General features: G+C 40.1%; 2 protein-coding genes and 1 long non-coding RNA gene across 3 annotated transcripts; 1 reads left to right on the forward strand and 2 right to left on the reverse strand.

The window, feature by feature from the left end:
- Positions 1 to 19,720: 19,720 nt before the first annotated feature.
- On the forward strand, positions 19,721 to 28,139 carry LOC127621303 (uncharacterized). The gene is made up of 3 exons (XR_007967841.1): positions 19,721 to 19,862; positions 19,952 to 20,021; positions 28,049 to 28,139. It is a non-coding gene; the product is annotated as an uncharacterized LOC127621303 (long non-coding RNA).
- On the reverse strand, positions 23,264 to 26,138 carry LOC127621301 (tumor necrosis factor-like). The gene is made up of 4 exons (XM_052094843.1): positions 25,804 to 26,138; positions 25,252 to 25,282; positions 25,085 to 25,168; positions 23,264 to 24,756 (listed from the first exon to the last, which is right to left on the reverse strand). Exons 1-4 carry the CDS (start codon positions 25,981 to 25,983, stop codon positions 24,323 to 24,325), a joined length of 729 nt encoding a protein of 242 aa, XP_051950803.1. The 5' UTR covers positions 25,984 to 26,138; the 3' UTR covers positions 23,264 to 24,322.
- Positions 28,140 to 45,119: 16,980 nt separating the features above from the next.
- On the reverse strand, positions 45,120 to 100,111 carry LOC127621045 (multiple epidermal growth factor-like domains protein 9). The gene is made up of 6 exons (XM_052094471.1): positions 99,488 to 100,111; positions 93,133 to 93,331; positions 80,858 to 80,997; positions 68,760 to 68,909; positions 61,219 to 61,488; positions 45,120 to 47,705 (listed from the first exon to the last, which is right to left on the reverse strand). The coding sequence occupies exons 1-6, from the start codon at positions 99,915 to 99,917 to the stop codon at positions 47,215 to 47,217; spliced, it is 1,680 nt and encodes a 559-aa protein (XP_051950431.1). The 5' UTR covers positions 99,918 to 100,111; the 3' UTR covers positions 45,120 to 47,214.
- Positions 100,112 to 114,025: the final 13,914 nt, after the last annotated feature.

Below are 114,025 nucleotides of genomic sequence, written 5' to 3' on the forward strand. Positions count from 1 at the left end.
CTCATTAAAGGCTGAAATACTTGGAAAAAATAAATACTTGCTTTAGTTGCCATTTTGTTGTAATTTGAAGAGAGTGAGAGAGAGAGAGAGAGAGAGAGAGAGAGAGGACCAGAGTGTGAAGGTTTTAAAATATCACATGGCCATATATCGTAACCCTGAGAAAATTCATGTTATTTTACGATATTTAAAAAAAAAAAAAAAAAAAAAACCTACCATGAAAAATATTCGATTTTTATTTATTTTTCAATAAATGAATAAATTGTGTAAAAATGAGTTCAAGTTGCATGGAAAGTATTTTAATACTTATTATTGGTGTTTACTCCACATGACAATGTCATTTTTCATTAAGTCATTACCATTTTTTGTTGGAAAATCTATAATGTTTTTCAGAAATGTAGAAATTTATAAATGTATGTAGTAAACTTCTGCAAACTTTATTAGTATGTTTTAAACTACTTGTTTAAAAATCTCAGTTTTATCACCTGAGACAACTTTGTCAATAATCCACACTACTTATAATGTGCTTAAAAGGATAGCTCACCCATAAATGAAAATTCTGTCATCAATTATTCACACTAATTGTCATCAATTATTTGTTTTTCCAAAGCCATATGACAATTCACTTTCATTGTTTGGAGAAACAATGCACTGAGAGTGAATGATGATTCTGATGAGCAGTACTGGCCATGTTCTCGGACTGTAGATGCAGCATATGAAACCGTAGTGGGAATTCTTAAGGAAATGAAGCCTAGAAAAAGTAGCCAAAATTGACACATTAACATTTTTTATGTGTGATTCTATGACATTATATGTTTGCTTGTACCTTCATGTATTTGTTTTGTGTCCCACCCTTTCTTGCTGAAATTTCTTGTTAAATTTAAATCTTCCTACTTATCATCAAAGGAAACATTATCCTCAAGAAATTTCTGATGATTTGAAAATGCACAGAATGTGGGGATTGCCGAATAAGCTCAGGTAAAACTGCAGCATCCATTTAATAGGACTGATCTAATTGTGGCTCACGCCTACACAAGAATTCCAAGCCTTCTTGAAATCGCATGGTTTATTTTACTATGCAAAATCTAGCACACTCCATCAAATTCCAAACTTCCTCTTTACTTAGAATCTAAACTTAGAGTCACTGATACTCATACACAATGCAATTGTGCGTTAAATCAAGTTTCACTAAGTACACTTTCATCATAGTAGAAAGGTTGTGTTAGAACTTTCAGTGGAGCATACATATATTGTCAAATTGTCTGTTTACAAAGACAAAATTATTTAGACAGGTAAGACATAGTGGATTGCAATAAACAATTTTCCCGTTTTGCAGCCGGACCACTGGGAAAAGTCCCTGTTCTCCCAGTCTGCCCCTGTGTAAGAGTCTGATGTTCAATTTTCTATACACATTCTGCCTTGCTAAAGTGTTGTGTTTTATTTCAGTTTTCATTTTTGTTCTACATTTGTGTTGAGTGGTGCGTTAATGCCCTGACGTGAGTCACAGGGAAGGGTCTTCACAGTTTAACTGTAATGACAGGAAGTATCTTTGGCAAAAGTAACATCACATGAACAACAGAAAACAACTGATCTGTGAACTAATAAATGTTGCTCTGTTCAAAATGAAAATTAAACCCAAATATCATCTTTCCTACTTTTTTTGGATATAGGAAAAGCTAATTGAATGTGTAGAGTTAAATGTGTAATCAATATTTAACACATCTTTCTTTATAAATAAACAAATACAAGTGGACACATTTTATCCAGACATTTTGAGAAACTAGCATTATGGTCATAAACACTTTGATGCCATTAGCGTCAGTACACTGGCACCAATTATTTCTCGTTGAAAATATATTTTTGTATTTAGTACTGCCCTGATGTAGCTATTTGACATACCAAATATTAACATATATTCCACAAGACAAAATAATAATTACATTTACACAAATTATCCATTTATTGATGCTCAAAAATGCAACATGATCGTAAAAACTACCGCAGCGCACACACCAGTGTGCTCAGAGATAGGATGGTGCAGCTAAATAGCCTTGACATTATTATCCTTAGGACTGCTGATGAGGATAAGAGGAGACAATGTGCTATCTATCAATATTAAAAGGCTTTTTATGCTTTTCCCATCCTGGATTTTGCATGGAGTTCTGGTTTGGTGAACTTTGACAGGTAAATTAATTGACGTGATTCTATAGGGATTCAGACCATCGTGTCCACCAATGGCATCAGCTACTGATGTAGAGTCGTGTTCCCTACTCAGGGTGCCAGGGTTACATACACAGCGGAGGCGTTATGTAGCTTCTGACGGCCGGTATTACATAAAACAAAATTGCATATTTTATCGCATATATAAAAAAAATTCTGAAAGGGGTGTGTAAACTTATGACACAAAAATGGAATGCAAACTTATGCATTTAGCTGTGTGTATATACAGTATATACAGTATACACTCACTGAGTACTTTATTAGAAACACCTGTGCACCTACTTATTCATAAAATTATCTAATCAGCCAATTGTTTGGCAGCAGTGCACTGCATAAAATCAGACAGAAACAGGTCAGGAGCTTCAGTTAATGTTCACATCAACCATCAGAATGGCGAAAATTTTCGAACGTGGCATGATTGCTGGTGCCAGACGGGCTGGTTTGAGTATTACTTTAACTGCTGATCTCCTGGCCTTTTCATGCACAACAGACTCTAAGTTTATTCAGAATGGTGCCAAAAACAAAAAATATCCAGTGAGCGGCAGTTCTGATAACAGAAACACCTTGAGATTGGCGAGTCTGGTTCAAGCTGACAGAAAGGCTACGATAACTCAGATAACCACTCTATAATTGTAGTGGGCAGAATAGCATATCAGAATTCACAATATCTCTAAAACTTGGGATATTTGCCCTAGTACCCACTAGAGGTCGCTAGGAGGACTAAGATTTTTAGTTTGAAGTTTTGGGTTTTGGTTGTGTCTCTTTTCTCGGTGTTCCCCGTGATTAATCTCTTGTTAGGTCTTGTGTATTATGCCCTCGTGTTACTTTTGTCTTTGTCAGTTCTTTTCCTGTGTGGATGTAATGGTTTGTTCTATGGTCGTGTTTTGAGATCTTTATGTTTGTTTTAAAAATCCAGCACATAGATCCATCTTCTCTTGCCCCGTTCCTGCAAACATTACAGATGAACTGACCAAGACTATGGATCTAGCGGCTTTTCAACTGTTTGCTCTCAGACAAGGAGAGGGGACCATCGAACAACATACCGAGCAGATCATCCCTGCAATAAGAGACTTTGGGCTTTCCAGATCTTTCTGGTAACATCACCTGTTGTTTCAAAGCATTGACCTAGTCTCTTAATAGCTGATAGAGAAATAGTGATCTTCTCTGCCTTTAGGGTCTTGTAAACTTCAGAATAGCTACAGTTGGCCTGACACAAACCAGCTACATTTGGCCTGACACAGACCAGCTATGTGGTTTCTGACAGCAACCCCTGCATGATATTTAGCTTTTTTTATGGAGCACATTTTCTCTCTCCTTAACTTGGGACTCACAATATTGTACATCTCTGCTGGCTCAATCACTCCTGGTTCCATTTATGAGCTTGTTATCAGGCACTTAATGGGCTGTATCAGGTATGGCAGATCACGGACTAATGACTAATCTTTCTACAACAACAAAAACATCCTAGAAGATATATTTGGAAAATATTGTACACCGAGACATGTTTTAGTTTGAATCTTATATCAAACATTTTAATTATTATCACGATTTTACCTTTGCATGCATGCAAGAAGACTATATACAGTAAGTGAATTTCCCTATTTCCATCTTTTTCCCAAATATTTCACTGCAGCAAAATTTAATTACCAAATGGTGGCACAGAAGTGCACCAGGAGAGCATTTGTTTAATCCTTGCAAATTTCCTGACCAATTATTTTTTTCATTAAAAGCTTAACGTTTTGCCATTTTGCCATTCTTTTGCCCAGGAGTGTATGTGCGTGTGTGTGTTTGTGTTTGTGTGTGTGTGTGTGTGTGTATGTGTGTGTGTGTGTATATAGTGTTTCCCACAGGATTTTGTGAGACAATGGGTGGGTGGACCTCCGACTCTCTAGGGGGGTACAGGGACATCCCTATTACTAAATTTTGCACACTTTAAAGTGAAATACTTCCAGCTGGTGCAATTTGAGAGCAAAATTAAGAGGCTAGTGTTGTGCTCTTAAAGTTAAAAGTAGGCAACTTTGAAATAAATTGAATTGTGAGAAACAGCACCCCCAATTCTTCTCCATTTACATGATGCTCTTCACCCCCAGCCAGGGTTTAATTGATAGCTGTTCACAAACAGAGCCAAGGCCTGCCTCGCAAAAAGCGATTAGCTAAGATGTCATCTGAGGATTGATGTCTCTTAAAAATATTTTGTATGTTCATTCAGAAAAGCAATGTACAAACTTGGGATGTTAGTTTCAGCTATTTATCTTTTACTGTTACCTCAGACTGCTAACGATAGCTAGCTAGTGAAGCCATAAGCAGTGTAACGTTATGCCAATTAACCTAATAATGCTAACTTTAATTTACGTTAATCATCATGATTCTAAGTTTGGCAGTAATAATTTCTGTTTGCGCTTGTACACTGATGATGATAAATAGTGTGTGGAGTTGTGTATAAATTAGGGCTGCCCCCTGATAGTCGACCAAAGGTTAGTCAATTAGAAGAGTCTTTCGGTTGGTCGCAGAACAAAACACATAAAAAGTACAAACACTGGTATTACCACTGGTTGGACACTTGGTGGTACTATGGGGTAATTTTCATTAAGCAGGGTTTCACAGTTCTGCGAATGGAAATGCCTTGTTGATGAGAGAGGTCAACAGAGAATGACAAGACTGGTTTGAATTGACAAAGTCTACGGTAACTCAGATAACTGATCTGTTCAATTTTGGTGAGAAGAATATCATCTCAGCATGCTCATCTGAGATGTGGGTTGGTGCTGTTTGGCAGCACAAGAGGGACCTACACAATATTAGGCAGGTGGTTTAATGTTGTGACTGATTGGTGTATACAGTATGTTGTATATATTCATTTATAGGCCATGCTATATGCAGTATTTATTAGTCTGTTCTTACCGAAATTCTAATCACTGTTCCCAGTGGCTGAAGATGTTAGTGTTGTTGAACGTATGGGAGCTTTCAGGGTGAAATGTCCACAGAGTGGCACCAAAAGCAAGCTGTATTTTTAGTTTTAAAAGATGTAATATAGTTAAAGAGAATGCATCTTTAAATAACTTTATCCCCTAACCGTCAGTGGAATATGTCATTTTTGGGCAAAAATACATGATCTCCGAATCATTCTCACCATTGTTTTTTGTGAATGCGATTACTTCCTGGTTATAATGGCCTTCATCAGTAATTTGTCAGAATGAGGTTAATTTTATGGTCATGAATATTCGGAAGCAACTGCATTTTTGGCTAGAAATTCCTCTTTGACAGTTACATTTTTATAAAATAACCTTTAATATATATATATATATACAGGCGTATGCAAAAGTTTAGGCACCCCTGACAATTTCCATGATTTTCATTTATAAATAATTGGGTGTTTGGATCAGCAATTTCATTTTGATCTATCAAATAACTGAAGGACACAGTAATATTTCGGTAGTGAAATGAAGTTCATTGGATTAACAGAAAATGTGCAATATGCATCAAAACGAAATTAGACAGGTGCATAAATTTGGGCACCCTTGTCATTTTGTTGATTTGAATACCTGTAACTACCTAGCACTGATTCATTGGAACACACAATTGGTTTGGTGAGCTCATTAAGCCTTGAACTTCATAGACAGGAAGAGTGACTCTGAAGAGTGGCAACACGAGTCTCTGTAGACTTCACGAAGGAAGTAGAAAGAACGACAACACAGTTGGTTCGTATTAAATCTACTCAACGTTTATTACAGCAAGCATGTAATTGATATTCTTCATGAGACAATAAACAGCCAATAGTAAAGCGACAACAAGGCTTATGATCAAGGGGGACAAACTGGGTACTCTGGAGTAATACAGGAACAAGGCCATATACAGATACCCCAGTCGTTATGCCATATGGTTGACCCTGTTCACCTCAAGAGGACAAGTATGACCTAATCAACTCACAGAAATAAGTATGCTGCATAAAATGCGGAACATCATAAAGAGATTGACTCAATACGCATGCACTGCAGCCTGCATCTGGGATATGTGTATGGTTACAGTCACACCTTGATGGTTCAAATTTATAAAATGCAAGTACAACTTGCCACTCAAGTAATAACATTTCCATTAGATAAATAGAATCAAAAACCGCTATTGGCATGGTTGCAGATCAGAGGGCCCCTGGTTTTCAACACAATGCCAATACGCAATGAAGAACATGATAAAAAATAAAAAAAATTAAGAAATTACCCGACACAGTTAAGTATCTTCTACAATACGTGAATGTTTTAAAGAAACTTACGACAAAGTCAATTGACTGGACGTGATTATAGATTCATACTGTACAAAACTTTACCTCCAGAAATAACTGAATTGATATTAATTGATAAAGTGCCTTTGTTGGATAAAAAAAATTTGATCAGCTACAAATAGAGGAAAGGAGAATTAGGTCAGGTAAAGACTTTAAAGGAACCACATAGACTAGGCATGGGGAGACAATGACGCTTTTTAAAGACCTCCTCACATTCCTGCAGAGTATGGCAGCATATAGAAAAGATATTGACGTAAAACATTTACAGGCAAACCCATCCGAATCTGATATTCGACATTGGGCCTTGAATGAAGTGAAACCAGATCAGAGTAATTTGTTAAGAGACAAGCAGGGTCGTCCGGCCCTGCCCAAAACTGAATGACACCATCAAGTGTAACTAAACTCTCTCCTTTTGAGCCTGAGTTAAGCCAGCACAAGAGGAGGGACCGACAGAGGAGGAGGAGCTGAACACGCAGTGTCAGTGGCTAGCATAACGCAGGAGCCCTAGGTCCTGAGAAGAAACACCACATGTGGGAACAATTCAACATGTGGATTAAACAACCCAAACAAAAAGGGCATCCTCCACTCTGACACAGCCGAACTACACGCCGGAGGACCAAAGAATCTGGAACAGAGTGGATATGTTTTTCAATCATTCTTTGCCTCCATTGGCGTAGCAAATGTTATGAATCAGATAGAAATGAACAGGTTTGATTTAGTTACATATATGATTGTTACAGAACAAGTGTTAAAGGGAATAAAGAAAGAGCTCCAGAACCGGATGGTATTAGACCAGCTCACTGCAGCGCACAGAGGGGTCTGTGTAATGGTAGGTGAAGCATGTTTTACGTATATCACAGAAAAGGATGGAAAAGGTGGAATCATAGAGCAAGGTATAAAAAATATTTCTGAAATAGTAAAGAGGTCACAAGACTGCGCCAATGGGGATGTTGATTTCTTTTCAGGTTTTTGGACATTCATTTACAAAATGAAACATTACTTATTGGTCATATTCTGCATTTTGCTTGTATTTTTCATCATCGCCTGCTTATGGCCTTGTTTTATGGCTTTAATCAAACAAATGATTTCCAGCTCTCTTAGCTTAGTGGTAAGACCACCTCAAGTTGCTTATTGACCCCTAAGAATGAACGAAGAAGATATGAGGGTTTAAAGCTCCCATGGTAAAGGTTTGAGCATGGTACAATGTTTGATATGATTGTGATCATTATATGATCAAAGGAGGGATTGTGAGAAATATGAAATTGTACATGCCTTCAAGGCCAGTAACACACAGAGCAGAACAGCATGTACAATTTCATTTTTCTCACAATCGGCAACACCTGGGTTGAGGGATCGGTGAATATTCTTGCTTTAGTGATTTTCCATTGAAAATTAAATGAATTTATTTAAAAAGTGAAAAACATTTCTAAATTCAAATTGCATTCCAAATGAAATAAAAATAGAATAAAATAATAATATATATCACCTTTCCATTTTCCATCAGGCTAGAATCTGTCTTAATATCATGGTGGAAAATGACTTACACAAATGAAGATATAAAAACAATTATAAAAGTAAAAATAATAATTATAATGATGATAATAATTACTGAAATGTAAATCATGGTTCGCGGTTGATTATGAGACAGTGGCTGGGCAAATTAGACTATGGCGGTCTGCCAGAGTCTAGTCAATTAATGAGAAATACTGTATATATATATAAATGTGTGTGTGTGTGTGTGTGTGTGTGTGTGTGTGTGTGTGTGTTACTTATATATATATATACACTGGTGGCCAAAAGTTAGGAATAATCTACAGATTTAGCTGTATCTGAAGGAAATTGGTGGCATTCAACTGATCACAAAGTATAGTCAGGACATTACTGATGTAAAAAAACAGCACCATCACTATTTGAAAAAGTAATTTGATCAAATCTAGGCAGGCCCCATTTCCAGCAGCCATCAGTCCAACTCCTTATCCTTGAGTAATCATGCTAAATTACTAATTTTGAACCAGAAAATCACTTGTCATTATATCAAACACAGCTGAAAATTATTTGGTTTGTTAAATGGGGCTTAACATTGTCTTTGTGTTTGTTTTTGAGTTGCCACAGTATGCAATAGACTGGCATGTCTTAAGGTCAATATTAGGTAAAAAATGGCAAAATAGAAACATCTTTCTCTAGAAACTCATCAGTCAATCATTGTTTTGAGGAATGAAGGCCATACAATGCTTGAACCTGCCAAAAAAATGAAGATTTTATACAAAGGACAAAACGGTACAGCTCACGCTCAAATAACTCAAGGTTTTTAATATAAATAATAATACGGCAGTGACCAACATACTCGTAGCTTGTTAGCTCTCTCTCTACTGCCGCCGTCTCTTCTCCTTAAAAGCCCCCATCACTCCTCACTGAAACACTGGACAGGTGTTAAGCGCAGGTGGAAATCATTCACCACTCACTCTCCACAGCACAGCGCTCAGCCACACCTCAATCAAATCAAATCAAATCACTTTATTGTCACACTACCATGTACACAAGTGCAACAGTAGGTGAAATTCTTGTGTGCAGTTCCGAGCAACATAGCAGTCATGACAGTGACGAGACATATACCAATTACAGTAAACAACATACTTACACAACACAATATACATATCAAATGTACACATACTTACACAACACGATAATTATATACAATACAGACAATATAGAATACACAATATACAATACAATAAGTAAGGAGTATATGAAATATATATATATATATATATATATATATATATATATATATATATATATATATATATATATATATGTATATGAAGTAGTATATTGAGGAGAATATGTTGACAGTCCAGTGTGAGATTATAGATTAATAAAGTGCAGTGCTAATTATTGATCCTGATAGATCAAGTGTTCAACAGTCTGATTGCTTGGGGGAAGAAGCTGTCATGTAGTCGGCTGGTGCGGGTCCTGATGCTGCGATACCGCCTGCCTGATGGTAGCAGTGAGAACAGACCATGACTCGGGTGGCTGGAGTATCTGATGATCCTCCAAGCTTTTTTCACACACCTCCATACAAACAAAGCATTTAACGCATAAACATCCTTCCTTTGCTGATATCTTGTACCATGAATAATGAGAAGATTTCTAACAAGGACAGAAAGAGATGTAGAAGACCAGATGTACAACTAAACAAGAGGATAAGTACATCAGAGTCTCTAGTTTGAGAAATAGATGCCTCACATGTCCTCAGCTGACAGCTTCATTGAATTCTACCCGCTCAACACCAGTTTCATGTACAACCATACAGAGAAGACTCAGGGGTGCAGGTCTTATGGGAAGAATTGCAAAGAAAAAGTCACATTTGAACAGAAAAACTAAAAGTAAAGGTTATAGTGGGCAAAGAAATACAGACATTGGTCAACAGATAGTTGGAAAAGAGTGTTACGGATCTTAAACCCATTGAGCTTTTGTGAGATCAGCTAGACTTTAAGGTGCGTGAGAAGTGCCCGACAAGACAGCCACATCTATGGCAAGTACTACAGGAAGTGTGGGGTGAAATGCCACCTGAGTATCTGGACAAACTGACAGCAAGAATGCCAAATATCTGCAAAGCTGTCATTGCTGCACGTGGAGGATTTTTAGATGAGAACTCTTTGAAGTAGTTTAATTTAAACATTTTATTAAAATGTTCAAATTGTAATAGTAATTTTCATGTTAATAATGTCCTGACTATACATTGTGATCAGTTGAATGCCACTTTGGTGAATAAAAGTACCAATTTATTTCCATAAGAGCAAAATCTATACATTATTCCAAACTTTTGGCTGCCTGTGTACAGTATGTGTGTGTGTGTGTGTGTGTGTGTGTGTGTGTGTGTGTGTGTGTGTGTGTGTGTGTGTATATTGCTTAATTGTGACCTTATTTGTGTGTTGTAGACCAAACATTTTCTGTTTAGTTCCAGGTTTAAATTACATTTTGAATCCCAAATTTCCAATGTGATCTCAGACTTTTGGACCCCACTGTATATATTTTTTACAGACATTGGAAATGTATGATATATTTTCCTGTTCATATCAGAATAACATTTTATATATTTTTTTAGAGAAATCACATCTGAAATAAAGATCTCAAAACTGTTCACTTAAAAAAGAAAACCTACTAATCAAAGAATATAAGCATAATATCCCAATTAAAAAGATGTCATCATTCTATCTATAATGACAATGCTTCTTTGTATTCAGAACTGTATGGATGAATGGGGAATCCCCACAGCCCGTGCTTGCAGCACAGAGTACAGAATTAGAAGAATTATGCAACTGTTACCTAACCTACTCACCTTAACACCTACACACACTCTAGTGACATGCAAATTCATGGTTTCACTAGTTTCGTGAAATTGCAATAATGGCAAGTACTTTGATTTTACCAAAGAATTGACACTTTGGGCAGGTACATTTATTTTAAATGAAGCAATGCTAAGTATCAAGAGAACAGGATGATTGAAAGTATAGTGTCTTGGACAAACCCTTCACATGATACCAGAGGAAAAGTAAAAACCATCAGACAAAAGCTCAACAATTATCTCTATAGTGTTAGTCACACCTTGATGAGAAGGACATTACTATCTACATTATAAACAGCGTTTGTGTGTAATCCAATTAAAAAGTACAAAGTTACTGTACTTTTTTGTCAAAAATGTAGTGTAGTGTAATTTTTATATGATTACAGTTACTGACTTGCACTTTTATTTACTTTATAGGACATTATAGGGTTATGCTTATTTCTAATATATTATTTATGTACAATTCATGAGTTATGGCCCTGTAACCATTCATTGTGAAGGAGAAATGTGAGGTGCTGAGTGTATGACTTGTGTGTAACAATGAAGAAATGTAGACAATATTTTGACTTTGTTGAACGGAAAATTGTTTTACAAAGAAACTTAAAAGTAGAGTAATTAGTCAAGTGATTACTTTACCAATTAAGTAATTATTACAGTGATCTGATAATTATTTTAGAGAAGTAATTAGTGATTTGTAGTGGATTACTATTTTTAAGTAACTTACCCAACACTGATTATAAATATTAAAAAAAACATTTATCAGTAAAAGTTTGAGAATGCAAATATATGTGAAATATAAGTGAATAAGCAACCATTTCCACACATAATTATGCAATACAAGGCCATTGAGAACACTTTACCAAAAAATACTGTCCAATAAAATGCTCAATGTTAATTATGTAGATTTTCATTTAGTCATTTTGCAGACACTTTTATCCAAAGCAACTTACAAATGAGGAACAACATAAGCAATTTGCCATGTAAAATTCAGCAATATCTTCAGTATCGCACTGCCAAGTTGTCACAGTGGCTGGAGTAGTAAAAATGCTAGCTCAGAAGAAAGAGACAAACAAAGCTTTTTTTTAATGTAATAGCACTGTTGGTTGGTTAAGTGCTCGTGGAACAGATGTCATTTCAGCTGTTTCTTGAAAGCTGAAGCTACATCTACATTAATCTGGATACATTTGAAAACTGCATTTTCTTTACAAAACACTCTTTGTCCGCGCTCTTGTCCACACTGAAACGTATGAAAACACTTAAATCATGTTACTGCGCATGTGGAAAATCTCAGTTGCATGTACGTTCTGAAAAGCAATTGTCCTCGTGTTCCATCACCGGACACCAATTCCAAGTAAACTTCCCTTTGCCTCTGAAGGAACGCAATGTGATGGTTATACAAAGTAACGTTTATTATTTAACAATGCTATCAATGTGAGTATCAAGTACAACAGTGCCGCTATAACACAGGCCGCCATCTTGATTGTTTTGGTTGGATCGATCACATGACTGCGTCACATGACAACAAATACATAATCATTTTCAGATATATCCATTCAGAATTTAATTACATACCCCAACACTGACCCCCCTCACCATCCTAATCAGCACTGTGGCAGCAGTGGAGACATTCAGATTCCTGGGCACAACCATCTCACAGGACCTGAAGTGGAAGACCTACATTGACTCCATTGTGAAAAAGGCCCAGCAGAGGTTGTACATCCTTCGCCAGTTGAGGAAGTTCAACCTGCAACAGGTGCTGCTGATACATTTATACTTAGTAGTGATTGAGTCTGTCCTCTGTACTTCAGTAACTGTCTGGATTGGTGCAGCTATGAAATTGGATAACAGAAGACAACAAAGGACAGTTCAGACTGCTGAGAGGATTATTGGTTGCCCCCTGCTCTCCCTTCAAGAAGGCATTTATTGGAAATATTATTTTACAATAATAAAAGTAAAATGTCCATAAAAGGGGAAAATAAAGTGTCCTGGGGGAATAGTGTTCATAACAAAGTGGGGATCTGGCATCCTCACGGTGAGATGGGGCTCCGTTAAGGGCGGAGTAGTGTCTTTGGAATGGATCAGGCATGAGCTGGGTCCGTCTGCCACACACGCTCCCCTCCAGGGTCCATGGCGCGAGGAGCAGCCGCGTCCTTGGCAGCCTGACTTCCCAGGACCACGGCAGGTGAGAGGGCAAGACGGCCCTGCCTCTAGCCTGTCAGCTGTGAAATGTGCAGTTCTCCCCGGCGACTCATCTAATCTGTCCGGGGGTTTCGGCAGCGCATCAACTCATCCGAACCCTCCCAGCTCTGGTTCTGGGCGTGCGAGGATGCCAGTTTGTGCACACATGGAGATTTGAAGTCGGCTCCCTGAGAAGAGCTGCGCACTGCATTTTAAAGACAGCAGTGATGAAGCATGTGGAGCGGAGGGGGGCGGGGCCGGTCGGAATATCGCGCGCCCGGTCCCCAATCAGCCTGATGAGGCGCGCGAGGGATAAAGGCGGCCGGTGACGATTGTTCGAGAGAGAGAGAATTACGGACATGTCCGTCATGTGTGTTTATGTTTGTGCTTTGAGTTTTATTAAATATGATTTATGTTAACTAGCCGGTTCTCGCCTCCTCCTTGCCCATCCTTTAACTGTTTTACAAAGCATTATTCACATCAGGTGTGCTTCATTCACCTCTGTCAGAATGAGGCTTATGCGCCTCTTCTCTCTCTCCTGCCCAACATAAAATCTCTTGAATTTCTGTGTTTAAAGCACAAGCCTCCTGTAGGCATGTACAACCACCTTCCCAAGTTCGAAACAGTTTTTAATGTTTAAATATTTTTTAACATACGTAAACATACGCTGGACAGACATCTTGGATCTTTGTGTTCAGCGTTTAACGAAGGAGCGCCACGGTTTTTAGATGATTTGTTATTGGTTAAAAGTAACTTCAACTTTTAAAAATACATCTTGAGACACCTGCATCATATTTCATTCATTGCAATGTGTCTAGCTTTTATTTTAGCACAATAATGCCTTATCTTGATGAATTGGCAGACAGCTGGATATCGAAACCTGAATTTTACAAATAGTTTAATTAAACATGTTCATAAGGTTGTGTAGCTCAGCTGGTAGTGCTTGGTGCTTTATACACCATTTTCATGAGATCTATTTCCAGGGAACACTCATACACCCATTGTCTTTGTTTTCAAAGGTATTTTAGGGAGCTTAATATGGGTTCTTTGGCTTTTGTGCATGTGTGTTCCTTAGTATCTCACCCACACAAACACATTTCTAATGTGATCTTAAATCTATGCTTCTGTCACGCTTAGATGACATTAGGATATGTCGGCATAAGTCATGGTTTCACGTTGTTTTTCTTTTTTCTTTTTCTTTTTTGCAAACAAGACACATTTCCAGAAACATATAAGATATTTTATAAACTAACCACAAAATCAAAACCACAAACATTTACTTGTGTGAAGTTGGCCCCCCACCCAACGCAAAATGTCATTGTCTTGTTTGTTTGTGCTTCATTTGTGCTGGTTTGTGCTGGTAAAAGTTTCGTTTGTGCTGCTTTAGTTGAAAAAAATGAGATATAGGCAATGGCGTCACCAGCCCCCCCACATACTCCAAATTGACCCTAAATAGTCTCGTTTGTTTGTGCTTCGTTTGTGCCAGTAAAGTTTAGTTTTTGCGACTGTCTTTTTACAATACAGTTGAATTAACAAGGTATGATCCAAATGGAAAATCAAATCACATAGATAGTCGCATTCACTTAACTGTTACCTATCCACTGTTCGTTTTAAACTTGTAACGGACACAGCGGATCGCAGGATGTGTGGAATGTAACACAAACTCCAAGGTAAGTGTTTTAACTTGTTACTATATGTAGTTATGTGAATGACCGTAGTAATATTAATATTGTCATAAATATAGGCACCATAATCTGTTTGCTGTAGCTCTGTGTTTAGACATACATAGGCTGTGGGTGTGCGTGTGTGCAGTACAGGTCAAAAGTTTAGAAACATTAAGATTTTTAAATGTTTTTGAAAGAAGTCTCATAATGTCACCAAGGCTGTATTTATTTGATTAAAAAATATATAGTAAAAACAGTAATAGCTGTTTTCTGTTTTAATATAATTTAAAATGTAATTTTATTTATGTGATGTCAAAGCTAAATTTCCAGCATCATTACTAATTCTTTATTTTACTTATATTTATTTTATAGATTATACTGTATATTCTTTTTCTATTTGTAGTCTATATATGTTGGAATGACAATTGTAATGTTCATTGTTTGTAATTTGACTGGCATTATAAAAACCTGCTTTGAGGTTCAAGGCTTAATGAGCTCACCAAACCAATTGTGTGTTCCAATGAATCAGTGCTAGGTAGTTACAGGTATTCAACTCAACAACATGACAAGGGTGCCCAAATTTATGCACCTGTCTAATTTCGTTTTGATGCATATTGCACATTTTCTGTTCATCCAATAAACCTAATTTCACTACCGAAATATTACTGTGTCCTTCAGTTTTTTGATAGATCAAAATGAAATTGCTGATCCAAACACCCAATTATTTATAAATGAAAATCATGGGAATTGTCAGGGGTGCCTAAACTTTTGCATACACCTGTATCTGTCTTGAATGCAGAGGGACACTGTGACAGACTTTGTATTGGCCTGAGGCAGGGGGACTCCAGAAGGACTCCACTGCAGCCTGAAGATGAGCCATGCCAGAAGCCTGCAGTACAGCAACAGAAGTACAAACAAATGGAACTTCCCGGGTGATTTGTGTGTGAGACCACAATACTATGAGGAGCACTGTTTTGTGAAGGAAACACATGCACGTATTGTCATTGACTTTTCAGTGATCGTGGAGATGTGGCGCTGTGCATTGATTTGGATGGCTTAAATGGTGCTCAATGGTGCTCAATCGGACAGCTTTGAATTGTAAGGGGGTCCACCTATTGGTCCAATGGCGGCTTCCAACAGCTTGGATGAAGGTCTCCTGCGCGTTCTGTCTTGTCATGCGTGTTCAGTTTAAGTTATTTCGTTCCAGTTAAATAACTATATTATTCATTTTAAGATCCTCGTTTATTTTATCTGACTCCAATTATAAAAGTTTCTAAGGATATAGTAATGTTCTAATCTTAGTTATTATTATTAAATTTGATTTACATTTAATCATCGTATTTAACTCTATTTTATATTGTACTCGTTCATTCGGATTCCTGTCGCTTAGAGAGTTTCGCGCCGGCCGTGTACGCGGATCTCACGGTCACAAATGTGCCAGTATTGGTCATTAAAACAGTGATTGACTAAATACTAATTAGATGGCTGCTCCTGCTTGCCCTTTTATCTACAAGTATATTGTTTAGTCCCATTAGATAGTAAACACTTAATTAGAGTAACATTTCTACCCAGAGGTCATGATCACTAAATTTACAAAGGTAGACCAACATACCCAAGTTAAAGTAGTTTCATATGATCATGCCATAGTTTCCTATGTACACTTAGCTAGAAAATATTACAATAACCAGAGGTTTAGACTTCACCCTATCTAGGCTTGGTCGAAACTAAATGGAAATTCCCTATATAGCCTGTACACACTAAGTACACTAGAAATAAGGCCAAATAGTTAGTGGGAGCTCTAAAGTCTCAGTCGGTGTGCCCCATGCTCCACTCAAAACAGGCTTTAGTCCGCTGCTAACCTGGTCGAAGATTTGCGGAAACATGGACTTAACGTAATCTACTAAAGACAATAGTTTCAGAGTAAATCAGAATAATCTCAAATGTAACAATTTATTTAAAATTTAGACATTTTATCAAAACATAAGAAATTCAAATTGCAATTACCTGATATAAACTACACACAGTAAACTGTGTGGGATCGTCTGACTACAGAGAACCATGGACAATGTGTTACATCTCCTTAATACCCAAACCATGAACAAAGGGAATTTTGGGAGTGGTTAGGTTTGGAAGTCCTGGGGACATACCTCATTAACATACAGGCAGGGATGGGGACAGACCTCCAGTATTATACAGCATTTCGCAAAGACCTTATAACTTTGTTACCAATAGATGTATCAATATGGGAAAGAGACCATATACCAGTCACACTGAGACATTTCAAATGATACCAAACATTATGCCTAGTCACATTATTTGTATACATCAGACATGATAATTTGATGCATGTGGCACTTAGGTGAGTTTGAAGTGATTCTGAGCTGAAGGGGAAGGAGGAGTAGAAGGGGGCAGATGTTTGTGAGTTTTAGGAGAATAGGCCTAAATTGGCCTTAGGTGAGGTAGAGGCAGACCCGGCGCCAGACACAAATTCATGGACGGGCATTACATTTTTTTTTCAGGGGGGCACAACTGAGATAAACCTAATTCCCTAATTGCATAATAACATTAAATGATATGACCGATTATGAATTGAATATGTATGATACAATGATAATGATCGATAGTAGCCTGTTACATAATGTACTGACGCAATTCAAATTCATAACTGACGCTAAAGATTTGTGCTGTTTAGGCTCGCGCAGCCTCTCGATGAAACAAATAGGCCTAACTGCAGCTCACACAAAGAAACTCAGTTAGCATACTGCGGTAAAAAATTCTAAATGTGTAAGTTAGTTTTTATATTTATAATATGAAGCAACACCATACAACCAAATGCTGAATACCATCACGATTGAAAATGTAACACTGATTTCGACAGTTCAATAAACAAGTAATTCATATTAAGTCACTTACATTTTAGATGCAATATTGACTTTTTGTTCTATTTTAAAACAAAGATCCCAACAGAAACAGAACGCATCTCACAGTCAACCATGTTTTCATTACTAAATGATTCAGTGTTTTAAACAAATCGGTTGAGTCAAAGATTCAATGACCCATTCATGAACGACTACTTTATTCTTGATGAATCAGCTGTTTGAACGAATCGTTTGAACAAATGACTCAATGACTCGCTTAACACCGCAGCCGCTTATCCCTTACCCACCTGTGGCCGTGACGTCCCTTGCTTGTGGCTGGCTATGGCTTTTGCAAGTAACGTTAGACCAACTAGTATCGTTGGAATGGCTAGCCTCTGCAGTGTTGGGAGTTGGATCGACCTCTTGTGAACTGCTACACCCTGGGTCTTCTCCCCTCGCTGCTCTCTTCTGCCAACTTTGGTGGTCTTTGATTAAAGAAATGCCTTTTATCCATGGTAACTGTCACACGAAATAGCTCAGCATAGTTGTTTAAAAAAAAAAAAAAGCTATCGTTATTAAGCGCTACTATGCTTAGGACACAAACAAACATTCCCGCGCTCACTATCGACAAACCAATCAAATCCATTTAAAAAGATTATTTTTTAAATCAGACCAAACACATTTTTAGTTTTATTCAGGAGTTTATTCATCATGTATATACAAAACGACAACTTACCAACTTGTAACGAAAGTTACAGTAGCCTATTGATAAAAAAATATAAATAAAAGTGCAAACAAGCAAGGACTGGTGGTTGGTCGACTCCCGCGGGACTACTAACATTCACGACTAGATTTGATGGTCGAGTGCGGGCACGGGCGGTAATGGGTTGCGGGAGAATAAAACGATTTGTGGGACTCCCTATCTAAATAAAACATCCAAAAACAAATACATTGTTATTCATCTATTGCACAAAAGCAATAAGAACATCTAAACAAAATAACGATTTACATTATAACGTGTTTTTGCAGCGTTGTGCAATGTAGCCAATCACAGACATATGTGTTGATTTCTAAAACGCAATGGCCAATCAGATGCATTTCAGATAAAATCCACTCACCGCTCAAAACGTTGGAGTTTTTGTTCAGTGCTGAATTCTGCATGCTGCATAATAAAAGAGCTTTGTGAGATCGCGATGAAATGAGATGTGAGACGTGACGTAGAGTTGATGAAGGGAGACAGGATCGTCCAGGGCGGGCACTAGTGACTCACAGGGCGGGCCAGGCCCCCCAATGCCCGCGCATGGCGCCGGGACTGGGTAGAGGTCAGATGTAAGATTTGTGTTTTATAGTCCTTGCTCAGTAGGATGTGTTGACTCAGGTGAAAATGTTCTTCTGTGTGAGAGTTTTTATGACTTGGTTCTCACAGAGTTCTTTGACTTTTACGACATCTTGATATCAGCCTTACAGAATATTTCACTCAGCAGCTCTGCCCTCTGTGTGTAGACCTGTGCATTCAGACCCTTTGTGGTGATAGATTTTACTAGCTGGAGGAGGTTGTTGGAATCCTCACTGCAAACAATATTTTCAAAAGTGACACTATCGCAGAAAGCACAACATAAACATTGACAAAAAGCATCAAATATACATGTGTTCAGCACAGAGATTCTTAATTTCCTGGGTTTAACAGGCTGTTGATTATTTCCATTTTTCAACGGGTCAATTTTCAGTCTTTTCCCCCTTCAGGACAAGGAGAGAGGTATGAATTCCTCTTCCTCTTTTTGGGTGGAACCACTAGGCCTCTCCAGTTTTCAACAGCATCTTCATATGTTGGATGGATATTTGTGACATTGTCAAATTTCCTAGAACATGAAGCATCCATTTCTGGTTTTCCATCTACACTGCAATTTGTGGTGGGTGGTGGATTGGCTCCTTTGATGATCACTGTTGCAACAGCTGCATCCTCTTCTCCTTTTTTCAAACCTTTTTGTTTTGCAGAACAAATTTGGATGTTGCAATGAATAGGCAAGTTTTCATGCTTGGAAAAGGCCACGTTTGATGTTTTTGAAATCTGCTTCAACATTGGCTGAACTTATATACTACAATTTGATTCTATTTGTCTTTGTTCTTATTTTTTATATTTATGAGTCTTATTTTTGTATATATTTTAATATGTATATAGTAGTAAATGTTTTGATAATTAGTGTTTTTCCAAATGTCTGAATAAAAATTACTTATTGCAGAATGGTACTTTTTTCCTGGGGGGTAAATATTTCGCACAGCTGGTGCAACCCTGCCCAGGTGTCTGCACGCAAATCAGAATTGAGGTAGGCTATGAAAACATGATGAAACTCAAGTAAGATTCTAAATAACACCGACGATCTTATTTTGACTCAAACATTATTGGCTCCTGTAGATGGACATCAGAAAATTATTTGGACGAAGCAGGGACAGGAAAGCAGAAAGGAGAGTTGAGTTTGAGAGAGGTAAGACTTGATAAACAAACTTCATCCTCAGCTGTCAGAGTCAGGTTTCAGACATCAGATGAAAATGTCTCAGGAAAAACTCTGGCAAGACTATGGAATTGCAGAGAATGTTTTGTTGTGTGTGTTCTGTAGTACTGTCTTTGATTGTGTATGATAACACTGAATCGATCTTTTGGATATGAAATGAATCATTTAATTTGCTAGTTTATGACTCTACATAAACAGTTGGCAGTAACTATGGCTGCAGTCTGCTAAATACCTAGCAACTAAAAAGGACTATAGTTTGGCTTGTTGTTGCAAGTAAACTTCATGAGTTTCAAATGTCAGTTTAAACTTACACCAATTATGTTAGATGGCTAGTTATTAATTTATAGAAACTAAACTTCTGCATTTATAAAGTTAGAGATAGCTCAGCTAGTTTCACAAGCTAGCAACCAAACTCTGCCAGTTTAGCTACCAACTCCATCTAGCGACCGATGCTTACCTAGCAACCAACTCTCTGCTCATTCAGAGAACTTTTTGTCTAAAGCCGTTTTGACTGACGTTGGATTATGCAATTCCATAGACTTACTTGACAGAGGTTTTCCTGATGTGTAATGTGTAATATAGAAGAATGCAAACGTCCAAGAAAGTTGTCTCCGGTTTTGTTATTTGCATATACAGTGTATGCATTTTATGCCATAAAACATGTTGAGAATGTTCATGTACAGTATGTTGAAAATACTTAAATATTTTCATAAAGATTAATATCTCTATGTTTACCTACATGTTTACCTTTCCCAGTTCTTGTTGCAGAGTAGGAGTAGTGGGTTAAGCAAGGGAAGTATGTATAGTTGCGTTTTGCACATTTCTTGTGTTGCACACTTCTTGTGTTGCACACTTCTTGTGTTGCACACTTCTTGCATGCTGCGGGCTTTCAAGAAAGAAAGAAAAAAAGTGATTTGAGTAATGGGGGGGCCTGTGCCCCTGTAGAGCTTTATGTCTAGCAACCCCCCTGCACCAGAGTGTTCTTATTGACTAATTTTGACTGACTGAACAAATTAAACAGAATGAGCTGTGTAGTCAATGTAGGTGAAGCTCCAGGTCACCCCTACCGATGACGTGGACCAATGGCAGTAAGTAGGTGTTAAGTAGTCGGTTAGAAATTCGTAATTTATTCTCCTAAAAGTTCGCCCAGATGAAATGTTATGAACTACTGAAACAAACACGTCTTTCTGGTCAGATTTTCTTCTAAATGACATCAAGAGAAACCAGAGAAAGCTTATTTACAGACTTTTTTGAGGGGTAATTTCAAAGATGACATTTTCTCTCTCTATCTTGCTATATACTGTATTTATCCGCTCCTTATAATGCATTATTCACACTTAGGGGCAGATTCACTAAGAATAAATTACGCCTTCGGTTTCTTGCATGCGATGCTTGTGCTCGTTTAGTGCCCATTTCACTAATGAAATTATGCAGATCAGGCAACGGCGCAAACACGCACACGAAATCGCTGCTGAATGCAATTTGCACACGCAATTCTGATCTTGCGAAGGATGCCGCAGACCACCATATTTGGCACACACTGCCTGGACTGTATACAGCATCTGTGATTTAGACACCTAGATCGTCGCTTAAACATGCCGAATGTGTGCTTGACTACACTGTGCATCTGGATATATGCCACATTATAACGCTCTTCATCGTTTTATCATTATTTGATGAATTACTGCTGATCAGATCGGTTGAAAATCTTCACAAACATCCGCACACCGGACATTCTCTCAATTAACTTCATGATGTGTATCGTGGGATGCTTTTTAAACAGAATTGAAGGAGTTCCTGTGTATACTGAGGTCATTTTAAAGTTTTAGTTTTGTAAATATATATATATATATATATATATATATATATATATATATATATATATATATATATATATATATATATATATATTTGACTCACAAAGGTGTGGTGTGATGCAATCACATCCTGCTCAGGAATATATAGCATATATATATATATATATATATATATATATATATATATATATATATATATATATATATATAAAATCGTAGACATGCCTGGCAGTATTTTGTTTTGAAACAACACAGACATAGAACTATGATATATGAAGGCAAATGTGAAAGTGTCCTCAAAAGTAAACCACATGTCAACAATAGCAGGATGTGATTGCATCACACCACACAGTTTTGAGTCATTCACTTATCTGTATGTCAAACCTCCATTCAATGGCAAATGCTGTCACAGCAAACATGATCAGGAGTTATCACTGATTTACCCATTTTTTTTTTTTTTTTTGACCAATGACTTACTGTATGGTGATTTAAACCATTTCACTCTACAGCATAGATATACTGTGTATTATATAGACCAGTGTTTCCTAACCTTGCTCCACAAATCACTCTGCTAATCAAACATGTGTAGTGTTGGGAGGCTTCCAGGAACAGAGTGGATAACCACTGATATAGATATTAGTTTTCACTGTATTACATACAGTATATCTGGGAATACGTAATGCCCCTGAGTAAGAATTATATTTTATATCTATTCAAGTGTCTTGGATATTTTAAGATGAATATCTGGCGAATGGTTATGGGATGTCGCGATACCAATACTGGTTTCAGAATCAGGTCTGATACCGCGTTCATGTGCTTGTACTTGTACTCGTGCTCATAAAAATGCTCCGATATTAAAAACCGATACCATCTGACATATGTCATTACGAAAACATTCAGCGCACAAATTAAAATCCTTGTCCTAGTGAGATTATTTAACAGCAAAAGCTGCGATTTAATGAGATAAATGTATAGTTTGCATGTGCTGCGCTTTAAATGTGAGTGTTTGTGAATGTGTGGAGCCGGTGTTGTGCTGACATAAATACACAAAGTGTTTAATAATCACATTGGGTTATGTAGTGGCTGGCTTTTCATCATTACATCAGAGCTCCTCGGTCATACAGAAACACTTCAAAATAAAAGCTTCATTTAATAAAAGGGGAAAAGTACGACAGAAATAGATCATTACTGTATAGATGGCAATATTCTGTGTAATGCTACAAATAATAATAATTATTATAAATCAGTTGTAATTTTATTATATTTTTCATTCTCAAAAAAAATGGTATCGGGACATCCTTATGTGGCATTTCTTAGCAGCAAAAAATAAATCAAAATAAATCAAAACGAGAGAGAGACAACCTTCATGTAATGATATTTATTGATGGTATATGGCCAGATAACTATCATGAAAATATAATTAAAAAAACATTTTCAAGTATATAAAAAGGTATTTCATTCAAATGTATTATGAAATTAATAGTTAATTTAATTTAATTAACCCATTTAATCCAGAGTAGTGCACTATAGTAATTACAATGACAGCACTAATGATATTGTACCATACAATATTTTCATGTTCAGTGTTCTTTGACATGACTGGGATGAGCCTCACTGTTTATATTTTACCAAATGTAAACAAAAACAAACAAAACAAATATCACTTTTACAACACCAGAACATAAATTAGTAAGTATTATATTACAACAAATCAGTTGTATTACAGCATTCTGGTTTCTGATGTAAAAATCTCATACATTTTCTCCATAAACAAATTTATTTTTAATGCTAACTTAACCTTTAAAGACAGACCTACCGTGAGCTTGGAGGATGTTAATCGATGGTATATGCTTCTGTTGAAGCCATAATTCCACATTATTTAAAGAGATCCATCAATCAGAGTAGTCTCCCTACACTTTCAAACTACTTTTAAATATAAATATTAAGTTAAAATGTATTTTTTCTATTCTTATATTCAACAACTTTAAATGAACAGGTTTATATTTTTCTACCATTTTTAATTTGCAATGCTTTGTGGTATTGAAGTTTGTTGAACCACGAAAGACTTTAAGTATACTGTCTTGTACCTTTTTCTTTTTGTTTGTTTTTGAAATACTTTTTTGCTTCAAATCAAAGTTTTTTAATGTTGTGAAGCACCTTGGAGCTGGTTGTATTGGCTTATACCTCTTTTAATGCAGGATTTTATGAAATTCCTATAGAAAAAATTAATGGGATAAACACTTTCGGAGACCAAAGTGGCTGAAAAAGTAGGTGGAAATTGTTGTACTCTAAAGATATTGAGTATTTGAGGAATTACTTCATAATTGTACCTTTCAAATTCTCTGAATTGTGAAAGTGGAGCATCTTAATACTTTGTGCCCTGTAAAGATTTAGTTTATAGCTCTAATATGATACACATCATAGCAACCCTTTCACATTTAAGCAAAGCTACTTCATTTAAATAGAAAAGTGAGGATAAGCCACAAAGACAGTTTTTTGTTCCAGGTTTCCTCCAGCGTCAATTAAGGAGAGATCTTTGGACCAGACCTTCAGTCTATCCCCAGAGTTGAGAGAAAAGATACCTTCTGAGAACAGAGTTTTCCTCCAGTATTGATGTTTAAAGTAGAGTGTTTCCATGTAGGTGAGCAGGAGCAGGTATTCAGGATAGCTTTCAGTGTAATGGCGAATTTCATGCTGCAGAATTGTTTCATCATCACAATCAGTTCCCTTGTACATTATCTGCAGAGAAACTTTGTAAGTCCCATCACGACGCACTATCAGAGATTCACCGTCATCACTCAAGTCGAAGTATTCAGTATGGTCTGGTTCCAGATTTATCTGCATCCATTTCACATTACCAGGACCAGAGAAAACAACTTTTTTTGTTTTTACTAAAAAAAAAAGAAAGAAAATGTGTGAATACATGAAAATTGGATATTTAGGCAAAAATGTTCATCAGAGTCCTTGAGAAAGAAAATTGCATTTGATATCATCTACTGTTTTACACCATTGGGAGCACTGAATGAGGTGTACCAGTTTATGAGCTTCATTGTGTATCAGAATGCAGACACTTTAAAGACTATATTTACAGTTAAAATTTGATCCACTTTTAAATTTTTAACAGGATTGACTGATTCTATCAAACAATTACATTATTTTACATTAATTAGCAGTTATTAATAGACCCTGTCACAGCAAAAGGTAATAAATAACACATACTTGTCAGGCGAGTAAAAGGTGTAGGTCTTTGACTCAGGGTAATGTTTTCTCTGCTGTGGAATTCAGTAGTTTGTCTCTGCATCCCTATATGAAGAGATGAACATGTGGTTTTATTATTATTACTAAAGGTTTATTATTTACATAAAAAATAATTAAACAGTAATTACCAATTTCAGGTGCCTTCTTGATTTCATTTTCCTTTGAGAAGAGAGCAATTTGTGAATCAGTTATGACACGTACTAAAACCGTCCTTATTCAACAATGAGCAATCACTGATTCATATGCATTATTATTATCTAATCAGTGACTGTCTTGTTTAATTCAGACAAATTAAATCATATGCATTATTATTTTTGAATATCCCAATATTTTATCCTATGCAAAATTCCTAAACTGCAGCACCAACAAAGCACTTTTCAGTGTACATAAATATTAGAACAGATCAAATATACCTAAAGGTGCAGTAGAAGAAGTGTCTTTGATTATTTTGTATGTGCTACCTAAAGAATCACACTTATTTACAGTGGTCATGTTACTGTGTGATTATATAGGCAATAGCAACTACAGAATGTAAATACACAATAGTCTACATGAAATATGCGTTTATTTACAAATACTTTTTGATGCAAAATGTATTGAATTCCGTAGGGTCATTAAGCACTAACGTCATTTGAATTTGAATGTTTTTTTTAAATGTTATTTGAACATGAAAATTTTACCTTGCAGCTTGACGCGAATTGCTGATACGCGAGCGTGAACAGACAGCAGGTGAGGCAGAATAAAACAGTTATGAACTGAATGAAGCACATCTGTCGTCGTAAAGAGCGGTACTTCATCTTTAAGCTGTTGACAGAGTAAGGCTCCATTAATATGTCTATGTCTTCTTTTCCGAGCTCCATAACTGCTGGTTTAAGAAACGCTGCTACATGCCTTTCAGCTCCTCTCTATATATACACTAATGTCTCTCCCACGTGTATTCTTCAACACCCAAAAGCAAACAGCCCACTCGTGAAGTTTCGGCGACATGTCAGCAAGAGACTTCCCAGTCAGGTCAATCCAGTGTCTCTTCCTGCTTTGCCTTTGACTCGTAGCGCCTGCCTGAGAGACTTGACTCCGTGCCAAAAGTATTATCGCCAGAGGAAATAAACAATTACGACAGCCAGATTACTTCGTCATTTTGGTGTTCAAATTAAAAAAAGAACACACCCAGTTCCAAAAATTAAGATATTTACACTTATATAAAAGATTAGAAGAAATTTTGATTTTTCAATACCTAAATAAATAATATGAACAATTTATGGTGCGTTGTAATCATATTCAAAACTACAGACAAAAAAAAAAAAAAAAAAAGAGAACCTGTTACAGAAGTCGTCAGCTCATATGCACAACCTTTTTCCACAAGTATTTTTCATATCCAAATTTGCTATGAATTATTTTCTGAAGTAATCAAAAGGATTTTAACATCACTTATGGTCATTGAAAACATGGCTATTGCTGCATGTCTCTGTGGTTATTATAGTTCCATTCTAAAACCTGTAGGAATATCCTGCAGTTTATCCATGTGTACTGCAGGATTTCAGCATTCCTGGAGGATTCCTGTAGGGTTTTATTTGTTTTTGTGTTTTTGTAGTTTAGTTGAGTGTTGTCGTCACCCCCAGAATGATACATTCTTGAAATAATTGTTTAAGAAATAAAATAATACAAATGCAAACGGTGCAACAACAAAAAAACCCTTGGTGTCCCCTTCAAAAAATGCTCTTGAGAATTGTTGTGTTTATTGTCCCCCCCAACATTTTCATGAAAATGTCGCCTCTGTTTGTAAGGCTTCTGGTGACCATATGTATCATAACTCGTTTTAGGAGGGTATACGCAAAATCCTTTGAAAGCTAGGTGGGCATATGGTGTATGCCTGTGTATGCCCAAGACTACACTACTGTATATAATGCTTTACAGGTCAGTGCATTGCAAATATGAGCTTGATGTGCGTGCAAATATGTACATTTGTAAATATGGATGAACCAAACATTTTCTTTAGCCGTAATATTTAGCTTGGGGTTGAACAAAAACAGCTCAAAAACACAATTAACATTAAAGAGCCCATAGGATGCTCATTTATAGGTGCATGATTTTATTTTGTGGGTCTACATTAATGTTAAAAAAACACGTAATTTTTCTCATCCTGTACATTTGCAAGCATGACTTGAGCAGGACGTTTCACAGTGGTAAGGTTTAATTTAGTAGCTTTCTTACACGCACACTGTTGATTATTGTGAACCTAACAAAGCTTCAATTAAAAGACATGTGGTTAAACTAATTTATTCATCTTTTGCTGGAATGGGTGTAGCCAAAACCTTTTCACCCAAGCTATTTGGAAAACGCAAGTTAGCGGTGGACCATCGTGGATAGTGGCCGAAACATTACAGCTATAATTATATAAGACTCTTGAGATCGACCATTTTGTTACACAGTTTTAGGTAAAAGCCGGCCCACAGCTGAATAGTAAACCCTTACCAAAACACCAACATTACATAACAAGTTAGCCGAGCACTACCGTGGATTGTTGATCACTATTCATGATAGGAAGAACAACAAACAATCTGGATAATTCTACACAATTGCTGGTAAAAGTAGGCCCACAGCTGATTAGTAAAACTATTACTACACAATAACATTAGGTAGCAGGTTAGCAGAGGCCTATATCTGTGCACTGATAGCTACAACACAAAACTCTGCATTTGAACTCTCGGTAGCAGATAAATCCACAAATAATCAAGCATACTTACTGTGATCCTGAAGCACCAGATTGTCCCAACAAAGTGGGAATTGTACCATCAAAAATATCCAGTCTTGAAAATCCAGCATTTGTTGTGGTTGTACTGCTAAATAATTTAAATAAATTTTAACAACTGATTCTTCAATTTGTCTGCATTTGGAAGTCCTAACAAAGAGGTTTTGCTTTTGCAGTGAAGAAAACAGCGTCTTCTCGACATATCGGCAACACAAACCAACTCATCCTGGCCTCTGCTATAACCACAGCTGGACTGGTAATCTGGCATACCGGACATTTTCCCGGTGGGCCAACACACTTTGGGATCGGTGGTGGACTGGCCATCGGGAGAACTGAACAGGCCAAATGGGCCGCAATAAGCTAAAATGAGCCACAGTGTTATGCAGAACGGACCACAAAACGGTGCCGCAATATGCAAAAAAGGACAGCTTAACTCACCCTCCACCACCACCCTTTCCTGATTACTCTTCCAATTCCAGCCCTGGCAATAACTACATTTGTTTGATGGTGGGCTAAAGTGGCCCTTAGGCGGGCATTATGCAAATGTGTTACATAGTGACGTAGATACTTTACGGAAGAAATTACTGGACTACAATCCAGCTCATTCTTGTAGTTCTTGAGCAGTGTTGTCTGTGGGAGAGAATAGCTCCCTTTTGCATGGACTTTGTGCTTTGTAACTTTGCAGACATTTTACATGCACAAACAGCTATATTACACACTAAAGGAAAGGTAAAATCCCAAAAAGCGTAATGAAGAATGCTACTTACATTTGGTGTGTCCATGTATAAAATATGAATAAATAAATTTGGTGTACACTCTGAAGAGGTTTTCTACAATGTGTTTTTGCTGGGGTCAAATGAACCCCAAACAACATTATTGTACCAGATATTTTTATGATTATACACACACTGAATTTTCTTTATATGGAAATAGTCAATCTGAAGAGAACATGAATATATCTCTCACCATTTATTCGCCCTCATGCCAACCTGTGTTTGACTTTCTTTCTTCTGTAGAACACAAAGGTTTTTAGAAGAATATTTCAGCTTTGTAGGTCCATACATTGCAATTGAATGTTGGCCAGAATTTTGGAGGTCCAGAAAGAACATAAAAGGCAGCATAAAAGTAATCCATACAACTCCAGTGGCTAACTATGTAACTTCAGAAGTGATATAATAGGCTTGGGTCAGAAACAGATTAGTATTTAAGTATTTTTTACTTATTAAAGTTATTATAAAGTTTTACCAATGTTATTTCTGAAACTATTTGTTATATCTACAGAAGTTCAAGTCCGGAATAAAACACATGTTGACTTTAAATACATGCCTACTAAGATACCTAAATTGTTAGATAAATACCTGAAATTATATTCAAATCCAAAGCAAATAATGTTGTAGATTCCTCCTAGAAAGCCTATTGAAAACCTCCAACAAAAACAAAAAATAAAGCAGGACTTTTCATACAAATTTTGTGCTTAACCCTTATAACATGTTCCAGGACTAAATTGCCTGATTAACTTTTATTTATTTATTTATTCTGAAAATAAAACGCCATGGCATGTGTATATGCAATTTTTTTTAAAGATAATTTTCATAAAAAGTATTTATTTTACTTTGTTACACCTATGGTGTTTGTGGTCTAAAGTGGCCGTCCATTGGAAATGAATGGATTAAACTACAAAACACAGAAATGCAGTATTCAGGCGCATCCCAATCCTTCAGAAGAGCACATATGTGGATGTGTCTGCACACACAAAGTCCTCAGACATGTGTGCACACACATACACACACTACATGACGAATATTAAAATCTTATCATATTATTTTATGCTCGAGCTTGTTTGAATGGGGGATAGTCTGCTGTAAGTTACGATATGTCATTGTCTATGTTAAATGTGTGTTTCAGGAAGTAATAAGTAAAAACGTGACAAAAGACACTCCCGTTTATTATATTTAAGTGTGTCAGTGGGAATATCATACACTTATACTCACTGTAGTTTGGCATCTGAGTGAAACTAATTTACTCATTGCATTCTACTAATTAAGCAATTTAAAAAGCATTATTAAAGAATTGGCAGGATCAGCTATTTAGAAATTGTAAAGTCCAGATTCTACGCTTTAAAATGACACTTGTTTAGATCAAGCAAGTGGTTATTAATTTATTATAAAATATTATTCTTTTTTATTTTTATTTACTGCAGGGAGTGCCCCGCACTGGCTCGATAGATAGATAGATAGATAGATAGATAGATAGATAGATAGATAGATAGATAGATAGATAGATAGATAGATAGATAGATAGATAGATAGATAGATAGATAGATAGATAGATGATGGATGGATGGATGGATGGATGGATGGATGGATGGATGGATGGATGGATGGATGGATGGATGCACCAAAAAATAAATAAATTACACACCATCACCTTTACAAATTTGTTTCAGGATTTTACATGAGTAAAAGTAAATGTTATATTTTGACAAAATGTTATAGTTTCATATGAAATTATAGTTTCATATGAAATAATCTAAAGGTTGAATCTATTAGACCTCATTTTATATCAACAGTGGCAGTTGTAGTTAACATTTCAAGATGTGTTTTAGCTAATATTTATTTTTCATAAATACATTAATTTATTATTATTATTATTATTACTATTATTTAAGACTAGCACACTGACCTAACCATGATAATGAGGTGCCTTTCCTTCTGTGTAATGTGTATAAATATGTAATATTAGGTAACAAATGGGATAATAATGGGCTCATATAAGTAATTTTGTTCTTCAGTTTTTAAAAGGGGGAGAGAAACTTCCTGTAGATTTTGACATCACAACAAAAATAATGTCACTTGATGCATGCCCTTGTACTGGAAAACCATGAACAAAACTATACAATATAAAAGGAAATGCGACCCATGATACATTAAATACAGGTTCCCTATCGAGAGGTCTCTCCTATTGCGTAAGTAGCTTACGCTATGGGAAAACTCAGTTTCTCGAGAAATATTGAAGTCTTTATGTAAAACGCATTGAAGCTGCAAAGCAGACAGTAATGAGCGAGGCAGCTCGGTCATTGGCTGTGCTGCGGCAACTGCTTCGAACCAATGGCGGGCGACTCTGAACGCAGCGACCAATGGTAGCGCTCGCGTCCAGCGCTCAGAGCCCGCCGAAATTAGCATAGCCAGGCTATATAATGGGCACCCGTCATGCGAGTTCCTTTAGATTTAATCTCCTTCAGCGAAGACCTTCTCTTCGCTGGATCCTCCGGATTGTTGGAGTCTTTACGCCCGCCGTCGAAAAGCCTACAGCAGGACTGCTAAGAGGACGCCCGGCGCCTTCAGCCGCCGAAGCCTTCTGCTACACCATCCGGCGCGCGATCGCATATCCTTTACTGCAGCTGCGCCCCGCGACGCTTTTTAAAGTAAAGAGTAATTTTTCAAGGCGTTGTTTCAAATGCCTTCAGCCTGCGCCTCGTGCAGAGGCCCTCTTCCTGACGGAGATCGGCACGTCATTTGCACTCGCTGCCTGGGACCGGACCACGCAGAAGCTGCACTCATTCAGGGCGGATGCCCCGAATGCGACTCCCTGGGCCTCGCCGAGCCGCTTTCGCCGCAAATGAGCCTGCTTCCACCATGCTGTCACCTCTGTTCGAGCCGCGCAAGAAAAAGCGCCGCTCACAGAGGCTGCCGGAGCACGTAGACTTCGGTGACGTCACGCCGGCCCAGTCCCCGCATGCGTCACCGCTACCAGAGATCTCCCCGCCGCCAGTCCATTTCACGAGAGCGGACCTGCACCCCTCCAACAGAGCGGTGGGTCTCGTCTCGTTTGGCACGTCAGGGGACGACGATGAGAAGAATGAAAGCCTTTCTATTAACGCTGCATTCGATAGCGTTCGACCCCGCACCATCGACATCAGCGGACAAGAGCGCGGGCACCAGCATGGACTCTGAGATCGTCCGTATCCTGTCCAAGGCCGTGGAAGACCTCGGGCTCGACTGGTCTTCTCCAGAAGAACCCGCCAGCAGCCGGCTGGGCGAGTGGTTCCTGCAGAGCGCCGGCAGGCCCTGACAGAGACCCTCTCCTTTCTTCCCGAAGTCCACGGCGAACTCCGCGAAGTCGTGGAGCGCCCCGCACTCTGCTCGCCTAAAGCCTTCTTTTTCTTCCTCGCTCTCCTCAGTGGACGGCGCGAGAGAAAGAGGCTACGAGGCAACTCCGCCCCTTGAGGAGGCCGTGGCCAACCATCTGTGCCCACCCTCCACCTGTGGATGGAAGGCCAAAGCTTCTCATCCCTCGAAGCCCTGCAGATCCACCTCAGCTCTCGCCGGTCGCGTATACACCGCGGCCGGCCAAGCCGCGTCAGTGCTTCACTCAATGGTGGTTTTACAAGTCTGTCAGGCCAAACTTCTCCGCAACATGGACGAGTCTGGACCTGAACCTGAGAATTTCAAGGACCTGCGCAGCACCACGGACGTAGCCCTGCGAGCCACAAAGGCCACCGCCCAATCCATCGGCCAGGCCATGGCTAACTTGACTGTCCTTGAGCGCCATCTGTGGTTGACGCTAACGGAGATGAAGGCCGCAGATAAGGCGCCATTCCTTGACGCGCCTATCACTCCGAGCGGCCTGTTCGGACCGGCGGTGAAAGAATTCGCTGAGCGCTTCACTGAGGCCCGGAAGGATTCGCAGGCTATGCATCACTTCCTGCCCAAGCGCTCCAGCTCGTCTCAGAAACCCCCTCAGCAGCAGCAGCGAGCCAGGACGGTGCCTCCCGTCTCCCAGCCAAGGAGCAGACCTGAAAAGGACGCTCGACGCCGCTTGCGTTCCGCTGGCGAAGAAAGCCGCGATGAGCAGCGAGGTCCTCAGCCCAAGATCACACTGAACCCGGAGCCTCATAAGTCTTCCTAGCAATAGGAAGAGAAAGAGAGAGTACGTGTCTCGCAAAAGCCGGACCACTCTCTCTCAAACATGTAAAACTTTACCCAGTCCCATTACAGGCGGCTGGAAATGTCTATACAGCAGTCAATGGGCCAGTCATAGAACTCGCTCACCTGCAATCAAACGCCGTTTTTACGGCGACACACAGAAATCACGAAAAGAGTCATTTTCTGCCTGTGTCACTAAGGGTTCACATGTCCACACTAAAATGCGCATTCCCACATATCAATACTGTCCAAACAGTGCCAAATACCTCCCCAGTTCAGGCTGGACATCCCAAAAATGTAGATTGTGTGCCTATTGTCATGTATGCACCACTACACACAAGCACTGTTCCCACAGTTATAAACACTTCCCCAGTAAAAACGGGAAATACTATAAATGTAGCGCGCGTGCCTGCTGTACTGCACGCACCCCTACACACAAACACTGTATGCATAGCCAAGAAATCCCGCCATGGCTGAAGACTTTATGGAAGTGGTGCGCGTGCCTACTACAGTATATGCACCCCCACCCATAAGCTGCCCATACAGTTCCAAACAGCTCTCTATCTCATGCACTAAGCATCACAGATGCAATCGCTGAGCCAAGAAACTCCCTGCTAAATGCGGGAAGCTTTATGAATGTGGCGCGCGTGCCTATTACGATGTATGCACCTCCACCACAAAACTCTGTTCATACAGTTTCAAGCATCTCTCCGACTCATGCTGCGAGCATCTCGGAGATGCCTATACAGCGCGCGTGCCTGTACTCTCACACGCACCCCTGCACTCGGCACTCAACACGGCTGCTCAGCGCGCACCTGCGCCTCTGAGAGCTGTAGACTCTGTGTTAGCACAAGGCAATTTGCCGGTGGGGCCCATACGTCACTGCGACACGCCCCCAGCCAGCATTCAGCCCATATCTGTGCGAGCAGAAGCCTGGGAAAAAATCCCCGACATGCCGAAATGGGTTTTGAACATAATAAAACACGGTTACTCACTTCAATTCGCTCGCAGACCGCCCCGCTTTTCAGCGGTGGTCGAGATGAAAGTGAGGAAAGATGTGTCACATGTTCTACGCACCGAGGTGTTCAAACTGATAGAGAAGGGCTATAGAAACTGTTCCTCCCTCTTTGAGCGAGGCAGGTTTTTACAGCCGCTATTTTCTCGTCGAAAAGGATGGTGGCCTCCGCCCCATCCTAGATCTCAGAACATCTGTACAAAGCTTTAATGATTCAGCTCGTTCAGAATGTTAACGACCAAACATATCCTCGCGCAAGTTCAGCCCGAGGATTGGTTTCTATCAGTGGATTTGAAAGACGCTTATTTTCACATTCGATAGCGCCTCATCACAGGCCTTTTCTGAGATTCAGCCTGAGGGACAGTCATACCTTTACACAGTACTACCATTCGGCCTATCATTGGCCCCCCGTACATTCACGAAATGTATGGACGCGGCACTTTCCCCCCTGAGACAGCGGGGAGTGCGAATACTGAATTACCTCGACGATTGGCTAATCATAGCACAATCAGAGGATCAGCTAACGACGCACAGATCTTGGATTATCAACCATCTAGAATGCCTGGGTCTGAGAATCAAATTTGCAAAGAGCGTGCTATCCCCCAGCCAGAATATCTCTTTTCTGGGAATAGTGCTAGACTCAGTGCAGATGACAGCGCGCCTCTCATCAGAGCGCGCTCTCTATTCAGAACGGGCGCGCACGCCCCCGTCAAACGATTTCAAAGAATGCTCGGTCTCATGGCCTCGGCATCAGCTGTACTCCAGCTAGTATTGTTGCACATGCGTCCTCTCCAGCGCTGGCTCAAGAGCTGTGTCCCCACTCACGCGTGGTGCTCGGGCCACTTTTTGATCAGAGCGAATCAAGGCTGTATAAAAGCCCTGATGCCCTGGAAAGCCATCAACTGGTATCAAACTGGCGTGAGTTTGGGCGTGAATACGCGGAGAAAAATGATCACGACAGATGCCTCCAAAATAGGATGGGGGGCCCTTTACGAGGGCAGGCCTGTCTCCGGCTTTTGGTCAAACCCGGAAAAGCGCCTACATATAAACTGTCTGGAAATGAAAGCGGTCGCCTTGGCTCTCAGAGCCCTGCTTCCGTACCTGAAAAACGAACACGTCCTGGTCCGAACGGACAACATGACGGTAGTTTCGTATATAAATCGCCAGGGTGGACTCAGGTCGAGCTCCCTGCACACTATGGCCAGGGAGCTCATCCTATGGTCACAGCACCACCTGCGCTCACTAAGAGCAGAGGCTGTCCAGAGACAAGGTTCTCCCAGGGGAATGGTCTCTCCACCCCCTGACGGTTCAGTGGTTATGGCAAACCCTTGGCGAGGCAGAGGTCGACCTCTTCGCCTCCAGGGAAAATGCGCACTGCCCCCTTTTCTTTTCAAAAAGCACGGACGCTTCGCCCAAGTCTGGCCGAGCAGCCCCTTGTATGCTTTTCCCCCGATCGTGATGCTACCTCAGGTCATCAGTCGGATCAGGGAAGTGAAATGTGCAGTGCTCCTGGTAGCCCCACTCTGGAAAAACCAGACGTGGTTTCCAGAACTGATGCAGATGATGCAATCTGCCCCATGGCCGATTCCGTTGAGGCTAGACCTCCTCAGGCAGGCCGACAGGATGATTTTTCATCCCGCCCGATCTGTGGGCCCTCCATGCATGGCCCCTCAACGGGTTCCGAGAACCTCCCCAGTGGAGTTTTGAGAACCATCACTGAGGCGCTGGCGCCTCTACGAGGCGCTTATATGCCCAAAAGTGGAAAGTGTTCAGCGACTGGTGTGATACCAAGAGCTTGAACCACAAATCGTGCGAGATACCAAGTGTACTCGCCTTTTTGCAGGAGCTGCTGGAGGCGGGCCACACACCCTCCACGCTCAAAGTCTATGTGGCTGCCATAGCGGCGTCACACAATCCTGATAAAGGACATTCATTAGGGAAAAACGATCTAATCATTCGTTTCCTAAGAGGCGCTAGGAGGATGAACCCTCCTCGCCCCCCCTCGGTGCCGATCTGGGACCTGGCCACGGTCCTGGATGCACTCAAGGGTGCCCCGTTCGAACCTCTCTGAACCGTGCACCTTAAACAGCTCTCGCTCAAAACCGCGCTCTTGCTGGCACTCGCTTCAGTCAAGAGAGTGGGCGACCTGCACACGCTGTCATCGAAGCTGCTTGCCTGGAATTTGGACCTAACGACTGCAGAGTTGTCCTTAGGCCAAAGCACGGGTATATTCCTAAAGTGCTCTCTACACCCTTCAGAGTACAGGTGATATCTCTGGCAGCTTATCGTCCCCAGCAGACTAAAGCGACGCTAATTTACTCTGCCCGGTCAGGGCTCAGAGTATATTTGGAACGTTCTGCCCTGTTCAGACAGACGGAACAATTATTCGTATGCTTTGGCGGCCGCACTAAAGGTCTTGCAGTTTCAAAGCAAAGAATATCAGCTGGATAGTGGATGCTATAAGCTGGCTTATGAAGCCAAGGGCCTTCAATGCCCCTTAGGCGTCAGAGCTCACTCTACGAGGAGCATGGCCTCCTCGTGGGCGTGGTCGAGTGGGATACCCATTGAAGATATTTGTCGGCGGCAGGCTGGGCCTCGCCTCGACATTTATCAGGTTTTATAACCTACAGTTCCCCTCATTACATTCCAACATTCTATCAGCCTGACTATAGAATGGAATAGAGTATGTATATGCTGGGCATTGTCTCCTCCCTTATAAGGTCCGTCTCTGACCGACTTAGAGGATTTTTATGCGTACCAGTACATAGAAAACTCAGTACATTAGATATGTGCTTGTGTTTGTACAATGAGCACCCCACCTTGGGGCAAAGGCTCTGTGTTATCCCATTATATAGCTCGCCGTTGGTCGGCTCGTGGAATAATCACTTTGCTTTAAGGCTCAGGCATCTGCCTCTGGCTTTATAGGCAGTCAACGCGCGGCGTTTTGCAGGGTGTTCCCATAGCGTAAGCTACTTACGCAGTAGGAGAGACCTCTCGATAGGGAACGACTCGGTTACTAACGTAACCTCGGTTCCCTGAGAGGAGGGAACGAGTATTGCGTAAGCTGCCGTGCTTGTGCTTGGTCAGTTCGCTTCAGTCAATTGAACCTAGAGGAACTCGCATGACGGGGTGCCCATTATATAGCCTGGCTATGCTAATTTCGGCCCAAGCTAATATGCTAATATGCGAGGCGCGCGCCCATTGGTCGCACGTTCAGAGTTGCCCCGTCATTGGTTCGAGCAGTTGCCCCAGCACAGCCAATGACCGAGCTGCCTCACTCATTACTGTCTGCTGTGCAGCTGCAATGCGTTTTACATAAAGACTTCAATATTTCTCGAGAAACGGAGTTTTCCCATAGCGTAAGCTACTTACGCAATACTCGTTCCCTCCTCTCAGGGAACCGAGGTTACGTTAGTAACCGAGTCGTTATGTTTAATCTATGGCAGGTCGACACTTGTTGTCCATAAAATCTGTCCTGAAGCAAAACCAGTTGAGAAGCACTGAGTTAAAGGTACAGACAGGAGCAGTATATGTTAACTTTAAAAAGCTCACACAGCTGATGTTAATATTTTTCTATTTATTTTATTTTCAAAAGGGAGACTTTTTTTTTTTTTACACATACTTCAATAAAATAAATGGTTTCAAGTTTCAATTATAATAAAGTGTTTGCTCAAAAATAAATACATAAATAAAATAACCCTTCTGTTTTCACTGATAATAGTAATTGTGTAATACCGTATACCGTGAAACCTTTATATTTTCTGAGACGGTTATCATACAGGGAAAATCTCATACCGTTGCAACCCAACCTGGAAGGCGGCATATCTAGCTAGATGTCAGTAGGCCACGGTCCAGTGATCAACTGTACCACCGAGAGGTAACATTAAATTCAGCTGGGTTAAATTAGCGTGATACTTCTAATGTAACTGAGGGCAACAGAGATGCCTAACTTTAGCTAACAGGCATGATTGAGTCAATGTTGACATTAGCATATAGCCTAGTAAGTAGCCTAGCTACAAGAGAGTCTTTGATGTAACGTCAGCTTAACCTGTTAATGTTATGCCTCTGTTAACTGTTCAGTCACTGCAGCGGGAAAAGGAATGGCGGGAGCAAACGCCACACCAACATGATGGTCTGTGGGATTTTCTCAGAAAGCGAGGTGTTGCTGAACAAAACATCAACCAGATGCAACAAAACAAGGTAATTCCACTTTCATTGCAATAACGTAGACTCCCTAGGAATTATTATGTTAGCTAAGGTATTCGTCATTAGAAGTTTTTAGAACAAATTTAACTAATGAGCAGCCACATTCATTGAATAACGTTAGCATTAGGAAGTTGCAGTAAGTTATGTGCCTGACACATACAAATACAGAGGTAAGTTAGTCGTGGGTGTTTGACAATTTCATTCAGTATACAGAAAACAAAACACTGTGTTAGGGTACTGGAGTTAGTTCATCCACCAAAAAGGAAAGTATTCCCAGAGCTTCACTTTTTCCATATTTTGTTATGTTACACACTTATTAGGATTGTGCCTGTGATGGCTGACCAACATCACGATGTAGAGACACCATCGTGATGCCACGCCCCCTTTTGCGAGTCTTGCTAGTGTGACTCACTAATCCTAGTCTCTTCTATAGTTAACCTAAAAACTTTGCAGGGATTGCTCTGTAAATTAAATTGAGAATATAACTAATGCATATATGCTATTTTAAATACTGTAGTATATGCCAGAGACGTGACGTGTTAGTCTGTGAAAATACCGTGTCAGGCAGGCTACACAAATATTGATCTTGACATTGTTAGCTTCTTGTCTTTTTTTTACATGTCTTACACTGTACATTTAGATTAAAATATTTTATGTTGTAGGCTACAAGAAAATAGCCTTTATTAATTAATTCTTATTAGTTGTAGTGTCTCAGAAAATCTTGCTCATTGTCACATAGCTCTTGTATACACTGAACGGCAGTTTAAGATAAACCCAGACCAGCGAACGTCAAATAACTTTTGTCTGGTTAATACTTTTAAAGAAACGTTTCCTTGGCCATATATCCATAATGTCAAATCAAATGAAAGAAACAAGGTGAATATGAATAACACACATTTATTAAAACATAGAAGAACAACAAATAAAGAACAAGAAAATGGGTACAACTGTCAGACCGAAACTCGGCATTAACATTTCACTTATAATTAGCAGCACAATTAACTTCAGCACAGGCTACAAAATAAATTATGTTATTGAAATATTGTAAAGTGGTCATATGAACTACACAAATGAACGTTTAAAAAATAATATGCAAAATCGAATAGCTCCATAACGGATGGCGAAAAATGCATAAAGAAGTCTAATATCTTTCACCATAGACCATGTTTAAATTTCGAAGTTTCTGGCCAGAAATACCAACATATTCACTTTATCTGGTTTTAATAAGCTGCGGATTGGAGTAACTACACTACCCGCTGTGCTGAAGACCCGCTCTGATGGAGTATTGGTAGCACATATGCACAGATATTTCCGTGCTAATCTTGCCATGAACGGAAACCTTTTGTCGTTCATTTTCCACCAAGTCAGCGGGTCCTCTTCCCCATCAATGGCCAATTCCTGCAGGTACATGGTCATTTCTGCCTCGACCTTTTGCTCATCAGTGAGTAAAATAACGAAATTATAGTTTTTAAGTGGAAAATAGTATTTATGTAAAGAGATATATTAAAATAAAAAGTGCACAACTCTTCTTAAGTGAAAGCTAAAACAAAGTGCTTCACGTGTCGTGCAACCTACTGATAAAGCGCCGACGAGTCATTAGTTGGGTTAGTAAAATAACTAAATTATAATTTTTCATATAATTAAAAAAAAAAAAGACACCTACTGTGTTTGAACTGTTTGACAATATGCCTTACTAACTGTTGATCACCCAGGGAAGGAAAAACATTGTTGCACTGTTCTTTATTACATATTGTGATTTTGACCATGGGTGGATGCTTACAACATTTGATCCAGTAGAACAAGTTATAGAATTTGGTCACGTATGTAAGCACGTAAAAACATGTAAAGCTCAATAGCTTCCTCTGGAGAGGTTGGTGGATGAAGACTGTTTTCTGCCATGGCAAGGCAACAAATGTCAAACACAGTATTATCACAGGGATATGGTCCATATGCTCTCTCTGAAGGCATTCCTCCCTGCAAGCCTGTATCTTTTGTTGGGATACCTCTTTAAGGTACTCCCTAGCACCAAAGAGTTGAGGTAGGGTGTACATCATCACTGGACGTCCACCTGGAGACACAGCATTTCTGCTTGGGCAAATTCTGTTAGTGTTCCAAAGGTGAACAACGTCCTGCAGTTCTCTCTAAATATAAAGAAAAAGAGTGGGAAAGTAACAAATGATTAACCTCGTTGCATTCTGACAGTGAAAATGTCTCTGCAAAGTAGCCTACTTTTACCTTTTGTTAAGTAGCTACATCTTGCGGTTTAAACGTACTTGTTTGGTAGTAGTAGGCTATTTTTACTTAAGTAAATTGTCTGAATACCTTTTCAACCACTATCTGTCTCTGATTGTTATGCAACAATGTGCCATGGGTGCCAGCAAATGTGCATTTGTTATTTAACCATGGGTGCAGGATGGAAAATGACAACTGTATTGGTCTGAAAATGGCAAAGACATTTGCATCCTGCTTTGCGCCAGGTGTAATATAGGGGCCTATAGTTAAAAAAAAAAAGGTACCATCTTGCAGATTAGGCTATTGTTCTCTTCTAGCACAAGAATAACAAATTGCAAATATTTAAATTAAAACAATTAAACTTTGGCCTACTTGGCAATTTGTCAGAAATTGCTACAAAAGAATTAAATTCTCAGTCTGCAAAATTAATCCCTTTTTGGTACGGTATTACACATAGCCTATCAATTAAGCTGGCGTAGGGCACTATATATAGCCCAAGACAACATAGAATGACATATCACAACTTACATTGTAGGCTACATCATGTAGACCTAAAGCTACACATCTTACCTCTATTATTTCAAGACATGTGACTTTTATCTAGGAAGTCCCCAGATAAGTTGTCAGAATCTTTTAAATCTTGAAATAAGTTCATACAGAACTGTGCGTGTTGCTTCCTTAAAAGTCCCCTCCACTGCTCTAGCCGTTGGTTATGATTGCTTGAGCCATACAGATAGCAGTTCTACGAAAATGTGTCTGTATGATCATGTCTCATGAACATCTGCATCTGCTCCACGTAACAGTTCTCGGTCCCTAGGTCTGACCGAATTCGAGTAGGTGTCCCATTCCTTGATAACACCTCATCATTGAAGTATCAGCTATGACCTTGGGGTTGTTATTTGTTGAGAATACATGTAGCCATATTACCATTTGTGAAAACCCGTCAATTGATCCATTAATGCAGATCCCATATGGTTCGAGTTTATCATATGAATCTACATGCTATAAAAAGTTTGGGCCTGGATTTTGATACAAACGTCGCCGAAGGCGATTCCGACGCCATAGTTGCACTCCGTGGGGATCCAGTATTTTCAGACATTGCCTGGTTGTCTCTTGAGTCACCACGTAGCCAGCCTGGATGTATTTCAGATGCCTCATCTTATAACCAAGAAGCATGCCATATCATTGACCTCTTTAATACTCTTTAAGACAGTCACATCTATAATACTTTATGACTGTTGATAAAGGGAGTCAGAAAGCATTGTGTGTGTTTACGAGTTTAGACATGAAGCATTAAATGTAGTAGAATTCACTATGAATGTGCTCATAATACATATACATACACATACACTCACCTAAAGGATTATTAGGAACACCATACTAATACTGTGTTTGACCCCCTTTCGCCTTCAGAACTGCCTTAATTCTACGTGGCATTGATTCAACAAGGTGTTGAAAGCATTCTTTAGAAATGTTGGCCCATATTGATAGGATAGCATCTTGCAGTTGATGGAGATTTGTGGGATGCACATCCAGGGCACGAAGCTCCCGTTCCACCACATCCCAAAGATGCTCTATTGGGTTGAGATCTGGTGACTGTGGGGGCAATTTTAGTACAGTGAACTCATTGTCATGTTCAAGAAACCAATTTGAAATGATTCGAGCTTTGTGACATGGTGCATTATCCTGCTGGAAGTAGCCATCAGAGGATGGGTACATGGTGGCCATAAAGGGATGGACATGGTCAGAAACAATGCTCAGGTAGGCCGTGGCATTTAAGCGATGCCCAATTGGCACTAAGGGGCCTAAAGTGTGCCAAGAAAACATCCCCACACCATTACACCACCACCACCAGCCTGCACAGTTGTAACAAGGCATGATGGATCCATGTTCTCATTCTGTTTACGTCAAATTCTGACTCTACCATCTGAATGTCTCAACAGAAATCGAGACTCATCAGACCAGGCAACATTTTTCCAGTCTTCAACTGTCCAATTTTGGTGAGCTGTTGCAAATTGTAGCCTCTTTTTCCTATTTGTAGTGGAGATGAGTGGTACCCGCTGGGGTCTTCTGCTGTTGTAGCCCATCCGCCTCAAGGTTGTGCATGTTGTGGCTTCACAAATGCTTTGCTGCATACCTCGGTTGTAACAAGTGGTTATTTCAGTCAAAGTTGCTCTTCTATCAGCTTGAATCAGTCGGCCCATTCTCCTCTGACCTCTAGCATCAACAAGGCATTTTCGCCCACAGGACTGCCGCATACTGGATATTTTTCACTTTTCACACCATTCTTTGTAAACCCTAGAAATGGTTGTGCGTGAAAATCCCAGTAACTGAGCAGATTGTGAAATACTCAGACCGGCCCGTCTGGCACCAACAACCATGCCACGCTCAAAATTGCATAAATCACCTTTCTTTCCCATTCTGACATTCCGTTTGGAGTTCAGGAGATTGTCTTGACCAGGACCACACCCCTAAATGCATTGAAGCAACTGCCATGTGATTGGTTGATTAGATAATTGCATTAATGAGAAATTGAACAGGTGTTCCTAATAATCCTTTAGGTGAGAGTATACATATATGTGGTCTTCATAGAAAGTTTAACCAAATAGCAAAAAGAGAAACAAAAGGTAAAAAAAGTTGCAAACTTAGCAGTCCCACTGTAATTAGTGCATCATTGTGTCAGTAGTTGGAAATAAGCCTTAGTAAACCTGCATGAGAATTTCTATGTTTTCCTACAGCTCCAAATCTTTTCTCCACATTCACAAACTTTAAATATGTTATATCTTGCAGAATATAAAGGCTAATAGGACTTACAAAACCACAGACTTTTTAGTCCACAGATTGCACGGTGCAGGATATCTTCAAATTCAACACGAGCAGAGCCTTACAGCCCAATTTCTAACTTCTTAATGCTAACGTTATTCAATGAATGTGGCTGCTCATTAGTTCAATGTGTTCTAAAAACCTCTAATGACAAATACCTTAGCTAACATAATAATTCCTAGGGAAGTATAGTCTACGTTATTGCAATGAAAGTGGAATTACCTTGTTTTGATGCATCTGGTTGATGTTTTGTTCAGCAACACCTCGCTTTCTGAGAAAATCCCACAGACCATCATGTTGGTGTGGCGTTTGCTCCCGCCATTCCGTTTCCCGCTGCAGTGACCGAACAGTTAAGAGAGGCATAACATTAACAGGTTAAGCTGACGTTACATCAAAGACTCTCTTGTAGCTAGGCTACTTACTAGGCTATATGCTAACGTCAACATTGACTCAATCATGCCTGTTAGCTAAAGTTAGGCGTCTCTGTTGCTCACGGACCACGTCGACCAAAGGTAACAAAAAGCACAATCATAAAACCGTTATCTACACACCTTAAATCTACGAGCAAAGACATGTCCATTAACTAAAACCTAGTTACATAAGAAGTATCACGCTAATTTAACCCAGCTGAATTTAATGTTACCTCTCGGTGGTACAGTTGATCACTGAACCGTGGCCTACTGACATCTAGCTAGATATGCCGCCTTCCAGGTGTTTAAAATGATCTCATAATTACGAGATCTTTTCTCAATATTATGAGATAAGGTGTCAAAAAAAAACATTTCTATGGTGAATGTAATACGCTTCCGTACGTCCTCCATTGCTAGTTCTGAAGTGACGAAGAAGCAACGAAGGCTTGAGCTGTATCAAAGCTAGAGACACTTGATCAATACAACGGTTTCTACATAAATATCTGTTGGAAACACCCTCGTTCTCACACACTCACACTCACTCCCACACTCGTGGACACGGACATTATAAGAGTAACGCACACACTTAAGGCACAACCATCGTGAGACAAAAACAGTCCTCAGGTCAGCGCACTCCTGCATCTCAGTGGGTATGAAAAAAGTTAAAAGTGAAGTTACTTCTGATGGGAGCTGCAACAAAAAAGGTAATCCCTCAAATACAAACTCACACAATAATGCACAGACGCACTACCTTATTACTCCAGTTGTGCTCCAGTAAAGCAAGGCAAGCCACGCAATCCTCTGTTGCTAGTTCTAACATGACGTTTTCAAATTAGCAACGAAGGCTTGGACTGTATTAATGTAAGATGCTGAATCTGACGAAATAAAGCAATAAGCCACGTGAACGGCTAATGGATGTTGTTAGGCACAAAGCCAAGTCCCTAAAACCCCCTCAGCTGTTCTAAATTCACTGTAAAACGGTTTCAAGTGGCTTATTGCTTTTATAAAACGGTTACTCGATAAAACATGTATTTTAATATTTATTGTATTCATAAAATAAACACCAGCAACAAAAAAAAAATATAATGATATATACAACAGTTTCGGTCCTCTAATCTGATTGGACGAGAGATGTTCCATGAGCACTGTTGGTCTGACACCAGCAGCACTCGGACTCTTCACTGTGTGTGTATCACTCCGCTTGTGTTTGTGCTGTTCTAAACTAAAGTGTAAGAGTATTGAATACAAAGAGGATTTCAAACAGATATAGGTCTGGATGTCTGCCAGCAGCTCTCTGGGAACGATTCCTCTTGCCTCAGCTACTAAGCTAAATTTAGCTACGCTCTTGAGGAACAAAGATTTGTGACTACTGTACAACATTTTTGTATTCATGGTAAATTCAAATGCCTTAAGGTTTCTATTCTAAGGGAGTTTTTGGAAGGTATGATGAAACCTGGAAAACATGTACAGCAGCAGTAGGTTTTAGAGAGGTTTTTAGTTTTTAAGATTCCTGTGATTAAAAATATTAAGGAGTGTATAAAATTCCAAATCACTGTTCTACCGAATTGCAAAGCATTCAATTCACTTGCATTCAGTCTGAAAGATACGGTCTTATTTAGGCATATAGTTTGATTCAATAATCCTTTAATTTCGGTCATTTGACAACTCAGGAATGAGAAAATACAGTATTTTCCACAGACATACCATATACATTGAGTTATTAATGTGTAACCTGACTTAATAAATATAAATAAAATAAGACTCCAGAGGGGGAAATAAGACTTCCAACATGTCTTGCTTACAACTCACAAGAGTTTGCATTCAGTATGGTACACTGTACAATGCAGCATGACAATTGAAATTGAACAGCAATAAAATAAGAACAGAGACAAACACAAAGGATAAATAAATAGTAGTCAAAATGATGTTAAAAAAACAACAACACAGTAATTCCATTAAAAAGACCAGTCCTTTGTCCAAATCATCAAAATGATCCCGAATCACATTTAAAAGTGTCCTTGTGGACAAATGGAGGCGAAAAAACGAACTGTGTCCTCTGTTGTACCTTCTAGGTTCCCAAACACAGTCTCCCCACTTCACAATGTCCTCTAAAAGTCAATACTGTACACTACTGTCTTTTTATGCTTACATGGCTTTCGTGTCTACAATATTGTCAAATATTTAAATCAGTATTCGTGATACTATGCAGCAGAATCTATCCATGCTCGCACTGTCTTTTTGTACATTCCTGTGTAGAATCCAGCTCTACACAATTAGAACTGAAACTGTCCCACACACTCTCTCACTCTCTCTCTCCCACACACATACATACCCACCCACAAACACAGTAAGGCTGAAACAGGTGCGAGTATTACCGGTAACCCAGGTATGACTATTATGTAGCATGTTTGCTTTTGGTACCAATCCATAACAAAAAATTCCTCTGCAATACATTTTCCTGTTTTTTGCAAAGATCAAAGACTGCATTCCAAAACACTGCCTTTGATGTGTGAAATAGTCTTAGACATTTGTTTCCTCCGTAACAAATATCACCTGATTGGCAGTCTTGGTGTCTTTACAAAAGCCTTGCAAATTCCAATCTTTTCTGAGTAAAGATGTTTGGATGTATAAAAAGCTTATGTAATAGTCCAAGTTCCATGCGTATGCCCGTTGGAGCATAGAGTAATTGTCTCAAAAACTTGTGAGATTCCTATACAGACAGCCATATTAGGCGTCATTATCTTGGTGTGTTGGTCCAAAGGTCTGTCAAGTTTCATGCCTCTTTAATAGGGGTGATGAAGCCCTATTCAAGTTTCAACTGAACTGTCTTTAAACTCAAACACAAAAAGCTTAGGCCTTGTTCAGACTGCCACTAAAAATCTGATTTTTTGCATATCCAGATTGTATCCAGATGAGATAGTCTGCACAGCCAAAAAAAATACATTAAATCGGATTTTACCAAATCTGATTCAAACCACATCGGGAGGCGTTTTCAAATGCTATTAAAATCAGATTATTTTTCAGATGCATCTCAGTCCAGATGCTCTGGCTGCTCAATTAGGATTTCAAATGGTCTTTTGCATTACTCTTAACGCAACACAATGATGACAAAAAAATCAGTGACTGCAGAACGGAACATCACAATATTTAACAGTCTCCTCAGTCACTGAGTTTTTCTTGTGCGATGGAGAAGTTCTGCACCGTGACTAGACAGGGCACTCATTTGGAGAGCGAGATGATGCACCTCCATTTTTCCCGCATCTGTTTTGAAAGCATTGTCAAGTGGGTACGTCTATGTCGCACATGCAGATAGGTTGGTTATGTCTGAATGCGCAAATCTGATTTGATCACTTGCAATTAATAGTGTGGACAGTCTGCCTGAAAAGATCTGATTTGAGAAAAAATCAGATTTTCCTGCAGTCTGAACATAGTCTTAGAGTCTCATTTAAGAGGCAGCACAAAATTTTCTTGTAAATCATAATTTTCTATGCATTTAAGGGCTACCATAAAGTTATATGTTAATGGCTTGTCTTAAATTTAATGGAGTCCTCCAAAATGGTACAGGAAATATCTTTTGTGAGAACAGGTGGCATGAGGATATGCAATGCGGTCTCATAGGGGAGCTAAATAGTATGTATAATTAAATAAACAAGTAAGTTTGGCTCCCATTGCAAGGCTACCTTCTTTCATTAATCACCGTATTTAAGAGCAGATATAATCGTAACAAATTTTCACGCTTTGTACATGTTGGCGGCAGTGGCTAGCGCTAACTGCCCATTGGCAGCTACCACGCATGGCTCCTCCTCTAATAGTCCATTAGGGTCTGCGTGCGGGATGCTGTCGTGGTAGCTGTTGAAGCTGATGTTATCTTCCTTAAGCTCAATGGTCCAAAACGGGGCATTCAGTTTACGGTTCCGATACTCGCGATACGTATACACACCTCCGACGAAGCCCATGAGGAGAACGACGGCGACAATGATGACAGCGAGAATGATAATGTTAAACTGTGTCCAGGACACCACGGTCAGGGCCGAAGTTGTGCTGTTGTGTCCTGCAGAGTCTACAGTGCCGGACTGCAGGGTCGGGAGGCTGGGGTGGGTGGTGGTGGAGGGGGAGGTGGAAGTGAGTGGGCGAAATGGAGGTGTGGAAAGAATGGAAAGTGTGGATTTGGGGTTTTCGGCAGTGGAGGTCTTGATGTCTTGAGTTGGGAGGATCTTCACAGCTGAGAGAGAGAGAGAGAGAGAGAGCGAGAGAGAGAGAATGATAAAAATGCTTAGTGGATTTACAGAAATAAAAAATGATACAAGTGAAATTTTTTATTTTTTAAATACCGGACTTTGCTAAAACCCACACATGTTCATGGGATCTGCATGTACAACACAGCCATACATTTTATCAAGCGGTAACCTGCAATTTACCTTTAGGAGATATTTCTACTTGATCAAACCCTTAAATATTTGTTTTGTTTGTGTACCTAACAATGTAGTCAGATTGATTCAGTAATGTTAAATTATACTTGTTACTTGAATAAAACTAGCTATTTAAGTTTTACAATATAAACATTTACCCGGCAAAACAAAACAGGGAATATGGGAATTATTGCTTTTTATATCCTCCTTATATCTGTGTGTGAATGCTTTATGTATTTTCCACTTCCCTATCTAATAAAAATGTAACAAAAAATTAATTATTCTAGAGCAAGAAGTTTTCCTAAAAAATGTCCACAGCAGGAACTAAGTTGCAAATAATACTAAGACATAGAAAGAACGATTTTTTTCTTCTTCTTTTTTTCCTCTCCATGTTTTTGAGACATTACAGACATTACATCTGATTTTGGAACAATGTGTATTGGGAAAAGCACAAATAAAAAAATATACAAAAAATGTTTTTTTTTTTTTTTTTTTTACTTGATTTGACTTATGTTATAATGTTATTTTTTTCCATCTTTAAAGTCCAGATGTAAGTTTAAAAATTTTTGGAAGAAAAACAAAAAAAAGGCAAAAATAAAACACTGGTTTCTTTTCTATTGAAGACTTGAAGACCTGAATTTCTGTTCATTTTGCTGCTACATGATCCAGTATACTAGTTAATAATAAAGTGTTTCTTAATAAGCTGTACATTTATATTGAAATAATGTGAAGTTAGAGGTTTGTATTTCTTTAAAAATAAAAGAGTACACCCAATTAGTTCCACACAATAATCTAAAGATATTCAACTGATTATGCAAAAAAACAACACCGGTATAGCTTGGGATCTGTATCGGCCGATACTGAGATTTCCGATATCAGAATCGGATGAGAAATTTTTTTATCGGTGCATTCCTAAAATTAATTTAAAATAAAATACAATTATACGTTATAAATTCCAAATCTATGTTCTGATTACCATTGTCCCGTGTCTATCAACCTTGCTGAGTGGTTTAAACATCATCTGCAGCCTGAAACTGAACTTTTGATAGGAAGTTTGGATTGAATGCAGTTGGCTTCTATAGGAAATCTATAGGCTGCTCCCTATTTAGTGAATGACTGTACCGTCTCAGAATCAGTTCAAAATGTACCTTATTTTCATCCTAACTCCATATAAAGCCTCTGAAATATAAATGTGAAAATGCACATTAAATATAGTATTTCCAATGAAAACCTTGTGCTGTTGTACACATTAGAGTACATTGTGTTTAGCAGCTTGGTGTTGGTACAAATTAAAAAAAGGTATATCGGATTAAACTAGAGACTCTTCTAGAGAACTAGAGAATTTTTGACTCAAACGGTTTTCAATGTAAAACTTAATTAGATTGCTAAACTGTGTTTTTGTTCATGGCTTTTATTTTGAAAAATAAGTTCCTTGTTCCTGCCATGTTTTTATGTGTTTTGTTCTTATTGGTTCCTTGTCATGTTACTGTCATGTGACCCTCTTGTTCCATTATGTTTATTAGTCCGGTCTCTTCATTGGTCTATGTTTAATAGTCTTGTTATCAGTTCTGTTTTATCATTGGTTCTTGTTTTCATGCATGAGTTTAGTCTATTCATTGGTTGTCTCTGTCTTGTAGTTACCATGTTCATGTATTTAAGCCCTCACTTTGCCATTATCATTTGTCATGTATTGTGTTATTGTAACGTTGTGTTAAGTCTAGTCATTTTATGTATATTTTGTTTTGGATTCATGTTTTTGGATATCACTCACGTAAATAAACTGCACTTGGGTTCTCACATTTCATCGTCGTTGTCTGCTGCTGTGTCTACATGTTACACTTACCAGATGTGATCAGTGCCATGTTTTGTCACATGTTTTGTCACAGTGCGTCAAAAGTTTAACCCTTTACTGACACCACAGAGTCTTCTGAAATGAGATCAGTTGATTTAAATTATGTGTTGCGTATAGCAAAGCCAAAATACAACATCCACTCATGTGTATGTGGGGTCGCATGAGGTATTGCTATTCTGTGCAAAAGGCATGTCACTTAATTTTATTCAAGACCCAAAGAAATGGGTTTATTTGAGGTGTTGATTGCTGAATATCATAGAGCTAGTCCCTTGCTCACAAATAGCCAGTGGTGGACAGTAATGAAGTAAATGTAATTCGTTACTGTACTTAAGTAGCTTTTTTGCGTATCTGTACTTTACTGAAGTATTTACATTTGGGGAGACTTTTACTTTAACTCCACTACATTTCAAAGTCAAATATCTTACTTTTTACTTTACTACATTTTCAAAATCAGTCGTTCCTTTTTATTTATGAGTGGATAAAAACGTAACTGGTCAAACGAGCCACCAATCACAGTACAGCGCACGCGTGCTTTGTTTTGAACTTGCCTTGGCGGCATCTACTAAGCGCGAACCAGGGGTGCATTTCCCAAAAGCATCGTTAGCCAACTATGGTCGCAAGTTCCGTCATTATCATCATAGTTCAATGAGTCGGTGTTTCCTGAAACCATCGTTCCAACGAATATTCGCAAACAGCATCGCAGAGTTGTGTGGTTGGAACGACAGCTCTCGACCTGTGGGTTAGAAGCAGAGTTTCTTGTTATTATAACATGTGGGCTTAATAAATTATTATCTTGAGCTAGGGTTGGGCGATGTCCCCTAAATTGGCAGTTGACGATGTTGACAGTAAAACATCGCGATGGACGATGATATCGTCGGGGGGGGGTTATATAATTTCATATAATTTTCAAAAATGATATGACAAATTATAATTTCGTTATTTTACTAACCCAACTAATGACTCGTCGGTGCTTTATCAGTAGGTTGCACGCGACACGTGAAGCATTTTTTTTAGCTTTCACTTAAGAAGAGTTGTGCACTTTTTATTTTAATATATCTCTTTACATAAATACTATTTTCCACTTAAAAACTATAATTTCGTTATTTTACTATCCCAACTGACTCATCCGGCTTTCCAATAGGTTGCACGTAAGGGGAAACATATTTCTTCCACTTAAGAAGAGTTGTGCACTTTTAAGCACTTTTTATTTTAATATATCTCTTTACATAGATATTTTTTTTCTACTGAAAAACTATAATTTTGTTATTTTACTAGCCCAACTAATTAGTAGCCTACTCATCCGGGCTTTTTAATATATTGCGCCTGCAAGAAAAAAAAGTCGTCTTTGGGCAGCCTTCTTGCGAAGAGAGCAGCCACAGCCACGCTCACTGATGAGCAAAAGTTCGAGGCAGAAATGACCATGTACCTGCAGGAAATGGCCATTGATGGGGAAGAGGACGACAAAATGTTTCTGTTCATGGCAAGATTAGCACGGAAATATCTGCGCATATGTGCTACCAGTACTCCATCAGAGCGGGTCTTCAGCACAGCGGGTAGTGTAGTTACTCCAATCTGCAGCTTATTAAAACCAGATTAAGTGAATATGTTGGTATTTCTGGCCAGAAACATCGAAATTTAAACATGGTCTATGGTGAAAGATATTAGACTTCTTTACGCATTTTTCGCCATCCGTTGCGGAGCTATTCGATTTTGCATATTATTTTTTAAACGTTCATTTGTGTAGTTCATATGACCACTTTACAATATTTCAATAACATAATTTATTTTGTAGCCTGTGCTGAAGTTAATTGTGCTGCTAATTATAAGTGAAATGTTAATGCCGAGTTTCGGTCTGAGTGTTGTTCCCGTTTTCCTGTTCTTTATTTGTTGTTCTTCTATGTTTTAATAAATGTGTGTTATTCATATTCACCTTGTTTCTTTCATTTGATTTGACATTATGGATTTATGGCCAAGGAAACGTTTCTTTAAAAGTATTAACCAGACAAAAGTTATTTGACGTTCAGCTGGTCTGGGTTTATCTTAAACTGCCGCTTCAGTGTATACAAGAGCTATGTGACAATGAGCAAGATTTTCTGAGACACTACAACTACTAATAATTAATTAATAAAGGCTTAAAATAAAATATTTTAATCTAAATGTACAGTGTAAGACATGTAAAAAAGACAAGAAGCTAACAATGTCAAGATCAATATTTGTGTAGCCTGCCTGACACGGTATTTTCACAGACTAACACGTCACGTCTCTGGCATACACTACAGTATTTAAAATAGCATATATGCATTAGTTATATTCTCAATTTAATTTACAGAGCAATCACTGCAAAGTTTTTAGGTTAACTATAGAAGAGACTAGGATTAGTGAGTCACACTAGCAAGACTCGCAAAAGGGGGCGTGGCATCACGATGGTGGCTCTACATCGTGATGTTGGTCAGCCATCACGATGGACGATGATATCGTCCATCGGCACAACCCTATCTTGAGCCAAATAAGCAAGATGACATTCAGTACAATCAGTATCTTTTATTAAGAAGACATACAAATGTCCTTTATGTCTTTTAGTTTGTCAATAGATTTAAAGCACCGTTTTTGAAGAGTGCGCATGTGTGAACGTGCTCTAGTGCGTAAGAACGAGCCAATGATTGAATCTGGAAATAAAGCAAATAACTGAGAAAAATATGAGATAGTCCTCAGATGACATGTCCGTAATTTATAGCAAAACATCTAGCATTAATTCGATCGCAAACAGATTAATTAAAAGTAGTTTTTACTCCACCACATGTGTGACATCATTAACCAACGTGGTTGAACAACCAATTTGCGACAATACGGTTTCGGAAACAGTCGTGACTAGCAAGTTGATTTCTTCAACAGTGCATCGTACTACGGTAGTGGAGCAGCAAGTTACGTCGTTGTACGGGAAACGCACCCCAGAGCCGTTAAATATGAGAGTTGCGAACATAGACGGTTGCGACAGTGATCTCGCCGCCACGCGGTCACGTGATTCGTGTAGCTCTCAATAGTTCCAAACAAATTGCGTTGCCAATGATTTTAAGCGGGGCAGAGAGCAGCAGCTATTATTGCAGCAATTATCGGTAAATATTGACGCATAATGTACATTGCTTATTATGTTGACACTAAAATGACTTGCATATAATAGCATTTTTTTTGTGGGGAGTAGCAGAATCACTGCATTAATATGTTTTTGTGTTTAATTTTGGAGGGAAATTGGCTGCTCCCATAACATAGAATATATATATATTTATATATATTCTATGTATGTGTGTGCGCGCGCGCGCGTGTGTGTGTGTGTATATATATATATGTGTGTGCGTGTGTGTGTATATATATATATATAATGGCATTGTGCAGGTTTATGTGAATGTATCATAACATTAGGATGTTAATAATTATGACGATAGACACTCGAGAAAAATATATACATTAAATACTGTAAATGTATTATACCTTATGGGAACAGTCCCCTTCCCTACAAAACTAAACACACAAAAATTTTATTCAATTCAAATATATACATCTGACTAATTAATGTAATTTTATTAATAGATTGGTGTGCCAAGAGTGACATTAGTCTTCATGAGCAAGAGTCTTGTGACAAATTATAATAGGACATCATGGCCATAAAAAATCATAGTACTTGGATACTTAAGTACATTTGAAGGCAAATACTTTTGTACTTTTACTCAAGTGAATGTTTAAAGGCAGCACTTCTACTTTTACTTGAGTAATATTTTACCTTGAGTATCTTTACTTTAACTGAAGTACATGGTATGTGTACTTCGTCCACCACTGCAAATAGCCAATGGACCCATTTCGCAGACTGTGATGTTTATTTAGCAGCATTAATCCAGCAAAAAAGTTTAACATTTTCGATTTTTTAAATATGTAATGTAATTTAATGCATGATTCTTTATGTATTATTATCCTGGCATTAATAAACAACAAAAAAAAGAAAAAGTCACCACTGCTGTGATAGTGTTTCATTATTATTATTATTATTATTTTTATAACAACCTTTATAACCTGAGATTAAAAATCTATTTTACAGGAGTGTCCTGGTCCTGGCCAAGATGAACTGCAAATAAGTCAAAAAAGAAATACACTGCCTAATTTCTTATACAGCTGCTGTGGAAATGGCTGTGCATTTGGTATCTTTCTCTGTTCTGACTTCTGTAATACATTTTTCTATATTTTGTCCTCTTTTTTTTAAATGGCATAGAAGTGTAATAGTGGATTTTTTATTTAGCTGTCGGAGCAAACTGGAATGCAAAAATAATATTTGCCTTGATCTCCCATTCACCACTATAAAAGTTTACCCTGCTATAGTTTACTTATGCATTCCAAACCCGGAAATGTGAAAAGGTTTAGTCACATTACAACCATTACCTATGATTTGCTACTTCCTCTTCTGGTATTAAGGGGAGGGACATTCTAGAGAGCATCTGATTGGACAAAAATCTATAGTGCAAGATGAGTCATTCATATTTTTGGTATGTTTTCCAGGAAGAGAATTTAGGAAGTAATTTTTATTTGTATAGCGCCTTTCACAGCACAAATAGTTTCAAAGCAGCTTTCCAGAAGATCAGGCCTTTACAGAAGATAAAACTCTAATGTCTATAATGTCTTAGAGTCATCATTGTGTAGTTTAGGACTTTTAAATGTGTATATATGCAGTGCATCTGGAAAGTATTCACAGCGCTTCACTTTTTCCACATTTTGTTATGTTACAGCCTTATTCCAAAATGGATTAAATTCATTATTTTCCACAAAATTCTACAAACAATACCCCATAATGACAATGGGAAAGAAGTTTGTTTGAAATCTTTGCAAATTTATTACAAATAAATAAAAATCACATGTACATAAGTATTCACAGCCTTTGCCATGACACTCACAATTGAGGTCAGGTGCATCCTGTTTCCACTGATCATCCTTGAGATGTTTCTACAACTTGATTTGAGTCCACCTGTGGTAAATTCAGTTGATTGGACATGATTTGGAAAGGCACACACCTGTCTATATAAAGTCCCACAGTTAACAGTGCATGCCATAGCACAAAGCAATCCATGAATGCTGTTTTTGTATTGTTGTACAATGGAAGCGCCTGTCACCAAGACAAATTACTTGTATGTTTATGCATACTTGGCAATAAAGCTGATTCTGATGAAATCCAAGGAATCTTGGACTTAATCAGAATCAGAATCAGCTTTATTGCCAAGTATGCTTGCAGTAAACCTCTGAAGTCAGGGAGGTGAAGAACCCGATGGCCACTCTGACAGAGCTCCAGCATGTCTCTGTGGAGAGAGGAGAACCTTCCAGATGAACAACGATCTTTGCAGCACTCCACCAATCAGGCCTGTATGGTAGAGTGGCCAGACGGAAGCCACTCCTCAGTAAAAGGCACATGACAGCCCACCTGAAGGACTCTCAGACCATGAGAAACAAAAGATTGAACTCTTTGGCCTGAATGGCAAGTGTCATGTCTGGAGGAAACCAGGCACCGCTCATCACCTGGCCAATACCATCCCTACAGTGAAGCATGGTGGTGACAGCATCATGCTGTGGGGATGTTTTTCAGCGGCAGGAACTGGGAGACTAGTCAGAATCGAGGGAAAGATGAATGCAGCAATGTACAGAGACATCCTTGATGAAAACCTGCTTCAGAGCGCTCTGGACTTCAAACTGGGGCGAATGTTAATCTTCCAACAGGACAACGACCCTAAGCACACAGCCAAGATAACAAAGGACTGGCTACGGGACAACTCTGTGAATGTCCTTGAGTGGCCCAGCCAGAGCCCAGACTTGAACCTGATTGAACATCTCTGGAGAGATCTGAAAATGGCTGTGCACCGATGCTCTCCATCCAACCTGATGAAGCTTGAGAGGTCCTGCAAAGAAGAATGGGAGGAACTGCCCAAAAATAGGTGTGCCAAGCTTGTAGCATCATACACAAAAAGACTAATTAAAAGGCTGTAATTGGTGCCAAAGGTGCTTCAACAAAGTATTGAGCAAAGTCTGTGAATACTTATGTACATGTGATTTTTTTTATTTTAAATAATTTAATCCATAATAAAATAAATAATTTAATCCATTTTGGAATAAGGCTGTAATATAACAATATGTGGAAAAAGTGAAGTGCTGTGAATACTTTCCAGATGCACTGTATATCTGCTAAAAGTTCCTTTTGTCAGCTTTTAGGAGTACATTAGCATATAGATGACCTCAAAGCTAACAGACATGAGCTAAATGCCACAAAATTGTATTTAAAAAAAAAAATATGCATGGCAGATGTCATGCAATTTATTGTCAAGAAGATCTGCAAATAATCCATAACTGCAATATATAACGTTGTGTATATGGTGTCTACATTTGCATTGCAATTTCCCAAAAGGTGTTAATAAAATATGTATGTCAAAGTCATTTATTTGTCAAGATTGAAAAAATATATATATTTATAATTAATATTAATGGAACAACATCATTTGTGTGAAAATAAATAATAACGGAAGGATGTTTTCAGCAAAATAATACTTTTTCCCTTTTTTAAAGTGAATTTGGGGTAACAGGCCATTAGAGGGATTATTGTGATATCGTGTAAGTATAGGTACAATTGTTAAAGGGCAAAATTTGTCAACTAATATTTTGAGACAGCAAGATGGATTTTTGAAGAATTATTCATCCAACTTAAAGGGTAACTAAACCCTAAACCAACTTTTTTTAGTTAATGATCTGTAAGAATGGGGCTTTATTAGTACTGGTCATTGATTCAAGTAATTTATTTGACATTTGTGTATAAAGTGTTTTAATTCTACAATATATGGTGTAAAAACGTCTGAGTGCTGCCCTCTTCAGGTTGAACGGTGGCTACTGCAGTTGAATTTTCCTATTGGCTGTTTGCGGTACTTCGTGACGTAAGCGGTGACAGCTGACGTAAGCAGGTTCCAACTCACCACGCCCTTGGTACGAGCTACCACGCCCATGGCAGTATAAAAACCATCTCGTTTCGTCAAAACCACTGTAGCGAGTCAGGAGTTGGAATTGCGAGTATTGAAAACGATCAGGATAGAGTATTTTAGCATCTACTTAGCATAGCATTTATATAGTTATTTAGATTATTTCGTGTAGCCTAGGTAGTTAATTAGCATATTGTTAGTGTAGTATTGTTAGAAGCATAGTTAGTTAGTAGCATAGTATTTGCGTCAGTTAGGATAGCTTCAAGTTAGCGTAGATTATCTGTATTTAGTACAGTGGTCAGGATGGTACGTAGGTGTAATGTTGCTGGTTGCAACAGCACTGCTGGACTGTATAGCTTTCCATATAGACTTGGGAATTAGGCGCCAGGGGTTGCACGTCCTTGTTCTGGAAGACCGCGAGTTCCCGCCTAGAGCTGGAGGAGTGTGCAAACTGCATTTTACGCGGGATTGCTTCTCCAACGCAATGGAGGTGGAAATGGGCTTCTCCAAACAGCTCGCGCTGAAAAGGGACGCAGTGCCAAACCCTGCTCCTCCTGCATGGACTCCACCACCTCAGCGGCGTCTTGAGGTGAGTGATCATATATATTTGAATCACAATTTATGGTTAGGCTAAAGTTAATCCTCTGGGGCCGACAAACGCGCGTTCACGATGCGGGAGTGTTAAACGTATTGCACCCTTATACATTGTATTACGGTATTGACTACCTGTATAGTTTTATTTGGAGGTATACGGTTTTGTACATGATGACGTTACACTTTACGTCACATTCTTCTAAGTTGAGAGAACAGCTAACTGATGTTATGTTCAAGTGAAGCTTGCTAAATAAAAATCCTGCTAAAAGGATAAACATCACTGAACAGCGTTTCGTTTGTTTTCCTGCACGCGAGTGAAGGTGAATGCGCACTCGGATGCTCAACAGGGAGTTAAAACCGCAGTTTGAGCCAGCGGCTCGAATTGATATGGCTCCGGCCCTGTGTCCACAGACAATTCACCCTCCTCCACTTCAGGTGAAGGTGGGGGAGAAAGGTCCTCGACTTCAAAAGATCGCTCCGTGGCAAAGCTACTTGCGTCACTCCAGTCACTCTCCATTTTAGAGTCTGACAGCAGCTGTCAATTAATCTGTCACTACGGGTCTCAGGTGCACGCCCCGCTCAGCCCCGCCCTCGGTTCGTCCCCTCTATCCCCGCTGGGGTCTGCCCACTTTTCGAGCATTTTTCAAATATTGCTAGTGGGTGGAGTCAGACTCTGAGCAGGGGTTTAGTTACCCTTTAAGAAAAACAAAGTGTTTTATGGGGGGCCATTAGCCCCTGCAACAGTGGGGCTTTTTCCTCAAAAAAATATCCTTTCACTTATTGGACAGTTATTAAAATTTTTTTGAGTTAATCACCTTGAACAAAATTGAAAATGACATAAGTATTTTCTCTCAAAATAAATGTGATAATTTCAGGGATTTTCATTGGCTACATTCATTTTCAACATTTTAAAAATGATTAAATATTAGATCAAATTAACACAAAATCAAACGCAATGATCTCATGGACCAGGAATATTTTGCAGTGCATAATGACAAACAAGTCTTAAGGAAAGTACTGTGTTGGTTTTTGTTGCGGTTTAGTGTTTTGGGAGAAAATAAAAAGTGCCTTTAGCCCTGTTGTACCCTATTTGTGGTATAGGTATATTGAGCAGTAAAATTATTTTTCTGCAGGTCAGCTCCAACTTAAGTTGTGCATTTGAAAAAGAAAAAAATGAGAATTGAGTAAAAAGAACATAAGAATAAAGGAATAAAATTATGATAATAAAAAGGGAAAACAGAAAGTAGTATATATGCACAGTATCTATCTATGTAACTGTGGCAGGGCGGAGGGCGGGCCGGGTCGTGATTATACACACCCGGTCCCTTATCAGGCTAATTAAGCATATGAGAGGGTTAAATGCCGATTGCGGCCGGTGGTGCGGGAGAGAGAGATAGTTTACGGACATGTCCGTCATGTGTGTGTTTTGTCTTTTGTTTAAGTTTATTATTAAAATATGATTTATATTATCAAGCCGGTTCTCGCCTCCTCCTTTCCATTGAACTAAGTTACAGTAACGTTACACAAAATAATACTGAAATAAGTGAAATATGGCATTTCATTGAGTAATGAGTTCCTCTGTTGCACAGTCACAGAGAGGAAACAACAGCACCAAAGTTAAGGATGCAATACATTATGTATGAATTTTACATACTGTTATTTTCTGTTTCATTTCAATAAAAATATTTATCCTCACTCATAATCTTTATCATCAGTATGGTAAAAGTGTGAGTGGTGTAATAAAATCATTAAAATGATTCAGACTACAGCGAAGCTTGCATTCATTTGTCATGACTCATTTTGTCAATGACCCATGCAGTCCCCTAGTAACCATTACAACACATACCTTTGAGATGATGCAATCATGAGTTTATATTAATAAACAATGTTTCATCACCAGGTTCTCATATCTCTATTTTTGAATAGTGATAATAAATTTATGTTAATCTCCATCCCACAGACAACCCACAGTGTGTTCACTGAACATTTGAAACATATTGCATACCAAACTGGAAAGCAATTGCCAAAATAAAAATTCCAAACTGATTAGTTGGCTTCTACTAAGGTTTCAGGAGTCAGGTGAGGTTTCTGTCAATCCGCCTGTAAAAATTATTGTTTATTAAATAATTAATAAACAAGCTGCAAAAAGTACTAATCACTCGATTTGGCAAGGTTTGAAAGGTTTATGATATGAAGTCTTTGAAAGATATTTAGAGTTTAGTTTGAAGCGCCTGGTACCAAGTTAACTAGATATCCACAACAGTATATGCTGCTGTGTTTTTTGTTTTTTTTTTCCTGATCACAAATTTACTGCCAACTGATTACTGTCTCTATTAAGTTATTTAAAAATACATTAAAAATGCAGTTCACACACAACAAATATTTGACTCTGGTGGTGGAGCGGGGTCGGCCACTAATCACAGGGTTGGTGGTTCAATTCCCGGCCCACACGACTCCACATGCCGAAGTGTCCTTGGGCAAGACACTGAACCCCAAGTTGCTCCCAATGGCAGGCTAGTGCCTTGCATGGCAGCTCTGCCGCCAGTGGTGTATGATTGTGAATCACAGTTAAGCGGTTTGAATACCGTTAAGGTTGAAAAGGCGCTATGCAGACCCTTTACCATTTAATTGGTGTATTTGTATGGATAAAATTAAAAGTCTTAATAAAAGCTGAAAATCTTAAAAAAATAAATGTGTAGTTTGGAACGATTTTTTTTTATTATAATTATTTCTTTTTTAAAAAAAGTGCAAATTTTGTTCATATTTATAAGAAAAGAAAAAAAAATTGGCCCCCAAATCAAGTCAGGTGGTGTAACCAGCATGCAGGTAGCAATTCTGTTGTCATGTGACAAGACCACCATAAAACAGAGGACTCCTTTAGACCCCCATGATTATGTAAAGTTTGTAAAAAATGCATCAGATATTTTGACATTTTTATGAAAAGGCACATTTTGTCAAATCGAGCAACCATAAGAAAATTCTTGATATGGGTCTTAAAAACTCATTATATTTGTAAAAAATGTTCTCCCCTTGAAAAATATGTTTTACAACTTTTTGTTTATTTTAATGACGCAATTGAGTCCACTCACATGTATTCATGGTGCAAGGAATGTATTTCAATACGTTTTCTTGATGGTTACACCAATTGACCTTTTTAAAATTATTAAAAACATTTTGTAGAATATTTTTTTGAAAGTGTTTTTAAAAAAATCATGAAACCAACATGGACACAAATATTCAGTTTCTAAGACATTAACATGTCTTTTTCCACTAGATTTTTTAAATATATCTAATTTGTATCATCTCAAACAAACATTCATTTTCTATGACCTTGACACATGTTTTTCCACTAGATTTTTTAAATATATCTAATTGTATCATCTCAAACAAACTTATTTTTCAAAGACCCTATTGTTGTATTATTGATTTTATATTCAGCTGCCACTAAATGGCACGTAAAAAAAAAAAAAATCTGGTTAACTGTTGCACATGTCAGTCAGAGGGTCTCCTTCATCTCCATGGGCACTAATTTGCCAGAATAAGCAGCAAAGTGGACCTTTATGCCAGTTATCAAAAGTCTAACTAACCTACTGCCCTGCAAAGACAAAATGCAGCCACTAAATACACATTTAGACAAAATTGAATTGTGACCTAAATCAGGTCTCTTTGATTATGATCGGTCCTTTGACAGATAGGTTTGACTCAAAAATATTCAGATTCAGAGAAAATGTGTTTTATTATCCACATTTGGTTGAACAAAGAAAATCCTTTTTTCCTCCATTTCACTGTTAGCGTAGTTACTGCGTTTTGCATTTATAGGGCAGAATTCATGACTGTTTGTTTGTATCTTCCCATTTCCCCCAGAAATCCTGGGCTAAGTTTTCATACCTCTCCGGGTGCAGTTGTGGGAGCGGGCGTCCCCAACATATCCACGGGCACAGATATCACAATGTACGCCCATTGTGTGGTTGATACAACGGTGACAGTGCCCAGTCTCAGGGTGGCATATTTGAGGCCTGGAGCGAAGGTCCGCATTCCCATTACAGTTGCAGGGCACACACACACCTGACGATTTGAAGAGACCGTCGATACACACATTGCATGTTGGTCCAGAAAAGCTAGGCTTACATTTGTCACATACAGGCCGCCCACTGGAATCTGTTAACAAGATGACACACACAGAAATAACAGTAAGATTTGAGCAATACAATGACTCCACTGGAATCTGTTAAAAAGATAACAACCAAATAACATTAAGATTTGAGTACAGGGTTCTGCCCGTAGTTTTAGGCTTTTCCCCTTGTATATGTAAGCATACTTGGCAATAAAGCTCATTCTGATTCTTTGTGGCAGAGCCCTTTACATGTTCTTTGTCTATTTTGTGTATTGTGTCTGATTCAGCCACTTCATTTGGTTCGGTTTATTTACTCTGTGTCCAGAGGCCTTTACCATGCTAGCCAGGTAAGTTTTTATTTAGTCTGCCTCAAGCCCAGGTTTTAGGTACCATGAAAGTTGGTCGGCTTTTAGCTGTGTTCATCACCATAGCAACTTAAGCTGCATGGCTAACCTGCTCCGTAGCAGGTTTCATTCTGGATAACCGATCGCTAACAGATACTGAACCAATCAGCTGCAAGTAAAATGACATCTCTGATGCAATCAAGTCACTCCCCATGTCTCTTAAAGCACACTTTACAAATAAAATCTAAGAAATCCACAAAATCGATAAATAATTGTGGCAGACAAGCCTCTCGTTCATCGGGGAAATGAGGAAGCAGGAACCGGATTAACAATCAATTCAACATAAAACACTAAACTGAAACATAACAAAAGTGCACACATGCATGCTGCGTGAACATATATTATTATAACTTCAGGTAAAATAGTGTAAGAAATCAGCAATATAAGCAGTACAAAAAATACGTCTTTTATAAAAAGAACAAATACGTCTTATTATTGCATACAAATTTTTTGTAATCTGTTTCAAAGCATAGACTGTAAAAAAAGATGGACGACGCCCCTTCGCTCTTTTCCATTGGTGAGAACTGAAGCTGCCAGTGTCCCGATATGGCGCTGACATCTTGGGACTTGAGTCTGCGCAGTTGCGCTTTCGGAACCAGACCTGCGCAGTAGTGAGCAGGAAGTAAAGCCGCGAAATCAAGGCCCCGCCCTCACTCTCGCTGAATTAGCAAAAATCGCAAAAAAATTATTGAAATAATTAATTATAGAAATTTAGATATAAAATTTATATCGAAGATACCGAAAAAACTCTGTTGGTGCTTCAGTGACTACTTCGCTTAGAGAACCTGTCAATCACAGCTGTCAATCATGATGTCACAGCACCATTTTTAAAGCATCAAATAACTAACTAAAAACAAACTTATTTTGAAAACAAACACTTGAAATTACATCAATGTGATAGAAACTACAGTAAATGACAGAAACTATCTTTGGAAAAAAGATATGTGAAGTGTAATTTAATTGTTTAGTTGGTCTCACATCCCTTTGAATAACATGGGGAGGTGGGGTTTATCACCTATACTAGGACCAGTCACCGGGGGGCGATCGAGACGTTTTGGCTTCACTTTTGAGGGCTTGTGCAGCACGCTTGTTTCAAAGCTGCTATTCTGATTGCCCTAAATATATTTTCAGTTTTATTCAATGGCATTTTACCCAAAATAAGGTTTTCTGGATGCATTTCTATTGTGCAGTTAAATAATAAATTAACCTGTCTAATCACAGGGGTGTAGAGTAATGAATTACAAATACTCATTTTACTGTATTTAAGTAGTTTTCCCCAGGAATTGTACTTTAAGAAGTTTAAAAAATTGTATACTTTTACATGAGTACATTTTAAGTGCTGTAACTGTACATTTACTGCGCTATTTTCCCACCATCTGTGTTCACTACTTCCCTGTCCTGAATTTATTTTTTTCCATTAACGTGATTAGCTAGAGAGGGTCTCGTGACTCCCATCATATCAAATCACACACTTGATCAGCGGCTTCAGATTTGGCACCAACTGTGGAGGATGCCTCAAGCACATTTCAACACCTGAAAGGGATTTTCGCAGTGAAAAAGGCCAATTGCATGACTGTGTCATGTGAGTTTAACTTGCTCAAGCCAGATATCAGCATTAATCCTGCCTCTAATTTGAAGAATCATATCGAGGTAAATTTCATATTTCTACAAGATTCTGTGTGTCTATAATGTAGCCAGTAATTTAGCTTTCTATCACTGAGATTATTGGGTTGATGTGAAAGATCAAGGCAATGTTATCAATAGGGCTGGGCACTAAAACAATCTTGATGTTTATCTGAAAGAGAGAGAGAGAGATGTCCTTGATATCGATGATTAACATTTGAGTAACTGTCTACACTTAGCCTATGTTCTACTTCTTGAACAGGTGTGTTCATTACATCAATCGTGATAGCAAAGAGCACCACTGGTTGGTTAATCTAGATAAAATATAAAATACTGACTTTTTATTTCCTGATGTCTGTAGCTGCATGCTGTTTGATTGACAGGTGGCTAATGTTTGAGTGCTATTGCGTGTTTGTGCCTAAACCATCAAATACACTTCATAATTCTGCTAATGCCCGTCTTGATGAGGCATTAATGTAAATGCAGTCGGTTTGGTCTACAGTGAACATAAACAGTGGGACAAAAATCGTATTTGCTTCAAAATGTTGGACTTGAAGTGTACATGTAACCGAATTGAGCACTGTCTAGTAACTATGTCATATAAAGTCTATTAATCAAACAAGGAAATGAGAAAACCACTCTCTGCTTTTGGCTGAATAACTTCAGTAGATTTAAATGTATTAATGTAACAGAATAAAGCAGTGATTTTTTTTAATAATATTGTTTGTTTTTTAATAATACTAACCCCCTGATGTAGAGAGTGTGTTCATTTGTATAATAAATTACCAGGAAAGTAGAGATGATAAAATATTTAATAATTATATTTAATAAACATTATCACGTTTTTTCTAATGCCTGATATCGCATCACCATTTGCAGAGCAATAATTCAGCAGAACATTCCACCAGTCAATCTTCAGAAAATTGTGCATCATGCATTAGGATGAGAACAACTATTTCTGGGCTTAAAAGATACAAGAATTAAATCAATGTTGAACATTGCATCTCAAAAAGAGTACAATGCTACTTAAAGAAAATAAATAGTTTGTTCAGCGCCCTTCGTGGTATAGTATTGTATTTTGTCTTGTGCTATGTGAATGCACAAGGGTTTGTGTTTTCTCATTCCCTTGTGCATTGGTATCCATCTTCAGTTATTACCCCACCTTCTGTTTTCCCTCTTTGTGTTTTGCAGGTACCACATTAAATCGTCTCAGCCCCGTTGCCCTGGTGACACCATTGTCATATTAGCCGATCATCTGTTACACCTGTCCTCCTCATGATTTCACTCCCTACTTATTCTCCCTTGTGTGCTCTGTCTGGTGTCAGTTTGCGGTCTCAACTTTGTTGCTTCTCTGTCTCTTCGTCATCTTGTTGGTTTTGCCAGTCTTGTATTTTGATTGTGTTTGTAATTGTATCTGTTTTTTGTATTTTTTGTATCTTGTTTTCTCTCTCCCTCTTAAGAGTTCTGTTTGTTTTCTAGTTGGTTTTGTTATTATATTGGGTTTTGTTTTTATGTTTGTATTCTTTTCAATAAAAGCACAACTTTGTTCTCTAGTGTTTGGGTACTCTCTACTTCAAGCTGTTAGCGTTAGTGACAGAGTAACACAATGACTCATTGTAATGCATTAGTATTTATTGTTTCTTTTTGGAGACACATCAAAGCAATGTTTTGGTGTTCTCTATATGCACAGCCAGCAGTTCTCTTCCAGCTTGTCTCACCTTAGTGTAGTTCTATATACAACCACACGGTGGCGCCACCACATTAAAATTAATGTGTATCCCTGCTGTCACCTTGTGTTGAAGTTCAGATTGGAGTATAGACAATGTAGTATTATGGAATATATTTGTGTTTATATTTACAATGATATATTTATCATAGCATATAACATAGTTTCATGGGAAGTGATATATTGAGGAGCAAAGATAAAAATATCTTAAGGGTTAAACACACACACACACAAACAGAATGTAGCTGTGGTCAACTCTGAAATATTCATGATAGGAAAGAAACAGTTAGCAGGATGTTTGAATGACTGAACTGGATTAGTCTGACCTGATTGGCTAATATTACTCTCTGATCTGCCTACTGAACTACCTACTACCAGGTTTCATATCATAAAACAATAAAAACTTAATGGCAGTGAAACTCCACACACACACGCAGCATAATTAACACCTCTGCAGTTCTATAGTCATGATACTGTATCACTGCTCTGTTTTCTCAATGGCCACTGTTGCCAGGGCGACGACACCTACCACTGGCTGACTAAACCAGATCTCCCTTCATACACCACTCCTCTTACTAACCTTGTTGCCACTGACCGGTGACATACAAAAATCTGTCACAGGGAAATCAGATAGACACAGACAGACTGCTGGGCATTGACACACAGAAGTGGCCAAAGGGTGAAAATAATTAATTTTGGCTCTCCTAACATTACTGTGATGAGAACTCCTCGCTCATGCCAGCTTCACGCAAAAGCTACATAAGCTGTGTGTATGATGCAAACAGATGAGGGTTAACTGCTGTTAGCATAGCAGGAGGAATGCACCTGGAATGCAGATGCACTTTCACAAAGTTGGGACCAGATTTGTGCTTTTTTAACTGCGTTTCAGTAATTATTTTCAAGTCGAAAGTGGGAAGTTCTGAGCATTAACATCTTTAATGAGGGAATGACGTAATTGTTCAAACAAATCTAAAACTATTGATGTAAAGTTGTTCACTTTAAGTAAAAAAAAAATCTGTTTTAAGTTTATTGCGAAACATTCAGATTTATAAAAATATACACTATAGTCCTAATAAAGTTCCTGACATGGTCTTCTGCTGTTGTAGCCCATCTGCCTCGAGGTTTGATGTGTTGTGCATTCTAGATGCTATTCTGCTCACTACAATTGTACAGAGTGGTTATCTGAGTTACTGTATCCTTTATGTCAGTTTGAACCAGTCTGGCCATTCTCTGTTGACCTCTCACATCAACAAGGCATTTCCGTCCACAGAACTGTTGCTCACTGGATGTTTTTTGTTTTTGGCACAATTTTGAGTAAACTCTAGAGAATGTTGTGTGTGAAAATCCCAGGAGATCAGCAGTTACAGAAATACTCAACCAGCCTGTCTGGCACCAACAATCATGCCACGGTCCAAAACACTGAGATCCAATTTTTTCCTCATTCTGATGGCTGATTTGAACATTAACTGAAGCTCCTGACCCGTATCTGCATGATTTTATGCATTGCACTACTGCCACACGATTGGCTGATTAATAATCACATGAATAAATGTTCCAAGTAAAGTGCACAATGAGTGTATAAGTATTTTGATAGTAAGGCCGACTTGATTATATCATGGTGGCTCAGCGGTCAAGGCTCTGGGTTACTGACCAAAGGTTGGGGGTTCAAACCCCAGCAATGTCAAGATACCACTGGTGGGCCCTTGAGCAAGGCCCTTGACCCTATCTGCTCCAGGGGCGCTGTTTCATGGCTGACCCTGCGCTCTGACCCCAGCTTAGTTGGGATATGTGAAAAACTGCATTTCATTGGCTCTGTACCAGTACTCTACAATGACAATAAAGTTGAATCTTATCTTATCTTTATGCCACACACAGAGTTTTCAGGTAGTGTATTTCTTCAGCAGATATTTTGCAGTACAATACTACAGTAAACACGATTTTTAAAACAGTAATAATGCAGACTGATATCTTCAACAGACGAATATACCATTGATTAACAGCTTCAGAGTCTTTAAGGGTTTATTAGTTCTCTAAATCTCTAAAAATCAATTCGTCAATGGAGATTTTTACTTCCGAAAACAAACTGTGGCACTTTATTCTGGCAGAAGTTCGAGAATGGCTGACAACCATTTAAAGCACCTTTAAGTGTTCAAATACTTTTTGGGGGGCCAATGTAAAGTGCTTATCTTATATTTGTCCTGAACATCATAAGCCACAGGGCAATACAGAGTACACTTACATAACACATCTGAACTTTCAGTACCCTATCTCTCTGTCACTCCACATCTATCTCTCTCTCTCTCGCCTTCACAAGTTGACTTTCCACCTCAGGCTCCACTAACCGTAAATGTAGACTGACAACCCAAAGCCACATCACCATGGCTGTTGCCGTGCAGTGAGGACCAATGGACAGGAAGCTGAGATGGAAACAACATCTCTGATTGGTTCTTCCATGCCATACAAATTGTAGACCCCAGGTCACATAAATTCATGCAGGAATGCACAATTCACACCTGCTAACTCACAGAAAACTTAATCAGCCTAATGCTTTGAAACTATACTGTAGGTAACTGAAACAAAAGTCTGGTTACTTATATAATGAATTGTACACTGGAGATGCCATTACCTTTTTAGGCCCATTTCATTGTAACAATGATAGGAATATGTTATAGTCTCTACAACACTGAGGCCAAGGACATTTTTGTACCCTTTGTTGACCAAATTAAATAAAATCTGGCCCTAATTTCTTTTTAAATGAAAGCCTTTAGCACAATTTTAGACCAATTGGCCTTTTTTAAAATCTTTTCTAAATTTCTAAATTTTCTGCAGAACATTTGAATTGCTTGCCCATGCAAAAGGCACCAACACAATGACGCTAGTGGGTTGGGGCGGTTGGATTGGCATTGCTTTGCAAATACTAGGGGATTTTGTGTGGTTGCTAGGGGGTTTCTAGGGTGTTCTAGATCGTTACTTACTGGCACAATTCAAAAAAGCCCACCCCATTTCAAGATTCTCATGTCCCTAGAAATTACTCTTTTAATATACTGTAAGTCCATGGTATTTCTTCATCCATTAAATTACTTGCCAGGTGAAAATCTTACAATTGATATCACTTATAAAAGTAAAAGCACCCCTACAAGTTTCACATATTCAAATTCGTAGCACAAATGGTACAGGACAAGTTATGTGCTAAAATCTAATACTTAGGGGTTTGTTCCTAAGGTTAAGGGTTTGTTCAAATCTGTACAAAAGATTTGATCATAATAATGATAAAAATTGTATTCGCAAACACCATTAATAATATAGCCTATTATAGCCATTTTACATCCTTTCCAATCAAAATAGATAGTTTCCCATGGAAACATGTCACATTATGGAAGTTCAATGCACTTTGGAAGACGTTTCATGTTGTCTTCAAAGATATACCATGGCATGCATTCCTAGAATAGCGCAGCGGTGCAGTAACTCTGTTAAATAATTCTAGACCACTTTTAGGACATCATGTACTGAACTTATAACCTGTCCTCAGCCCTGTCAACATGTCTCAGACATGGAGACTCACCGAGATGGCAGCTGCCGGTGGAGCTCTCAGAGGTGCATGGACAGGGCACACAGGCCACCGTTAACTCCTCGCCACGACGGCGGAAAAAATTGGGGAGACACTCCTCACAGTTGTGGCCCTGAGTGTTGTCTTGACAGTCCAGACAAACACCTGAGAGAGGGAGGAAATACAAAATGACTAATTATTAGTTATGGATGATTAGCTGAATAGAACAAACAGTACATTATACCTCCTAACTGCCTCAGAGCCTTATGCAAACCATCATACCATCATCAAGGTAAAGACTGCAATTTCTAAACAAAATTGTGATTTTTGAGTGCTATCAACCTTAAAAGGTGCACAAAGTAAGTTTTACACTTAAAGAAATGCATAATACTTTACAATAAGGTTTTATTTGTTAACATTAGTTAAGGCACTAAGGTATCATAAACAAATAATTATATATATACATATACACACAGTATCTCACAAAAGTACACCCCTCACATTTTTGTAAATATTTGATTATATCTTTTAATGTGACAACACTGAAGAAATGACTCTTTGCTACAATGTAAAGTAGTGAGTGTACAGCTTGTATAACAGTGTAAATTTGCAGTCCCCTCAAAATAACTCAACACACACCCATTAATGTCTAAACCGCTGGCAACAAAAGTGAGTGCACCTCTAAGTGAAAATGTCCAAATTGGGCCCAAAGTGTCAATATTTTGTGTGGCCACCATTATTTTCCAGCACTGCTTAAACTCTCTTTGACATGGAGTTTACCAGAGCTTCATAGGTTGCCACTGGAGTGCTCTTCCACTGCTCCATGATGACATCACGGAGCTGGTGGATGTTAGAGACATTGTGCTCCTCCACCTTCCGTTGAGGATGCCCCACAGATGCTCAACAGGGTTTAGGTCTGGAGACATGCTTGGCCAGACCATCACCATCACCTTCACCCTCAGCTTCTTTAGCAAGGCAGTGGTTGTCTTGGAGGTGTGTTTGGGGTCGTTATCATGCTGGAATACTGCCCTGTGGCCCAGTCTCTGAAGGGAGGGGATCAGGCTCTGCTTCAGTATGTCACAGTACATGTTGAATTCATGGTTCCCTCAATGAACTGTAGCTCCCCAGTGCTGGCAGCACTCGTGCAGCCCCAGACCATGACACTCCCACCACCATGCTTGACTGTAGGCAAGACACACTTGTCTTTTTACTCCTCACCTGGATGCCGCCACACACGCTTGACACCATCTGAACCAAATAAGTTGATCTTTGTCTTATCAGACCACAGGACATGGTTCCAGTAATCTATGTTCTTAGTCAGCTTGTCTTCAGCAAACTGTATGCAGGCTTTCTTGTGCATCATCTTTAGAAGAGGGTTCCTTCTGGGATGACAGCCATGAAGACCAATTTGATGCAGTGTGGGGCGTTCAACCTCTGCAGCAATGCTGGCAGCACTCATATGTCTATTTCCCAAAGACAATCTCTGGATATGACACTGAGCATGTTCACTCAACTTCTTTGGTCGACCATGGCGAGGCCTGTTCTGAGTGGAACCTGTCCTGTTAAACCGCTGTATGGTCTTGGCCACCATGCTGCAGCTCAGTGTCATGGTCTTGGCAATCTTCTTATAGCCTAGGCCATCTTTATGTAGAGCAACAATTCTTTTTTCAGATCCTCAGAGAGTTCTTTGCCATGAGGTGCCATGTTGAACTTCCAGTGACCAGTATGAGGGCGTGTGAGAGTGATGACACCAAATGTAACCAAATGTAATGGTCCCCATTCACACCTGAGACCTTGTAGCACTAACGAGTCACATGACACCAGGGAGGGAAAATGGCTAATTGGGCCCAATTTGGACATTTTCACTTAGGGGTGTACTCACTTTTGTTGCCAGTGGTTTAGACATTAATGGGTGTGTGTTGAGTTATTTTGAGGGGACAACAAATTTACACTGTTATACAAGCTGTACACTCACTACTTTACATTGTAGCAAAGAGTCATTTCTTCAGTGTTATATAATCAAATATTTACAATAATGTGAGGGGTATACTCAATTTTGTGAGATACTGTATATATATTACATAATTTATTAATCTTTGTTAATTTTAGTTAATAAAAATACAATTGTTCATTGTAAGTTCATTTTAAATAATGTTAACAAATGGTGCCTTATTGTAAAGTGTTACCAAGAAACGAAAAGTACTTTGACAAATATTAAATGAAGACTTCAGTTTCATCAGTGGAATAGAAAAACATGGGGTGTGTCGCCCCCTCATGGTGCCATGTTGAGATTACATGATCTCGGTATACTGAAAAAAGATTAACCTAAAAAAACGGTTTTATTCACTTCAAAATATTACTTAACATCACTGACTCAACCTGAATATATTAGGTTACACCAACAGAATAGTTCACCCAAAAATTCAAGTTCTCTCATCATTTCCTCATCCTCATGCCATCCCAGAAGTGTATGACTGTCTTTCTTCTGCATAAATCAAAGATTATATGATTTTTTTAAAGATATTTTCTCAGCTCTGTATGGACCATACAATGCAAGTGAATGGTGACCAAATCTTTGAAGGTCCAAATAGCACATAAGGTCCAGTGGTATATATTTAAGGATTTATAATAAAAAAGGATTTAAATATAGAAAAGGATTTTTCTCACCCACACTTATAATATCGCTTCTGAGGAAACGGAATTAACCACTCGAGTCATATGTGTTACTTTTATGCTGCTTTGTGTGTTTTTTTTAAGCTTAAAAGTTTGTTAATACCTTTTATTGTATGGACCTACAGAGTTGAGATATTCTTCTAAAAATCTTAATTTGTGTTCTGCAGAGGAAATAAAGTAATACACATCTGGAATGGAATGAGGGTGAGTAAATGATGAGAACATTTTTGGGTGAACTATCACTTTAAGGGTTAGATCAGGTACAAAACTTTCATTAGGTAACAATTGCAGCTTACCACTTTTTAGTAATCAGCTAATTTATGGATACCTTCGTTTTCATAAAACGTGGGATAAAATAATCATGAGTGAAAAATATACCTGCAATAGGTTATTTCTACAATGGTAACATTAACCAAAAATGTTTGGGGTATGGTATGTTAAGTATGTGAAACAGCACATTATGCAGCAAATGTTTCAATCTGTAGTATGCTAAATGCTCTGCTGTACAGTATGTGCACCGTTTTGTACACTGCATATTTTGGTAAATCTAGTAGTTCATCTGGGTATTCCATGCAAAAGAAAATGTGCATACTATGTCCAGTATGCATACTACACACAGCAGTAGTATGGTAGTATCCTATTCCAAACCTATATACTGTATGGTCAATGTGTTGGACCTGTCTTTTGTCTAGTGTTGTGTTTGTATATCTTGGTTACTGTGATCAGCTTTTGTCAAATGGTAAAAATGTTTATTCATCTGTCTAGTAATGTTTTGAGCCTGTGTTAAAGAATATCACATTTTTGCTATTGCTATTTCTTTCAATTATACTTAGTACTAAATTTTGTCACACATTGATCATATCTTTGTCTAACAAGCCTAATGTTACAGTTATACACAAGTGTTTTGCTTGGACAAAGACAAGGCAAAATAACTGCCACAATCCCCAAATCTTTTGTGTAATTACGATCACTGATGTACAAAGTATTGCTTTGGCTCTGTGCGAAACTGCTTGTCTCCTTTGTGTGTGGTATTATATTGTGAGGGGTGAGTCTAAGTCTATGAACTGTAAGCAGTCTCCAGAGATGCTGATAGGTTTTATGACTGAGGAAGGCTGTAAATCTGACTGCGGCTCTCTGCATCAGGGGAGAGGTTACCAGCTACCATCTGTGCATACACACACGCACACACACACACACACACACACACACACACACACACACACACACACACACACACACACACACAGCGGAGAGAGAGAGAGACAGATGGGTTCTAGACACTCACTCACAGGCTCATGCACTTGAACAAGCAGTTGACAAACACATCTATGACATCAGTTTCCCCTTCTGTCGCTCTCTCCACGTTGTGTCGGAGAAGCGACACTAGGGGTCTCTCTTGAGCGCCGATATTCACCTCTGATCTATGAAAAAAGGCCAATGAGAGTTGGCAGCCAGTATTTGCATGTCCCGCCCCCGGACATACGGGTATTTAAGCGGCGCAAATACTGGAGTTCATTCAGAAAATTTCTTCGGAGCCGATGGTCTGTCTGCAGTTTGCTGCGAGTTACACGCCACTTAAACGTTCCTGTTTTCCTCTGACGATCTGCATGCTGTTGGATCTTGACGGCGCACAACAGCGGCTTTCTCCTTCTCAGTGCACGGCGTGCATTGTTGCCCCTGAGCGCTTCGACAGCGCAGACACGTACACACACACACTGTGTATTAAAAGAGTTTTTACTAAAAGAGTAATTTTCTCTAAAAGAGCAAACACAGCGGCGTTGAAGGTCCTTTTAAGGACGCGTCTTTTTCAAGATGCCTTTCCGCCCGTGTCGTTCCTGGATGCGGTAGAGTGCTCTCTGCTTCAGACGGCCACAGGCGCTGTCTCGTGTGTTTGGGCCGCGATCACACCGAGGCGGCGTTTGTGGATGGTTCATGTTCTCACTGCGAGAACATGACCATGACCACGTTGCGGTCGCGGCTCGCTTTCAACAGAAAGCAAGACACCCCAGCTGCACCCCGCATTGCTCCTTCTTCCCACGGGATTAAGGACGGTGCGGTTGGCGCTGGGGGCGATTTGGGGGCGGCAGCGGGTGCAGTTTCGCCGGGTAGCCCCCCGCGAACCTCCCGTTCCCGACACGCTCGCTGGTCTCCGTCCACGCTCGCGGCGATAGCGGCTCGCCTCATGGCCCGGCTGTCTATCCTCCCGAGTCCGAAGCAGATGAGCTCGCCGCTGCATCGGAGAGTGCGGTGTCTGATGCCGAGGACTCCCCTGGACTGCCGCGTTCGGGCCAGCAGGCCCAGGCTGAGGCCGACGCTCAGATGTCCGACATGCTTGCCCGGGCCGCCTTGAGCGTGGGGTTGGACTGGAACCCTCCATCCTCCCCACAGCCTTCTCGGTTGGATGATTGGTTCCTGGGGGCAGCGCGCCATTCGCGGCCTCACATCCCCCCGGTCCCTTTCTTCCCGGAGGTGCATGATGAGTTGACGTCTACGTGGAGAGCCCCGCTCTCCGCTCGTCTAGGTGCCACCCGCTCCACTCTCTCCACCCTCGACGGCGGAGAGCGCCACGGGTACGACGCGATTCCCCAGGTTGATAGGGCAGTTGCGCACCATCTATGCCTCGGTAGCCCTACCTCCTGGCGGGGTCGCCCCGTACTCCCGTCCAAGCCCTGTAGGACAACATCCTCGCTTAACGCGAAGACCTACACTACGGCTGGACGCGCTGCCTCCGCCCTGCATGCGATGGCCCTCCTGCAAGTCCACCAGGCCAAAGCTCTCAGAAACATGCACGGGGGTGGACCTGATCCTGATGTGCTGCAGGAACTGCGCTCAGCGACCGACCTCGCCCTGAGAGCGACGAAGGCCACAGCGCAGGCACTCGGACAGACGATGGCCACCCTAGTGGTCCAGGAATGCCATCTTTGGCTCAACCTGGTCGAGATGCGTGAGGCTGACAAAAACCGCTTCCTGGACGCACCTGTCTCCCAGATTGGCCTTTTCGGTGACACCGTCGAGGACTTCGCCCAACAGTTCTCCGCGGTGAAGAAGCAGATGGAGGCCATTTCGCACATCATGCCCCACCGCAGACCTGCCGCTACGGGCCCTGCCCCGTCTGCCCGCCGAGGAAACCAGCTCCTGCTCCGCCTCAACCAAAAAAAAGCGGGCCCAGCTCTCAGCCCCAGCGTCGAGCACTCCGCAGGCGGCGCAGGCCCCCTGTCTCACGAACCCCCTCCAGGACCCGGAAGGCTCCCAAGCGTTCCTGAGACAGCCGACCCAGAGCCGAAGACGTTAGCTCCGGAGGTGGTAAGACCGCTCCGTCCCCCGGTGGAGGGCCGGGAGGAGAATCCTTTGTTTTTTCATTTGCCACACCCCTGACGGGGCTGTGGTACCCACATTCTCAATAAAAGAGCTATTTCCTTTGCCTCTGGGTCACCTGGCTCGCAAATGCCGTTTTCACGGCAATGTGCTTTCAGATCACAACAGTCCCGGTACACCGGACGCCGGCGATCCCGCCTTCCGCCTGCCCACGACTGTCCCCGGCCGGCCGGTTCAGATGAGTCCAGAGGACGCCAACATCAGACCTCCTCCTCAGTCAAGAACCCGCCCCTGCCGGGCGCCGGAGCAAGTTAAGTGCTTTGAGTCTATTCTCAGCACCTCAGCCTCAGGCCGCAACGAAGCCGCCCGACGCTGCATTACCTGTTCCGCCCGCTGCGAGGCCCCGCCGGTACGTCCAAAATACTCGTCCCTTTGGTGCCCCTAGCGCAGAGCTGGGAAGCATGGCTTTCGCTTCCCAACGCATCACGCTTGCTGCACCGGACCATTCGACTTCGATTACGCAATTCAGTTTGCCCGGCTCCGCCCCCTTCAGGGGCGTCCACTTTTCCGCAGTACACGGCGAGCACGCCAGTTCCCTGCGCACGGAAATCGCGACCCTCTTAACCAAGGGCGCGGTAGAGCCCGTCCCTCCAACCGAAATGAGGAAGGGTTTCTACAGCCCTTACTTCATTGTACCCAAGAAAGGCGCGGCTTACGACCAATCCTGGACTTGCGAGTTTTCAATCGGGCCTTGTTAAAACTCCCGTTCAAAATGCTTACGCAGAGAAATATTCTGGCTGGCGTTCAGCATCTAGATTGGTTCGCAGCGGTGGACCTGAAGGACGCGTACTTCCACGTCTCAATTCTGCCACGACACCGACCCTTCCTACGGTTCGTGTTCGACGGCCAGGCGTTTCAGTACAAAGTCCTCCCCTTGGGCCTGTCTCTGTCCCCTCCCGTCTTCACGAAAGTCGCAGAGGCGGCCCTTGCCCCGCTACAAGTAGCCGGCATCCGCATTCTCAACTACCTCGACGACTGGCTCATCCTAGCACACTCTCGAGAGTTACTATGCACACACAGAGACCAGGTGCTCCGGCACCTCAGCCGCTTGGGGCTTCAGGTCAACTGGGAAAAGAGCAAGCTCACTCCGGTTCAGAGCATCTCTTTTCTCGGGTTGGAGTTAGACTCAGTCTCAATGACAGCACGTCTCACGAGCGAGCGTGCTCAGTCGGTGCTGGACTGCCTCGCTTCCTTCAAGCCAGGCATAGTGGTCCCTCTAAAACTTTTCCAGAGGCTCCTGGGGCATATGGCATCCTCCGCGGCGGTCGCGCGCTGGGGTTGATGCATATGAGACCACTCCAGCACTGGCTCCAGACTCGAGTCCCGAGACACGCATGGCACCGCGGCACGCATCGGGTAAGGATCACCCCCGCCTGCCTCAAAACACTCCGACCCTGGACAGACCTCTGCTTTTTACGGGCAGGAGTGCCCCTGCAGCAGGTGTCCCGACGCGTCCTGGTCACAACCGACGCCTCCCGGTCCAGGTGGGGTGCCGTGTGCAGCGGGCACGCAGCAGCGGGCCGTTGGAAAGGGGCCCCGCTGCATTGGCACATCAATTGCCTGGAGTTGCTGACCGTCCTTCTTGCTCTCAGGAAGTTCCCCTCAGGAACTGCCCTCTCTCTTAAGACGGCCCTGCTGATCGTGCTCGCCTCCATTAAGAGGGTCGGGGACCTACAAGCGTTCTCTGTCAGCGACACTTGCCTGGAGTTCGGTCCGGCAGATACGTCTGTGATCCTAAGACCGCGACTGGGCTATGTGCCCAAGGTTCCTACCACACCATTCCGAGATCAGGTAGTGAACCTGCAAGCGCTGCCCCGGGAGGAGGCAGACCCAGCCCTTTCGTTGCTGTGTCCAGTGCGCGCCCTGCGCATTTACCTGGACCGCACACAGAGCACCAGACGCTCTGAGCAGCTCTTTGTCTGCTTTGGGGGACGGCAGAAAGAGAATGCCATCTCCAAACAGAGGCTCGCCCACTGGGTTGTCGATGCCATCACACTGGCTTATCACACCCAGGCCGTGCCCCTACCCGTACGGGTCCGAGCTCACTCAACAAGGGGTGTTGCGTCCTCGTGGGCACTGGCCAAGGGCACCTCCCTAGCAGACATCTGTAGAGCCGCGGGTTGGGCAACACCCAACACCTTTGCAAGGTTTTACAACCTCCGTGTTGAGTCGGTTACGCCTCGTGTTTTCTCAGGTCCGAGCCCGTGAGAACTCGGTAACACGTGAGACCGACCGGCCGGTGGATCGCTTGCGCCAGCGCCTTTTCCTGACGTCAAGGTAAAGTAGTCGCCTTCTTCCCAGGGTGCCCCACTCCGAGTCGGGCCCCTGGTCGATTCCTCCCCAGCCCTCCGGGTCCACGGTTCAGCGGAGGAACTCGCCGACCCAAGCCACTCGCGGTACCCTGATGGCTACCCTGTACTGGTATAGGTGCTCCACAGGTAAAGTAGAAGGCCTCCTGTACGGACGCCCCTGTGTGTATTTCCACGGTTCTGTCCCCTTACGAGCGGACCCCGTGTCTCCCTTAGGCAGTTACAGCTGCCCCAGTCGCCGTGCTGTAGCAACTCCCCCCTTCGAGGCTGGGATCTACCACCGCACCATACTTTCCACACAAGCCCTAAGACGGCCGTGTGACGTGTCTACCACTTTTCCTCCCCAAGAAAAAGGGCAGGTGTGGTCTCCGCGAGGGTCTGGGTAAGACCCCTTCCCTATATGCGTGTAAGGGCCCCAGCCGTGATTGCTCTATGCGAGAAACATAGAGAGAAAAGAGGCCCAGCCAGGCTGGCCCGTTCCCATGTTGGCAAACATCGCCTTGTTCCCTCCCAGGGTAACTAGAAGGATCCCGATGTTCAGTATGGGGCATTGGGGAAGGGTACGTGCAGCCGGGTACAGACGATGCGTGGCACTGGATGAATCCCTGCCCGCCTCTGTATCGGCAGTTCACGCACACGGTTCAGCACATGGAAAGATTGGAATGGGTCCTCTAGTGTCGCTTCTCCGACACAACGTGGAGAGAGCGACAGAAGGGGAACGCTTGGTTACGTATGTAACCTCCGTTCCTCGAGGGAGGGAACGACACGTTGTGTCTTTCCTCCGCCATGTCACTGAACCGAGCCACTGTTGTGGCCGGACCATTTCCGGCTCCTCAGAAAAATCCTGAAGAACTCCCGTTATTTGCGGCGCTTAAATACACGTATGTCCGGGGGCGGGACATGCAAATACTGGCTGCCAACTCTCATTGGCCTTTTTTCATAGATCAGAGGTGAATATCGGCGCTCGAGAGACCCCTAGTGTCGCTGCTCCGACACAACGTGTCGTTCCCTCCCTCGGGGAACGGAGGTTACATACGTAACCAAACGATACTAAGGCATGGCCGAAATGATTTAAGACAAACAGGCCTACATGTCTCATATGTCAGCAGGTTTGCTTAAGAAATGAACACACACACACGCACACACACACACACACACACACACACACACACACAATGTTGATAGGTTTTTTTAAACCTGGCTCAAATTGAAGTTAATCTGGTTTACCGTGTATACAAGGAGGAAAAAACACAGGAAAAGAGTGAGAGAGAGGGAAGTGTAGAGGCTGTTATGATGAATCGCTCTAGGTGATTCAGTTTCAAATATGAAGTGCACAACACTCATGTTCCAGAAGTAAACAATCTCATTAATTCAAGGATAACTTATAAAACTTGAAAACCAGACCAACCAAGGTTGTTAATCTATGAAATATGCTTCTGTTTAGTCTGAGTTGACATACTTGTTTTTATATAAAAAGTGGCAAAAGAGCTCAGCAGCAACATTCTTCAACTGCTTATATATTTGTATCTGAACATTTTGCAATTAACTTAAAATATATTGTTTCTATATTATAATCAACAACTTTAAATCAACAGTTTTTTCCATACTTTTAAATTCGTTTTCCATACTTTTCTTGTACCTTTGCCTTTTTGTCCAATTTCAAATACTTTCTTGCTACATTTTAAGGTTTGTAAGGATTGTGATTCACCTCAAAACTGGTTGACCTGGATCATGTCTTAGAACTCTTCAATAAAGATTTTTATTTTTTATTTTTAAACCCTAGGGAAAATATAAATGGGAAAATGACCTCTGGAACCCAGACAAATAAAAAGGTGAGCACTGTATTGCCTATTAATTTTATTAACGTATTAAAATTAACCTTTTAATTAATATTATTATTACCATAACCCTAACAACGTATGAATTAATTTAGTTATTTAGTTCATATTTACAGTATATGCACAAGTGAAAGAAATAATTGTTTTTATAAAAGGACAAGATTTGGCTCCTGCAGGTGATTCAATTTGGGGCATTTTTACCCTATGAGGGCATCTTTTTTTCTAACAATATAAAAACATACAGCATGTCATCGCTTAATGTGAAATATTTCAAATCTGAACAGCATAATGTTGACTACCCCAAAAATTTATTTAGACTCATCCCGCCTTTTATTAAAAAAAAGCAAAAATCGAGGTTACAGTGAGGCACTTACAACAGAAGTGAATGGGGCAAATGTTTGGAAGGTTTAAAGGGCAGAAATGTGAAGCTTATAATTTTATAAAAGCACTTACAATAATTCTTCTGTTAAAACTCATGTGTTATTTGAGCTGTACATTTTGGGGTTTACAGCATCACATCATCATGGCAACAAAGTTGTAAAAATGTCTATAACTTCACACAGAAAAGCAGCACTAACGTAGTACTTAATCTCAAAGGCGCATTTCCCAAAAGCATCGGTATCCAAGTAGTTCGTAAAAAAATTTTTAGATTAACTTTGAACCGCTCCCAAGTCCATAAACTGTGAAAGATGCCAGAAAGATTAGTTAAAGTTGTAACATATCTTTCTGGCATGTTTCACAGTTTATCAAAGACAATGGGACTTTTAATAAATTGTATTCATATATTTTGATCATTGGAAAGCCATTGTACAATATTTCAGAGTGTAAAAAAAAAAGTGTTGAAAAAATCGCTATGAAATCAATAGGCAGTATTCGCATGCAATGTGAAAGGTCTAAATTTACAAGACACGTAATACAGTATAACATTAAATCAGCCTTCATTAATCAGCATATTTGTAATGTATTTGTGAGTAAAGTGTCCACACAGTTTAAAATGTAAATAAATATGCCTTAATAAATAATTAAAATATGGTTAACAGAGATCCGAGTGAGAATGTGCAATGAGAGTTTCCCTCTCTCTCTCTCTCTCTCTCTCTCTCTCTCTATCCTCCTTCTCTTCTTCCTTCCTCCAATGGATGTTTCAAATCAGCTCGCCTATAGTCTTTTTACAAGGCAGTAACGAATCGCATGATGCATAATGGTAGTAAGGCTACAAATACACAGTACCTACAACTAACCAGATGATCTATTAATATTTAGACAGGTCTATGAGTAGCTCAATACTAATGTCAATAATTTGAATCCTGTTCTGTGTGCATTTGTTCAGTTTCCAGCCAAAAGAGCCAAACTTTAGGCTATGTGAGAGCCCCTTATGATTCACATAGCGGATATTCATGTTACATCCATTTATTACGTCACTTCATTCTTCTCTATGACTGAGCATCAATACATCTGAAACTCTATCTTCCTATAGACATAATTATTTCTTTAAATCAATTCTGTAATAGTTAGGTAATACATTTCAGCGCCTCGACAAGGTTACAAACAACTTCCATATTTGACAGTATTTAGAACTTATTTTCATTTTGAGAAGACAAACACCTGGACATACAGGCCAAAGTGATCAGTACCGTTGGACTGGAGAGCTCCCAAAACTAAGCACTTAAGTTCAACATAATAAAAAGTGATCTACGTGCTGGTTTGTGAAATGCATTACTCCATCGTAAAATAACGAGCTACATTAGTTAAGATTATCTTTAAAGTTTAAGTTGCAATGTTATTGGGAAATCCAGCCAAGGTTAGTAAATTATTTTATAACACTAAAACCATGTTACCATGAATATTGTTTTAACGATATGCATGGTAACATGTCCCCATCTAGAGACATCAAATTATAAGAAAATTCTGTGAGACTGACCTGACTGTGGGTGGCAGTAAGTCGAATGGTTGTTGCATTGGCAAGGCTGGCATCCTGTGGTGCTGAAGTGGAAGAAACCAGGGTGGCAGTCATCACACTTGGGCCCGTACACACCTGTCTTACACACACACGTACCTGAACTACAAAAGATAAAACAAAAGAAATCTAAATTAAATAGCAAAATTTTTGCATCTTTAAATGACAATCCATAATCCTTATGGGCAGATAGTAACACAACATTCACAGTGGCAGTCATTTTGTGTGCCATGTAGTATTTACAAACTGATCTGACACGTTGAGTCATGGTGCTTGAGTAGGGAACCTGAGTTTGAGTCTGGCAGGAAACATTTCCTGATCCCGTTACCCCTTTGACTCCTATTATTTTCCTGTCAGTTTTCTACTTAACTATGATTCAAAAAGGCCACAAAGAAAATTAAATTAAAAAAATAACTCCTGCACCAATGGTAATCTTATTCCATATTCACATATCAAGCGTTTGAACACAAAGAATCGTCCTCTTTTTACATCCAATTTCCTTATAAGCACACTCCAGTAGTATTTCGCTCACACACACACAAATGGCTTTGCCCCTGAACTGCAGCCATGAACACTTTAAAGCAGTCTAGACCTTTCATTTTTAATTCAACCATTTCTACATGTGGGTACAGTGGCCCAGATCACATTAAAAACCATCATATTCCTGGAATCTCTGCTTCACACACACACACACACACGCCGCATTGCGTTTCCATGTTTTATGGGGACTTTCCATAGATATAATGGTTTTTATACTGTACAAACTTTATATTCTATCCCCTAAACCTAACCCTACCCCTAAACCTAACCCTCACAGAAAACTTTCTGCATTTTTACATTTTCAAAAAACATCATTTAGTATGATTTATAAGCTGTTTTCCTCATGGGGACCAACAAATTGTCCTCACAACGTCAAACATTTCGGGTTTTACTATCCTTATGGGATATTTTGTCCCCACAAAATGATAAATACACACACACACACACACACACACAAACACACGTTAAATCTTTGTGCTTGTAAAGTTGTCAACCCCAAATATCAGTGGTTTGACAACTAAAAACTACAGCACCTGTAGGAAGTGTTGAGTAGGAGTGTAGGAGTATGACAAAACACCAATCAATATAGCAAAACAAACATCTTGAATATTTAAGAAACTCAAAATAAATGCTACAGAGAACATTCTACACATATATCATTGACCCACAATAAGATAGCACAAGCACAAGCACACTTTAGAGCAAAACAAATTTACAAAAAGTATTTGGACACGTCCATAATGATTAGTGAATGTGATGAACATGTGGTTACTCTGTGTGAACATGAGGGGAACTAAATTCATACATCCACTAAAATCATCTTGGGACCAGCTGGTTTAAAGTATATATTTGCAAAAATTGCAGAGACAAAAAGAAGTTAGTTCTTTTGGGTGTAGCAAAAGGTCTAACATCATGTTTTTACATTTGCCACTTGGTTTGAGGTTTTGCTATCTACTGTAATTACATTTATACATTTTAAATTGTGACTTACTGTAAGGGTCTAGATACTATTGGGGTCACTGTAATTATGGAATAGAACTTAGTTTGTGGGCAATGGCGGAGTCAGGAGACAGTTGAGGTGAGTATTTATTTTCTCGCACATACGCACACGGATCAATAAACCAGGCTCTCGGTATCCCAAAAGAACGTAAACAAATGTAGTTTTTTTTTAATCTGTCGTGGCCTGACACACAGACACATTTCCTCTGCCACTCTCTCTCGCTCTGATGCTCTGGCATGCCTTTTCAGGTCTCCCTCCGCCATCACTATAATTAGAGACAGGTGTTAGAGTACTCACAATCCAGGTGACGAGCCTTACCGCTCTCCCTCTCCTGTAGACCGACACATGACCACACCCCCCATGCCACAAATTACTACAGAAATGCCACAACAGCTAATACTATTACTTGTAAGATAATGAAAAAAAAAATTATGCATTGTGCTCATCACTCCTTCATTTAGTAATTTGGCTGATTGGTAATTTGCTTAATGACTACTCTAGCCTTTGCTTTCTTCAAACAGTCATTAGTCAACTCCCTGTACACAGACACCCCTGAGCTGTTGCATCCGATCTGGGGTGAAGGTTGGGGTGAGGCTTCTTGGGGCTGTGTGACTGGTTCCTCTATGTGAGTGGAGCTAGTGATAGATGAGAGAGGGTGGATGATGGGACCCGTGGGACAGGTTTAAAGCACTAAGCCATACAGACAGGATCTCCTCCAGCAATGCTGGGGACCCCAGAAAAACAACAACAGCAGCAATAACAGAGGCAGCGGCTGGGCAAAAACAGAAAAAGTGGATTTGAGAGGAAGAGCAGAGATTTTTAAAGACAGAAAGGACCAGAAATGAACAAAGAATCACTGTTGATTTTGTTCCTGGGCTTTTTTTTAGTCGGTTTGATATGGCTTATGAAATATTCATGACACATACAGGAACAACATCATCAGTGTCATCACCTTCTACCCACATCGTGGGCAGATTGTCACTGTAGCGTATGGAAAATGTTCCGCACAGATGCTTCCTGCCATGTATCAAAGGCATAAGGAGAAAGCTGAAGACGCCCTACACTGTCACAATCCTCACAATGTGAAATCTGAATGAATAACTACATACACATACATTAAATGGCACATTATTGGCCTACCCGTAGAGTAGTAAGTAGAAATTACGGAAGATGAAAGTAAAATGTAAAAAAAGAAATCAATAAAAATACGTTTCCTAAGTACACCCCATTCTGCAATTGTTGCCACAAGCACATCGTCCCGCCCCAATCTTACGCCACTGTATAAGCCAGTCAGTACTTCATGCTCAAATATAATTGAGCTATACAGTGGCATTTTCCGCTGTCAAACTACAGTCGTCATCTGTCTGTCCAAGTATACACAATGCGTAATCAAATATTAAAAGGAAGAACGTCAGCTGAGGAAGTGTTTAATACATGTCACTTGTCACAAACATGCGGGAAGAAGCCAAGCTACAATCGCATTAGCTTGGTCTGTTAGTCCGCCTTTGCTTAAAAAGGACAGGCAAGAAGACTGATGTCTTTTTAAAAGGCATGTAAACATACTGATTATTGCTGTCGTGAGCTGGTCGCGCGGTACTCAAACAAAAACACAAAGCGCATTATTTTGATAGTGCCATAAAGCCACAGTGTTTACCTATACTCTTCTGGAGAATCAACCTTCAAATAGCTTACTTATAGTTGTCTTTGCGTATTAAGCTGGGATAGGAGAAAGTATTTTGACATGGTAAAAAAAAAAAGTACACACTTCAGTTGCCTGGTCTCATAGTATCATATTACTGTACATAGAATTTTTCTAAATAATTTTTAAGTTGCCCGTTGTACGTATCGTGGCAGTTTCTTGTTGAAGTCAGGGTGGCTGTGGCTCAGTTGGTAGAGCGAGTCGGCCACTAATTGGGTTGGTGGTTGGGGGTTCGAATCCCGGCCCACATGCCGAAGTGTCCTTGGGCAAGACACTGAACCCCAAGTTGCTCCCAATGGCAGGCTAGCACCTTGATTGGTGTATGAATGGGTGAATGAGTCACAGTGTAAAGCGCGTTCAATACTGTTAAGGTTAAAAAGGCGCTATATAAGTGCAGACCATTTAGAAGGGCAGATTTTCAGTTCAATTGACTTTTCATTGTGATGAAAAAAATGTAATTTTGCAAATAAAATGTATTGTCCTAAAATTAGGCTTCAACTTCTTTATGCAGAATATAATTTCTTATATTTTTCCTTTTGATTTTAGGGTGAAATACAACATATTTCAAATGAAATACAGTGTCTCTTTGACTATGGTCTGTTTACAAAGTTGCTTGCTACACTCACTAAACAGATAGTGTAACAACTTCTAATACAATGTGTATTTGCGCCACAATAGAAATAAGTCACAACAATAGATTTTATATTACAGTAAAAAAGCACCTCTGCATTTCTGTGAGGCGTTAGTGGATAAATTTGCACTTAATGTGCAAGTGTGTGGGAAGGTGGGTGGGTGCGTGTATATATGTGGATGTGCATGGGCCGATAGAGAGGTTGCCATGGCGATGGCTCAGCACCTAGAGCATACTGGGGAATGAGAGTGAGATGTGACATATATGACCTATCATTATCAATCACATTCTCCAGAGAAACAGAGAAAGATCAAGAACAAGAGAGAGATTGAAAAAAAGATCACCAAAGCCTTTTGGTTTCAAAAATGATTATTTTTTTTATTATTAACCTCGTTCCAAACCTGTATGAATTTATTTTTCCGTCGAACACAAACAGAGATAGCAGAATGTTTATGCTTCTCTTTTTCCATACAGTGAAAGTGAATTCAATGAAAGCTATTGTCTGGCTTCAGAAGACCGCACGGATAACTGTTATGGTCCTTTAGTTTTTTTTGGAGCTCACCAGCATTCTGCTATGTTCCAACAACTATGTTCCACAGATGAAAGAAAATCATACAAATTTGGAACGAGATGAAGCGAGAACATAATGTAAATAAATTTTTCCTTTAACACTTTAACCTTGTGCGATCCAGCATCCACATGTGTGGACATTGTATTTTGGCTTCGCTATATGCAAAGCATATTTTAAATGAATAAATAATGACTGAATACTGTTCACAAGACTCTAGAGCAGCGCTACTCAACTCGCGGCCCACTTTTGCGGCCGCATCATATCATGATCAGAAATATATTTATCAGCAGTCTATCAAATATGTATGAGTATGATATCATAATCAGAAATACATTCATCAGCAGCCTATCAAATATGTATGAATTGAGAGGTGTCCATTTTCATGAGGATTTACGCTAGTTCTTTTCATTGCTAAATCACATTAGCGAGGCATTTCTTATTAGGTAATGTTTGAAATCTTGTTAAAACAGATTCATTAAATTGGTATCGAAAAAAGTATAGTTTAAGAACTGGTATCGAATTCAAGGTATCGATATCGAAATTCTTTGAACGATAGCCTACGCTACTTGTGTCAAATGTGAAATGGTACGACCCCAGTAAAACATTGATCATCCATCATTATTTAAAAAATTAGTAGGCTATTTACTTAAAAAAATATGTTTGAAATATTCACACCAAGGCCATGTGCTTGTGTCCATGATAATGCCTGTCAAAATTACATTTTAAATTTAAATTGAAATGTCAAATGGTGTAACTGCCTGTCTGTTAGAGGCCAATTTTGACAAATATCAGTAGTTTATGATGTTGATTAAAGTTAAAGTAAATATTACACAATATTACACAACATTTACATAAATATTACATTAAGTAAATACTACTTTGACACCTCCTGTTGAACATGAACAGCAGCTTTAAAATACTTCAAACTCCAACAATTCAGTGATAGGAGAAACGTTACTCAAAGATAAACATTTACATCTATAAAATACAATTCATTGAATTTCTGCAATTAATACAATATAATAGAGGGCAATTCTATGCAAAGTTCATCCTTACCATGGAAAAATTCAGTTTTGCACGCACCTGGCCTCATCAACCTGACCTCCTATTCTATTATGAGCCTGATGTGCTGCACATCATCTCTGAGCACGATCCTTTGAACTCACGTCATTCAAAACTAACGATGGAGGACTGGAAACATTTCAAAGCACACGCACGGCCCTAATCCCACATGATTCTCCCTCTCTCTCTCACCTCCTCCACCTCTCTCACACACACACACACACAATTTTTTGGAAACATGTTTTTACTCTGATTTGTTGTTGTCAGAGGTTTTTCCTTCATTGAAATAAATTAAAACACCAAGTTTACTTCACCTTGTTGACTGTCATGCTTGATTTGTCAATTTCTTCAACAAACAATGGCATTTGACTGTAGAAGCAATGTGGTCAATTGGCGTAACCAGTATTTTTCATAAAAATATGATAACATACAGGAAAATGAATGTGGAATAAAATGTGCTCTTCTATTGCAGTGTAATTATTTAGATTATTTAGAAAACAGAGGTGCATTCAGCATCTATAGGCTCAATATTGCAAAAATGCATACAATTAAAATTTTGAGATAATCCTAATAAAATCTATTTTCATATTATATTTTAAAATTATGTAATTATTTTGAAGACTACACATACATACACTCTAGGTGGATAAAATGTGTAATATTTCTCATTCTTTTGTTTGTATATATATATATATATATATATATATATATATATATATATATATACATACATACATACATACATACATACACACACACACACATATATCTCAAAGATTTGAATGCTGCCGACGAGGTACAATGATGACCTCTCCAAAGTTGAGCAGCCCTGCTCTAGACTGTCATTTAAAAGGTTTATTTCTGCCACACCGAGTCACGTGACACAACAGCATGCTGTCGTATTCCTTGAAGCGCTCCTATGGACACAATGCCAACAAATGTACCTCTGTTAAAAAAAAAATCTCTTTACGTTTTTTCATTGACACTTGTTTGGTTGTAAAGAATAGCATATCTAATTTTGTTTGATATGCCATTTGAAAAAATCCATGAATTTTTCGCACGTCAGCACGCTGATTAACATAATGTCTACATATGTGGAAACTGGCACCACATTTCCTCAAAAGAAGAAAAAACTTGTTAGCTATTTTGAATAACTTTCAACTCTAACATCTGTGGGATATTTAGCTTCATTTTAACCTACATTTTGTTATGTTTAATTGTATTATCTCTGTGCAATACGGTTCTATTCATTAACATTAGTAAATACATTCCTATATTCACTGTGCATTTTCATATTGAGAATCAATGGGTTCATCCAAAAGCTGAAAAATATATGGGGTTAGGATGAAATTAAGGTGCATTTCGAACTGTTCTGAGACCAGTGCAGACAGACAGCACACTGGAGGTGAAGTCATTCACTAAATAGGGAGCAAGAGAGCATCCTATAGCTCTCTATGCAGCTAAGTGCATTCAATCCTAAAATCAGACCAAAAGTTAATTTTCAGGTTGCAGATGATGTTTGGACCACTCAACATGTTTGGCAGACATGGGACAATTCAGCTTTACAGAAAATCAGCTGTAATGTCTGTAACGTCTCAAAGACATGAATAATCAACACTCCAGGAAACAAACAATTTGATGAAAAAAAATCTGACTTCCTATAGATTAGTGTTATTTAAAATTTTACAATGTAGTCTTGCTATCCACATATGTGGACATTCATGTTTAGGAAAACTATTTGCTCTAGAATTTTATTTAATTTTATAAATTTTTTTGCTTGTTTATTAGGTGCTACTAGTTACAAAAAGGGAAATGGAAAATGCAGAGCAGTCATGCTCGGATCTCAGGAGGTTAAAGCAGCCAAAGAAAAGTTTTTTGTAGGGGACGCAAAACAGAAACCTCGCTCTTCCTAAAAAACACTGCATAGATTCAAATCAAGAGCCAATGCGAGCATATAAACACTTTTCCCCAAACACACACACACACACACACACTGTCTCACACAGAAACACTGAAATAATCAAGGTCAGATAATAATCAATCACACCCTGTCTAACGACCTTCCCACTGCATTCAGATTCATTAGCAGACAGACCCATAGTCTGTTACTGTCTCTGTCTCTCTAGGCCACAGACAGCTCCCTAAAGCCAGCTGTTGAACAGCACCATTCATTAGGGTGGCACATTTAGCATTTTGTGTAAACATGAAACAGGGCGGTGTTCTGTAGCAGTAGCACCATGATGCTACTGGAATGGATCTAAATGGATCCAACCCCCTTCTATAATAATTATTTAGTGTTAGGATAGAAAAACACCCCTATGTCTAAGGAAAATTTGGTAAATGAGGCTTAAAAAGGCTCTATTCTTAGAAGCAGGCCACTGAAAACAAGGCTGGCAAAGGATGCTTGTTATTTGTTGTCATAATATCAATAAAAAATACTTGTAATACCAGAAAAGAACCTGTTCAACCATTACCTATATCTCAGCTGTGTGAGCATGGTATTATGATATTGACAGGTCAATTGAAATACAATACACTAGCATACAAAATTCAGGGCAAATGATAATTCACAATAACCATTTCACTCCCGTGTTATAACGTGGATTTAAATGCATAATAGTTGGTTCACTACCAATCATCCCTAAATACACAATAATATGCACAAGAAAGCTCAGCAGACATCCAAATTAGACATCTGAAATTCATTATCACTTGTGAGTGAACTGCGCTTGTTTGATTTGTGAAAGCCCTTGTGCTTCACACTAAAACTGCCTTTGTTCAAATAAAAACACTTTAGAATTAGATACTGAACAGCATCAGTCCGATTCTACACCATAGAAACTGTATATGATATAGTTAACATACTGTACAGTAGCACACTCCAATGCAGCAGGCCTGACACATAATACTGTATATCATTATAATATCACTGGGAGCTTCTTAAATCATTTGGATTGGTTGTATGTGTGTGTACGAGTGTATGTTCAGCAGGAGACACCACATTCAGCAGGCAGCAGTAGGAGAAACTGCATTAATGTTTCAGGGACCCTGGGGCAGATCAGCTGCATATTAACTAGGTTAGTATTACACAACGACAGGACAAGTTCAGCCCCCCACCCACCCCCTCCCCCTTTCCCCACTGCTATGGAGATGCCAGCATCATTCTCCTGCCTGTATCCTTCACAACCATGACAATCAGGAACTTGCATGGTGCTTTGAAATTGGTAGACTTAGATGCTTTTTACAAAGAGTGGACAGCACATGGAAGATCTGGTTTCTTAGCAACTGGTAAAGTTGATATACACTTAAGGCCAAAGTGTTTTCCTTGCATCATACTTCATTGACTTTTAACCACACTGCACTTAACATGTGCAGTACATTGCACATGATGTGTACCTTTAATATTAATGGATGGAAACCCTATATCGGAGACTGGAGCTGGTTGTCACACATGCAGGGAAGTTGCCACAAGGGCTAGATCACAGTGACAATAAAAATGGGAATCAAAAGTTCAATTTATATTATATCCAGCTATTTTACGAAGGAAACATTGGTGTTCAATAACACCCCCCCAACCCGGCAATATTTGTGAAAAAGTTCAATAGCTATTTTGGTAGCCAACTCTTCAAGGTATGTGGCTATGTAAAGTCGACTTTCCAATACAAACCAATACAAAAGTGTGAGCCTCGAGCCCCTTTCGCCCAGGACAGCGAGCCACACGTTTACACTATCCTTAAAGCAAGATTACATTAACTTGCAAACTAAACATCAAAGTTAGACCAAATAACTACACAATCTTGGCCAGAAATACCACCTTATCATATTATAAGCATATAACTAACCAAGTAATAAAACAAAGCTGTTCTTTTACGTCTGGGTCTAGAATTGGAAAAAAGCCCCATAGGATTAAAATAATCACACGTTCTTTCCCTTGGACAGGATGTACATGAATATGACACATCAAACACATGACACGAAAGCGCTACACTGTTTGAAAGCTCTTCATGTCCCTTCTTACAACAATTACATCTAGTGATTGAAGTTATATTTTGATACGTTTATTAGTATATGTTTATATGACGCTTGTTAATATATAACATATTGGATGCATATTGGTTGTTATAATTTCCTGTGGAGCTCTTTGGGTATAAACACAGTATGAAACCAGCCTCAGCAGAGCTGTGATTCCACACACAGAACTGTAACCAACCTGGAATCCATATACCAGGGAGATAACCAATGACAACGTTTAGCTCTGACAACTGTGTCCATACTCCAAAGGGTCCAGTAAATACAACCATTTAAGTTCAGGTATGTCATTTTCATGGTTTTTCAAGGGGTGCATTATCAATAATACATATTTTAGAGTATGCAATGAATTAGGGATGGTGTGATTATACGGTTAATTTAACAATAATAAATTAGAATCCATGGTTAAAAACTGTGAAATGCTTTATTTACACATGGCAAAAATATTAGATATAATGTATAAGATTTTATAATATAAAAGATTTTGTAAGCCTAAATTGGAAAACTCAACCAAACCAAACATGAACTTACAATTTAAGCGAAACTGAAGCTTAAACAAATGAATGTAAAACAAGCAGAAGAAAGAAACACATCCTACAAACGGGACAGGATGCTCCAATACAATTTGTGTGTAGTTACTATTGGCGAATAAATTTAGAAAAGTTGCGTCTTAAATCGTCCTCGTTATTTAAAAAATGGCTTCTGTACAAATTCACCGCATTCAACAATAAATGTACATTTTAATCATGATCGGACTTTAAATTGCCTGCTGTAAGCAACGTTTCCCATTGTTATTCATAGTCCAAAGGTTTATTTGTGAGATGTTGTGGACAGTATTTAGAATCTGTTGTCGATTCGTTATGTTGGGATGTCTGACAGACAACGGATTGCTTTAATAACACACTTTTGAAGCACTCTGGTTACATTAGCACATCACTGAGCTTGGGACGCACATACGCATTGCTGTGCCCTAGATTGGAGTGTCTCTTATTACCTCTTATTTTTTTGGTGTTTGTGTCTGTGTTTACAAGTTTTCTTCTTATAGGGCTTACCTTAGAAATCGACATTGGCAAAATGTTGTGTTATAGCTAGGCACCTTGCTCTGTGAAGTATGAACTATTTCTCCAATATATTGTAAGAGAATCCATGCTTGAGTGATTTTGGAGAAGGTATCTAACAGATCATAAAATGTGACCTTCATAATGTGAGCGTGAATTGGCTTCTCTCTGTCCATAATTTCATTTCCCTCTCATCTTCTTTTCAAAATATGGTCAGATGTGCTACAATTTGACACTGATATTTCTGAGTGAAAATAAGATTGGTAGTCTATCTAAAGCTTCACACATCACAGACAGTATCATACTGTACTTTGCCAACAAAACTGTCCATTTGTATTTTTAAAAAAAAGCACAAACTTGGGCTTAATCCTGGCTTTGGTCATTGACTCTAAAAGCCATTACTTAGGGGTCTTGTACCGTACCATAACTAGCTGGGATCACTGCAATCTGTTCCCTAAAAGAAATGCCATTTCATTAGGCACAAACTGGCCAAGTAAACATAACAAATATCCCAGTAAACAATTAAAGCACAACAGAAACATGCCAACAGGCAAATTACATGTCCCAATTATTTCACCCATACCAAGTACTGTATATTCCAAGATTGTGGGAGAAAGAGGCAATACGGCTTTCTGAGCTAATCAGCCTAATCGTCTGTAGTGTCGTTGGATTTACATAGCAACAGTATACCGTACTTTGGGGAGAAACTGTCCCTAGAAGTTACCTACATCTGACAAATGTAATTAACAAGCAATATTTAGGAATTTATTTCACCATAAAACCAGTTTCTAAATTTCTAATAAATACATTAAAACTAGAGATACACCTATAACGGCCAATCATCCAAATCGATAAATGCAATAGGGTTTTTCACTTTGGGGGGGACATTGTCTGATTGTATAAATCAGCCGATTATCACGGCTGACTATGACAAAAGGGGCCGGAAAAACGCATCAGACAATTAGCCTACAATTCTGGCCGTATGGGAAATAAAATGTCTCTTGTGTTCAATTACTTTGAATTGGTCGACAATGACTACAGAGTTGTAATTTCAAATTTTTGCACTTTGGACACCATTGACTTGGACAAGAACACCTCATACATCCTTCAAATAAATCTTTGTTTGACTCCAGCCAGCCAAATTGGCCCAGTTGCTAGGGAGGGTAGAGTCACATGGGGTAACCTCTTCGTTGTCGCTATAATTTGGTTTGCTCTCGTGGGGCACGTGGTGAGTTGTCCGTGGATACCGCAGAGAATAGCATGAAGCCTCCACGCACGCTATGTCTCCGCGGTAACGCGCTCAACAAGCCACGTGATAAATTGCTTGGATTGACAGTCTCAGGCAAGGAGGCAACTGAGATTCGTCCTCCGCCATGTGGATTGAGGCAATTCACTACATCACCACGAGGTCTTAAGAGTGCATTGGGAATTGGGCATTCCAAATTGGGTCAAATGAAATTTGTATGAAAACGGTTAAGACAACAAATATTGGAAAGATTAGAATTTATTTATAATAAAAAATATTTTCTAAGCACATTTCCTGAGTAGAAGTAGGCTAGTTAAAAAAAATTATGTACATTATATATTTTTCAGTTGTCTACTTCAATAAATCTGCTAACAAACAGAAACATTCCCATAATGCCTCTTACCTGTCACAGCTTGAGCTGGCTGCGCCAAAGGAGTCGCATCCACAGGGCAGACATCCAATGGTGCCGTTGGTAAAGTGATCTTCCTCACACTCCTCACAGTCCAGACCAGTGTATCCCGGCATACAATCACACTGACCTGTCTCACGGTCACACTCGTCAGGGTCCGACACGCCCTCTCCACTGCAGTTACACACCAGCTCTTCAGAGGAGACACACAGAAAGTATTACTTATGCATTTTTGGCAACCAAAGAGGGCTAATGTTAAGTTCATGAAATATTAATATAAAGCACAGACAAGCTCACCCCCTATGTCTGGCATTTCTGATAATGGTTTAAGACACTGCAGCCAATGTAAAAAAAAAAAAAGCCATGGTGAACTGCTCTTCAGTAAATGTCTCCTTCATGTCCACTATGCCTCACTCCTCCATCTTGTTGATCTCTGCCAGCTATAATGAATGATTCCCCTGGCCTGATTCTTTGATAGCTCATTAAGTTGATTTTAGACTGTGAGAGCGCACATCTTTAGTATGCAGGACAGGATGTAAGGTAACAGAGAAAGAATGTATAGGGTTGACAGGGAAATAGTCATGCTGAGTCTTTCCAAACCCATATGACTTTCTTTCTTCCGTGGAAGGACACAAAAGGACATTTTCATGCAGCTCCTTTTCATACAATAAAATAAAATGGGGAACAATGCTGTTCCAAAAATGACAAATAAAGCACCATAAAAGTGGTCCATATGATTCAACAGATGGGCCTTGCTTGACATGCCATATTTGAATATTTACGAACACAAATAAGATTGACAAAGCTGTGAAGGGGATGATTATCGGTGTATGAAATTTCGATCTGGTTCTTGTACAAAGCTATTGTATGGATTCAGAGGACTTAGGTTATAGCAGACGGTCATATTGACTACTTTTATGTTTTTTTTTTTGTCATTTATGGAACTTAGTAGCATCTCCCCATTCACTTTCATTGTATTAAAAAAGATCTGGGTGAATATTATGCCTAACATCTTGTGTGTCTGACAGAAAGTCAAGTCAGATGGTTTTGGAACAACATGAGGCTAAGTAAATTATTATTGAATGATAACATTAGAGTCTATTACCACCTTAAAACTGGATTCCAACCCCGATATTACACCAAATTCCAGCTGCTGAAAACAACTGAAGCTTGTGTAATCACAAATCTATAGCAACTGCAATTAAATCAAAGAGGGATTTCCTGCAGTTTTTCTGAAATATCTGAATATTGATCTAAATACAGTCTGGTAACTAATTGGCTCAGCATTATTGAGTTAACCAGCAACATCTGGATGTTGAGTCCTGCTGCAGTTAGCTCTATAATGGAATCTAGCTGAGATTATTTAGCAGAGATCATAGGCAACTTCTATTAAATGAATGGGAGAAATTGGAACGTTCAACCAAGTTCTTAGAGCAGAAGGGATGTCCTGCCTTACAGTTAAAAGAGCCAATTACCTTTTAGATACAGATATCGCCTGTCAATCAACTCTACAACACGCATGCGCATTAATTAAACAAGCTGAGAAAATAGTTAGTTGTACGTTTTGAATGACAATAAAAATGAGTGACATCAAAATTCCACCTCATAATCCGTCCAAGATGATATAAGGGGTTGTCTACAACTAAAACGGAAAACTTCGTATGTGTTTTGACTGTCCATTTACACGACAACGGCGTTTTGTGGCCTGAAAAAGCAAACTTTTGAAAAGAATGCCTTTATTTGTTAACACGATGACGTCACACGCGCGCGCGAATTACGTGTTCATGAACTTCGTCCTTACCTCCAGGGCCAACAGACCAACATGAGATCGCCAGTTGGAGTTCTTAAAAAGGTGGTGTGCGTTATACTCCATGGTCACTTGTAGTAATAAAGCAACCCATTCGTGCGTCCAGACAAAATTGCTCGATGCTTTCGCCATCTTCATTGTTTGTATTCACCGCTCTGTGGAAGAATACGTGTGTGCAGGCACGTAGAGATTCTTTACAAAGTGACATCGCTTCCTACTGACCTGGCATGCATAATACATTGTTTCATACAGGGATCGTTTTGACAACGTTGTCGTCTGTACGCGAAACTTTTCAAAAACGTAAAGGAAACCTTTTCCGTTTTTAGTACATCGTTGTCGTGTAAACGTACCCTAAGATGATTCTATTCAGAAAGTGTTTGATCTCACAAGCAAAGTGGGCTATATTTGTAAAAATGTATATCTGGGTACATTTAAATCTATCTTTCATGTTATACATGTTTTTATTCACCAGCCTTTGTTCGCCCACTTATGCCAAAGCAGCCTCTTAAGAGTGGAGGGTTTATGCTCTTTTGGTGGGCCATTTAAATCACAGGACAGAAATCAAAGCCAGACGAGGGGTTAATCATTGTTTAGCCTTTACAATTCCTGAGTAGCATCACCTCTTTAATATAAAACCTCCCTCCCTGCAATAGATATAATAAGAAGACAATAAAGATAGGTACAATTTCTTCAGCCTTTGAAGTTTAAAAAGATAGACAGAGTAAACCTTTATAAAAAATAAAACCTTAAGATAGATGGATAGATTTTGTATGTATTGTAACCTAAAGCCATGATATTCCAGGTGTTTGTTTACATTTTTTATTTTTTTTAAGTTGGGGTTTGAATTTACCAGCATTCAGTTGGCTCATTTAAACGTCCTGTCAATGTAAGTCTTTGGGATTTTTCAGATTTTTGACCGTCCGTGGTGTGAAACTGATCAGTTATATAAGATAAAGCAATGTGAGTCAGAACAGTCTTAACGTCTGTGCCAAGTTTGGTGGATGTGGATTGAAAGCTGTAGGAATTACAATTGGTCATTTTGGTGTTGGTTTAAGGATTTTAGAAAAAACCCTAAACAAAGTCTGTAGAACAACAGTCAAGCCAACCTTATTAATAGTTTTCTGTGATTATTCTTTGCTTTTGGAACAATAAAATATCGTCAAATTATAATCTTTGTTATTATGAATAATCTTATGTTTTAGTTTGCACCCATCAAGATCCAAATAAATAGAAAATATTTAATAGAGTATGAAGTAGGCCTACCATTAATTTCTGAAGTATTTAATGGACTGGATTATTGGAAAATAGGCTTCCTAATTACTAATACTGTCACATTGCTCACCCCTTTTTCAATATAACGATTTATCTATTGGCCTTTCAATTAGAAATCTGCCTTTCTTCTTGAGTTATTTGGCAAAATCTATAATCAGTTGACCTCTAATAATCAATGCACTCAAAGAACAGAGAATATTCAGTGTAATGTTAACAATGACAATGGCATGCTCAGCAATGCATCAGACAGAAGATACTTCACACAGCAGTGATCTACATTTAAGGAACAGTTCACCTGAAAAATAAACCCTCATGTTATTCCAAACCTATATTACATTGTTCTCTGAAACAAAGGAGATTTTCTTCTTTCCCCACAATGAAAATGGTGACTGAGGTTATCTCTTTTTGTGTCCCAAGGAAGTAAGACATTCATATAGGTTTGAAACAGTAAAGGGTGAATAAATAATGACAGAATTTTCATTTTTGGGTGAACTATCCCTTTAAGAGCCATATGTCTTTCTTTGGATCTCTCATGCCTCCATCCCCAAGAACCCATTTCACCAGATTTACTGCAGCAGGTCACCCAGAGTGGCACCTGCTGAGGGGAAAAACATCATTTGTATGCACAGGCAGACACACTTTCTAAAACACAGAGCTATGGAGTGCATACGTCGTAAGCACCTTCTGCTCCTGAGGGGGCTGTGGAGGTCCTTGATAAGAAGCTTACTGTTCCAAGTCTGACAGATTATGCATACTACATCCATGTAAATGAGTCTGCTGACCAGACTCATCTGTTTATAACAATATTCAGAAAATATTAAAAATGACAGCATGATTACATCTAATGCGCAGCTGCTAGGATGTAGGTCAAACTCGCTCACCTCTGAAATCATACGTACCATATGCATTTATCTGCTTCTATTAAAATATTGCAAACTCTGAAGTAAAATAAAGCTAAAGTCCTATATACACAGTAGCAACATAAGATGTAAGCTCGGACTGCTGCAAATGGAGCTTTTCGAATATGTTTAAAGGGCTTGTTTCATGAGGAATCACATTTACCTTGAGGTCATTTTACTATAAAAACAAAGTAAATTTCAAAACTCAAAACGAAATTCTCAATGCAATATAAGCATTTATTCAAACCAAGCTGCAAGAAGCCTTGTTCCTGAACACCAAAGGGGACCAACCTGGTCTATTTTTAATTATATTTGAAAATAAACATGCACTAGACAGACATCTATGACCATTGTCATGTATCTCACACCGCTTTTAACGCAGTGTCAAGTTACAACTCTGAAAGAGACCTCATTCTGCTTCATTAGTTGCTCTTGATGTTGCTGTTTTGAGCACAAACGTGTCCTGAGAGCATTCTCACGCCCATCTGCTTTATTTTTAATTGTTGGTACATGTAAACATGCACTAGATGGACGTCTTTGACCATTTTCAGGCACTTAGGCCAAAACTAAGCATTTCAAACAGAGGTTCAGAGACAGGGTGGAAAATTATCATATATTACTAAATTATGACTTGTTTTGGTGCAAAAACACTTTACTAACGTGCATGTTTAGGATAACTAAATGAGTATGCTTATCAATGTTTAAAGGGAGAAAACACTTGATGTGAAAGGCTGTTCTTATTTTGGTAAATTTCCTCTGTCACTTGGTAGAAACGAGCCAAATTAAACAATACCAACATGGACAGATTGCCTAACATGCCCTCATCCTTGAAACCCATAATTAAAACTATGCAAGGCAAAAGAAAATATTACCCAGACTACATTACATATAGATTAGTTTAATATTAACATATTTCAACGTTTTATTTGTAGGACATTTTGTTTATTTTGGTAATGTGTTGGGTCACCACTTAATGTCCATCGTAAAATCTGGGTCCTGATGCAAAACAAGTTGAGAACCACTGATCTAAAGGTGTCCCCATAGCACTTCCTGTTTCTTAATAAAGGCAGGCTTAGACACAGTCCCATGATTTGGCTTTTTTGGACAATGTTTCCAGATTATAACCTCAACCATCAGGAACAATAGCCCTGGAATCTCTGATGCATTGTTGGTAGAGCTTGCTGGTCTATAATGAACTACATTTACATTTACATTTATGCATTTGGCAGACGCTTTTATCCAAAGCGACTTACAGTGCACTTATTACAGGGACAATCCCCCCAGAGCAACCAGGAGTTAAGTGCCTTGCTCAAGGACACAATGTTGGTGGACGTGGGGATCGAACCAGCAACCTTCTGATTACCAGTTATGTGCTTTATCCCACTACGCCACCACCTTTTCTTTTGGGCTAGAAATGTTGTTGAAGAGCAATGCAAGAATTAAAAAAGGGGGGGTTGTCCTCCTTTTGTTCTTTTCAAAGTGAGTGCAAGTTTCTAAATGTATATAAACATCTAAATGTATGCAGTGTACAATCACTGGGGTCAAATACCATTTTGTCAGTGCATTGGTGGTAAATGCCTGTTTTGTTGTCTTGGGGATTTAGCATTATTATGGAAACAATAATAATGCTAAATAAACATAAGAACAATTGGTGTTCCCAAACGACTATTGCAAGATTTATGTAGACCTCCCTCTCATTAGCAGTGTGACCTGTTTTATTTACAGATGAACACAATGGATCGCCTTTCTTACCAGCTATTACTTGCAACATACTACTGAAAATGTTCCAATAAGAATGTAAATAAACACAGCTGGATATACTATTCCTAGAAATGCTGGCTGATGGTGACATAGGAAACATAGATCCTGAATTCCTTCATGGTGAAGAGGTAAAGCCTGGACAGATAGACCACTGACTGGTTAGGACACAAACAGCCTGCAGATAAATCAATGAGGAGCCAGTATAAACACATTATAATATGATTTGCCACATTACAGCAATGGAGAAGCACTTAAGCCACATTATACATCAGTGTAAATCCAGCCTGGCCTGTTGTATCATATGGTATTTAAATAAAGTCAATCAAAGGTCAAGTTTTACAATAAGTCAATTATTTTGGATGAATGGATGGATGTATTTACCTGCCGATCCATACCTCATCAATACATCATACTGCATGTCTATGACTTCTAATGAAGTTATTTCTGAGAGGAATGATGGTTTAGTCCAGAAAAGGATAAAAATGACAGAGCAGAAAGCAGAAAAGGCCTGATGATCGCAAAAGGATTATCAAAGCGGACATGGCATTTGCTTATAAGAATAGTCCCATCTCAGGAGCATTATATCATTCCGTTGTTTATTTGAACTCACCTTGAGAATTTTCAGAGGTTGTCCTAAAATCGGGCACGGCTTTATTGTCAGATATCTGCGACGTTTTCATGCGTGTTTCAGGAAAACTGGGCTTTCTCCGATCAAATGCGCCCACATAGCTGGGATTAGACAGAGATGGGGTGGAGGGGTCTGTTGTTGGTGGTTTAATGGTGGTGGCTGCGGGTGCGGCGACATTTATCGGTTTTCTGGTGGACGTGATCGTGGGCGCGGGTGTTAATGCGACAATACCGAGCCGGTACCGTGGAAACCCGTTAGCGCTCGTATTTAGATGGTCGTCGGCGATTTCACGAGGTTTCCTAATTAACGGCAGCGCATCGTAAGAATGAAGCGCCTCGGATAAACCCATACACACAAACACGATTAATGAGAAAGTCGGAGATGTAAGCATTGTTAAGGCAAGCCACCACATAATAAAATCTCAACGCTCCATGAAAACCTCCTCGAAACGGACTTCGCAAGGCCTCCGTCCTCCAATTTCCATCAGGTTATTCCAGACCAGGTGGTTTCCAAGCCGCCCCGATGTTGCCTACTCCACCATGTCCGAGAGAGACCCCCTTTTTTCAATGGCTATGAACCGACTGCAAGGTGCTTGATCCGCACCGACCTGTAGTAGTTACGCAGCGCATTAGAGTGGCACACTTGCTGACCAATCAGAATGCAAAGAGGCTTATGCGCTGAAGTCAGATGTGTGCTTTTTTTCTCTCCGCTTAAGAGACGGTGAGAATTCTGATTGGTTAAAATCAGGTGCGTCGAAACCTCGTTGTGGGTAGCTGGCTGGTTCATGCCGTCAGACGATCATTAAAATATTTCCACTGCTCGTTTTATTGTCTATTGTTGAATCAACACTGGAGATACATAAGGAAATGACTTCTAAAAATAATAGCAAAAATTATTTGTACAACATTTGGGCTACTCGTGCTTTTTATTCTGTCTTCCTGAATAATTATGTATTTATTACTATTGTATAACCAATGGTTGTCTAAAGGAATTTCTATATGAGGAATAAAAACACTATTCTGTTTTCTACCTGTATCTGTATATGGAATCTGTATCAGTATTCTTTGGATTCATATTATTTTATACTATTATTTTTATTCTGAGGTATTATTTTTTTATTGTTCTATTCATTTGTTCACTTATACAGAATTAATTGTATTGTATGTAGCCTACTATATCGGTGGTATTCTCGATTGAATTTCTGCGGCATCCAATACTGAGCACTGTGAGTGCGCCATCTTTTGGTTGTGCAAAAGTATGCAGATGTCCTGTCTTCTGATCTGTCGTTACAGTATACTGTAAAAAGTGGTAACATGCAACAATTGTCCCTTTTTTAGGTTAACATTTTTTTGTGTATCCTATATGGTCAGGTTTTTGTTCTGTATTGTAAAATAGCTTTCATTACAGTGGCCTCTTGTCCATAGATAGCAGAAATATTGTAATTACCCTTTTAGATAAATGTACAATAATGTTCTACAAGACCATAAAATTATTAGTTTGCAATATTCCGCTACATGCATTATGCATCTAAAACTTTACAAAATGATGGTGATGACCTGACACCTCCAAAACTGCAACATACACCCTATATTTTGTATATTAAACAATATTGTATTAAAGATTCAAAGGCATATTTTTGCATCACTCGCATTCCTGCTGTTTTGAGACTTTGTCAAGGTGAAAGCCAACATTCATATGGACATCTTCTCAGGGATGCGTGAACACCTGGGGACGTTCAGTCAGTGAGATGTCACTGTGCACAGGTGGAGGCACAAAGATGAACAGAAACCCCTGCGCAAATCAGTGATTAAACCCTATATTGATAAACAATACTATAATGTATAGAATTACTATTTTCAAAGAATGCATCCTTGAACCTGTTAAATCCTGCAATTCTATTACTGTATGTTGAAGGATCTTTTCTGAGTAAATCCTTTTAAATGAAGCACAATCCTGCTAACCTCAATAACAAAACAATGACATTATATAAATGTGATGCATTGACATTGGATATTCTGGGGTTTCAGTGACAGCTTAAAAACACATTGAACATTAGTTAATACATGTGGTATCATGAATAAACCATTAACAGTATATTGATTATAGCATTTATTATCCTTTTTTAATATTAGTTAATAAAAATACAATTGTTTGTTGTTAGTTCATGTTAGTTCATAGACAGTGCATTAACTAATGTTTAAAAACACATATTTTGATTTTAAAAATGTATTACTATGTGTTGAAATTAATATTAACTAGATTAATAAATGCTGTAAAGGTATTGTTCATTATTATTACATGTTAACTGATGTTGTTAACTAATGTTAACAAATGGAACTTTATTGTAAAGTGTTGCCGTAGAAAAAGTTACTGAGTGCACTTTTAATGTGTCTTTAATGTGTTTGATCAAATAATGGTTTTAAATTCATTGTTAACATTTTAATGTAATTTTAATCACTCTTCTTGATTAAATCGTTTAAGATATTGAAGTATTCGTGTATTCAGATGTCGTTGCACCTATATCCCATTTTATGTTAAGCATGAGTTACAATGTTAAGAATCAAATACCTTTGATTGTTTCAAAGATTAAAGTAAAAATAAACTAAAATAGACCTTATCCAAAACATACATTTGTCTGCACCTTGTTCCTCAATTTTATGTTTGGTTTATTTTAATAAACCAAAATAAGAAATATAAGTTATTGTTTTCATTGAATATAAGAAGGGAAAGTTTGATAGGTTTGATTTTTAATTAAAAATAAAGAATCCCAAAAATGTGCTAAAAGTCCCTACTTGCACATTATTTAGAAGACACAATTGCAATGTAAAACTGAATATTGTTGTTCTTGACAAAACTAGACAAATCAATAATGTTTAATATCTTACATATTATTCTAACAACCTATGAAAAAAGATTAAAAAAAAAATAATTATTCAAACTTTGAATTGAAACTTGTGTCAGCAACACCCTATAAATCCTCCTGTTTTTGAGCCTGCAGTGATCTGACCTCCATGGGAGGAAGCTCTGGGACTGAAATTGGTTCTGGGGCCTTAGAGGCAGGAACTTGGGGCAGTTGTGATGGTACCTCTGGGCTGAATTACCAGGAACTTCTGGGCAACCATGTAAGAAACATTCAGGCTGTCGTAAAGAGTAAACTCTGAAGGTAGCCTTGACAGGAACCTTTGGCATGTCAGTGGCAGAAGCCCCTTAATGGCCATGATAGGACCTTTGGGACATCCATTATTTTTATATTGGCATAAGTGGCAGTATCCTCTGGGTGGCAATGATAGGAAATTTTGGTGGGTTATTGGCAGGAACCTCTAAGGTATGACTGGAACCTTTGGAGCATCAGTAACAAGAGCTTTTAGGTGGCTGTGATTTGAACTTCTGAGGCAATCATGACAGTAACATTTGGGTGGCCATGACAGGAACCTCTAGGCAGTCATGACAGGAACAATTATTGCATGAGTGAAAGGAGCATTTGGGTAGCCAAGACAGCAACATGTGGGTGGCTGTGGCAGAAACCTTTGGGGTGTCAGTGGTAGGAGCTTTGGGTGGCCTTTTGACGGTCGTGGGAGCCCCATGACAGGAAACTTTGGCGGCCGTAGCAGGAACATCTAAGGTATCCATGACAGCAACATTTGGGTGGCATTGGCAGAAACCACTGGGCTGTCATGACAGGAAATGTTGGGTCATCAGTGGCAGTGGAGCTTTTGAGTGGCCGTGACTGGACCTGTTGGCTGCTGTGGCAGGAACCTCTGGACAGCAATGATAGGAACTTTGGGAACCTCTAAGATGTCCATGACAGCAACATTCAGGTGGCCGTGGCAGGAACCTCTGGGCTGTCATGACAGGAATCTTTCATTGGCATCAGTGGCATGAGTCTTTGAGCGGTCATGATAGGAACTTTTGGCAACCGTAGCAGGAACCACTCAGTAGCCATGATAAGAAAATTTGACTGGCCGTGGCAGGAACATCTGGGCAGCCATAATCGGAACTTTTGGGCCATCAGTGGCAGGAGCCTTTGGGCGGTCATGATAGGAACTTTTGGCAACCGTTGCAGGAACCACTCAGGTAGCCATGATAAGAAAATTTGAATGGCCGTGGCAGGAACATCTGGGCAGCCATAATCGGAACTTTTGGGCCATCAGTAGCAGGAGCCTTTGGCCGGTCATGATAGGAACCTCTGGGGTACCAATGACAGGAACCTTAGTGGCCTTAGCAGGAACCTCTGTGCTGTCATGACAGGAAATGTTGTGGCATCAGTGTCAGAGGAGCCTTTGGGCAGCTGTAGTAGGAAGGTTTGGTAGATGCCATGCCAGGAACCATGATAGGAAAATTTGAACAGCCATGACAGGAACTTCTTGACAGCCATGATAGGAACCTTTAGGGCATCAGCTGCAGAAGCTTTTGGGCAGTCGTTATAGAAACCTCTGGGGCACCCATGACAGGAACCTTTTGCGGTCATAGCAGGAACCTTTGGGTTGTCAGTGGCAGGAACCTCTGGAATGGCTGAAACAGCTCTGGAACTGGTGTATAGTTAGAGCTTCATATTGACTGGAGTGTCTCTAAGTGACCTCTAGGTGAAGACACATCCCTAGGCAAGCAATCTTGCCAGGCGCAAATATTGCTGCCTTAAGCCAAGGTGCCAGTCACTACCAGGGCTTGCCAGCCTCACAAGACGCTAAGGCTGGAGGAATGGAGAGGCCTCTCATGTTAGCCTGCCAGACACTAAGCTGACTGAAGACAACTTTTCTCCACAGCATGTCAAGTGACCTAAAAAAAAGAAAATAAAGAAATCAGTTTTATTCTTTAAATACATCACACTTAGAAACTATTTGACTTTTTAATTACTTACCATGTATCATATTTAGTCATATTTAGATGATCTGAGGTTCGGTACCTTAAACCAGTCATGGAGAAGGATATTCTCCAGGTCAATCCGCTGCTTTGGTTCACTCTAAAGGCAAGCAGATATCAGATGGCAGCACTCTGTATAGAAAGATGGGAGAGACTGATTGTTACCTTAAATTTTACACCAGCTCTCTTTGATCATATTATTCTAGGCTGTAAGATCTCATTACAGGTTATTATTATTTATACTCTTGGCTTCAGCTTTATTTTCCTATCATGTTTCTTTGTTCCGTTTTATATGCTTTAGAATTACAGTTGGACTTTTAGTTGTGATGAAGAAACTCACCTTTTAACAAGCCAGGTTTCGTTCATGGATTCACATTGATCATGTGGTGGTTCTTGCTTTCTGGATCAGGCCAATGCAAACAAGTGCACCCCCACACGGTCGCTGGCTTGCCTTGGTACTCACCCTTCTTTGTGAACTCAGGTAGTACATCAGTGCCTGGAGGAAAGAGATTTTGTACAATGTGTATGTTTGCATTACCACCATTTTGTTTTTTGTACCCATTACCATCAAGAACGTTTAGCCCTTCATTTAAGCTACTTCCGAGGTGCTTCAGGAAATCAAACATGGCCTCACAGGGGGAGGGACACTCCATTACCATGATGTAGTATTCTGCCTGCTCCTGCCAGTCCAGCAGCTGAATAATCTGGCCAACGCTGGGGTGCTTATTGGCAAGTATATGGAGAGCCACATCTGAAGGTATGGGTTTGGGATGACCAGGCTAGAAAAGGAAAGTTTTTATGATAGTTAGATTGAGGTGGTTTAAATTGATAACAGTGACTGTGAGAAGGAAACATAGAGATTGCGGTCTACTTACAATGGTCATATATACCATGTTGTCCGTCTTTGTTGCAAAATTTACTGCCACCTGATGAAAAAATAGAAAAGTAATTAATGCTGAACAGACATGTAAAGTTTTGTCGATTTAAATTCCAAACATATGTAGATATTTAGAGCATGTTTGGTTAAGTGCTCTAAATAGTGGGCATAAGAAACCATAAGAGTAGGGCCATAGATACCAGGACTATGGCTAGCAAAGGAATAAGACAGGATAAGACAGAAATTGTAAGTTAAAAAATTAAACCTTCATGACATCCCCATATCCTTTCTTCACCCAGCTTATTGCCTAGAATTGGCTTATAGTGGCAGAAAATATAATCTGTGCAAAGAAAAATAATTGTAGTTGTCATGAAATTTCAAGCATTGACAGCAATTTCCTGCAGTATGACTTTATCTGAAGGTATTGTGAAAGTTTTTTCTAATTATTTTATATTATGCTTACAGTTTTAATGACTAATAAGAATAAGAATGAATAGATATTCATATTTTTTATGAGAATAAATGGAATAATTATACTTTTCAGAATCAGAATCAGAATGAGCTTGATTGCCAAGTATGCTTACACATACACAGAATTTGTCTTGGTGACAAAAGCTTCCAGTGCACAATCAATACAACAAGATAGAAAAAAAAAAGAATAAAAAGAAAACATTTATAGAAAATATAAGAATATATAGATTTCTATACTTATATTTTCTATAAATGTTTTACTATATATATATATATATATATATATATATATATATATATATATATATATATATATATATACAGGGTTGGACGGGTTACTTTTTAAATGTATTCCACTACAGATTACAGAATACATGCTGTAAAATGTAATTTGTAACGTATTCCATTAGATTATTCAAGGTCAGCAGCATATTCTACACAACTTTGGGTTACTTCTTGTAGATTTTTTCACTTGATTTGACTATAAAAACTCAATACAGTAAAACTAAATACACATGCTAAAACTACATTCTCTGAAAAACATAAATATCTTAGATATATTTACAGGACAACAATACAAAAATTATTATCAAGAATATGATTTTTACCCTAACATCCTAACAAAGGTCTTACTCGAAAAAAAGAAATTATGATCCAGTGTGAATTTTCTGGATAAAACCATTTGATCGTGGCTGGTAACATGTGCATGTAAAATGGCTAGCAATAGCATTTTAGCTTAGCGTAAAGCTGACAATTTACACAAGGTTTATTTCTAACTTACTTCAAACTTACTTCTCTGTCTGCTCATATGAATGTTACACATCATAAGAAAGTGTTTCGCTGCTGTTCAAATGCACTTTGGATCACATCATTTATCACTGTAAAAAAAAATCCTTTTGTTTTTACAAAAAACATTTGTCAGCTGTGGTTGCCAGAATAAATTAAATGTAAACCACTTTACATAACAACCTGTACATTTTACAGTTTAAAATGGTTGTAATTTACACGCTGGCACTGTAAAAAAAAAATAAAATTCTGTTAAATTTACAGTAAAAAAAGAAATTTACATGTCTTCTTAAACTGTATAAATCTGTTGTTTAATTTATGGGGTATTTGTTAATCTCCGTAGTGACTACAGAAGGGCAAATGATGACATGAAGTTCATTAGTAGTGCCTATTCCAGGAGCAATGACCATTAAACATATAGAGGCAGCGCTCAACCTCACTCACACAAACCCTAATCACCATCATGGTAACACATGTGAGATTTAAATAATACATTTATTTATTTATTTTACAGTTAATATTTGTTAATCAATTAACATTTTATTTCTGTAGCATTATTACACTATTTTACTGTTAAAATTACTGAAATTTTCTTTTTTACCATTAATTATACAGGAAAATCGTTCTTTTTTACATTTAAATGATTACATTTTTACATAATTTTATTGTAAAAACTACTATATTGACTTTTAAAATATATTAAAATATTTTACTGTATATTTTACAGTTAATATTTGTTAATCAATTAACATTTTATTTCTGTAGCATTTTTACACTATTTTACTGTTAAAATTACTGACATTTAAATGTATAAATGTTTTCCATCTGAATGGACTAAATATTAAATGAAAGAAATTATAATAAAAGACAAAGTAATCTCTTCAGTAATCAAAATACTTTTTGAATGTAACTGTATTCTAATTACCAATGATTTGAATTGTAACTGTATTGGAAGTTACTTATATTTTAAATATGTAATCCTGTTACATGTATTTCATTACTCCCCAACCCTGTATGTATATATATATATATATATATATATATATATATATATATACACAGTATATGTATTTACAGATACAAATACAAATCTGTTATATACAAATCCAAGGGATTGTCTGTTTCTCATCCTCATCATATTGATTAGGAAGATATGGATATTAACCACTGGAGCCTTATGGATTACTTTTATGATGCCTTTATATAATTTTTGGAGCTAAAAATGTCTGATCACCATTCACTTGCATTGTAAGGACCAACAGAGCTGAGATATTCTTCTAAACATCTTTGTTTGTGTTCAGCAGAAGAAATAAAGTCCTACACATCTGGGATGGCATGATGGTGAGTGAATGATAAGAGAATGTTAATTTTTGGGTGAACTATCCCTTTAATTTGTCACACTGCAGAACTATTCAAGAAAACTCCAAAAAAGCTAAAAAAAAATCATTAAAAAATTGTGTTTAAAAGCATAATGTTGACCAGCTACATCACACAAAATATCCCATAAAATGTATATCTTGATGTTGAAAAACGTCTAGGTTACGTATGTAACCTCCGTTCCCCGATGGAGGGAACGAGACGTTGTGTCAGAGAAGCGACACTAGGGGTCTCTCTTGAGCGCCGATATTCACCTCTGGACTATGAAAAAAGGTCAATGAGAGTTGGCAACCAGTATTTGCGTGTCCCGCCCCCGGACATACGGGTATTTAAGCGGCGCAAATACAGGAGTTCATTCAGGATTTTTCTGAGGAGCCGGAAATGGTCCGGCCACAACAGTGGCTCTGCTCAGCGACTTGGCAGGGGAGACACAACGTCTCGTTCCCACCATCGGGGAACGGAGGTTACATACGTAACCTAGACGTTCCCCTTCTCCACGTTGTGTCAGAGAAGCGACACCAGGGGTCCACTTATAAAAGCGCCACGCGCTGAGCCGTGTACGTGAACTGCTGATACAGGAGCGAGCAGGTATTCTTACGTGCAGGACGACCAACTGTATCAGGCTGCACATACCCTTCCCCAATGCCCCATTTAAGCCATCAGGATTCCTTATCGTTACCCCGGAAGGGGGAACAAGGTGCTGGCTGCCAACCTGGGAACGGGACAAGCCTGGCCGGGCCTCTTTTCTCTCTATGTTTCTCGCATAGAGCAACTACGGCCGGGGCCCTTACACGCATTGAGGGAAGGGGGTCTTAGCCCTTATTCAGGGCGGAGAAGACCCTGCGGAGGCCACGCCTACCCGAGAGGGGAGGCAAGTTTAAGTGGCAAAACCATCAGAGGCCTGACTTAGGGCCTATGTGGAAAAGTCGGTGCGGTGGTGGATCCAGCCTATAGAGGGGGGAACATACAGCACGGCAACCGAGGCAGCCGTGACTGCCTAAGGGAAGCACAGGAGTCCGCTCGCCAGAGGGGACAGAACCGTGGCGTTACACACAGGGGAGTCCGAAGGAGGCCTTACCTGTGGAGCACCTACACCAGTGCAGGGTAGCTTGCGGTACCACGCAGTGGCTTGGGTCAGCGAGTTCCTCCGCTGAACTGCGACCCACGAGGGCTAGGGAGGAATCAACCAGTGTCCCAAACCTGAGATCTCCTGGGAATGAAGGCGACTGTTTCCCCTGGTTAGGGGAAGGGTGCTAGGTGCAAGCGATTCACCCGGTCAGATCGTGAGCGTGCCACCGAAGTTCTCACGGGCTCGGTACCTGAGAGAACACGGGACGATACTGACCCAACTCGGAGATTGTAGAATCTCGCGAAAGTGTTAGGTGTTGCCCAGCCCGCTGCTCTACAAATGTCTGCTAGGGCAGTGCCCCTAGCCAGTGCCCATGAGGACGCAACACTCCTGGTGGAGTGGGCTCGGACCCGCAAAGGGGGGGGGGCACGGCCTGGGTGTGATAAGCCAGGGAAATGGCATCGACAACCCAGTGGGCGAGTCTCTGCTTGAAGACAGCATTCCCTTTCTGCTGTCCCCCAAAGCAGACGAAGAGCTGCTCAGAGCTCAGAACAGATGCCACTTTAGGGCGTAAAGATGCCTGGTAGAGGGGGCTCTGGCTTGGCTGATTGTATCTACGATGGTAGATGGTAGACCGGCTAGATCTTCCGCATCCCGTCCAGGGGCCAGACGTGGAGGTTCCAGAGGTCTGGGTGCGGGTGCCAGAGCATGCCCCGTCCCTGAGAAAGAAGGTCCTTCCTCAGGGGAATTCGCCAGGGAGGGGCTGTCGTGAGGAGTGTGAGGTCCGAAAACCAAGTCCGGGTAGGCCTAGTAGGGGGCTACCAGAGTGACTTGCTCCTCGTCCTCCCTGACCTTGCATAGCACCTGTGCAAGAAGGCTCACTGGGGGAAATGCGTACTTGCGCAGCCCCGTGGGCCAGCTGTGTGCCAGCGCATCTGCCCCGAGGGGAGCCTCTGTCCAGGCATACCAGAGCAGGCAGTGGGAGGTTTCTTGGGAGGCAAAAAGGTCTACCTGAGCCTTGCCGAACCGGTCCCAAATCAGCTGGACCGACTGGAGGTGGAGCCTCCACTCCCCGCCAGGCAAGCTTTGTCTTGACAGCGCGTCCGCTATCACATTGAGGTTGCCGGGGATGTGAGTGGCGTGCAGTGACTCCAGTCGCTGCTGACTCCAAAGGAGGAGAGGACGGGCGAGCTGTGACATGTGGGGGGAGCGTACTCCGCCTTGGCGGTTTATGTAGGCTACGACCGTGGTGCAGTCTGTCCTGACTAGGACATGTTTGTTCCGAGTTAACGGGAGAAACTTCTGCAGGGCCAGACAAACAGCCAACAGCTCTAGGCAGTTGATGTGCCAGCGCAGCAGGCCTCGGTTCCACCGGCCTGCGGCTGCGCGCCCGTTGCACACGGTGCCCCAACCCAATTTGGAAGCGTCGGTTGTGACCAGAACGCATCGGGACACCTGCTGCAAGGGTACACCTGCCCTTAGAAAGCAGAGGTCTGTCCAGGGTTTGAAGGTTTAGCGGCAGGCAGAAGTAACTTTTACGTTGTGCGTGCCGCGGTGCCATGCTCGTCTCGGGACTCGAGTCCGGAGCCAGTGCTGAAGTGGTCTCATATGCATCAACCCCAGCGGCGCGGCCACCGCGGAGGATGCCATATGCCCCAGGAGCTGTTGGAAACGTTTTAGCGGGACCACGGCGCCTGGCTTGAAGGAAGCGAGGCATTTCAGCACTGACTGAGCACGCTCGTTGGAGAGACGTGCTGTTATTGAGACTGAGTCTAACTCCAGACCGAATAAAGAGATGCTCTGGACCGGGGAGAGCTTGCACTTTTCCCGGTTGACCTGAAGCCCCAAACGGCTGAGGTGACTGCATATGCCGGCTACTCAGAGCGGGGCAAGAGCTGCCTCTGCGACTTTCATGAGGACGCGAGGGGACAGAGACAGGCCGAAGGGGAGGACTATGTACTGATACGCCTGGCCGTCGAACGCGAACCGTAGGAAGGGTCGATGTCGAGGGCAAATTGAGACGTGGAAGTACGCGTCCTTCAGGTCTACTGCTGCGAACCAATCTAGATGCCAGATGCCAGATAGAATTTGTTTCTGGGTGAGCATTTTGAACGGGAGTTTGGACAAGGTCCGATTGAAAACTCGCAGGTCCAAGATCGGTCGTAAGCCGCCGCCTTTCTTGGGTACAACAAAGTAAGGGCTGTAGACACCCTTCTTCGTTTCGGTTGGAGGGACAGGCTCTATCACGTCCTTTAATAGAAGGGAGGAGATTTCTTCACGCAGGGAATGGGCATGTTGGCCGTGTACTGCGGAAAACTGTACACCCACGAAGGGGGGCGGAGACCTGGCAAACTGAATTGCGTAACCGAGTCGAATGGTCCGGTGCAGCCAGCGTGACGGTTGGGCAGTGAAAGCCACGCCTCTAAGCTCCGTGCTAGGGGCACCAAGGGGACGAGTTTTTTGGACGTACCCGGTGGGGCTTCGCAGCGGTGCAGAACAGGCAATGCGGCGTCGGGAGGCAACGTGGCGTCCCGAGGCTCCGGTGCTGAGAATAAACTCAAAGCACTTACCTTGCTCCGCGCACCTGGCAGGGGGCGGGTTCGTGACTGAGGAGGAGGTCTGATGCTGGCATCCTCTGGACTCGTCTGAACCGGCCGGCCGGGGAACAGTCGTGAGGCTGAAGGCGGGGACACCGCGTCCATGGAGCCGGGACTGTTGAGGCCTGAAAGCAGAGTGCCTTGAGAATGGCATTTGCGGGCCAGGTGACCCCAGAGACAACAAGGAAATAGCTCTATAGAGTGTAACGAATTTAACAAAAAATTCTCCTCCCGGCCCTCCACCGGGGAACGGAGTGGTCTTACCACCTCCGGAGCTAACGTCTCGGTCTCTGGGTCTGTCATCTCAGGAGCGCCTGGGAGCCTTCTGGGTCCTCAAGGGGGTCCGTGAGACGATGGGCATCCAACTTCTGCGGGGGGCTCAACGCTGGGGCTGAGATTTGGGCCCACTCACTTGTTAGTTGAGGCGGAGCACCACTTTCTTTCTTTCTTGAAAGCCGCAGGAGGACGCCCTCGGCGAGCAGACAGGGCATGGCCCCTGGCGGCAGGTTTGCGGCAGGGCAGGATGCTTTTTTTGCTTGAAAATAGCCTTCGTCTGTTTCTTCACCACTGCTGGGCGAAGTCGTCAAGTGGTGTCGCCGAATGGACGGAGCTGGGAGACGGGGGCGTTTGAGAAAGCATGCTTTGTCTGCCTCCCGTACTGCCTGTCCATCGTTGCGTTTCTGGACCACGGAGTGGCCATCGCCTGTTCGAGTGCAGTTCCTGCAGCACGTCAAGAACAGGACTACCCAAGTGCAGATTTTGAAGTGCCCTGGCCCGGTGGACTTGCAGGAGGGGGCCATGGCGTGCAGGGGGGAGCGGTTTGGGACCGTTCTACCACCGAGGGTAGCGAGAGCGGAGGAGTGAGGAAGCTGGGCTTGCTCAGCTCGTCATGCACGTCCGGGAAGGAATCCAGGGGAGGGCGCGGCTGTGAGCGGCGCATATGCCCGCGGAATATGCGGGCAGATGCCACTTTACGCGAGTATATAGGCGAGTTATCCGCATCCGACGCCGCTGTTACGCTCTCCGATGCAGCGGTGATGTCATCATCCAATGCTGGGGAGCTCGAGGGACCGGACGGTAGGCCGTTAAGCGGACCGCACTAATCCTGAGCTCGAGGGAAGCAGGCAAGCATGCCGGGGAGGCGGGAGGTTTTCGGGGGGATTTACCCGGCGAACGCGTCCCGTTATTCTCCCCAGATCGTTCTCCATCGCCCGCGGCGCCTGCCTCAATCCCGTAGGAAGGAGGCGAGGCGCGGGGGGCGGCTGAGATGGCTCTCTCTCACACTGAAAACATAACCCATTGGAGAGAATGCTCATCCCGAGCTCGGACAGAAACAAGCAAGCGTGCCGGGGAGGCGGGGGGTTTCGAGGGGGTTCACCCGGCGAAACGGAGCCCGTCATTGTCCCCAGATCGTTTGGTGGTGGTGTAGTGATCTAAGCACATAACTGGTAATCTGGTGATCAGAGGGATGCTGGTTCGAGCCCCCACAGCCACCACCATTGTGTCCTTGAGCAAGGCACTTAACTCCAGGTTGCTCCAGGGGGATTGTCCCTGTAATAAGTGCACTGTAAGTCGCTTTGGATAAAAGCGTCTGCCAAATGCATAAATGTAAATGTAAATGTTTTCATCGCCCGCTGCGCCTGCCTCAATCCCGTGGGAAGGAGGCGAGGCGGGGGCGGCTGAAGCGGCTTTCTCTCACTACAAGAGAAAGCCTACGACCGCAATGCTGTCATGGCTATGTTCTCGCACTGAAAACATAGACCATTCATAAAAACGCTGCCTGCGTGTGATCGCAACCCAGGAATGCAAGGCAGTTTTTATGACCGTCAGAGGTGGGGAGACATCAACCACATCCAGAAACTACACAGGGGCGGAAATATCGTCTTTAAAAAGACGCGTCCTGAGAAGGACGTTCAACGCCGCTGTGTTTTGCTCTTTAGAGCGAAATTACTCTTTTAGAATAACTCTTTCGAGTTGTCTGTGCTGTCGAAGCGCCCAGGGGCAAGAATGCACAGCCGTGCACGAAGGAGAATGCCGCTGTTATGCGTCGTCAGATCCAACAGCATGCAGAGCGTCAGAGGATTAACCAGGAACTTGGTGTGTAACTCGCAGCAGAGTTCATGCACGACCATCGGCTCCGAAGAAATTTTCTGAATGAACTCCCGTATTTGCGCCGCTTAAATACCCGTATGTCCGGGGACGGGACATGCAAATACTGGTTGCCAACTCTCATTGGCCTTTTTTCATAGTCCAGAGGTGAATATCGCCGCTCAAGAGAGACCCCTAGTGTCGCTTCTCTGACACAACGTGGAGAGAGCGACAGAAGGGGAACTGTTAATTGCCATAGTCCTTGTAAACTAACCTTAAGGTAATCATAATAGTTAATTTACAGTATAAGCTGTCAACATGTTGATTCAAGACTGCTTCATATCTGAGCAAGGACAGATTTGAATAATGGGGCCCTGGGCCTCATACAACCATCT

Source organism: Xyrauchen texanus, chromosome 27 (assembly GCF_025860055.1).
Source record: "Xyrauchen texanus isolate HMW12.3.18 chromosome 27, RBS_HiC_50CHRs, whole genome shotgun sequence".
NCBI lineage: Eukaryota > Metazoa > Chordata > Actinopteri > Cypriniformes > Catostomidae > Xyrauchen > Xyrauchen texanus.

Excerpts from the sequence above, each read along its gene's own strand:
- LOC127621045 (XM_052094471.1), bottom strand. The coding sequence starts at position 99,917 with ATGTGGTGGCTTGCCTTAACAATGCTTACATCTCCGACTTTCTCATTA. Across the intron at positions 80,998-93,132 it reads GCCAGCTCAAGCTGTGACAG|TTCAGGTACGTGTGTGTGTA; the intron begins GTAAGAGGCATT and ends TATCTTTTGTAG. Across the intron at positions 47,706-61,218 it reads CCACAACTGCACCCGGAGAG|CTGTGAAGATCCTCCCAACT; the intron begins GTATGAAAACTT and ends TCTCTCTCTCAG.
- LOC127621301 (XM_052094843.1), bottom strand. The coding sequence starts at position 25,983 with ATGGAGCTCGGAAAAGAAGACATAGACATATTAATGGAGCCTTACTCT. Across the intron at positions 25,283-25,803 it reads AATTCGCGTCAAGCTGCAAG|GAAAATGAAATCAAGAAGGC; the intron begins GTAAAATTTTCA and ends CTCTTCTCAAAG. Across the intron at positions 25,169-25,251 it reads CAAGAAGGCACCTGAAATTG|GGATGCAGAGACAAACTACT; the intron begins GTAATTACTGTT and ends CTCTTCATATAG.